The 144,179-nt window shown below is 38.2% G+C and overlaps 1 protein-coding gene across 4 annotated transcripts; it reads right to left on the bottom strand.

The window, feature by feature from the left end:
• Nucleotides 1-39,021: 39,021 nt before the first annotated feature.
• On the bottom strand, nucleotides 39,022-128,273 carry LOC131073516 (receptor-like serine/threonine-protein kinase At1g78530). Of its 4 annotated transcripts, XR_009112893.2 has the most exons (7): nucleotides 127,929-128,273; nucleotides 60,306-60,694; nucleotides 57,965-58,303; nucleotides 57,547-57,801; nucleotides 57,272-57,405; nucleotides 41,151-41,275; nucleotides 39,193-39,389 (listed from the first exon to the last, which is right to left on the bottom strand). XR_009112893.2 is itself a non-coding variant. In XM_058009958.2 (6 exons), exons 2-6 carry the CDS (start codon nucleotides 60,436-60,438, stop codon nucleotides 39,180-39,182), a joined length of 1,068 nt encoding a protein of 355 aa, XP_057865941.2. In that variant the 5' UTR covers nucleotides 60,439-60,694; nucleotides 127,929-128,273; the 3' UTR covers nucleotides 39,022-39,179. The 4 variants fall into 4 exon arrangements, 3 of the variants coding, with proteins under 3 accessions (XP_057865941.2, XP_057865940.2, XP_057865943.2); XM_058009958.2 differs by lacking the exon at nucleotides 41,151-41,275 and having other exon boundaries at nucleotides 39,022-39,389; nucleotides 57,547-57,798; XM_058009957.2 differs by lacking the exon at nucleotides 41,151-41,275 and having other exon boundaries at nucleotides 39,022-39,389; nucleotides 127,929-128,272.
• Nucleotides 128,274-144,179: the final 15,906 nt, after the last annotated feature.

Raw genomic sequence — 144,179 nt, 5'->3', positions numbered from 1 at the left:
AAGGCAAAGGGGATCTTGGTAGAGAGATTGGTATCACAAGATAAAGTCTATAACCCTTTCATTCAGCTTTTGCTTGCAATGAACAAGGTCAGCGATGGTGACTCTGTTGTCAATGTTAGCTCAGAATTGTTTGAGGAAGATATCCATAAGTTTATCAAATGTCTGGATGGAGTGATTAGGTAATTAACTATACCATTCTAACGTGGTCCCCTTAAGAGAGTGTGAGAATAGTTTGAGCAAGACGAAATCCAAATTGTGATAGTCAATGCACATGGTCATGAATGAATCGATGTGCACATTGGGATCTCCATCATCATTAAACCAATAAAACTTTAGCAAATCATCCTCCTAGGGAAGGAAGGTATTAAGGATGGTTATGTCAAGTGAGCTCTTGCAATAATAGGCAGGCATCAAAGACTAGCTAGAGGCGGACGCAAGGTTCGTGAGCTGCAATTGCAATCACCCCATGTTATGGAACATGGTGTTCAGGACATGATTAGAAAGTGGTGGAGGAGGAATAGGAGCACCATGTGCACCACCACCTCCACTAGCACTAACATGAGGATCGCTACTACCACTAGGGATAGCACCATCACCTAGACTAGCACTACCAGAAGTGGTGTGTCCTGTAATGGAAGTGATAGTGGAACTATCAGATGTAACCCAAGGGAATGGTAGAAGCATTGATACTGGGTATGGTGGGTGTGGGATCTGTTGTTCTCAAAAAAGACACCCGAGCTCACCTGCAATCTATCTATTAAATAGCCAATCTCAATCAATGAAACACTTCAGGGCTTGGACAATATAACATAGGATCCTAATGATCCTCCTACACTTTAGGTTCTGCAAGACCTAGGGGGGACACCCTTTGATGCATATAATACAATCAGTTAGAGACATATGGAATCAACAAAAGTAGATAAATCTCACAAGGCTCAACAACAAGGAGGTTACTATAGATGGGTTAGATCTACATTGACATATCAACAAGATTGGAGCATGAGATAGGTGCAGCAAAATAAACCTACAACATAAAAGTAAATGGATATTGATTTGACTTTTGAAAAGAGGAGCACAAAATGCAACAAAAAACCAATAGATAAATTAGTGCCTTATCCGGGAAACAAAGTCATCTACAATAGACTACAACCTGACAAGAGAAACTAGTACACAAATCACAAGTTCCTAATCTATCAACTCTAAAATATGCCTGGCATACACAGAGTCCTAATCTGCATTAGACTTCATCATCCAATCCACACCAAGATTGTTGATATCAATGACTTTGTTCAAAGTATTTATATTTTTCTCCTTAATAAAAAGACTCAAAACAACTTCGTTAGTGTTGGCAAATGCACACTCCAATGAGATACTGTAGGTGAATGAAGGTTTTGCCATTGATGGCAACCTTGCAATCCTATGACACTGGCAAGAAAATTTACCGGCACCAGAAAGGACATACTCTACACTGGCACACAGACCACCGGCATTGAAAGAAAGTATACCGGCACCCAGGGTGACAAGATTTATGTTTATAATATATTCTGTAAATTATTGTAAAATCATTGTAAGCCGACTTGGCATGTTGTAAAATGACTCATATATGTATGAGATCATTATAGAACCTTTGGTAAGGAAGTAGATAGGCAAAATAAGGCAGACCTATTGTGTGAATTATAGGTTAAGGGTTTATGTATGAAGCAGAGCTAAAACTAGTACTGGATCTGGCATAGTAGATGCTATTTTAAAGCAGTACATGACATTGGATTTACATAATCCATTTTGTAAGTCAATGAGACTTCCCATTTTGTAATTGAGCAGTGAGCTCTAGGCACTTGGCCTTCCTGCATGTGCAGGCCCCCATTGTAAGAGTAATATTCACTTATTGGCCAATAAGCAAATATTGTGGGTCACAAATCCCATCAAGGTTTTTCCCACACTGGGTTTCCTCGTTAAACTACTGTGTTATGGTGTGTTTTCTTGTGGTTTTTGCTATTCTTGTTTACTATACTATTTATGTTTACCGATAGACAGTATTGATATGCTTTTCATGTTTTAATTGAAGTAAATTTAAATAACTGGTAAGATATTGATTCAACACCCCCCCCCCCTCTTAGTATCTTTGGGAATCCTAACAGTTAGATGCCTAACAAATCATTCAAATGAGAAATCCTTGATTACTTAAATGAAATAAACACCAGCACAGTGACATAGAGACAATACAAGTCTGAGTTTAAATTCTTTGGACTATATATTTCATTCCTCTATCAGAAGGTTACAAGTACTTCATATTTGACTCAGAAATTGCTAAGACAAAGGCTTGTATTAATTTTGCCAGAGTTTAGCTACAAAATTTGTGTCCCCTTTTCTAGGTAGCCTTGGTATCCTTTTATAGAAATCGAGATGCAACAAGCTTCGGACCACCCAGAAGAAAAAACTTACCCTAACAGTCATTCAATGCAAAAGTTACATATCTGTGCCATTGCAATTGAGGGAGAAACCTAACATTCATCCTAGGATACATGCTTCATCAATTCACTAGTCATTTAGTTGGAAAACGGCCAAAAGGGCAGGCTCCTATCTCCCAAAATTGGTTGCAACAACCGGCAGCCACATAATGCCAATGTATCGTCTTGTGCTAGAGCACTGGTGAGGTCTTATCTAAGAAAACATTCCACCGCTCACCATTATGTTCTTTTTACATTGCCTTGAATCCCTCTCACCAACCTTTCACTTCAAACAATATCTGATCGGATTTGCACATCTCTACCATTGATTCTTCTGAATATTTAAAATTCTTTGGCGCCAACGGATCAAGAGGCCTTCTCTCTGAGCACTTTTTCTTTAGTCACCAAGTCGTGGCCTTTAACATTTATATGTATTTCTATTGAGGTATAGCGATAGCCATCTGATCATGGGAAACTAACGCACTTTTAACTTTCTTGAGTAATCCACTTAGAAACAGGCCCCACTACTTGGTCTTTGATCTATTAAAAACTTAACCGCTATGACTAGTAGTCCACCGTAACCGATCACCTTAACCACTAGCATTAACCGCTACCTAGATCCGCCGCTAGTGGTTTGTCACCAAGTCATAGGGAATAACCATCATGCACCTTCAGACTGTGGTATAGCGACAACCGTAGATCTTCCTTCAACCTGCTCGATCCTTAACGCCTGGGCCGCTCTCTCTTTTCTGCACATGCTTTGTCACCAAGTCGCATGGGATATTTGGTGATCATCTTCCCATCGTGACATGGTGACAACCGTTAGATCATCTCACCCAGTCGTCAGATCCTCTTAACCCACTAGGACTTTACCTTCTCTGAATAGCCTTGCCTATGCCATGATGTCACCATGTGGCACCTCTGGATTCGCTCTGAGATCCTCCTGGATTCCACCTGTCCAGTCAGGCCTACCACATGTTAGACTCTAGTTCACCACCTGATCTACCTGGACCGCCAAGTCATCTCCACCAGACCCACCATCTCCTTTGGCTTGTTTAGCATCAACCTTTCGGCCAAACTTCCTCTTCGGCTATCCATTTTTGTGTCTCATCGAAACCGCAGTTTCATCAATGCCTTCACTTTTTGATGAAACCGGTTGAAATTTCTTCGATGTGCCTTTGTTGATGGATCTGAGCATTCAGTGAACTGCCTACATGTCTTATCAAATTCTTAGTTTCATTGACACCTTCTATGTCGATGAAATTGATGCCTTTGGTGAGTCCCTTCAATGATCCATCGAAGCCATGGTATGCTCAATATACACCTTGATGATATGCCACTTGTTTGCCACATGGCAACCTTTGATTAGCTCCAGAGTTCACAACTAGGTGCCACCTGTCGTGAAGGTATTCATGCTAAGGTCTCCACTTTGACACCTTAGCACGGCCTCCACTAACCATCGGAATGAACTGCCTGCCTTAACCGCCTGCAATAATTGTCGGCCATGGTTCACTACTAGTGGTTTGTCACCAAGTCGTAGGCGATATCCGATGAGAATTTTTACGTTACAACATAGCGACAACCCTTGGATCCATCTTAATCACCGTTGATTTTTGTTGAGCTGCTCAACCCTTAGCCCCTCTAAGTGGCTACATCCATCTACCATCTATTATGTCACGTCACCACTAGACCTTCCACCTCATCAACTGCATGTCACTGCGCGGCACCTCATTACTTGCTCAGTGCTTACCTCAGTGCCACCTATCCTGCCAGCTCATCAGTCGCCAAGTCGCAGCTATTAACCATTGAGCACTTTCATCATGCAGTATAGCGACCATCGTTCGATCTTCTCCAACTTGCCCATTGTTTAATATTCCCTTTTTCTGCAAAATTAGGCCGCTCTAAGATGCCCGCGCACGCGGGGGGGGCACCACCTCCTTGATCGGCTATTTTCCAAAAGCCCGTAAGATTTGACACTTAGGATATATGTGGCCTTGCATATAAATACTGAAATGCTCCTACCTGCGGCCAATGTGGGATAAAAGTTCACCTTAGCCCTTTCCATCGATTCATCGGGATAGTCTAAAAACCTGACTTTTGATCTTCTTGGACACACTATGCTTCGCACCTTTCTCACGGGCCCACCACTTAGTCGTCATGTTGGGGTGAATAACCATCGAGCACCTTTGGGTTGCGGTATAGGGATAGCCACGAGATCAACAGGAACCTGTTTGATCTTTATGAAGCTCAACAAATACATAAGAAAAGACACAAGACTTAGGCAAAAATTAAAAATTATCAAAACCCGCCCAGGCCTAGACTTTAAAAGGGGCCCCCTCTTGACGATGCACAGACCCTTCTGCTTAAGTGGAAAAATGACGAACAAAGACTTTTAATCAAAAGAAAAGGGACATTTTGAACCTTGAACCTTTAACCAATTTGCAGATGGTTCAAAACAGACATAATGCATTCTCACTTTCTTAGTAGAAGAAAAACAATACAAAGCCACGACACAAGCTGGAGAAGCAGTTGAACCTTGAACCTTGAACCAAAAAGGTTCAAGGATTCAAGTTCAAGGTGAATTACAAAAATGTGCTTGTCTTACCATAAAACAAATCCATGAAGAGAAATCCATAAAACAAGGCTTCATTGGGTCACCAAATTTAGCATGATTTTTATGAGTCCAAACAGGATCAACCATATGTATCATTATATTAGGTATTACAACACTAAGTTGAGAACCATAGGTGTTAGACTGACTATCTTGGGGAGAGGTACTAGCCAAAGGTACATGATTGTTGACAACATAGATAATACCCTCAACATCTCCAAGTCTCTTCTATCTAAGACCAACATGTCTCTCAGAGTGCTTACAACATTTCCATCCTAGGGGAGGACATTCTCCCAATTTAGGAAACCCTCGAAGTCTCTCAGATTCTGCTGCAACATGTTAATCTATACAATATCAATGGTGACAGCAAAATCATGATCAACAAAAGGAGGCAAAGATGGAGGAGAATTCCTCGGAGTATTATTATAATAATTTGATTAGGAATTAGTTGGAGAAGGTCCCCCTATCAAAATGTGATGCAGGATCATCCCTGGTCAATTAGCAATCTTGCATCAACCAAAAATATTTCCTTTCAATTTTGTTCTTGTTTAGTTCTTTGTGTAATTTTGTGTGTTCTTACCAGTATGTACTGGTAGTTTCTTGTTCTTCATGGTAGATCTTATTTTTGGTTTCAAGATGATTTCATGTGATGATTCTAGATTTCCAGTTCATTTGGGTTCTTTTCTGGTTAGTTATCACTTTCAGTTGATTGTTTCTAGGTTCCAGGATAGTTCTTGTGCTTACCGGTTGGTTTTCCTTCATTGTCGGCTCAATTCTTGGCATGTGGATCCATCTTGGGTCTTGTCCAATGTTAATTGGCATGTGGCCAACCTTCCTACTGAACCACATCACTTGGTTGTTATTTTTTGAAAATATTTATTTAATTCTTAGGGCTGACCTAATTACACATTTCATTTTTCTGCAATGGTGAATGTAATCTTATGAGGCCGACCCGAATATGTTCCGGCGGGTATAAATATGATATTATGTAATCATTTGTAGGGAAGAGGAAGTAGAACCTAGAATAAGGATTGAGATTCACATGTTTTAATCTGGTTGATTCTTAGAGTCTCGGTTGGATTGCATTTGGCTTCAAGCTTGCATGTGACTGGTTAATTACCAGATGTTCTTTTATGATCATATGATGATTGTCGGAAGTTCTAAGGCTTTAATATGATCTGTTTATGTGAACTTGTTTTGTTTTCTTGATATTTTTAGTCATGTCTCTCTTGTTGCATAAGTCGGTTGACTCTTTTGAGGGTTTTTACTAGTTATGGCTCCATCAAGTGGTATCAGAGCTGGTTATGAACTGGCTAGTGGAAAAATCTTTTGCAAACATTAAGGCATTCCTTGAGGTGGATTGATCGTTGATTGGAGGCAGGTTGCGCATGTGTTCAATAGATTACCAAGGAGAGGCAATTGAAACTAGTAGTCAGATCATTGAGTTGAGGCAATTCATCGGAGTGGAAGAAGAGATGCCGCCAAGGAGGACAAACCCTCAAAGGGTAGAGCAAATGATGGAAGACTTCAAGAATGAAGCAAGGAATGAAATCCGAAATGCTTTGGCCTGTTTGCAGAGAAACCCTGATTTTGAGGATGAATATGAGGAAGCTGAAGGACAGGAAAGATTCCTGAGAGCAGTGGCGCAAGCAAGTAAATTTCATAAAGTTGAGGATTCCAACTTTTCTAGAATGTTGAACCCAAAGGATCTAATCAATTAGATCAGAGAGTTAGAGGACTACTTTGAATTTGAGGATGTCAAGGACCCGCAGAGAGTCTGGTTGGCACAGACCAAGTTGAAAGGGCATGTTGCCTTGTGGTGGAAATAATTGCAGAAAGACAAAGTGGAGAATGGTGAATTGAAGATCACCCCGTGGAGATAGATGGTTGCAAGATTGAAGGCCAAGTTCATACCAGGAGACTATGAACTGGAACTATTCAAGAAGTTGCAGAACCTGAAATAGAGAAACATGATTGTGAAGGAATATACTAAATAATTCTACAAGGTGGTGATTACATCTGGACATAGAGAGATGGATAGAGAAAAGCTGGCAAGGTACATCAATGGACTTGCTTTTAACATTCAATATGAGATGAGTATGTTGAAGGTTTCCATAGTTGAATAAGCTTCCCAGTATGCCTTGAAGGTTGAGGAGAAGGTGAGAAGAAGACAACCAAATAAGGGAAAGGAGAAATTCAAGATGAATGATAGTATGAATAAACCAGTTGAAGAAGAGGAGTCAAAACCTAAGTGGAGTAAAGAACCAGAACAGAAGACACCGAGGAAAGGTAGCAATAGTACCGGTAGAGAATTTCCTGGCAAATGTTTCAAGTGTGGAGAAACCAGACATAGATCATATGAACGTAAGCAAGGAATGGAAAGAAGTTCTGTAGCAAGTGAAGAACTGGATGGTACCGGATCTGGTTGTGCACTAGAGCAAGGAGAATCCCTTATGTTCAGAAGAAAGGATACTGGATCTACTCAAAGGAAGAGTCTTTTCCAGACTATATGCAAATCTAGTGGTAAGTGTTGCAAGGTCATTGTAGATAGTGGAAGTATTGATAATTTAGTATCTAAAGAGATGATTGTGAAGCTCGGGTTGAAGAGGCTTAAGCATCCTTGTCCTTATGAGGTGATTTGGTTACAAGATGATCATAAGATAGAGATAAAGGAGCAGTGTTTGGTGAGTTTCAATATTGGGCCTTTCAGAGATGAAATTTTATGTGATGTTGTGTCTATGAGTGTTTGTCATGTCTTGTTGGGAAAGCCTTGGCAATATGATAGAGGAGCTATTTATGACTGTATAAGAAACCTAGTTACTATTGAAAAGGATGGGCAGAATTTCACATTGATATCTTTGAAGGAGAAAGAGAAGGAGGTAAAGAATCTGAGTTTTGAGAGAAGTTGCACTACTGAGAAATCGGTGGTAGGGGATATACTAAAAGGTTTGAAAGAACCGATTACAAAGGTTATATAGGAGAATTTGAAGAAAGATCTGATAGAACCAGTTATGGAGGTTATACCGAAGGTGACCTGAGTTTGCAGAAGGATCTGATAGTTGAGCCTGATGGATAGATGGAACCAGTTGACAGAGAGCTTATGGTGACAAACCAGATGAAGTCTTGTGGAAGAACCAAATGAAAGTTGCAGAAACAGAGACAATATGAAGAGCTGAAGAAAAGAAAGAGAAACAATGGGAGTCAAAGGTTAGAGGAGCCAGTTGAGGCACGGGAGGAGCTAAAGTAGAGGTTGGAAAATAAGGAAGATGTTTGGGTCAGAAATGAGCATGGGATCTTCATTCCAAATCCTTTTAGATGTTCATGAGTTGCCTCTCATGGAACATCTTTTTTCTACCTGGGTTGTCTGATGCAGGAGCATCCCTGGTCGATGAGAAATCTTGCATCAAACAAAAATATTTCCTTTCATTTTTGTTCTTGTTTAGTTCTTTGTGCATTTTTATGTGTTCTTACCGTATGTACCGATAGTTGCTTATTCTTCGTGACAAATCTTATTTTCAGTTTCCAAATGGTTTCATGTGCTTGATTCTAGATTTCCAATTCATTTGGGTTCTTTTCCGATCAATTATCGCTTTCGGTTGACTGTTTTTGGGTTATGGGATGGTTATTGTTCTTACCAGTTGGTTTTCTTTCATTACAGATATGATTATTGGTGTTTGGATCCATCTTGGGTCTTGTCCGATGTTCTTTGGCGTGTGGTTGACCTTCCTACTGAACCCCATCACTTGGTTATTATTTTTTGGAAAGATTTATTTAATTCTTAGGGCCGACCTAATTACACGTTTCATTTTCCTGCATTGGTGAATGTAATCTTATGAGGTCGACCCGGATATGTTCTGGTGGGTATAAATATTATATTATGTAATTATTTGTAGGGAAAAGGAAGTAGAACTTAGAATAAGGATTGAGATTCGCATGTTGTGATCCGGTTGATTCTTAGAGTCCCGGTCGGATTGTATTTGGCTTGAAGCCTGCATGTAACCGGTTAATTATTGGATGTTCTTTGATTATAATATGATTATTGTCGGATGATTTCTAGAAGTTCTAAGGCTTAATATGATCTATTTATGTGAACTTGTTTTGTTTTTTTGTTGTTTTTGTTGTGTCTCTCTTGTTGCATAATTTGGTTGACTCTTTCAAGGGTTTTTACCGGTTATGGCTGCATCAAAATGGTTCTAACAGGGTGAGAGGCAATAAAGTCATTAGGATCAGGAAGCAAGATGTTAAATTTTGGACCTGACCAAGGAGGACTATAACAATTCATAGGAATATTCTTCCTAGCAGTCCTTAAAACAACTCACATGGTAGTATGGGTCACAAAGCTCATGAACAAGTTGCACAACACTTCGACCACACTACAAGGATGTCGTAAGTCTACAATGCCCAAAGGTGAAGAAGGTAAATTCAAATTGTGTTTAAAGGTAAAATGTATATACATTTGTCTTTTTGTTTTTACTTTCTACTTTGTTTTAAATTTTAAATGAAATTATCAAATAAAGACTAAAGAAAATGATAGTACAACTGGTTCATGTTGAGTTCACCAAAATGTAGAGGATAAGATTTTTCACCCTCGAGGTGATGAACCTCAAGGGACAAACCTACCTTCTCTCTACCTTCCTTAAACTAGTGTTAAAGGTGAGCCAGGGGATGAAAGTGCAAAACTAAACTAACAAGCTATGAATAAGACTCTCGAACGACTATGTTAAGTCTTTGTCGTCGAGACAAGTGTGCATAACTAGGACACCAGCACGACACGCTAATGACTTGTACATATGAGACAAAGAAGTCATATAAAAGTGACAGTATGACTATATTATTAAATAGATGACACAATAACAAACTAAGAGAACAATGCAGAATACGAAACACCAAAATAAGATGAGAAGGACAAGAGAAGCTTACAATCAGTCCATGATTGAAGCCTCCCGCAAGATGAGTATCTTTCCATGATCACAAACTTGCACACAAATAAGAAGGAAAATGTTGGGGGTTGTGTTTAGAGGCCTTCCTCAATCATACCCCTGTTTTGATGTTTTCACCTCCATGAACAACCCAGATAGTAGCAATGGTGGAAATGAAATGATAAAGATAATAGATAGATAATTAAGATAACAAACAAGCCAAATGAAAGATAATAGAAAAAAATAAGCTAAGAGAAGAGAGTGAACTCCCCTCCAACACTTATGAAAATAGCACCATGAGTTCTCCAATAAGTTGCAACAATGGTGGTCTTCAAATGCTAGAAAAACCTATGTGATAAAGAGAAATGGATACCAAGAGCTCAAGAAACTTCCAAATGATTAAAACCCCTCAAAAAATTCTCAAAATACAAGAGATATAGCCTCTAAATCAAATCTTGACGTCAGTGGTTGCGAACATAGGCGTTACAAACTCTTTCAAGTGCAGACGTAATGCTCAAACAGCCACCTGCAGACTGACAGATTTATGGGATGCTAGTGCGACGTGCAGACGCCTTCATGACGTGCTAGAGTCCATCAGTCGACTGGAAAACATGCTTGATAAAAGACAAGCTCTAAGGTAACAAGGCAATCCATGTGGACAAAAGGACAAACAAGCAATGAATGTTCCCAATCAGCTTGTAGTGAAGATGCTTATGTGACATGGAATTGCACAGGATGCAATTTATGACTTTACACTCACAAGTGTGCAATATGTCTCTATTTTCTCTTCTATTTTTCGTTTAGCAACCATGAAGTTTTCCCCCTTTCTCAGATATTTTATGGAATTTGAGGCTCAACACCTTAAAGTTATAGCATGGATTGAACTTATGGCATCCCTCTATACTTTAGGCCTTCATGCAACCACTTGACAAACCCATTTGGTGAGTTATTCATTTTGAACTAAACCATTTACACTTGGTTTGTTCTTGTATATTCATTTGTGCTAAGGTAAATATTTCTAAGTACAAATTTGTTAAGTATGCAATTTGGCAATCATTGTTTTTCAAAGATAATCATAAATATATCTAATTTTCAAATTAGATGTCAAGCCCAAGACCATAAGAATTGAGGTTCTCCTTTAATGAAAAAAACTAAGATGAAGGCTATCTCTAAAGTCGTGGCAAATAAGCCCAATGAAGATAGCTGGATCATTGTTGTCTAATAAATATAATACTAAAAAATCACTAAGGTAAGAGTTCCAAGGTCCCTCTAGGAAACCTATATCCTCATATATTTTTGTCAAAATTAGTAACACGACTAGTATTAGTGACTTTGAAGCATTTATACAACATGCATTGCAAGTGGCAAGTTTTATCTTTCCTTCTTTGTAGGTTTCAAGAACCCTTCCACAATAGACAAAAAATTGTATCCTCTTCACTTTCCCTCTCAATCTTGCTTGGCAATCGCACCAATGGTATTTTTTCCTAATAACTCTATAAGTCCACATTTTTGGGGTGGTAAGTCTAAGGAAGTTATAATTCTCCACATTTGGAGGCTGGTGAATCTAAAGAAGAAAGTGAATATTTAGGTAGACAAAGACCATTAAATTTAGAAAATTTTACAAAAACAAATCATCAATATTTTCATATAGGAACAATTTTAAGTTGTTTAAAGATTTAGAGAAGAGTAATAGAGGGAAATTTGATAATGGGAGTAGTCTTGCGGAATATTCGTGAGGTTGAAAATCTTGGATGAAATATACTATCGTGTTCAGTAATCATAAGCTACATGATTTCAAAGTTGTTTTGCATGACATGAAGATTTCTAAAATTTCTTCACATTTTGGAGTTGTTTTTTATGAGATAAGAAACAAACTAGGGTGTTGAAACCTTTACAAAAAGGCCCCAAGAGATGATAAACACAAGCCATAACAAGACACTATAAACACACATCATGTAGAACTTCAAGCAACCCACATCAAGAGTGGGTTGAACTTACGCCCACAACTCAAGAATGAGTTTGAGAAGAAGAAGAAAGAAAATATTATCCTCCATCGACTAACAATAGTCCAAGCAATATTGTCATCCAGCATCCTAGTACAAGGGGAAAGCTCCACTGAGTTCTTATTAGCACATGTGGAAGGGGTAGCAAGACAATGAGGCAAAAGGAGTTGAACAAAAGCAATAGGGATAATATAAGTTGCAATAATGATAGAATAATAAATGGATGCACTAGAGACTGGAGGCATGCCTATAGTAGTTGACACGCTAATAGAAAAATATGCAGTAGGAAGCACAACACGAGAGGAACAACAAGAAGGTTTTGTTGAGGACAACGTTTTAGAGTTGTTGAGCCTAAGGATGAAAAAGAATATTAGAAAATTAATTTCTCTTGTAGTCTCCACAATTTGGGGGAGGTGAATCTAAATGAAAGTGAAAATTTGAATAAATGATCATTAAATTTGAAAGACTTTATGCAATAATCATTTTTTATGTAGGAACAACTCTAAAGATATAGACTAGAAGGAAATGAAAATTGATACACATTCAATGAATATGTTCTCATGAGTTGTATGTGGAGAGACAAAACCTAGATGAAAATATACAATGAATATGTTTGGTTCATTGGATGTTGTATGTTTATAGCCAGTGAATATTTTTTACTCGATGTTAAAAATGATTTTTCTTTATTTGCCCTACATGCCTGATGTTTTCCATGATGAATGGCATTGGTCACAATGGAGCTATAAAACCACTCTCTTGTTGTTCTTGTTGGCAGTTGTTGTCTTTGATGACTAAGTGTTGTCATTGATTTCAACCCTCAATCATTAATATTACATGAGAAGTTGTCACATGGTGTAGTTGTGTGCAAAGCTATGATGGAGATTATTGTTGATGATGGAAGAATATGTTATTGATGTAGTTGTGTGAAAAGCTATGACGGAGATTCCTTTTGGTGACTAGGTGTTGTTATAGAGGTTAATTGATGAGTTTTGTTGATGAGTTGGAAATTGTTACTAATGATAGACACGTATGTTACTGATATGTAAATGATTGTTGGATGGTATAGATTGATGTCTCAAGTGTTGATAACGTGTTGTGTATTTGAATGAATGTGTAGATGGTTGGTAATTGAAAGTGCTCTTTATTGTGGATATCCACCCTCTTGGTATTGCTGACTACACTCAATATGTTGTGTCAATGTTAAATGTTGACATTGATGTGAAGTGCAACTGATCCGATTAATGTGTGATGTCATTAATGAAGAATGAAAATGTGTGTTGTGCAAATAATTCTTGGTTGATATTCAGTATGCTATGGTGTCATGAGTGATTGTGTTGATGTTGACGATCATATGTAGTTGTGTTACAGAGATGTTGTCGATGATGACCTAGGTTGGATGTCTACCATGAGTTTGGTATTGATGTCTCACCATGTATGTGATGAATAAAAGATGAATAGTTAGTACCAAATTGGTACTGAGAGGGGGGTGAATCAGTACAGGCAAAAATCACTTTCCCTTAAACCGGTTTGACTGAAAACTCTGCACTTAATTGGCAAGCAATAACATCGATCTAAACCAGATTACTATCGATTAAACATAGTAAGAATGTGAAAGACATAAACTGGTAACTCTTAACTTTCCACACAATCTAACATCTTATTTCCACTTCACCCATATGCATACACTAGTGATACATCAACAAAAATGTAAAGACTTACTGGTTCAACATACTTTACTGCTTGACAAAAAAAACCAAAGCATCACATGAAAAAGCATCACACATAACACACATATTTTTTCACGTGGAAACCCAACTGGGAAAAACCACGGTGGGGATGAATACCCACAAGCTGTTCTTTGAACCCTTTTGAAGTCCGCTCTATTAGGAGCCTAGTCCGGTTAGAGACTTTTACAATAGGTTATGTTAGGAATTGATCCAGCTAGGGATCACCCGGTTAAGGGATGGAAAAAATACCCGGTTAAGGGTTAAACCCTATTAAAGGTTACTTTGTTAGAGGATTTCAAGGAATCAAAGATTTTGAGTCATCTTGTTAAAGGATTTACAGCAAGTCGGTTAAAGCTACCCTGTTAAGGGATTTTCCAACTGTTGAAGTGGTTAGAGGTCAACAGGTATTACAATGATCTGGTAATAGCACTTCAATGCTAATGCAGATCCGCTTTAGTTCCTTCCTTCTGCAATCACACTCTGCAAGTATCTATTCTCTTATCTGGTCTGGCAAGAATCACGTATCTCTGTACTTAGATACACACACAACATTTGCCAACAACCTTAACATGAAAAACAACATCGACCTTATAGGAAACAGATAGGTCAGTAGCATAAACCCTAAACCCTAAACATTTAGGTTAAGCAATTCAGTCGGTTCAATCCTAACCGTTGAACATATTGCATTGATTACAACAGTCTTGAATAGATCTCAAGATGTTCTCCAATGTTCGTTCTTCACCACTTCTTGGAGGCTGATAACCCATCACGTGTTCTCCACCATTTACAGAGACTTCGCTCATTCCTGAGGTAGATAGGATCACTCTCCTTCATACAAGATCCTTCACGCGCACAAGGCTGACGTGGCAACACAATATGTTCTTCATTACAATGCTAACTCATCACACGATGTCATCGGTTGAATTAGACAAGCTTGGAACACTTCAATCGGAAACCCTGAAGCTAAGACTACAAACCAGTAGTCATACCATATGAAACCTTGATACCAAACATTTTGTATACCGATTCACATTCCAACATATCGGTTCACTTGGACAGACATACTGCTTCACTTTTTCACATATACCGGTTCACTACATCATACCGGTTCTTTTGCAAGTTTCTTACTTCAATATACTGGTTCACTCTTCAGTATATTGACATCAATGACAACATGCAATATCATCATGTCATCATACTCTGCACATATGCCAACAATCTCCCCCTTTGGCATTGATGGCAATATACAAAGATATCTTTTTGCTTCAGCTTCACATCTTCTCCCCAATACTGCAGATATCTTCTGCCCCTTTGACAACAATGCTAAAGTGGAGGCACAAACAACTATGTCCCACTATGATGCTCCCCCTAAGGAGTAGCATCCTTTAACACACCAATCCTGAAAAAGATATATCAATGTAATTCCTGGCTGGTGTGGAGCACACACCTTTAGTTCACCTCTTGAAGGGGCAGCACCCCTAATTCACCTCTCAAATAGGTAAAGGTAGCCTTCGGTAGAGGCTTGGTGAATATGTCTGCTAATTGCTCCTTACTGGAAATATGTTCTAATACAATCTCTTTGTTCTGAACCTTTTCCCTCAAGAAATGATACTTAAGCTCAAAGTGCTTGGTTCTAGAATGTAGAACTGGATTCTTGGAGATTTTAACTGCACTTGTATTGTCACAAAATATACTTATCGGTTCAGATACAAGAACTTTGAAGCTATTTAATACATGCTTCATCCAGATTGTCTAGGTGCGGTTCATAAATGTTGCAACATCTCCATAGTCTTCTCCTTCTTCTTGAGCATATCCTTTGCACACCAATCTGGCTTTGTTTCTTACCATAGTGCCATCTTCATTCAGTTTATTTCTGAAAACCCATTTGGTGCCTATGACATTTTTATGCTCAGGTCTGGGTACCAAAGACCATGTACCATTCTTTTCTATCTAGTCAAGTTCCTCTTCCATTGCCTTGATCTAGTCATCATCTTTATGTGCCTCTTAGAATTTTTTAAGCTCAAATATAGAGATCATGCAAGAGTTTTCTCTGACCTTTCTTCTTGTAAGAATTCTTGCATCCTTGTCTCCTATGGTCTACTTTGGATCATGATTCAGCTTTACATACCTAGGAATGATCTTAGTTGTTTCCTCTTGCTTTTCTTCTTCATCCTCATCTTCATCAGCATCAGCATCTACCGGTGTAAGAGCACTGTTACTAGTGCTAGGTTGTTTTGCAACTGGTTCTCAGAAGGTTACTACCGGTTCATCCCCTACTTGCTCACTGTTGGTTTCCTCAGATTTCTCAGAGGTTTCATCAACTCTAACATTGATGTTTTCAATAATTGTATGAGTCCTATTGTTGAAACATTTGAGACCTTTTCTCTTTGTGGAATACCTTAGGAATATTCCCTCATCACATTTAGCATCAAACTTGCTCTGATGTTCACTCCTCTTGATATAACATTTGCTACCAAACACTCTAAAGTAGCTTACCATTGGTGTCTTATCAGTCCAATACTCATAATGTGTTTTATCCTTACCCCTTTTGATGAGTACCTGGTTCATTGTGTAGACCGCAGTGCTCACTGCTTCTCTCCAAAAGGTGTGAGCAACCTTCCCTTGGATCAACATAGTTCTAGCTGCTTCAACCATAGTCTGGTTGTTCCTCTCTGCTAGGCCATTCTGTTGTGGAGTCTGGGGGGCAAACAGTTTCCTCTTGATGCCATTCTCTTCACAGTATTTGTTGAATTCATCGAAAGCAAATTCTCCTCCTTGATCAGTTCTTAAGCACTTAATCCTCTTACCGCTTTCTTTTTCAACCAGTGCTCTGAAGGCTTTGAACTTTCCAAAAGCTTCAGATTTGTCCTTCAAGAATGTGACCCACATCATTCTTGATCAATCATCAGTAAGAATCATAAAATACCTCTCCCTACACACTCCTAGTTTTCATGGGACCACACAAATCAGTATGCACAAGATCAAGTAAATTGTTTGCAGTGAAAGATTTACCTTTGAAGGTTGAGGATGACATTTTCCCCAGTTGACACTCTCTGCACAAAGGATTTTCCGGTTTTCTCAGCATAAGCAATCCTCTAACTGCCTTGATCTTACTGGCCTTCACAATATTATCAAAGTTTACATGGCAGAGTCTCTTATGCCATATCTAGCTATCATCAAACTTAGCCATTAGACATGTATTGACATTAGCATTCAGTTGAAATAGGTTACCTTTGGTCTGCATACCGGTGGCCATTAGTTCACCACTCTTACCTTTTATTTTACACACTACATCTCTGAATTCCAAAGTGATTCCATTATCATTCACCATCCTAACAAAGATCTTTGATCGATTGGAGAAATTCCAAGTCAGGCTCAACCCTAAGAAGTGTGTCTTTAGGGTTACATCAGGCAAGTTACTAGGCTACATTGTCTTAGCTAAAGGTATTGAAGTAGATCCAGCAAAGGTACAAGCCATTATGGACATGCCACCACCAAAGAATATCAGTCAACTCAGATCTCTACAAGGACGACTTCAATCAATCAGGCGATTCATCACTCAGCTAGCAGATAAAAGTCTACCATTTAACCATTTACTACACAAAAATGTACCCTTCAAATGGGAGGCCAAGTGTGCAGAATGTTTTTACCAAATCAAACAGTACCTAATGAATCCACCAGTTCTGGTACCACCAGTCGCAGGAAAGCCTCTTATCTTATATATCTCAACAACAGATATATCACTACGGGCACTATCGGCACAACAAGATCAACAAGGGAAGGAACGCGCCATATATTACATCAGTAGGACATTGAATGGCTATGAACTCAACTATACATTCATTGAAAAGGCTTGCCTAACAGTGGTCTTCGCATCTCATAAATTTCGACATTATATGCTAGCACACACCATCAAGCTAGTCGCAAAAATTGATCCTCTCAAATATCTACTCAGCAAGGCAGCTCTTACAGGCCGATTGGCTAAATGGGTCATGATTCTCAGTGAATTTGACATCCAATACATAGAAAGACGAGCCATCAAGGGACAAGCAATTGCAGATTAGTTGGCTGAAGCACCACTACCAGGAAAACACATCATGGAGATTGAATTTCCAGACAGGGACGTTCTTGCTCTTTCTACTAAACAATGGACCCTATACTTTGACAGATCCTATACACAACATGGTTCTGGTGCTGGCATTTTGTTCATCACTCCTGAAGGACACACTATACCAAGATCATATAGGCTTATGTTTCCATGCACAAATAATGTGGCTGAATATGAGGCACTGGTTATAGGCATCAAAATGGTCGTAGAATGGAAAATCATAGAGTTAAAAGTCTATGGAGACTCACAACTAGTCATCCATCAAATCAACAACGACTATCAGACAAAGGATGACAAGCTACTACCCTACAAGCGAATGGTGGATGACTTCAAATAGTATTTTGTGCACATCACCTTCGAACAAATACCAAGGTTAAACAAAAAAGCAGTTGATGCAATGGCTACTATCGCTTCACTACTACAAATTCCAGAGCAACAGAGTCGTTACGAGTTCCTGGTAGAGCCACTGTTCTCCCCCGCCTATGACCACTCTGAATCCCAGGTTATCTATGCCTTGACTGGTTCAGATTCTTCGTTATATGGACCAATATACGACTACCTCAAGCACAATATCTTACCAATTGACCAATCACGTAACCAAAAACGTAACTTTATCCGACAAGCTGCCCGTTACACCCTTACCGCTGATACTTTGTATCGTCGAGGTCTAGATGGTACTCTTCTTCGTTGCCTTGATTGTAATGATTCCGATTCTGCTTTACATGAGCTTCACGAAGGTATTTGTGGCACACATTCAAGTGGTACTACTCTTGCTAAAAATCTTCTAAGGATGGGATACTACTGGCCTACAATGGAGAAAGACTCATATCACTTTGCTAAGAAATGTCCTAAATGCCAGATCCATGGTAATTTGATCCATGCACCAACACAGGAACTGCAGCCATTTACAACATCCTGACCCTTTTGTCAGTGGGGACTCGACTTAGTGCGCAAAATTCATCCTTCATCATCAAATGGACACAAGTTCATTATAACAACAACAAAATACTTTACCAAATGGATAGAAGCAATTCCCATGACCACAGTGACAGGGAAACAAATTGCCTCTTTTATCCTCAATTATCTAATCTGCAGATATGGTATTCCAAGTTCAATCATCACCGATAATGGATGGCCTTTCAAAAATCAAGATGTCCAAGAACTATGTGAAAAATTCAAAATCCAACATAGATTCTCTACACCAGACTACCCACAAGGAAATGGTCAAGCAGAAGCATCTAACAAGACAATACTGAAAATCCTCAAGAAAATAGTGAATGATGCAGGCAAAGATTGGCACGTACAACTCAATCCAGCACTTTGGGCATACAGAACCAGCATCCGCACACCTACAGGAGCAACACCATATTCATTGGTATATGGATCAGAAGCCATTTTACCCCTGGAGGTAGAAATCCCATCTCTCAGAGTCTCTTTGAAAGGTTTAATCCCAGATGAAGAGTATCGAGTTAACCGACTGCAAGAACTTGAACTATTAGATGAAAGACATCAGCATGCTTATACTCATCTCAAAGCATATCAACAACACATGTGCAGGAGCTACAATCACAAATTCATCCCCCGCAACTTCAAGGTTGGTGACCTAGTCCTCAAAGAAAATCCAAGAAATCAGCAAGATTGAGAAAAGAAAGGGAAATTTGAACCTAACTGGTTGGGTCCCTATGTTATCATATCCGTCTATGGATCAAGTACCTATCAGCTAACGACTTCAGAAGGAGATGTCCTCAACGAACCAACTAACAGCATCCATCTAAAGAGGTACTACACTTAAGTAGCCTAGTGCATGGCAAAAGCCAAAAACAAGCAAAAAAATCAAAAAATCAAAAAAAAAAAGCAAAAACAAAGTACAATAAAAACAAATGGTGAAAACCTGGTAAACAGGTGCTCTTGTGAAAGAATGGCTCCTTCATCTATATCAATACCATTTTATCCATACAAACACTATCGGCCATACAAACACTATCGGCCATCACCCGACACTCAGCAAATATCCATTCAGGACATACTTAGCGTAGTCACTATCCTGGTTTGTCTATATATATCCTCTTACCACTAATCCACCATGGCTTGGAAATCACTGTACATATTCACATAAAGAGGCACACTCAGCTAGGGGCATTCCAATCGTCTAAATATGGTAAACATTCAAGACATCAGGGCTATTTGCAAAACTCAAAAGCATGACATCCAACAAACCAAAAACTACGCTTCATCGCAAAAGACAACAAAACAATTCACAAAAATACCAAGGATGGATGACTTTCTGAAGTACTGGATGTTGCATTACAGCATAAATCTTGACTAGTTTTGCATTTTGAACTTTTTTGAATTATTGGATTCTTTTCCTTGTCTCACTAAATGCTTCAAAGCTAGAGATCATGGGGAACTTCCAATATTTTCTTAGTCTTCTGTCTGTGAGGCGATCACTTGTACTGTGTGAATACATGCCTCGAGATGTGATACATCTATCACTGAAGGCCTGATTCCACTTCACGCATACAAATGATCTAATCTTGTCTGTTTACGCAATACGCACTCAGGTCGTCCTGGTTCAATTATACCTTGACGCTTGTGCTATCTTGCAAAATCAAATATCATGTAAATTTTTCTCAGGTCATGGTTCAATTATACCATTATGCTTGTATAAATTTTCAACATATCCTAAACAAATCAATGCTCAATGATGATATCTACAAAGAAAGCAAACAAATGGCTATATCGGATGGCAAATATAGAATGAGGATGCTACCAAAAACATGTTTGCATATCATTTTAAAATTAGTTGCATATCATTTAACATGTTTACATATCATTTTACATGTTTACATATCATTTTACATATTTGCATATCATTTTACATTTAGTTGTATATCAAATCATACATCTCATTTTTAAAATACATTTAGCAGCATATCAAATCATACATCTCATTTTTAAGATACATCTCATTTTCCAAATACATCTCACAACATATAAAAGCGTACATCCTGCATCATACATTATATCATCTATTTAAAGCATTACATCACATAAACAAAATAACCCAAATAAATACATCCATATAAACACCCCACATGATCAACAAAAATGGTGTCATATATGTATATATATATATATATATCAAAAATGATCAAAATGTACAAAATGTGTCAAACACTGTGTCCAGTACAAAGAATCACAAATAATAAAAAATACAACAAAGACCACGTCTCTCAAGTATGACTATCCCTTGATGGAGATGGTCTGACTCCAGATGCACCCGCCCCTGGATCCCCAGGAGGATCCTGTCTCGGTGGCCCTGTCACACCTCGGCTCTCCGACCGCGACCCAGTATCCCGAGATCGACTAGATCTCGATTGTGCAAAGCTTTGTACTCGTCAGTCCCTGGGTACCACAGCCTCATAGTGCCGCCTATAATACTCCACCTCCTGAGCTCTCAATGCTAGCTCTCTCAAGGTGTCTCTCATAGAACCACCCGCCGCTGCTCTCTGCATACTAGACACCACCTCCTCCGCTCACCCCCTCCGCTCTATCTCAGTGTCTCGCTCAGTGGTCAACTGAGAAATTTGTCATTGATAGGTCAAAATCTGTGCCTGCAGCTGCTATACAGTCACCTATAGGGTCCAGATCTATGCATCCTCAACATGTGTAGGGATCTGCACCCGTAGCGGTACCTGTGCAGGGGCAACTCCTCCTACCCTACCTATCCTCGGTGCTGGAGGTGGGAGCACATCTGTCCTCCTCCTTTGTGCTGGTCACCTTGCCTCATCATCACCCCCCACCGCAGCTAGCACCTCCCCCACTCTCCCCTCTCCACCAGCTCCAATAGCCAATACACCTCTCCCCCTATCTATCATCCCCTGTCTCATCGCTCTCTCCACACCCCTATCTCCTCTCCTCGCTCTACCTCACTGCCTCCCTCTAGCTCCTCTCCCTCATCCATCTCCTCCATTCTCTCCATCATCATCATCATTTCCCTCTCCTCCTCCTCATCCGAATCAAAAGCTGGCCTCATCTCATTAGGATCAGATATCCTGGCCACCGCCCGTGCAGCAAACAATCAAGCAAACTCATCCGTCATGCCCGCATCCTGAATCTCAGGGGCATAATCCCATATCTGCCCGACCAACCCAACAAACTCCTCCACCGCCACTGCACTATCAATGGTTGGCCCCCAATCCGCTACATCTTGTCGCCGCCGTGCATATAGGCACACTCCCTGTGGAATACCCTACTGGTGCCCAAACTACCTCAAAACTTGGGTCACCACAAATCTCTCTATCACGAATGGGGTCCTCTCGATCAGGTATCTGGTCATAAAAACAAAGGGCATCTCCAGCCCATCCTCTGCCCACACCTCACATCCTGTGTACGGTCGCCAGGTGACCGTATCTATATCATCCAGCACTCTCCTCCAATGCTCTAGTTTGCCCAGCTTACGCTGGACAACTAGACCCCTGTATCTGTACGCATATGCGCATCCCACGGGCCTGTCCCTGTCTGCTAGTGGCCTCGCTGCTGGAATGTGCTCCCAACACCATACCTGTAATAGTGTCACGCCAGCTGACAAACTACCGTAACCAAGGTATACCACCTCATGTAGACCCCTGTATAGATGGGCTAGCATAGTTGATCTCCATGAAAACCACCGACCCTATGTGACCATCTCCTCCAAAACCAGCCCCCATCCCATCGAGAATCTCTTTGACCTGCGATCAGGACAAAGGAATCCACCAATGAACCCTGCTAGTACAGATGGCAGTGGTACGTAATCTAGGTCCAAAAACTCCTGCCACAGGATCTCATAGCCACAGACTGTCTCGTCGTGGAAGATACAGCGCAGTGCCTCTGTACCACCCTCCTCTGACTGCTCATATGGTAGTAGTGCACCTACTACAGGAATGCGCAGGATCCTGTAACAATCCTCTGGTGTGACTGTCATCTCTCCAGTGGAAAAATGGAAGGTGTTCATGTCACTATGCCACCTCTCTGCAAGTGCTGTCAGTAGCCCCCGGTTCACAGTGAACCGAGGCATATCCAAAAGAGAGGTCAACCCACATCTCTCAATAATGTCAAGATCGGCCTGCAACAACCACGGTATCAATGTCCACGGCCTCGAAAATCTCTCCTGTGACTGGACCACACCCAATCGCTCCTATCAAACAAGCAAAACAAATCCAATATCAGTTTCCACATCAAAACAAAGATATCAAAATCAAACTCACATCAACAACATGAAACAATTTGCTCATCTACATCAAGTTCAAAATCCTATCATTTCATATCAACTTGTAAAACAACTCAAGTTATCAAAAACCATATCAAAACTTGTAACACAACTCAAATCTCCACAATCACATAAACTTGTAAAACAACTCAAGTTTCCCACCCATATCAACTTGTAAAACAACTCAAGTTTCCAACCCATATCAGCGTGTAACACAAATCAAGCTTCACACATTGAACTTGAAACACGGTAAGCAAACAAATCATATTTTGATCAAAACACCACATTGATATCTATACATAACTTGAAAAATCACAAATCAAGACAAGTTATACCGACACTCATATTGGACAAATCCCTAAAATCATGACAAACAGGCACAACAAATTTACAAATCGGCTCATCTCGCAAAAATTTTCCAGATGCGTTAAAACAGACTCCCACTGCGCTAAAACTCCCCCACACGCTAGGCTGTTTTTCCTACGCACTAATCTATTTACCCTATGCGCTAAACTGACTCTACGCGCTAAATCTTCCCCCCATGCGCCACCTAACCTACCCTATACGCTAGACTGACTCTACATGCTAATCTATCCCTCCCAGGTGCTACCCATTTGACCCTATGCGCTAGGTTAGCCCTACATGCTAAACCCCCTTACCCATGCGAACCCCTGTGACCCCTATGCGCTAGGTTAACCCTACGTGCTAACCTGCTGACCTGACGCACTACCCGACTATCGCCATGCACTATTCTATGTCTATGCACTAACCTCTATTTTCTATGTGCTACCCTATTTTATTCCGGATGCACCCCCCTAAAATAAACTTGATGCGCTACTTAAAAGTTTGTATGCGCTAATCTATGCCTTAGACGCGCTAAAATGCTAGACCCGAGTTTTAAAAATCAAAAAATGACTAAAAACAACCAAATCCGAAATCAAAAGAGGGTCAAAAATGTTGACTTACTGGTGGTCCATACGCGGCAGGTCTCCGGTACCTCCGAACGCGCTCGAAATGGTGTCTAGAATACGGAATCGGCATTTTCTCTGCAGACCAAATTCTCTTTCTCCAAAGTCAACAAGGCACAAATGAATCAAATCAAAGCTTTTTTCCCCTTTTTATAGGAGGAAAATGAAATTAGGGTTAGCCAAACGGACCTGTAATATGGTCGCGGTCTCCCCTATACCTTACACGTTGTACATTATCGAGAGATGAATCAATTTACACACAAATTACATCGACGAAATCCTACACATCCAAGCAACTCATCATATCAAATCAAAAAATTTCAAAAAAACAAAATTGATTCATCTCCCGAGGGGGCATCACCATCAAAATATCAAATCTGGGGCATCACACATCAAATCAAATCTGGGGCACGACTTGCAAATCAAAAGAGCGACACAAAAATTGCATTTGATCATAAATCATGATAAGGCATCATTTTCTTTGAAATAACATGTGCACACACGTCACTTCAAAGAGGGGCAAAATGTAGACGTATAAAAATGACCATATTCTTAAATGAATATTTTATGTTCATTTCTCTATTTAATTAAATCCAATTTAATTAAAATACCCGCATTCCTCCATTTAATTAAGTAAATTACTCAACTTATTTAAATTAAATTCACTATACCATTTAATGAATAAATCATTTTATTCAATTAAATTCCCCCTATCCACTTTTAATTAAATACAAATTTAATTAAATAGTTATCCTAAATTGAATAAATCTAATTTATTTAATTTCCCCAAATTGCAACCAAATTGAATTAAATCATTTAATTCAATTAAATCCTATTATCCATCCATCCACTTGCAAAATCCTACATCTCCCACTTGCCTTCCTAAACCCCTTTCTAATCCCTTCTAGACTCTTCTAATCGCTTCTAATTAACCTAACCCATCTTCTAAACTTTGTCACATCCCTAAGCAAGGGGAGGTCACTTCTCAAACCCTCAAAGTCTTTGATAACCATTAAAGGCTTCCAACCTTCAACCACTTAATTCCTCAAAGTCTTTGATAACCATTAAAGGCTTCAAGCCTTCAACCACTTAATTCCCCAAAGTCTTCATAACCATTAATGGTTAACTCAAACCCTCTTACATGGTTAAAGAATTTCTTTTAACTCAACCTTCATCCAACCCAAGGGTCTCATCAAGCCTTTAATGCTTTGACCATGATTATCTCTTAATCATTTGCACAAAGGTTTATCCTTGGATTAAATCTTAATCCAGTGGGTAATCCTAACTTAAGCTTGACCCTTACCTTCTAGATAACCCTAAGGTCTTCTCAGGCATTTAATGACTCCAACCCCTTCTCTCAACCCAACCCTATGTTGACACTTGTCACCATTTCATTGGTACAAATTGCAAACATGGATCCCCAACTTTCAAACTCAACCCTTGATCAACTCTTTCAATCCTGACCATCCATTGCCCTGTTTTTGCTATAAATAGAGCTCTCATTCCTCCATTTTAGATCATCCTCCAAAATTTGTAGTATCACACTTATGCTCAAATACATTCAAGCTTTCATATCATTTTTATACTCATCATTTTAGCCTCTTTGAAATCAGGAATTAGTCTAAATATGCATGTTTAGAATACTTTCTTTATCATTTAGCTCAATCATAGACTAATATATCATGTTAGGATAGTACTCATACTAACCTTGTCATCTTATCATCTAGTTTATTGCATTTCTAGAATCATGCATAGCTTAGGATGCATCTCATACTAAAATCTATCAAAGCATCCCTCGTTCTTGCATTTGCCATCCCTAAACCATTTTGCTCAGTGATCTGAGAGCAAAAACATTGGTTTGAGGGACATTGTAAGATAGAGAACCATGGGACCAACCTTGGGAAGCTGAGTGATACTTCATTACTCCATAACGTGCACCAAGAAGTCTTGTGTGTGTGTGTGGACAAGTATTTTGGAACATTTTTCTCATATTGAGTTTTATCGACCCGTTTTTCCCGCATACAGGGATGACATAAGCATTCTCAACATAACTCCAGTGTTGAGCACCCATGCTTCTGATGTATATCTTCATTCTATCATTCCATATTTTAAAGTTGTCTCTGTTGAACTTTGGACCTTCCCTCTTCATCATTAGAGTAGGATATTTACCTCAAGCAGTTAAGCTTACAACACAGAGGACCTGGAAGATGCTCTGATAACAATTGATGAATAAAAGATGAACAGTTAGTACCAAACAGGTACTAAGAGTGGGGTGTGAATTAGTACAGGCAAAAATCACTTTTCCTTAAACCGATTTGACTGAAAACTCTGCACTTGATTGGCAAGCAATAACACCAGTCTAAACCAGATTATTGTCAGTTAAACACAATAAGAATGTGAAAGACATAAATCGGTAACTCTTAACTTTCGACACAATCTAACATCTTATTTCCACTTCACCCATATGCATACACTAGTGATACATCAACAAAAATGTAAAGACTTACTGGTTCAACATGATTTACCGCTTGACAGAAAATAACAAAGCATCACACATAACACACATATTTTTTCACGTGAAACCCCAACTGGGAAAAACCACGGTGGGGATGAATACCCACAAGCTGTTCTTTGAACCCTTTTGAAGTCCACTCTATTAGGAGCCTAGTCCGGTTAGAGACTTTTACAATAGGTTCTGTTAGGAACCGATCCTGCTAGGGATCACCCGGTTAAGGGATGGCTAAAATACTCTGTTAAGGGCTAAACCCTGTTAAAGGTTACCTTGTTAGAGGATTTCAAAAACTCAAAGATTTTGAGTCACCCTATTAAAGGATTTATAGCAAGCCAGTTAAAGCTACCCTGTTAAGGAATTTTCCAACTGTTGAAGTGGTTAGAGGTCAACAGGTATTACAATGACCTGGTAACAACACTTCAATGCCAATGCAGATCCGCTTTAGTTCCTTCCTTCTGCAATCACACTCTACAGGTATCTATTCTCTTATCTGGTCTAGCAAGAATCATGTATCTCTGCACTTAGATACACACACAACATTTGCCCACAACCTCAACATGAAAAACAACATCGACCTTATAGGAAACAAATAGGTCGGTGCATAAACCCTAAACCCTAAACATTTAGGTTAAGCAATTCAGTCGGTTCAATCCTAACCATTGAACATATTGCATTGATTACAATAGTCTTCAACAGATCTCAAGATGTTCTCCAATGTTCGTTCTTCACCGCTTCTTGGAGGCTGATAACCCATCACACGTTCTCCACCATTTACAGAGACTTTTCTCATTCCCGAGGTAGATAGGATCAATATCCTTCATGCAAGATCCTTCACACGCACAAAGCTGACGTGGCACCACAATTTGTTCTTCATTACAATGCTAACTCATCACACGATGTCATCAGTTGAATCACACAGGCTTGGAAAACTTCAACCGGAAACCCTGAAGCTAAGACTACCAACCGGTAGTCATACCATATGAAACCTTGATACAAAAAATTCCATATACCGGTTCACTTGGACAGACATACCGCTTCACTTTTTCACATATACCGGTTCACTACATCATACAGGTTCTTTTGCAAGTTGCTTACTTCAATATATCGGTTCCCTCTTCAGCATATTGACATCAATGACAACATACAATATCATCGTGTCATCATACTCTGCACATATACCAACAGTATGATGATGATGATGATGTGTTGAAGAACATTGATAATGAAGATGGTTATATGATACCTACTCTTGCATATTGGTGACAACAATGTTGCTCGTGATTGATAGCAAAGAGGGTATCATGATGATATCATATTTAGATGACGATTAGAAGCATAAGATGTAGATTAAAAGTATTAAGATGAGGATTAGAAGCATGATGATAAAGTGATGTTTTTCAGATTGTCTCATTCTTAATACAAGTTGTTGTAGTATCTGTTTTGTTGGTATTGAGTGTGCAAATGTTGTTTCAAGGTGCTTTGGTTTCTAGAAGTTGATGAAGTGTTAAGATGTAGGAAAGATGATTGAAGATAGTTTGGAAGAATGTTCTACATTCCTCCGCTTTTGGTACTATGGTCTTGTTGTTTTGGATATAATGTGTATTCTCTATGAACATTGCACTCTTATTTTTTCAAGTCCCTATTGTTGCAACTAATGTGTCTGGTAATGGCGATATGTTAGTAATTTGATGATTGGTCAGCACTGGTCCAGTGAATGCTCTATATTGCTTCGCATTATTGTTTCTAATGTTGCCTCTTAGAGGACATACTTATAATGTTTTGTGCAGTATATTAATCCAAATTTCAATTGATCAAGTGTTTCAGAAGTATGTATGTGATGTTTTGCTTCATGACTATGTTTCCTGGCCTTCCAGGTTTGAAAAATTATATATCAGTTTTGGTTGCACTAGAAGGTTTTTGGTTTATAGTCATGAAAGAAGTGTTTAGAAGTGTTGTTGGATGTCCTAGGAAAGTCTCTATATGGTCTGCATGATGTTGGTTGATCTCTTTGGTGTCGCATTGTATTTGGAGTTGGTTTTTAGGGTAATTTACAATTAACTAACTGATGGGGCTTGTTCTCTTTCTTGTTCTTTTCTTCTAGGGGTTTGTGATAGCATTGGAGAGTGTTTTGGGTTGCATTTGGGTCCTACTATGGCTTGTGGAGTTTTGCATTGAATTAATTTATTTGGAAGATGGGTTTTGTACCCACTCATTATGTGCTACACAGATTTATCTACAAGCTACCTTGTTGCTGACTTGGGAGGATGTGTGCCAACATGTGAGATGTTTGGGATTTCATTGGAACATGTTATAAGCTTTTTAGGTCCTCTTTATCTCTTGGATTGGACCACTTTCACCGGAATTATGTTTTGTGACTAACTTTGTGGGATCACTCCTTGTACCATGTTTTGGCCGACCTAATTGATGTTTTGAGATGATTCGGATGATATATATAGAAGATCAAATTATTGTGGAGTGGTGTGGATTGAGGAAGATACGAATTTAAGGAAGTGAAAATGTGTGGGTAAAGTACTAAAACTTTATTGTCAAATGTTCGCTTGAGGCAGTGAATCAAGAGTAGTTACATTTTAGGGTGATAGTTGGATGCAGTGATGTTGAAGGCATATTTCATTATAACTCATATTTTCATGTATCTTTCTCAGAGATAGTGTGTCTCCTCAGCAATTCCATTGTATCTTGTCCTAAGGCAATGAACCTCGGCTTGCACGTTCTTCTAAGAGTAGTGAGCTTCCTTGGTTAGTGAACCCTAAAAAAATATTGTACTACTTATTCATATAGTGCGAGTTGACTCTCACTGTAGTTTTTCCCTTCTTGGGTTTTCCACATAAATATGGTGTTCTCTTGTGCATGTGAGTTTATTGTTTTATCCTTCATTCTTGTTGATCAAATTAAGAGTTTTAATTTGGAATTGAATTGTGCTATAAAGTTTAAGTTTTTGTTCAAGATTGATTCAACCCCCCCCCCACCTCTCGACATTGGGATGTGATTAATAGTTCTTCATTTTGTGGTTATGGAGTAGGGAACTTAATCTACTAATAAATTTGTTTCAATTCTTCTTAAAATTGACGTTTATTTAGGTTTGACCAACCTTTATGCTTATAATGATATTGACTGTTTAGTACATTGGTGGTAGTTGGTTGATAAATTGCCTATCTCCAACTAGATTATTAATGGAGATATTAGTATGGTTTGTCATCATAAGATAAATACGATATACTTTTCATGAGATGGTGTGTAGCTAAGTGAGAAGCCTAGCATTGCTTAAGAAACAAGCTTAAGCTATTTAACCCTAATCATAGGGATAGAAAGATTTTCCTCAACCATGATTTACATGCAATGAATTTTTGAAGAGACTTAATTAGGTTCTCAAGCCAATAAAGAGAGTTCTTGCAACACAAATTTTGTTCTCCTTTAATGGGCTTGTCCATGTGGTGTTTAACAGCATTCTCTTTGACCTTTTGCCCATTCAATTTCATTTGATGAGTAAATGTTAGGCCTCAAAATTTGCACGCCCATTTTTTCTCAGCATTAATCATCTTCAACACAAGGGAATTTTTAATATCTACCATCACTTTTGGTACTTGGCCCCTAGGTATTATTGGGATTCTAGATGGATCATATGGTGGAAATACCCATTATATTACCTCTTTTCTCACAATGCATAACCAAAGAACTTTTTACTTTAGTAAACATGCTTTTTTTACCCATAAGCAAAAGTTTTAGAGTCTTTGCTAGGATTGAACTTCATCCTTTCTACACCAATTTGTAAGTTAGTGATGTTTCCTAGCATTATAATCTAAGTGTATGATAACCTCGTGGATTTTACAAATATCTTTGGAGCACTATTGGTCATAGCTTACACCAAATCTCATCTTTGATTTGTGATGTTTCCCAATATCTTAAGCTCAAGTGCATGATGACCATGTGAATTTTATTTAGTGTATGATGACCTTGTGAATTTTGTATAGATCACTAAGAAAATTTATCGATAAAAATGATATCAAACTCATCTCTAACTCCAATGACCCAAAGTTAATGAGTAATTGGATGCTTAGTGCTCTTCTAGTGTCCCCTACAAGATCATTACTGAATCTTTCGATTATTTTATTCCTAATCCACTCCATTTGATTGTTTGCCTTTACCAAATTGCTTTTACAACATCATCTTTGTTCAAACAACAAATGTATTAGAATCCCTCTTTTCTTGTTGTTTTTGTGCTACTTTTCTCTATTATATTGTTAGTCTCCAATTAGCTATTTTGGAGTCTTTTGATGACTATTTTATATCTCATATTTTCTGAGAGGGCAACCATGTGGTGGATTTATTTACCAATGTTGATGTTGTTAGGGACTTGATCCATTGGTGGGGGTTAATGACCCCATCCCCCTTGATGTTAAAGTTAATTTTTAATGATGCTCGAAATTGCTAGGTTGCTTATCCTTTGGGATGGCATGATTTTCTTTGGTGCCCTCGGTTTGGCTCTTGGTCTAAGTTCTAGTTGGGATTTCTATGTCCCCTCACCCCTTTGGTATTCTAAAATTTTGGAATCATCTATTGATAAGGTGGCACTTCCTTATATGATCATTATTACCCCTTGTCACTTCATTATTTGAAGCACGGATTATGGGTAATTTTGGCACTCTTAACCTGTTTATCTTTTGATCTTTGGTTAATTTTGGCATTTCCCTTGTTTTACTCGTCTTTGTTCATATTGATTGTAAAATTTGAAGTAAACTCTCTGCTGGTGGTGTTACCCCTTTGATGTAGAATCTTCATGGCTCTAACCTACTTGCCACTAAAGGTTTCATCAAAGGATGGAAGAATGAGGCATTGTTAGTGTTCAAAATTGATTTGGTTATCTCTAAGGACCTGATTGCACATGCTACTAGTCACTCAGCTAAAGGTAGGGAGATTTTCAAAGATCATAAAGTGCCTGAAGATGTCATTGCCTTGTTCTTCAAATATGATGAAATTGACAAGGTGAAAAGGACCAAGTCCAATGGCTATGATAAAGGTACTATCAAACCCATTTTGGCTGAAATTGTTGAGGTTTGTCACCCTTGATGATCATTTTACCAGTCTATATGGGCACCACTTCATTAAATTGCTTAATCATTTTTGACATAAGAGGTAGGCATCATTTCCCTTCTATGTGTTATCTTCTTTGACTATTGGCATTAATTATCATAAGAACTCCACTTCTCATGTGCTTCATGAGGGTCTCATTTTACTTTTAATGGAATATGCTAAGTCAGTTTGTGTCCCCCTTAAGCCCCCTTAGTCCAATATGACATTGAATTTGCTAAGAATGTTAGGGTCCATTACTTTGGCATGTCCACGGATTCAAAGGATATGGAATCAGATGGGGATGAAGAGTGGGGTTGATTTAGGTGATAAAGGGAACGCCTTTGGGAAAGGCTCAAAGAAACGCCTCAAATCTTACATTTTGTGGTCTAATGGTTTTTTCACTAATGATGATGTTGAGGAGATTAACTCTATTTCAGCTCAAATACCTTATCTCGATAATAAGGCTATGTTTGGGCTTGAGGGAAAAGGGAAGGAGATTAGGGATGTTCAAACTATGGAGGTGGGGGGATCTTCTAGACTCAGGATTGCTAAGGAAGAGAAGGTGGGGAAGAAAGCTAAGAAAGATGATGGGGTTGTGGGGAAGAGTGGTATTGCAACTTTTGACAACTAGACTATGAGGGATGATCCAAGTATTGAGGAGTTTGTCGCTGCCAAAGGTGAGGTGGGCCTAGATTTACATCTTCTAACTAGTAATTTAGTTTTGGGGCATGTTGAGGAGGCATGCCTTGAAGTGAATCTTATGGAGATCATTGTTATTGAAGATGCCATGGTGTTTGTTAAACAGTCTATTGAGGAGCGGGTCAATTTGGCCAATTGGTTCATCTATGAAATTAGCCTTATTAGAGAGAGCATGAATTTCATCTCTAATAGGATTGATTCTATGCAAAGTGGTGGTAATTAGAGTCTGGGTAATGAGGACAAAGTGAAAATGTTGGCCTTAGTTGAGGAGGTGACCAAGGATGTCAAGGCTATGAAAATGGATCATGAGAAGAGGATTATGCTACTGGAAGACACTATGAACAAGGTTCACAAAAATCTTAATATTATGGTGAATGTCATCCAGTCAACTGCTTAGAACTATGTTATGGGATTTTGTATTCTTAATGAGAAAGTCCAAGCCCTAGGGATGGATGATATTTTAAATAAGGGCAATCTTACAAAGGATCGAGAGGATATTGTTGAATCGGTGCTGATTTTGTTGACAATGTTTTTATCAAAGTAAAAAGGTGTTAGTTAAGGTGCATGGACCTTCTACTAGGACTCGAAACCAAAGCAAAGTTATGGGTGATCATTCTCAAGTCATCCAAGGGGTGATGGATCTTCACAATTGCCTTATTCAGAAAGTTCTAGAAGTTGCAAAAATTCTCAAGAAATTACAATAGGTTAGTTAGGGTATATATCCTTGTTTTGGTCGACATTTATTTCATGTGGTTTTGCTGATGTTGATGGTTGGGTGATGAGTCTTGTCTGTTTTTTGCTTTTTGGCAGTAGTTTGATCTTCTAAAAGGTTTCGAGGTCCCTTCAAAACCCATTTTACCTTAATCAAAAACAATAGTATGTTAAGTATTCATGCATACGACAGATAAATAATAATACTGCAACCTACAATAAAAAATGGTTTTAGGACTGATTTGTATCCTAATTCATTAATGTACCCAAAACTACTCTGCTCTTTATTAGACTATTGCTTATTTTAGTTCTTTTGTTTTTTCTTGCTCCTATTCTCTATCTCAATTTGTTTCTTTTTCTTCTACAAGTCATACCCTTTGGAAAAGATACCTCTTTAGAGTTAGAGAGTTGTCTCTTTAATATAATAACTAATGAAATTGCACCTTTTAGGAGTAATTCCCTAAACAAAATATATCTTTAAATCACATCTCTTGCACTTTATGATTATTATTTTTATATATTGAATCAAAGTAGAATTACAAAGAATAACAGCTACAAGAAATAGCTAAGAAAAGAAAAACCTTGAACTAGCTTAAACAATTACAAACTAAGAGCAATTACAATGGGCCAGTAAGTGGCATTTCCTTGAAGAGTCATAACAAAGCACTTGCAACCTAAGAACATATACAACAAGCCAACAAGTGGCATTACATTGAAGAAACGTGACCAAACACTTTGCATAAGTTCACATTGCATCTACTCTAAAGTTGATTCACTTGAACTTGAACCCGTTTAAGTTGAAACATTTCTGAAGCATTCTTCTTGCACAAATCTAGAAGTTGTTACAACAAAAAGGCAACCTAAAAACCTATGTCAAAGTAAAGTATCAGAATACTTGTCTGAAGATAGTTACCTAAACACCACAGAGCACCTTGCCTTCCAAATATGTCTCAAAATAACTTGTGTAATAGAATTATCTAGACATCATCATGCAAACCACGGCCAAAGAGAGCTTCTTTCCAATTCCACTTATGATGGAAGATAGCCAAAATTCTAAAAAATAGCATTCCATTGTTTTCTAATGAAAGGACAATCCCAAAATATATGCTTCATGTTTTCAATACGTCTGCAAAAAGGGCAATTCACTGGCTGAACTGTAATACATTGTAACCTATCTCCCACAAGCAGCTTAAAATGTAAGACTTTCCAAGCAATTGAGTATACGCATCAGCTTTAGATTTCCATATTTGTGCACTCATTTTAGTCCATCTTTTAGCGCTAAATCTACATTTCCATTTCTAGTTAAGGTGAGGAAAGATTTCCCAATGAGGTAAGGAATTCAAATAGATTTCCTTAAGATGAGGATGATTGAAATGAGAAGCAGCAAACCACTTCCAATCTTTGAAGAAATTGCAATTTTCTGGAGTATAAATTTTCTAAATGGGATGGCAATGCTGGTTTTAGGTGGGCTGGGATTATGTCTTGCTGCAAAATGGATTATTAGGAAAATTAGGTTCTTTAGAATGAAGGCCTCCTTCCTTATTTGGAAGGCATGGCATTTTGAACATGGCTTCAGCTTTGCATCTCGTGGATTAAACTTATCAGATATCATAACCAGCCTCTGGCGTTTTGTTTTCCTAAACTTGCTTGGTATTTGTATAAGAAGGGTGTTAGATATTTGAATGGGCTTCGTGGCGGAATATCAAAATTCAGTTTTCTTACATTTGTGCAGTCTTGCACTTCATAATTTGTGTCTTTACAATCCCTTTAATGAGTCGCATCTCTTGCACTTTATAATTTGTCTTTACAATTCCTTAAATGTATCGCATCTCTTGGAAACTGCTTGTTTAATTTCTTATATAGTCGCACCATGTGGAAATCTTACTATAACCGATGTCTAATTTTCTTTTGTGATCACTGCATTCTCTTTATTAGTGTTTGCTTATTTTTAAGCAAATGACTTCTAAAATATTAGCAATTAGTTTCCCATTCTAATTGCTGTTCTTTATAATCCCTGCATTCTATTATTAATCACTGCCCTCTCAAAGACTCTTTGATCGCTGATCAATACAAATGCTGATCATAAATTCTGTATAGTCAGCCATCCCGACTCGTCCAGTATCATGAATGATAAGACTCTTATGGATCGCTGCATATGTAATATTGAAGATCTCTTTAACAGAACGCTGCACTTCTTCATACGCATTAATCGCCACCATTGCTAATCAAACTCACATCTCATTCGGATCTGATTTTGTTTGATAAGTTCATTCAAACCCTCTATTTGGATTTTGTGGGGCATGACATGAAACCCTGGTTTCCAATTTTAATCTATCAAAAACAAATGCATTATGATCCCTCTTCACATCAACTAGCCATCTTCATCAACATAGAATGCCCCTTCATTCCTAAAACATTTCAGGGTCTTGGGTTTTGGGCCCTACTTAAAAACGAGTTTTGAACATTTTTGTTCCTAATGTTTTTCTATCAATTAGGGTAAGTGTACCAGTAGCTGTTATAGCTAACTTCGCGCACCCACAGATCTTAAAGTACATCAGATTTCGACCATTTTTTTGTTGTTGTCTCTGTATGCGACTTAGCTGCTTACAGCTATTCTTTTGGCTTCTAGGTAGTAACGATGCACGTTGTGGGATCCGTTATGCACGTAAGGATCAAAAAGCACACATTGCAAAGTGTTGCTCAATAGCTACTTAAAGATGTCCCAAGAACCGTGCACTTAAAATTGCCAATACTTATGCACAAATGACCCAATAGTAGTGCATAAATGCCCCAATAATCGTGCACAAATGGGCCAATTATGGAGCAAAAAAGCTAAAAAGTGAGTGGCTATTGGTACATGTGAAATTTATCAATGGTGGGATTTGGGTTCCCAAAGAGTGCACGGTTATTGGAATGCACACAGCTGCTGGCTACTAGTGCTCTTTCCAATAATTATGTCCATCAAGGAAGGTGTAATGTCCCTACTAGTTAGGGATCACTGTCCTGCAAAACAGATTGTTAGAAATACAACAAATATACATATATAACTAATTTAACTTGCAATTTAACCTTAAAATACTTAATTAACACTAATCACAATTCTTATCTAATAAAAAGGATACGAATGTCATACGAATATATGTCCTTAGGCGGCTATGAAGCTCGCCTTCTTGGAACCCATCTTGGTTCCAAGCCATCCAAGAAATCGAAGGTGATTTTGATTCCTGTCTTGGATGTAATTTCTTACACCCAAGCCATCCAGGCATTCGAAGGTTAATTCGATTCCTGTCTTGGATGTAACCTCTTACACCCAAACCATCCAGGAAATCGAAGGTTAATTTGATTCATGTCTTGAATGTAACCTCTTACACCCAAGCCATCCAAAGAAGACCATATGTCAATTCCTTGCCTTGGATGATGCATCCCATCATCCAAATCCTCAGAGAGGAACGACCAGATCTGTCTCTTCTTGAATGAACTTAGTCAACCAAACAATATATATGCATTTAGATATTCAGTATATATACTGCCTACGAGGGATTATCATAATCCCTCCATTAGACTAAGAGAGTTTCCTCCATATAGCCTCCATCATGTAATTACATTTATATTACATTTTACAATTTATTACTATTTTCCATTCCATAATCCACATTTACATATTCCTAATTTAACATGTATTCCCTAACATATATTTAGCAAAATATCCATTATCCAAAATTCATATTTATTTATTAATGTATATTCCTAACTATTCATTGAGATGTATTTATTAACATCTAAGAACCATTCATTAACATATGTAATAAAATGTTCATTACTTATATTCATCAACATATATATTAAAATATTCATTATTAATATTCATTAATACACGTATTAAATATTCATTGTTAATATTCATTATTAACATTCATTAATATATATATTAAATTATTCATTCATTAATATATATATTAAAATATTAATTACTTATATTTATTAATATATACATTAAATAAACTTTAATTATATTCATTAATGTATATAATAAAATGTTCATTATTTATATTTATTAACATATATAATGAAGTATTCATTCATTACTTACCTACCTGTCGTAACCTATAGCTTCCAGACCTCTTCCTCTATCCACCCAGCAGACCTCCTTCCCTTTTCCCCTCCTTTTACTAAATGAGTTTCTTCCTTGTATAGTCTTCAATTTGTAGTGGAAGGTTATGCCCCTTCTTAAACTGAATTACTTTTACATTAAATTGACTATGTGCAGATTCAGATCGGGTTGTCTTTATACTCCTTTTTGTATTTGCTTCTTACTTGCTATAATGGTCGTTGGATCTGAAATCTTCAACATTGTGCTTATGCGATTATTACCTTGTAATTGGGAGGATTGATACTCCCGTATTACTTGGTTATGAAAGGATCTACTACTGCCGTCGAAATATATAAATAATATTTTTTCCCCTCCAACTACATTTCTTACTCTTCTTTTATATCTTTATGCCACTCAAGAAAGGCTTGAGATTCAATGGAAGGAGACATTCCTTCCCAATAGACATGTCTTTTGTTAATATCACACTCTATACTTTATTGTCGTCTCTTCATAATGACGCGCTGCTTTATTGTACATATAATTGTTGCTCCTTCCTTACTTTAATCGCTTCCTTCTAACATATATACATATGTCTCTTGGCAAGTCTGGTTGGCCAACACATAATTTTCAACATAGTAATTAATACCGTAGCCTTTTTTTTAATGAGCGCTGGCATGCTAATCTTTTTGCCATATGGTAATTACGTCTTGTTAGGTAAATCGCCACCTTTGCGATTATATCCATAATTGCTGCGTTTTATCTTTCATAGAGAGTCGACCTTATCGTTGCTTTAATGCAAGGTCAGTCACCTTACTGATCACTTCTTCTTTAATATTTTGCATGATGTATGATTCGAATGTTGCTAATATATCCCTGACTCCTACGCACATTTTCTCAATATGTATTCCTTCATGTATTCTTCTGGATAAGCCAAACAGAGTGAGTACAGAATTGATTGTCAATTTACACGTCCGTTGTCCAAGATAAGTGAGAATATTACTAAAGATTATATTATCTTTAGGACATAATTAGGTGTGTGAGTAACCTAAACAGGTCGCACATATTTTATGTAATTGTTGTTCGTATTATATCCATTATTAACGTAGTTCCTACTTCTGATTGAACGATGCTCTTAAATGATCATCCTTGTCTTTGTGCTTCAATAAAAATGTCATCAGTCAAGCCCGTAATGCTTCAATACTCTATCATGTTAGAAGTGCTAAGTTGTTGTCTTCCAGGAGGGGACATGACAGAAGGTCATACATTATTGCTCCCTCCAGGCATCTTAACCATTGGGTTTTTCCATTGTGTTATTCATAATGCCTCTTGTCGGTTTAACAAAGGTAGTACTCTTCCTAAAAGGTCAAAGAATCAACTGCTTAATTCATATTTTGTTGATGACTCTATTCTCTCTTCGTGAGGAGTCGTTAATGAACCAAGCATTATCACTTTTGGGCATTTTATCCAAAGTTTCTTGCTCCAGGCCAAATGTTCATATCAATGTTTATGGATGGTCTTGGATCAAGTCGTGAGTTAATTAAATTTCTAGCAGGGCCATTTTCTTTAATGGCTCTCCTCTAGACTCTGGAACTATGTGAGTCAAAGTATTTAGAACAGAAATCAATCATTTTATATAACTGGTGAGAGACCTTGTATTTTTTTAAATCTGCATAACTGGTGCAGTGTCCACTCCAGATATTTAAGATATATTTTGAGCAATGAGGATCCTATTAACAAAAAGATAAGGACAACATCAATGCTTCATCTTTGATCTCTCATTGTAAGGTGTGAAATTATAGCTTTTTAGCAAATTTTCTCATGCAGTGTACTTAACTAATTTTATTCACTTCTTATGCAATCTTAGCTTTTGCACAGTTAAATAAACGTGACTGAGTAAAACTGCCAAGGCCGTTATTAGCTTGTGCAAAATACATACAAATTAATAATCAAAAATAGAAAATGTTTGTCACTGAGTTGGTTTAGATGGTGCTTGAATAAACCCATATATTAAAGTTATGTTGTCTTTCCAATTTTCTAAAATGATAATCTCAAGAGCGAATCTGCAAAGTAAAACTTCCTGATTTTATTTGTTCAAGCATTTTGACAACTTGTGCCATTGATGGCCTTTCAACTGGGTTTTGATTTAAACATTTATAGGCAATTAGAAATGCATCTTTAATCTCTTTCTGTGTTGATAAATCTGTCAACTCAGCATCAAAGGCATACTCCTCGCAGCCATCTTCAATAAGTGATTTCACCTGCACATTAAGCTCGAGATATCAGATCATATTTCTATGCAAGATTCCCAACTTCATATTTTCAATCTAAGGTAAGATTAAATTTTTAAACTGAAATAAATAGAAGCTTAATTTGTAAACTGGTAGAAAATCTGAAATGCCTGGAAAAAAACATGCCAAATTCTGAAAATAAATCACATAGGATTTATTGTATTCTGATAAATTAACTCTAGATGGTGCATAAATTAAGAAACTTTCCTTAAAAGTCTTCGACACCAGGTCAGACCAAAAGCCACCAAGGCAGGGTAGGCACTAAAATTGGCCAAGAAAATGAGGCTCCATTGAAATTTTTTGTGAAACATAAGCTGGAGTTTCCCAAACCTTGGTAAAAGTTTGCTTTAACAGATTATTAATTAATTATTTACTATCCATCCATAACAAAGCAAGATAGCAATAAATAAGAAAACTTGTAAGAGCAGTTCTAGAGAAACCAAAAACATGAGAAAATATGGTATTTGGAGAAGATACCAATCATGATTTAGAAAACAAAAAACAATGAGCAAAGAATCCTAACTTTAATAAGACTAGAATGCCCTTTCAAAAGAAAATGGGGATTTTAAGAGAAATACTAACCCTAGATCACGTCTTAGCCATTTGAATTTTGAATACTAAATAGGTATCAGCTACTTATTTCGTTATCTATTCATGCAATACAAGGCTAGAAATGGTGCAAAAGCTTCAGATGCCATAACATACATATTAGATTTAGCAACACCCTATTAACTTTCAAGCTAATGTGATACTTAACCATGATAGTTTAATGCAATGTATTCAACATTTTATTGATCTGAAGTATTATAAACAAAAATAAATCACCTAGAGAAGCTCAAATAATCTAATTTCTAATGTAAAACAATTTAGTACTTATTATTTCCTTATATATCATTTTCCAGCACATAGCATGACAATCAGCAACCATGCGATGGTCACATAGACAAAAATGTAAAAAAACCATGTATATGATCCAAGAAGCCACTTGATTAGTATTCAATGCATAATATTGGATCTAAGCTGGGCTTTATTGGATACAAGATAATGGAAGCCAACCTAGAAACTCAGTTAGGGTCATTGAGCCAATTTGATGCATAAGCTCGTATAAAAGGGCATGATATCCTCTGCTAAGCATGCCTTCATTATTTACTATCCATACAACGGATGCTTTGCAGTAAAGATGTAGATCTGTAACAGTCTAGGAATCAGCCCCTTAGATCAATAACTAGCATTCTGAGTCCAGCAACTTGATTGGGAAGAACTAAGTTCCTTTGGCCCTGCCTGATATATATTGTATCGACAATTAGAGACATAATATTTCCACTTATTGACTAGTTTAAAATTGATTCTCTGCTATGTTTTCCTACGGTTGTGCTGCTGCTACATGTTTTTCTCTTAAGCAAGGGTGATAATTGGTATGCATACATAGTTTTTTGCATGAAATACCCTAATGAAAGATGCCGAATGCTGATTGGAATAATCTGATATGTTTTTCTGAGTTTGATTTCTTTGACCAACGGTTGGAATTTTGGTTTTTTAATGCAGTTTGAGGTTTTCAAGATAACTTGCATGTTATTGACTTTTGGAATTTGACAATGCAAAATGAATAACAAATGCAATACATAAAATAATTGACTGAAAATGAATTTCAGACTTCTGATTTTATTTATCAGCAAAGAGCAAATGGAAATAAATGATTATTTTTAACAACCCAAGCCAATAGTGACATACCAGGAGTCTAGTGCTAGGAATTGAAGGTGATTTATTGGCCTGAACAGGTGGAAAGATTGAATTAAGCACCTCCAGCTGCAACTAATGACTCCAATTTGGTGTGCTTTCTACCCACTGATTTGCTCCTGTAGCTCCAATATGAACCAATTTCACCAAATAATTATTGGAATTCTTCTTATTTGCTGCTAACAATAATTTTTGGACCAAAAAACCTAATTAGAACCATTGTATTTATTTTATTGAAAACCAGAGGCAAGCTGAAATGGTACGGCCAGGTTGGGAAATGTACGGTCAGCTTGGGGAATGAAAATCTTGCTGGAAATGGTAACTTTACTACTCTGATCTGAAATTCAAACCCCTGTGTTGCTGTTATACTCAGATTTGCTCTTGAAATTTGGTCCCAATGACCTGAAAAGAGCCTCCAATGAAGATCAATTTGCTGATAGATGTGAGGGTTTTCGTCCTACTTTACTACTCTGATCTGAAATTCAAACCCCTGTGTTGCTGTTATACTCAGATTTGCTCTTGAAATTTGGTCCCAATGACCTGAAAAGAGCCTCCAATGAAGATCAATTTGCTGATAGATGTGAGGGTTTTCGTCCTACACCTGAAATTTGGAGGTTTCCGTCCCCAAATTTGCTCCAGAACTCTGCCAAACTCATTGCAGACTTGTAGAAGATAATATTCTCTCAAAAAATAAACAACTTGTTATGACCATTTCACACATCGCCCCATTAGAATGGGGACCCCCTCTGTTTTTTCGCTTTTGTTTTGCTTGTTCCTTTCTCTGCTTTTAGGGTTTTGAGTGAGTGAGTTGTCTGTCTGGACTAGGGCTAAACTTTAGGGGTTCTTTTTGATGTTATTCAAGCTGAGTCCAGTCAAATTTTGAAAGTTGTTAAGCGTCCTCCCGAAGATTGAGACGATTGAAATAAGGTAGGTCTTTTAGGAGAGTCAAATAGGTCTCAGGTTAGGTCTAATAAAGGTTTTTAGGGTAAAATCCAATTTTGACTAAGTGTTAGCATTTTTGAAGGTGAAATTGTGTGTTCTTGCCTAGGTGAGTTTTGATCAAATTTTTGAAGCAAGATGATGCCTGGAGCAGACAAATCACTCTTGACCCTCAGAGAGGGCCCAGGGCGAAATTTATCCCAAGTGCAATTTCTTGTTTTTGATGAGCTTGCTAACTGGTTCCTGACCTTGAAAATGACCTAACTTTGCCTTGTGAAGCAGTTTGGGACTTAAATTTGAAGCAGTTTGGCCTAAAAGGGTAAAATCGCTCCTGACCCTCAGAGAGGGCCCAGGGCGAAAATGTTGTTTAAGTCATATTTGTCACTGACTTTTCTAAATTACTTTGTGCAGGGCCTCCTAGAAGGATGATTCAACGTGATTTGATGCTTTGGACGGTTTGGAGACGTGAAAGATGGTGAATTTTGGAAACTAAAGAAAAAATCGCTAAGGACCCTCAGAGAGGGCCCACAGCGAGATTTTGATTTCCTTCATTTTGCAATGAAAAGAGACCAAGTTTTGATCATAAATGGAAAATAAATGACTTTCTCCACTCACCTGAGGAAGTTTTGGCTAGAAATGATGAAGGACCTTGTTGAAAACAGAAAAATCGCTACGGACCCTCAAAGAGGGCCCACAACGAGAAATCTTATAAGGATCATTGCAAGCCTTATTTGGTCGATTTGAGAGGTCAAGAGCATGATGAAGGATAGAATGAACATAACGAAGTATCCAAACTTGATCAAAGATGATGAATTGAAGGAGTTTTGCCCAGGAAAGGAAAAGTCGCTACGGACCCTCAAAGAGGGCCCACAGCGATTTTCTTTGTGTGCACATTTTTGGACAATTCTTGGACATGAATTTTTATTCATAGCAAAGAACAAGATGACATCTCCCTTAGCAAAGTGATTTTTAGATGAAAAGTGAAGCATTTTGGTCCAGGTAACAAAAATCGCTACGGACCCTCAGAGAGGGCCCAGCGAGATTTTCAAATATGCATAATTCTTGCAGGATCAAAGTGATTTCATGATTGGAATGGATGGAGGAAGGCAAGGTCTATCCGTTGAATATAATTTGGAGGATCAACACAAGAGGAAATCAACCCAAAATGAAAAATCACTACGGACCCTCAATGAAGGCCCACAGCGAGAAATCCCTACGGACCCTCAGAGAAGGCCCACAGCGAGAAACCTAAAATGGGAAGTTTTCATCCAAGTTTGAGGAAAGCTAAGGTTAGGCATGGGTTAGAAACGATGTTTGAAAGGCCTTGAAGTGAAAAGAAATCGTTGAGAATCAATATTTTGAAGGCAATTACAAAAATCGCTACGGACCCTCAGAGAGGGCCCATAGTGATTTTCCAATTTTCTCTCCTTGGTTTGAAGAATTGAGATAAAATCTTGCTTGGACAGGAGGAGAACGTGATGTGTTATGCCTTGGAGGTGATTTGAAGATTAAAAGATGAAGAGATTTGCCTAGAACCAAAAAATCGCTACGGACCCTCACTGAAGGCCCACAGCGAGATTTTCAAAAAATGTATGTTTTCTTCAAAATGGTGCTAAGGTAAGATTTGGACAAGGAGAAAAGACCTCCAAGAGCAGGATGAATATTATTTTGCATTTAAAACTTGATGATTTTGGTCAGAAAACGAAAAATCGCTACGGACCCTCAGAGAGGGCCCATAGTGATATTGTTGAAAATCCTCATTTTACCTTGCAACAACAAAACGAATTTGGTTGGAGTGGATTAAGGGAAGGCATTGCCAAATGATGAATGAAGTTTGAATGAAAAATGATGAAGAATCAAGCCTAAATTGCAAAAATTGCTACAGACCCTCAGAGAGGGCCCACAGCGAGAAACTTCAAAATCACACCTTTTCTCCAAAATTGGATTGAGCTAAGTTTGCAATTCAATGAAAGGACCTAGTTGAAATGTCTTGAAGAAATTTTGGAGGTGGAAAAGTGCTAAATTTGAGCAAAAAATGAAAAATCACTCCTGACCCTCAGTGAAGGTCCAAGGCGAAATCCTCAGGAAGTTTCATTAAACCTTGTTTTAAAAATTAATATTCTCCAAATTGTATTAGATCACCAAAATTGCTAATTTTGAGGCATTTGAAAAAAATTAAAATTAAATTGGCATTAAATAAAAGACATTTTGGCATTTAATAAAATTAATTTTAAGCCTTAAAAAATCGAACTTTTATTGTGAAGGCATTTAAAATTAATTTTTATTAAATTAAAATTAAATATGAAGCGCTTAAGGCCTTATTTTCATTTATTTTGCCAAGTCGGCCCCCTTTTTGGGAATTTTATTTATTTTTTAACCCCTTTTTGCCAAGTCGGCCTAGAGGGAGCAAAGTGGTGAGCGCTCTATATATTGGAGGTGTTTTTTCACAATTCAAATCATTCAATCATTGCTTCAAGTGCGAATTTGGAAGGCTAATTGAAGGTGCGAAATCTGGTTTGTTTGGAGCGATTTTCTTTCAAATGTTGGAGGCTAGAAGGAAGTGGAGTTGATTCTTGTGAAGGCTAAAGGAGGTGCATTTTATTCAAGGGAGAGCTTTGATCTACATTTTGCCTAGCGAAATTCACCAATTTTTGCATCATTTCTTAGAGTTTAATACTCAAGTGGAGGTATGGCGAAATCATCTTGACACCATTGTTGAAGATTTGAATTTTGAACTTTTGTTTTGAAAATTCTAAGTTTGGCATAGTTAATTAGGAAATGATAACTCAAGATTTATCATGAAGTTTCCTAATTAAAATCTTAAATCTTCCTTTCTACTCTATATTTCTATGCTTCAAGATATATTACTAATTGTGAAATGTTGTGTAGGTGTCAAGATGGCGACTCCAAAGACGGGAGCATCTACTAGTCGCTCGGCTCTCATGAAGGAAGATCAGAAGAACGAAGAATTGGAGACCAGGATCGTGTCCAAATGGAGCAATATCGGAGATACCAACTTGGGAAACTTCAGTGTGAAGAAGTTTCGAGAGGTCCCCTACATTGGCAAGCCATCACCTATTGCAAAGAAGATAATTGAAAGTGGCATCATCAAGGCGACCAGTTTCCCCCCAGCAGTCCAGTGTCATGAGTTGATGATCGAGTGTGCCCACCATTATGACTCACAATCGAGATCGATCGTATCCAAGGAAGGAAACATTTTGGCTTACCTTTCAGAGGAGGCTATAAGTGAGGCTCTCCATCTTCCAGAGCATAAAGATATGATTTACAAAAGCCTAGAAGGAGCCAGGTCAATGTATGAAGATGATCCCGACACTTGCCTGAATCTCATCAACAAGAATTGGTTGCTCAAAAGTCGTCCTTGCTTGAACAAGATTCCTAATACACCGCATAGGATTGATTTCCAAGAGGAGTACAGAGATTTGATAACTTTGCTCAATCGAATTACAGGGGCTCCTCAAGCCTTCTACTTCGAGAAATGGATGTTCTACTTCATTCAAGTGATTGTCCAAGGGAAAGGAACGATTCATTGAGCCAGAATTATTAGCAATAGCCTGGATGTACAGTTGAGAAGACTAAGGCCTACCAAGTCGTTCCACATGAGCTCTCATGTCATATATGCCTTGATCAGGAGTTTTGAGTATGCAAGGCTACCTCACGGAGGAGTGATCGTAAGAGGGCCCGGAGAAGTGAGAGTTTGTGACTCTTATGTTCATTTTCATCATCCACCTGGAAGTAACTACAAGTTAGTCAATGATACCGTCACGATGAACATCACTAGGATATTGCAAGACGGGATTCACAATCGATTATCTCTGGATGCACAAGAGCTTGTGAAGAGGTATGGTGCATGGTTCATCCAGTTTCAAAAGTTTACATACATCAGAGTTCAGGGATGTCCTTCACCTCCCTACATGTTGCCGAGGTATCCGACAGACAGGATAGTGCTACTTGAGGTAACCAGACAATTGGTAGCTTGTTCAAAGGTATCCAGACTCAAGCATGGAAATGGAATTCCCGTACCTATCATATTGGGAAATTCAATTGAGGTATGTCCTAATACTCAAGCTTCGGAGGATGCAGAGAAGGAATTAGCCTTATATTCATTCACCTTCTTTGCCCCGTGGGAGAATTTTGATCCTTATGGTTATATGGAGGAGACAATTGCTAGGAAGTATGGACATGAGTTTCAAGTGGAAGACTTTTGGATGAATCTCTCAAGTGATTTAGAAGTTAAAAGAAAGATGCATTCCAGATTACCTTTAGATTTCATCAGGAAATGCAAAGTTTACAGCGTAGTTGATCAAGCTCAGGACAATGGCAGACATCTCCAGTCATCCTATGACAAAGAAGATAAGAGAGTGAAGATAGATTGGAGCGAGCCTGAGATTTCGGACTTGAGAGCTTTGATGGCTCCAGTTTTGTCATGTACTCGCAGATGGGTGGATGTACAACATCAGAAGTTAAGAGAGCAGAACATACCAATGACTTTTAATTTGGAGGAAAGACCAGAAGAAGTAGGAGTGAGCATAAGTGAAGACAATTCTCATCCTAGAGGCGCAAAGAGGAAAGAAAGACCTGAGAAAAGGGAACCCTCCAAGAAGAAGCAAGAGGCCAATCGAGATCGCCCATCAGGCACATCTTCTCGACATGGAAAGAAGGCAAGTCAAGCTGAAGGTCAAGAGAAGATGGTACCTGAGATCGATGAATCTATGGAGTCCATGATACAGAATGATAAGCCAGAGAGGGGACAAACACCTCAACATTCATCAAGTCAACCGCTACAAATTGATGAGCTACAGGAGGATCAGGAAAATGATGATGAGTCGACATCTCCTCTCCGAGAAGATGAACCATTACCTAAGGAAATACAAGTGAGAGAGACAAGATCCGCCATTCCAGATTGGTTGAAAGAGAGACTGACAAGGGTGATTGTGATTGAAGATGAAGAAGATGTAATTGACTTAGAGAGCCTTATAGGAAATTCTCAAGAGGTAACAGAGAAGAGGAAGGCCACCAGGATGTCCAAAGTGATAAGGGATGAGACAGGATCCAGGAAATTGCAGATAGCTACACCGATAGTGGACAAGTATGAAGGTGAAATTCTTGCAGATGAGTATGATGTAGAAACATGAGCTTGGTCCACTCACTACTGAACAGGAAATGGATGAGGCAACCGATTCATTTGAAGCACTTAAGGGCAAACTTAAAGAAGAAATGGAAAAGAATAGGAAGCTTGAGAGAGAGGTCAGTGCTTGGAGAGGCTACTTTAGTCATCTCAATCAGCCCTTAAGACGTCAGGATCCAGCTGTATCTCCTGTGCAAGCACTTCCCCTTGAATCAGTTGGCGAGGCAAAAAGAGTCAAGAGCTTGGTTCAGCTTATGAGCTCTTGGATTGACAAATCCCACACGGTAGCTGTTGAATTTACAACAAGAATGATGAAGACAATCCACCGAGCTATCCAGGTCCTTGAGATCGTCCACAACCTAATGATAACTGTAGCCGCTTTCGCTCACACTAGGGATGTTATCATTCCTGTTCTGCAAGTAATCAGGCAAACACCAAGGAAGATCCTAGCACAAGAAAAGATAATGGAGGGAGGAGCTCATAACCTACTTCAGTGGTCAACTCTACTCCAGATGAAGACATCAGCACCAAATGCAATCAAGTTGAAGGTGTCATCCATCCAATTCAGGATAAGGTGTTTGAAGTGTTGTGTACCATTCTTGGCAGGAGGATCAAAGTTGAGACGGATGTGGACCTCCAAGAGTTGGAGGAGAAGGTCAAGGTCATCTTTTGCAAAGATGAGAATGTCATCACAGATGAGCAACGGGATCTAATGTTCACTACTATGCTCCTGATTGAGAAGATCAAAGAACTCGAACCTGGATGGGAAATGGCTCTTCTCACTGCCTTTGATCAGGTTATCCACTTGGAGGAACGAATGAAGAATCTTCCCAAGATTCCTATTGCTGAGATTGAAGGAATTGTGTCCAGATTCGTTGCATATGCTAAGAAAGAGCATTAGAAAGGGAATAAGGTTCTAGAAGAAAGGTTGTTATAGAATGATGTGGCATCTTAGATATCATTGGTCTATGTTTCCTCGATTTTTGTGCCAATTAAATATTTGGCTATGCATTTAATAATGTTCATCTAAAAAGGGAACTTTTTGTAACAAACCCTAATTAGGGTTTAGGTGTCAGAATCTCAGCCATTGATCTTCTTTCGATCTGGGCCGTTCATTGTAATTGAGGATGCTATATATACCCTGACTCATTTTCATTTTGTCATTAGAAAATTAGAAGATTGGAAATTAGATTAGCAATTAGAGGTTAGAAGAGCTTTGGAGAGAAGAAAGTTATTTTGTAGCAAGATTGAGTAGTGAAGAAAGAATTTCGAACAATTGTTGTCCATTTTGGCTTTGAGATCAATAAAATATTGAAGTTATGGTGTTTTATTGCAATTCTTGTGGCTATCTTCATGGTTGTTTACTTTCTTGAATCATTCTCAGTCGAAGTAGTATTTAAGTTTGAAGGACTAAGTGTTGTGCTTGATCTTTGGTGAGATTCACGTTCCAAACCACTAGCTTCTTACTGATTGTAAGGACGCCTTGTGTGGTCAACTAGAGATATTTAGATTGCTTGAACCTTCAATCATTATTGAACTATTGATATGTATCTTTATGGTAGTATCTATAATTCTTGATGATTTGAAAATCACTAATCACCTTAGAAGATCGCATCAATTCCAGTAGAGTGGTAATTCCTTGGCAATACTGAAATTGGTAGAATCTTACCAAGTCTAGCCTACATTGAGTCATTCTTAGGATTAGGTTAGAATTCACCTCTCGAAAACCCTATCTTTTGATCTTTTTTGAGAATTTGTTAGTGTTAGGAAATTCCTGTTCCTACAGTCAAGTAAGAGTAACACAAACCAGCTTTCAAAGTGCGTAAGACCCCTTGAAGAAACATCATTCACAACGACCACTGGTGCTTATCCACACGTAGAGATCTGTTGTGACGTTTTCACACATCGCCCCATTGCAAATGGGGACCCATGTTTTTTTTTGCTCGTTTTGCTCATTTTCGCTTTGTTTTTTTTAGGGTTTTGTTAGTTTGTTAGTTGTCTGGATTTAGGGCCAAGCCTTAGGGTTTTAAACTTTGCCTTTTCAAGCCAAAATCCAGTCATTTTTGAGAGCTTTTTGAGCTTCTTTTCTAGAATGCAAATTTTGAATGCAATGAATTCGCCAAAATGGTCTAAATTTCAATTGGAATGTTCATGCAGAGCTTAAACTTGTCTAAATAATGACCGTCAATATGAATTTTTGTCCAATTGAATATTTTTGACCAAATTTTGACTTTTTTGAATTTTGATCCTAGGCATTTCAAATGATTTGTTTTCGCCTTGTGAAGTGATAAAATGTGTAAAATCATGATATTTTGGCCTGTAGGAGCAAAATCGCTCCTGTCCCTCAGTGAAGGACGGGAGCTCGTTTTCAAATATCTTACTATTCTTGCAGGGTCAAGATGAATTACGAATTGGAAGTGATGGAGAAAGGCGAGATCTTTCCATTGAATATAAATTGAAGATTTTCATGAGCACAGAAATGCCTCCAGGGGAAAGATCGCTCCTGTCCCTCAATGAAGGACCGGAGCTACAAATTCAATTTCGCCTTGTCCTTGCAAGATTTTGATGACTTAATGATTTGAGGACGTCCAAAGGAAGATGCTTTGCCAAATGAATATAATTTGAGATGCAAAAACGAAGGAGAATGACCTATATTGACCAAATCGCTCCTGTCCCTCTCCAAGGGACCAGGGCGAGGTACCTTGTAGCTCTCGTCCCTCTCCCAGGGACCAGAGCGATTTCCTTCATTATGCAAAATCCAGACAAAGGTCAAGGCAAGTTTACGTTCAAAAACAAGGAAAAACATGAGATAAATGCGTTGAATATAAATTGAAGATTTTTGGGACGTCCATAACAGTGCTAATTGCCTAAATCGCTCCTGTCCCTCAGTGAAGGACCGGAGCTACAAATCCAATTTTGCTTTGTCCTTGCAAGATTTTAACGTCTTGACGATGTGAAAAGGTCCAGAGAAGTGCATTTTATCAAATGAATATAACTTGAAACGTCGCCCAGGGGATCACATAGGATAGCAAGTCCGGCCTGAGTGAGGTCCTGATCCTGAAATTTGGCTAAGTCTGGAATGCCCTGATCCTGAATTTGACTAAGTCTGGAAACTGAAAAAACCTCCCAAAACTAGATTTTGCAATGTAACTCCTGGAGGTCTGAAACCACTCTCAAACATCCTGAAAGTATATATGGAATATAACTTAAAGTATAAGAAAGAAGAAACATAGAAGGAAATGTCACTTATACTTAAATGTTATATTCCATTAAAATTGTCCTGATCGAGAGTGCGAAAAGTCAAATTTCGCTCGTGTCCTTCTCCAAGGGACCAGAGCGAAAATGCTTAGTTGAGCCATTCCTGACCTTGTTTGGACGAATCGAGACATCAAAGGCATGGTGAAGGACGAAATGAGCATGATAGAACATCCAGACTTGATCAAAAACAACGAAATGATGAAGTTTTTGCCTAGAGGGTCAAATTCGCTCCTGTCCCTCACTGAAGGACCAGAGCGAAATTCTTCATAAGGTACGATTTGGGCAAAGATCAAGCAAATTTTATGTTCGAAGGCAAGAAAGGAGGTCAATCGAACCCGTTGAAGACAAATTGAAGATTATCAAACGTCAACAAAGGACCAAAATGCTTAAGTTCGCTCCTGTCCCTCAGGAAGGGACCAGAGCGATTTTTGTTGTAGATGATTTTCTCGCCAAATTTCAACCGATCTCAAGGCATGAATGAATGAAAGGAGGCATTGCGAATCCGTTGAATATAATTTTCGAAGGTGATGAAGTGAAATGAGGCCCACAAGAGCAAATTCGCTCCTGTCCCTCTCCAAGGGACCAAGGCGATATGATGATTATATTGTCGTCCCTCCAAGATCAGGACACTCCAAGGCGAAGAACAAGGTACCAAGGACGTTTCGAAGCATCTCCATCAAGCACAAAGTTACAAGGATCGCCACATTGAGGGATTTGCTCTAAAATATCCTAATTCGCTCCTGTCCCTCAGGAAGGGACCAGAGCGAAATTTCCATAAAGACCAAGATTTTGAAAGTTTAACAAGTATCAAGCCACCAAGAGGAATCAAGGGACGTCATTTCACGCATTGAAGGTAATGGCAAGTTGAAGAACGCAAGGACAAGCTTAAAAACTTGAAGTTCGCTCCTGTCCCTCAGGAAGGGACCAGAGCGATATTGATTATATTGGCCAAGTCTCTCAAAATTTACGTCAAGCCAAGGTTTTGCAAGATGGTAAAAGGTCTAAGGCGTCTTTTGAAGGTGATATACCAAAGTGTTGAACGTTAAAATGCTACCAATTTGCACAAAGAGCCTATATCGCTCCTGTCCTTTGGACAAGGACCAAAGCGATTTTTACTAAAACACTCATGTTCCGTCAAAACCAAGACAAGGCAAAGATAGGCATGGTCAAGGACGTCCTTTGGAAGACAATGAATGAAGAACAAAGATCAAAAGTTTGCAAATTTGAGCCAGGACACTAGGATCGCTCCTGTCCCTCAGGAAGGGACCAGGGCGATATTACATCCAAAGGCACTCATTCACACATGCAAGTCAATCTAACTCAAAGGACCCAGCTAAAATGGCGATTTGGACGTAAGGATGAAGACCTTGGACGTAAAAATTGCAAGAATCATGACCAAATTGATGGATCGCTCCTGTCCCTCAGTCAGGGACCAGGGCGATGAGGTACGTATCTTCTCACTTTTTCATTTTGGCGCTTAAAACACATTTTTTAAATTTATTTAAATGCTAGAAAAAAATCGATAATTAATTAAAAGCATTTAAATAGCGCATGGTATGTATTTATTAATTATTTTTTGCCTTTGTAAAAAAATCGAAATTTATTAATTAAAAAATAAAGGCATTTAATAATTAATTATTAATTTAATAAAAATCAAAAGGGAGCGCTTGGGTTTATTTTGTCAAGGTCGGCCTTTATTATTTATTTAAAAATCGTTTTAATTGCTATATTTTGCAAAAAGTCGGCCTAAGGTCAATATGAAGGTGAGCGCCTATAAAGGAAGGTGTTTATTTCATTTTCACATCATCATTTATCATCTCTCATATGCAACTTGGAGAAGGCGAAAGAGGAGCGAATTTCATACAAAGGAAGGGCGAAATTATCATTCAAGAAGAGGAGCGAATTCAATCAAAGGTGGTGCGAAACTACTATCCAAAGGAGAGGCGAACTTGAAGTTTCCATTTGAGCGAAGTTGCCTAGGACGTCAAAGACATATCAAAGATGGCGAAATTGCTAACTTGAAGAGGAAATCACGTCCAAGACTTGAAGGGTGGCGAAGTTGATAAGAGGAACGTTCTTTTGAAGATCACATCAAGACTATCGAATTTCAAATTTTGCCTAGGCGAATTCCTTTATTTTGCATTTTAGAGTTAAGCTCTCAAAGAGGTATGACGATATGGATTTATTGTTTTGATTTTGAACGTTGATCGTCATTGCCTTAATTTTGGAATTTTGTTTTGCCTTAGCTCAGTCTTTTTTAGGAAATGATTAATAAAGGACTTATCATTAAGTTTCCTAAAAAATTGCTCTCTAATTTATGTTATGTATTGCAAAATCATGGTACTAGTTTTGAAATGTTGTGTAGGCATCAAATGGAGGTCTCATCAAGGAAAATCAAGCCGGATCAAGGACGGTCTTCGCCAGGACGGTCTTCGCCAGGACGATCAAGCCAAGACAAGGGCGACCTCTTCCAATCCAGCGTTCCAAGGCGAGGTACATCATCCTGCACATCAAGGACAAAAGGAGTTAGAACAAGAGTTAATTAAAGATAGCCTCTCAACGACATCAAATTGAATATCTAGCAAGCTTCAAGTGTCAGATGAGGTGGCATCCCAGTCATCACTCCTCCAGTCAGTGAAGTCCACCTCAGCATGTCCAGATTCAATGTACTTAACTCATGGAAGGTGGCACAAACTTCGATGTACCTACCCGGGCTATCCATTGGTCGATTTTTCTAGAAGGGACATGTGTCCAAGCAATACAATTTTATCATTGGTCAAGCATTAAATGTTATGTAATGGTTGTAACAAACCCTAATTAGGGTTTTCATTGTAAAATCTTGGCCATTGATCTTGAATTGATCTAAGCCATCAAATTGTATTGTGGGCACTATATAAGCCCAAACATTTCATTTGTAAAAAAAAAGATTAGAGAGAGTTGTAAATAGTTGGAAGAGTTAGAATATAGTTGATAGAATAGCAATTAGAGTAGAATAGGAGGACAAGGCAAGAAATTGTTGCCATTGATTGTAAACAAACTCCATTTTCATTGAAGTAATGGTGAAATATGTCGTTTTCTTGCAATTTGCATGGTTTCTTGTTGAAGTCTTCAATCTTAGATGGTAGATAATTAGATGAATGGAGGAAATGTGATTGATTGATGGTGGAATTCGTACATCCATACTACTAGCAGTTTGTTGATTGCAGACTTGCCTTGCGTAGTCAACTGGAATCATTCAGCTTAAGCTCAATTTCAATTTGTCGCCTCTTCATTGATATGCATCAACTTGGATGGTATCTATGCCTGCGGTGATGATTTGAACATCATAAAGCTCCCTTAGAAGATCGCACTAGTCTTGTGTAGATGTTCCATTGATGTCAAAACAAGATCTAGTTAGAGTTTTGTCAAAGATCAATCATTGCTCCTACATTCTTGGTATTAGGATTAGATCCTCTCTTCGCCCTTATCCTTTTTCCATTTTTTCCAAATCTAAGTTAGTAAGAGCCTGTGTCCAGCAAAGCAGATCGGAAGTTCAATGTGAGTCCCCTTGTGATTCCAGCAAATCACATCATACCACTGGAGCTTGTCCACACGTAGAGACCCTACATCAAAGAACCTTGGAGTCTACCTAACTGATCCTTTATGCGAATCTTCAGCAGTTAGAGACTATTTTCTCAAGAGAGGATAAGATGCCTTTAGGTATTTTATTCTGTGTATGATTGTGTACAAAATACACGTCAACAAGATCCTACAGCGAAGAACCTTGAAGTCACCCTGATTGGTCCTTTTTGCGATATCTTCAGCATTCAGAGGCTTTACTCAAGAGAGGATAAGGTACCCTTGGGTATTTTATTCTGTGTTTGATAGTGTACAAAATACACGTCAACACAACTACATGCCAAAATGATTGTCAAATTCACTTTTTATTTCAACTCTAACCCTAATTTCGAATTAGGGTTTCATCTCCCCTTTTATTAATAAAATAACTTTATTTTATTTATACCTCCTTATGAAAAACGAACCACAAGGGGCCTCCATCATTATTTTAATTTGGCCCCCTCATTATTATAATAATATTTGCTAAAACGCCTAGGTAAGAGGGCCAATGAATTTTTATAACTTATTTCCCCATAAAGTGATTATAATATCAATTTTATTATTATTTTATTAAATCCAAACTTAGGAAATATTATATTTTAATATTTATTTTAATATTTCCTTATTTATTAATAAAATGAGATCTAGGGCTCAGATTGGAATTCCGTCTAAAGTGCTATGATCACTACTGACGACTGAACCTCTGCAGGCTGACTAGCAATTCCTCCTAAAAAATAGGTACTCGCCCTAAAAAATAGGAACCTTGCTCAAAGTGCTAGAAACTGTCCGAGAGGCTCCTGCTCAGCTCCGTGGTCCCTCGGGTGGTCATCCAGTCAACTGCCAGTTCTCCCTAAAATGTAGGAGACCTCCCTAAAAAGTAGGAACTGTCGTCTAAAGGTCCAAAACAACTCACAGAGCCCCTGCAAAGCTCCATGACCCTCAAAATGAGTCCCCTAACCATACCGTTGACCTACGGGAACTCGAATGATAGGTCAACCCCTGCTCAACTGGTAGTCACTTAGGAAGGGGACATTACACCTAATAAGGAGGTCAACCTGTAGAGTCTTCCAAAAATTAGACATTCTCACATTAATTTGCATTTTATGTACATTGTAGCTGATACGTTAATTGTTTTATCTCATACTCAGTGATTGTTAAATGATGCCTAAATGAGAAGTGAAAGCTCTGTGGATGACATGATACGGATAACAATAGGCCTAGAGTGAAATGATAATTCGATGTTGTATATTAACAAGGAGACAAAGGCTCCTTAATTAAGAAATTACAAGCAAAGTTTCTATAACAGAAACGAAAGACCGAAAAGTAACATCCTAAATAAGAACAAACTACGAAAAGGAAATATCCTAGACTAACCAAATGACCATTATAGGAACATTACATAGTTACTTTAATAAAGAGGTCATGTCTCAAAGCAGATACAATACAGATCTTTATCAAGGTACAAGGAATTATGAATAACATTGACTGTCTAAATAATACACTACCTCCACCTGTACACAATTAATAGACTAAAATAGCTTTGTGGAATCTGAGGCAAAAAAGAATTCAGAAGCACTTTAACAAAATCCATAAGCTGTGGTTTGTTTAGAGTGGATCTGTCAATATCGTCTAAACAAAAGACTCCCAAGATTTGTAAGACATGAGAGGGGATTTCTAGAGGTGCATGAATGTTGGCTCTGCTTTGAGGTTTGAGCATTTTAAAATGTTTATATAAATTATATGTTCATATAATACATGGATGATGCTATATGTTATGTTTCCATTGCTCTAGCAAAGAAGACATTTCCTCTAGAGTAATCTAATGCTTCTATTTTTCTTCTTGTTGGTTTCTCCATATACATATTTGACCTCGAAGGATTGCATCCTTGCTTGGACTAAATTAGTATATTATTTTGTGCACACATGGTACTTGTTCCAAAAAGGTCACAAGAAACCTAGAGAAAAGTTAAGTCTAGTTCAAGATTAGAGTAAAATTGTTGGTTTAATCTGTACCCTCATTTGGGATTCTGTAAGACATGAAGTAAAATTATCATATGTTCCTGGTGAGAAAATAATGAATGACATGCTACAAGTTCTCGAATGTAGTGACCTTTGATCTTTCTAATTAACTGTTCATATTAATGGGCTATCAAAAAATATCAAAGATGTTTTAGAGAACCTTTATAAGCAGGAGATTATTAATTTAACAATCAACATGTTGGATGCTCTTGAAAAGTAGATGCCAAAAATAAGTATTAATCTACTCACAATAATGCTAATCACCTGCCAAATGTAAAGGCAGCTTGCAATTATTAATATGGCTTAACAGAAATCCAGGTTTAAACTTTCTTACATTGATTTTTTCTATCAAGCGATAAAGTAAATATTTCAGCTTCATTTAGCCTTCATTTATGCTCTCAAGGAGACTGGAACAAGATATTAAAATGTAGTGACATCTGACCTTTCTACTAGAAACTGTTCAAATTGATGATATCTGAAAAAATAAACAGAGAGCAATGTAATGACACGCTACAAATCAAAGAATATCGTATAACCTCAGGCCTTCAAAATAAATTGTTCATAGTAGTGGTATCTTATGAAAATCAAAGAAACATATTATAAATACCTTAAGGAATATTAGTATGCAGTGAAAGATTACTAATATAAAAAGCTTAATATGTTGCTGGATACCACAGAAAAGCAGCTCATCAAAAAAACAAGTTTAAATCTATCCATAGTATTGCTACTCACCTGCCTAAGGTTTAGGGACTAGGCAATTGTTAATATGGCTGTTAATGGATACCCAGGTTTGCACTTTGTAATAGTTGTGATTTTGATCAAACAACCAAAGCAAACAATTCAGCATATGTCACCTCTCATTTATTTTCTTAAAAAAGGCTAGGAAAAAATAAAGGACACAACTGAAGCACATATTTCTTCCAATGCTGACAACAATCTAATGCCAGTTTCAAAAGATGCTAAATTTGCTCAAAATTGTTATTCCAATAATGAAAAGTATGTAAAAGCACAATAGATTATGCTGAGAAATTATCTATTATTATGACAACATCAACATGTACTGCAGAACATACAAAACAAATTTCCCATCTTTTTTCTTTCATTCCTTGCCCTTTGCTGTCCAAAGTTAAGGGTGAAAAAAGAGTAAGAGATATACCGATGCCACCATGTTATTCCCTTTCTCAATAAACGCTTCATCAGTTGGCCTTTTCCCTGTTAAGAGCTCAAGCAAGACAACGCCGTAGCTGTAGACGTCTCCCTTTTCTGTGGCTCTCCCTGTGTCCACATACTCTACAAAGATAATTGACACGATAAGCCATGACAATAATAAATGCACATGTAAATAGTACCTGATTAGAGAACTAAAGAATAGAATAAAACTACTAAAATTTGGATAGAATTAATTAAGAAGAGCTTAGAATTATCATGCACCAGGAGCTAGATAGCCAAAAGTCCCTGCAACAAGAGTAGATACATGTGATTGTTGAGGATTTATCAATGTTGCTAAACCGAAATCAGCAATCCTGGCATCCATGTCCTCGTCCAACAAAATATTGCTAGACTTAATGTCCCTATGAATGATGCGTGGAATGCAATCATGATGAAGATATGCTATCCCACGAGCAGCACCAAGTGCTATTTTGTGCCGTGTGGACCAATCTAAAGATACTTTGTTTGGAGAGCCTTCTGCAACAAAATAGGTATACTGGTGAAAACTCAAAATGCTTTAGAATCTACAGATAAGAAAAAAAACACATGAAACACTATACAAGCCACCATCTCATCTTTATTAATTATGAATCATCATAAACAAATAGTGAGTTTGGTGAGGGCTGAGGTTAGGGCTTACTGTGAAGAATTGTGTCCAAACTCCCATTCTTCATAAGGTCATAAACTAAAATGTTAACATGAGACGTACTGTAATATCCACGGAGTGTCACTACATTCCTGTGCTTTATATCACCCATTGCATCAAGCTCTCTTTCAAAGCCCCGCTCTTGATCAATGCTACCTCTACTAAGCCTTTTTATGGCAAAGGCTGTACGTTCATCAATGACCACTTTGTAGACTGTAGCAAAGCCACCTGTACCGATGATATCCTTACTGGTCAAATTCAGTATCTTCTTCAGCAAGGTTTCAGATGTAAAGGAGTCCTTTCCTGATGTCTTGAACAGAACCATTTTACCACCTGTTTTTCCAACTAGTTAGAATTCTCAAATAACTTTATGCTTTGTCGATTTACTCCAGCTATACTCGTGATTTAGTTTTGATGTTCTTGAATAGTTAACTGCCTGCGCAATTATTTAATATTCTATTTCTGGCCATTTTATATTGTTTAACTTGGTCAGATGTCAATGCATGAAACTAAATATTGAGTGCCTGGAAATTAAATATAGGCAATGACAAAACACACAGGAGAGACAGCATAGCAAAGATGTTAGCATTAATCAACAAGAAACATCCTTGCAGTGAGCATCTTGAATAGACAAGTAACATCCACAGAAAACACAAGGAAAACACTCATTATGGAATAAATGAGAAAATTGAAAAGGTCTTGAAGGTGGACAGAAGCTGTGAGACAAAACCAGAAAAAGCAATAGAAAATGTAAGCTATATGCAAAGATAACTATGGCAATCTGGAAGAGTAAAGGATACAACTCCGATACAATTGGAAGAGTAAACAGACCAGAAAGTTGTAAAATCCTGTAACAAATTTGATACAGTTGGATACAAATTAGAAGAGGAAGGCAAAGTTGTACAAACATAGGGACAATAATATCCAACAGGGTTGAGCAAGGGCAATTCTAAAATAATTTGAAAGTATGGCACAAAACAAAATCCCAAATACAACAACATAAATTCAGAAGTACTTGTAACAGATGGAACAGATCTATAAATTATAAAACCAGCAGGTACTATTTATATTGATGTGCTTACAGTTAGGTATTTCTGGATAAATATACTCATGATGGTAATACATACGTCAGACATAAGAACCATGCCATTGAAGGGTTCCAAAAATATATCATAAAAGAGGAACAAGAAAGTTAAGAAATTAAAGGAAAAAAAATTAAAATATATAGATTCTTGAGACCTTTTAGGTAAGGCTGTATATTTTCCCACTAGAATGGACTAACTAACTTTGCAACTTGGTGTACAGAAGATCAATGGAAATGCAGGAAGATGATAGCAACCCCTTTGTTTGAAATGATCTGGTATGATGCAGGGCCAGCAAACAAAATAAGAGATCAGAGTGTCATGGTAAAATTTATTGCTAATTCTCGCAGACTATGGATATGCTAAAACGCTTTCTATATTGTTGTTCATGATAGTCTAAAGCGCTGGGAGGTATCCGATAGAATATCTCCAAAAAGAGACTATGGCAGATGAAGCTGATGAGAAGTCTGAAGATTCTTTTACGGAAAAGACTTCCATAAAGGATATCTGTTGAATAGTTGAATACCTCCAGTAGCATGAAAGACATCTTAATGAAATTTAAATATAAGAAACCCTATATAGCAATGGATTTGCTACATAAACAAAATATTTTATCCTATCTGAAATTATTGACAGGAAAAGGCACAAATAAACTAGCAGTTTTCCCATTAAATAAGCAAACTGTCAAGTATACATGGTTAACCTATAACACTAGGGATGAGAGACTGACTTGTCAAAAAAATGGATGAACAAACCTAAATGAAGATCCCTCAAAAGTGATTTGTTAAATGTTTTAGATGGGAGGCTTGCTTATAGACCAAGTACATGAATAAAACTTTCAAAATCAGATGTATCAATTATGAAAAGTTAACAGCCATATTTCAGTTGTAGGAAGTTATTCAGGTTACTTCCATCGTTTAACTAATAAGCCCAATCTAGTTTTTCTTTTCTCTTCATTACTACCAAAGTAATAACTTAATCAACTAAAAGTTTTTATATTTTTCACCAATTGAATTGCATCTCCACAAACATGAATGTTATAAAGGAAAAAAGTATATGACACTTTGCAAGGATTTGGTGCCTAAAAGAAATCCAACAATTATTTTAAAGCTGCTTCACAAGATTGCAATAATGCCTATGAACTCCATAAGCATGTACATATGTCACTGCAAAATCATCAATTTCATTAAGAGAAACACCACCAAACATTCTCTAACAAATTAATGTCTATCTTACTTGGAATGGTAACATACCTGCCATACCATCTTCACAAACACGATGGTTTCGATACCATCTCCAATAAAGCAGAAAAGCAATGATAATTTTTGAAGTGACAAAAGCCAGGACACATATGGTGATATATAACCACAAATGACTTTTATTCATGTTTTCTGTGTGAAAATCCAAACCACAAGCTTCCAATATGATCAGGTGATTGAATCATCAAACCATAGTCCGACGGAAAGAAACATTGGAAGATTGCATAATTTTGAACACCTGATATTGAACATGGGCATGCCACTATACTTTAGTGGAATGAAAAGAATACTTGCATTCAGAGAGCTTCAAGGTTTAGCATCCTGGCACAAGTTGAAACCAAGTATATTTCCATAAGAACACTGGCATTATCTTTCAGCAGATCCTACAAAAATTAACAATAATTACAAACACAGGATTAACTCTGCATCTAGGTAAACATATAAATTGTTGTGCAACAAGAAGAAAGCAAGAATTGACTGATATACGTCTCACAAATCTCAGAAATGCACTACATGACTGTGCAAAAGGCTAGCCATTCTGTGCATATAATCAAATTCAGACTACAACTTACTACAGAATACATCATTTAATCTCAGAATAGCATAAATTCCAAAGGAAGTTCATTTATGGGGTGATGTCCCTTCTCAAAGAGGTGGAAATGGATGTCTGTTCAGTCCATCAGGTTGATCAGCTCCTTTTAGTTATATCTCTAATTGCCTTCACAAACACTTATGAAAATACCTTTATACTTATAAACATATTTGCAAAACTTGCTGGGTACTCGTGAGCAAAAATTGCTAAGCGAGTTACCCAATAACTGGCCGACGAGTTTTTGAAAATCTCATGACAAATTTTCCTTGTGAAACTCGCAAGTCAATGCAAAAAAATTGCAATTTTTGTGTTAATAACTCGTCCAAATCCATATAAAAACCTTTTTCTTGCATGCAATTAAAGAAATAATATTTTCACTTCATTCAAACAAGCAATTGGTGACTTAAGGCACATGGCAACACGGCAACTAGTGATGAAGGTTTGTGTGGTTTTAAAGGCCTTAATTTGCGCTTGGGGGTAGGGGCTCCATCCCTCAACCCTGCCCTGTATTGCAACAAGGAGCATGCCAGGGGCATTTCACTCAAAACCTGCAAGGGGCACCACCCCTCCTGCCCCTTGCCCCATTGGGGGAGGGACGCTGCCCCCCTAACCTTGCTAGGGATAGTGCCCCTCATGATGTTGCCCCCAAACCCCCATGAGGGGCACTATCCCTCAACACTATCAAGGCTTTCCCTCCCAAAGCCCCATTAGTTATTGAAATCTCTTGTCAAATAAGAACTTAATTACAATGATGTGGTGACAATAAATTAGGATATAACTCTTGAGTGTACCAACTTAGACATTATTATCGAACAACTAGCCAAAAATCTCTTTAGATGAGGCAACTTCTACATATGACATGGCTAGTGGAAGTGGCATTGTAACTCATTTAGAGGTTGAACTTGTTGCTTGGTCTATGACATGCATTAAATTCTAATTGTGATTTATATATGATGGAGATAAGTAACATGCTCTACAAATTTAGTAATATGATGTTTGATAAAATTTCCGAGTTACTGTTGAGTTTTTCCTCAAATTTTTGCCAAGCATGTTTTTTAAAATTTTGGGCCTGCCAAGTTATTCCCAAGTCCAAGTTTTTCAACTATGCTTATAAGCATACAAATTTGCGAAACTTAAGAAAATATATCTAGATAACAATTTAGCTAAAAGATGACTCTTCTTGAAGAAATGAAAATGGATGTTTGTTTCGTCCATCACATAAAGTCATAAATCAGCTCCTTTACATCTCTACTTGCTATCATGAATGCTTTTGAAACTAAATTTATACTTTAAGTATTAGAATATGTGCAAATCTAGATACCAAATTTACCTAGAAGAAAACCCAACAAGGGTAAAGAATCCACATCAATGAATTTATTTATTAATCAAATGGACAGAAATTCTTTAAAGAGATATTGCTGAAACTTGGAGATCAAACCCTGTGTTCTTCTCTCTTCTGCCTGCACAAACTTGAAAAATTGATAACTGAAAGGGTGCTTTGCCAATCCATCTTGATCATGTCAATGCATTTCATGTGTCCCCCAGCCTTCCAGTCCTTTGCACATCCTTAATAGATGTTGAGTTTAAGTTTTGCCATCTGAGTATGTCATCCAGTTAATCTGTTCAGAAGACAAACAATCATCCATGACAGTTCACCTAGAAAACTTTTGGCATCCATCATCTACATCCACTTGCTCATCATGTATTAGTTGGCTGTTTTGTGTCCAATTTTAAGTGACCCATTTCAAACCAATCATGCCTACCATGTGCTTCCATATATATTTGTTGGGTCTGTAGTTTTTGAGATCACCATACATGTAATTCAATATTGAGCATGTTGGAGATTTACATTACAAATGTGATTAATGAAGACTTTACTTTTCATCTGATTTTGTGCCATGTTCATTTCTATGTGGTTATTCATATCTTCTGCAAAATTATGTGTATGACAGTATGTATGTGTGCACACATGAAGAATTTGATGTTCTGGACTCGTATTCCAATCTACATTATGTAGCTATAACTATAGAATGATTGTCGTTCGGTACCCATATTACCCATGTGATGATAGAAGTCATTTCCAAAAGACTAGTTAATAGATTGCAAGCATGGCTCAAAGCCTATTAAAAAGAGTTAATGGCAATGATGCTTCCATTGACAATGAGAGTACCTGCCAGGCTGTTTCATACTATGTTATAGGAAAATGAGGGCATCGCAAGCCAACAAACAAAAATAAAGGATCTCAATAGCAATGGTTAGCAATGATAGTAACACGACTCTAGCTTCTGAATTGGCATTGGAAGTAATATTTAAATTTAAAATAGGAAAAGAACAGTAATATATAAGAAAGCAAGTTATAAGAGAAAAAGGAATTCACTCGTGGAAATAATATCAATAAATAGTAACACACATATGGAAAAGTGATAATGAGAAAGCAGTAAGATAGAGGAAGAGTTAAACTCGGAAACATAAAGAATGCACTAGGATTCTGTTGGTGAATGCCCAAAAATGCAAAACTTTCCCATGTCTTGTGCCCTCTTCGTTACCTTAGCCTTATTTTGCCCATCATTGACATTTGATCAAAGAATTCTGTAAATGGGTCCCCTTTGTCATTCTATGCTTGATGTTGTTCTTTTCTTCCCTTCATGTCCTTGTCATGTGCCTAAATATCAAAATGTCAAAAAAATATGTTGATAAAATTATAAGCGTCGAAGCCTTTGAGTCGATTTTTTGTTTTGGGTAGGGTTTCAGGATTTCCCTTCCCTTGATACATTTCCCTCAAGTTCCCCATTCCTCAAAACCCCACATTGTCTCGTTCCCTAAAGTTTCAGGTTTCCTCTTATTGGCATGCCTTCCCTTCAATCATCGATTCCCCACACCTACTTGCTTCTTCCTCTGTGTTTCTTGTGGGTTTTTAGGGATCTCCTTGTCTACATTTCCTCCAATTCCCTATGCCTTTGATCCTGACTCCTGCTTGACATCTATATTTTTGGGTTCGGGCCTTTGGGGATTTAGTTAACTTTGTATTGTGTTAGCAGCAGGCCTCAACCCCAACATCCCTTGTATGTCCCACATCCAATTCCCAAGTCCCAATCTGCACCATACCACAAGGTTGTGGACTTTTCCATACCATCTTACTTGAAGATGTAATGTCCCCTAAGGGGACCCTCTTATATTCTGTTCTAGAATCACAATTTTAGTACATAGAGAGAACAATAGAAGGACATTTATGTCAAATAAAGCTTGGTCTGGAACCTACACTGTCATTATGTTATATTACATTATCAATGATATTGTCAGCATTATATTATATTAAGAGCCTTATACTATATCATATATTAACAGCATTATACTATATCATATTACATTTATATTATATTATTGTTATTAATAACAGCATCCTATCACATTTATCTTATTGCATTATTAACAGTACCATATTATATTTATCTTATTATTGTTAGTTGGGTTGTTAATACTTATACTAAATTAGTAATGCACTGCCCTATATACTTATCACTGTCCCAATGACCATACTGTGCTGTTTCTAACAGTCAGTTTGACTCCTGTCTTTTTCCTGCTGTATTCCCTTGCTCTACCTGTGAGTCCCTATCCCATATCCCCCCGTGCCTTCTTATAATGATTTGCTGGGCCTTAAATTGGTGCGTTGCTGGTGAGGGGCTTCAATGGGAAGGACATGACTCCTTCCATTTCAAACGATGCCTTTGTCTACTTTGCTATCGTATACCGATAGCCTTATTAATTAATACCTTGCCTTATCAAATAGTAATAATGATCAATCAATTAACATTAGATAAATATATTACTTAATCAATTAATATTATGGAAGATAAATCAATTAATATTATATTGCTTAATTAATTCAGTTAATATTATATTGCTTAACTGATTCAAATCATATTATATTACTGATAGAAATAAATGGATGGTTAATCAGTACTAAATAAGTGTATTTTAATTGTATTTTAATTTAATTTTTATTTGTATTCTTTTATATTTAAATTTTATAATTATGAAATTATATTTCAAAGTGGGGACATTACAGAAGAAGTCATATCATGGAAGCTCACACCCACATACCTGACAAGCTTTCAATCCTCACTTCTCAACATCATGATATCGAATATCACAAAGTCTTGTTCCCCACTCTCCTTTGGAATGTTATTTGCTAACGCTTGGACCTTTTCATATCTCTTTCTACCTCTCCCATATGGCACAAGGTATTCCAAATCCTTTAATCTTTCCATCTAGTTGAACTTTGCAAGTCTCTTTGCCTCCAAGGCAAACTAGTAATGATTGGTTCCAATCCCTAACTTCCCTCAATGTAAGTTCTAAAGGGAGCCTTCAAATTTTCTTTTAATTGGCTCAACAACATCTAGTATCCCATTCTCCCAAACTTCACTTCCCACTCCCATGTTTCCCTTAGACCTTTGAATTTTTAATGCCATCATACCTATTGAAAATCATTTGAATGGCATCTCGATCCCCACCATCCTATTGTTCCTTTCTCCCAGGTCGGTGGAAATTTGTTGTCCCTTACACCTTGCATCCATAACCCTCGCCATTTCACCACCAAGTTCCACCTACTTCCCTACACTTTCCAAGATTCCATTAATGCCCAAAATTGACTACAATGGAGTTGTACAACTACTCAAATCCCACAAAAATGCCATTGATCTCCTCAAAGGCATGCAGATCTGATTGCAATGCCATCTACAATGAAAATGAACATAGGCCTCCTAGACATGATAAATGAAACCCAGCTACCACAAGTCTACAAACAAGTAGTAAGGCACTTCTTTGAGTGTGAGAAGAATGTTTTGCTGCCTTATGATGCCAAACAACAAATCCAATGAAGATTTTGCTGCAAAGTGGTGTGACTGTACATTTGATGCTTTGACAAGCATGCAATCCCCCAACAATACAAGTAGAATGCATTGTAACCGAATGCTATAAATACAAGCAAGAAAGATGTAACAAGGACGGTTCATTCTACTCCATTCTTGACTGCAAGTGTATCAAATTGTTCTAGGCCTTCAATATTTGCTAGTCTACTCTCTGTATGCAAATCTGGTTCCAAGTGTGAGTTGCAAGTGTGATATTTTCCTCTGTACAAGTTATGACTTGTCTAGTGCCAATAAGTGAATTCCTTAGAATCCCTAAACATAGAAAAAGGGTTTTATTCTATATCACCATTGCAAGTGAATTTGATCAACCTATTGATACTCCTAGTGACATTTTTGTTGAAACAAATGCCCAAGATACCCTTGAGATCTATCTACAAACTCCTTTAGTTGATAATAAGTTGAATGTTGACCCTTTTTGTATGTTCTTGCTAACAACCGAATGACTATTGTACAATTTCATGTTAGACTTTGGAGTCTCAAGTAATGTTATGCCCCTTTAAATCATGAATGAGCTAGGCCTACAAATGTCCCAATCCTATGGTAAATGCTTTGTTACAAACTATAAGGAAGTGAATGTAATTGGAATTGTCAATGGTATGGAGATCATACTTGTTGCATACCCTACTAAATCATTCATTATGGTATCATCGTTATTGACTGCCTTGCAAAATGGGGTATGCTCCAATCTAGAAACTGGTCAACGTATATTGGTGGTAGCATGCAGATGGGCATGTTGCATGTTGTCATCCCTTTGCATGGAGAACTAATCAAGTTGCATAGAAAAAAGAAGATGCTGCATGCTATTGTAGACCATGATAGGGCCGCCAATGAAATTTTCTTCTTGGAAGATAGTCTTAACCACTTCATTGGATATTGTGATGTGCAGGACCACATTGCATTATTGATCTTACTACCTAACCTGACCTTGTTAGTAATAATCTATGTCACAAGGTTCGAGTTTGAATTCGTGTTCGACAACAATAAAATTTGGATGAAGTTCAGCTAGGTCAAAAAATTCAAACAAAAAATTGTCATTAAATTCGCCTTATATAAATTTAAATTTTTTTAATAAATAATAAATCCATTAAAATAATATTATCTTTTGAATACAAATAATAACTATATCAAATTTAACATACCAAATAATACATATATTATAGTTTAATATATTTAATAAAAAAAATAAAATAACAAATCTACATTATTTAAAACATAAAATAAAGAGATTAGATTTTATTTAAAAAACTAATATTTAAAATAAAAACAAGTCTTAAAATTAAAAGAGAAGCCAACCCTTCTCCAAACGTAAATCATAAAAAGTTGTGCTATTTCTATAATCGGCGATCATAAAAAGTTGTGCTATTTCTATAATCGGCGATCATAAAAAGTTGTGCTATTTCTATAATCAGCGATCATAAAACGTTTTGCTATTTCTAATCGGCGACCCTATTTCTGTATTCTAATTTTTTTTCTGAAGCTTTCGGCCAGTTGGAGTATAAGGTTTTGCTCCCGTTTTTTGACATTGAAAAACACTGAATGAAACTTTATCCCGTTCAGCGGTGGATATGCTTATTCACGCTGTTTGATATTGGAAAGCATTAAAAAATCTTTCGCAAGTGAACACAGTCATGTTGCTCAACATGAAAAACCCTAAAAAAACGTTTTTATAAATATATTTTATTAAACAAAAACTATGCCCTTAACTTGAACGAACACATAGCGAATTTTAACGAATTTTTACTCGCATTTTGGAGTTCACCAAATTTCGAACTCCATGGCTGAAATTCGGCGAACCCTGTGACATAGGTAATAATGATGATTTGTTGACCATGTTTGATGGCACACACAACAAATGTGGAGCAAGTGCATGCATTATTCTGGTTTTTCCAAATGGTGAAACATTCAAATTTTCCTTCAAGTTGACTTTACAATGCACACACAACATTGCAAAGTATGAAGCCCTCATGTTAGGACTGAAAATTGCTCACAACTATGGAGTCAATTTTTTGAGGACTTGCACAGATTCAAAATGAGTTGTCTCATAGGTGATAGGCATATATACTGTGAAGGACAAATTATTGAAGATATACTGCAATGTAGTTTGGGACACCATTGAACTATAAAGCAATATTGTGATAGACATTTTATTCATTGAGGCAATATCTCTCATTGCACCTATAGTATAGAAGTCCTCACTAGGTCTAGCATACCTACTAACATCTATAATTGGCAAGTGTTTGACAATCAGCAAATCTATAGATTTTTTAGCTGCCATGATAAATTTGGCAATCAGTTAATAGGCTGGCATCCCGTGATTAAAGTTGAAGATGGTAAAGTAACATTGTTCAAGAATGAAATAATTCAGTTGAAGACCGACACCATCCATTGAACCTTTGTAGCATTAGAAAAAACGATCAATGATGTTAATTGTGACAAGAGAGAGTGTAAATTGGTCAATCAAAATAATATAAAAGGTGTGAACCTTGATTTTGATGTGAAAAAGCAAATGTTGATTGTGTTGTTAAGAAAACTTAGAAAATGCTTTGCTTGGTCCTATGATGAGCTGAAAGCATGCTGAGAAGACTTATTTCAGCACACCATTCCTATGTAGCCTATAAAGACTCAATCCTATCATGTCAAATTTTGCTTGAATCCCTTCTCTTTTGTGTGTCTAACCTTATTTGGTCCACTACTTATAAGCAATCTAAGAAATTTTTATGTAGGTCATCATTTTGTGATTTTTTCCTTGGTGTAGTTCTCTGCCATCCCCTTGTGTTTGAAATTGTCAAAATCTATAAAATTAGTATGAGGACTCTAAGCTTGAATTCCTAAGTGTTTTCAATGTTTGTCAAAGTAGCAGGCTTTTGGAGTTTCCCTTGATGTCATGCCTTTACCCTCAACCTCAAGCTCCTAGTCCATTGCCTTTAATAGTTTCTATGTCTTTTGGATCAGATTGTTAAATTTCCCCTTCCTATAGCACCATTTATTTGTCAAACAACTCAAATCCGATTGCCTACCCTCGAAAACTTTTCTAAGTTTAGTTTTCAAACTTTTAGACTTCCCTCTCCCTTAATTCCTCTTTCTAGAAGTCTAACCTTCCTTTATACTTATCAACTCATCGGACTTCCATACATCCACTTAATTTAAGAGATGAATTACTTAATATCCCCAAACTCTAATACTTGACAATCTACACTATATTTTGTCATTAGAATTACACCTTCAAACTTCCTCATTTTCCCCTACCTCTATATCATGGGTTCCCTGCCACCTCTAACTCTTGACACTAAGCAAATATATAAGGTATGAGTTTCTCCAAACCCCAACAAAGCAAAAGGTTGCTGAAATCTCCAATGTGAAATAAAGCAGAAAAAACTAAGAATTGGTGTCAAACCTCTTGAACCTTCGACACGGTTCCACGGAAACCAAAAGCTTAGACCTAAAGACAATGTGTGAATGGTTGTCACAGGTTCTAGAACTTGCCAAATCACCAATAAAATGAAACAAAGAGGGACAAAGGAGAAAGTGGCTAAGTTTTAAATGTTGCATGGTTCATGAGTTTGTGAACCATGTCAAAGTGCAACATAGTTCAAAAGTTCCTCATTCTACCGACAAGGCCACATGGTTTGCAAAATGCAAAAAGGTTCGACACAATAGGTAAAGGGAAAATGTAATGAGTTCTAAATTGCCAAAAAAGGTCACCAATGAACAATAGCTTGTCAATACCACAATAAACCCTACCTACCCTCCTACAATGCCCTAAATGCTATTAGTGGCCAAAAAGCCCCTACAACCACCAAATTTGATTTTGCGGGTGCCCAAAAAGTATATTTTAATCAAAAAGGCACGGATTAAAACAGTTGACTGAATGAAAAAGGGGCCTGCCCTAATTAATGCCATGGAAACTATTGCAAAGCCCGATACACTCAAGCTATTCCAAGTCTCATCCACAGCAAATTTCTTTGGGCTTTTCCACATCGTTACATGCCAAATCCGGAAGCATAATGAATGGAAGGATATGTTGTAGGCGAATTTCACACATTTTGGGACACAAATGTGAGAGGATCAGCAACTACAATCATAGAATGATAGGTTTTCAAATACCATCACAATGTTGTCATCCCAAGACTTCTTTGAGTGAGAAAAACAACAGATCTATATAAACCAATCAACTATTCATCCAAAAGATTGGTTGTAGTTGTCAATCCTCTCACATTCAACATTACAACTTTAGATGAGATTTATATAAACTAATCAACGATAAAATACAAATTCTTTGATGCCTGATTGAGAGCGTTAGATTGCCTACGTATATCTTACTTGGTGAAGGTTTGCACCCTTAGGATATCGAAGGGACATACCTCTTCCAAACCACTTCTCTTCATAACACAAAAGATCTTAACTTAATCTCATATTTTCCTTGGTTAATGATTATGTTGATTACAATTTGTTCCTTTAACCACACCTTCCCTTGTATGTTGATTGTTGGCAATGAGATAGTCAATTCACATCACTCCTTTTATAATTATTCCTTAGTATTGGTTTTGACTACAAAATCCATTAATAATCAATAGTTTAATCGATTATTTTCTTTAATCATATCGATAGAGGAAGGTTAAGTACGTTGCTTGGTCTTCTCATTTGCCAATACTCCCACTATGGAATTCCCGACTCCACAGGTTCCACGATCACTCTTATGCTTTATTTAATCATCAATTAGATATGTTTATTTATTATTGCTGATATGATAAGGGATGTTAATGATTCAACCATCGTCCATTCCCTTAAATCGATATTATACTAGTCGTTGTCTTAACTCAATATACAAGTCAATATTATTTGCTAAGCATTAGACATAGCTTGACCACAGAAATAATAGATTCATCTTTGCTCAATATTATTGATCTGAGTTTAACCCCTTTGATAGTAATTGCTTATCGACTAATCCTTGTCATTAATTTTCTTTTACCATAATCAACTTTATTCCTTGATTGTTGCTACCCATTATCTTCTCTCCATGTTCTTACCTTAGTCGACCATCATCTATAATAAGTCTTTCTCCCTGTACGACATGATCATTTTGATTCATTATTGCAATTGTGTCTCTACAGAGACTTCACAAAATTGATATGCTTGGTTGCCATGATGAGAAAAGGATGGTCTCCCCTTCTTGGAGATGCTTGCTCACAAGCATATCTAAAATTACCAATTCCCGGATCCAAATAAGTATACAGAATGATCCAACCTTTATTCCTTGCTTCTTGTGTGTGCCAATTGTTTACCCTCTCGGGTGAATAACTTAAAGCACACAGATAAAACACGTAATGCAGAATAATAATGCCATAGATATCAGATGCAATATAAGAGATGTTAGTCCATTCATAATCGTTGTTGTCCACAAGTTACATTCGGAAGTATATAAAGATGCCGAGGGGGTGCGAGCGCCAACCGTCGCACCGCAACTGCCACCCCTCGGTTGCCAACTGACCAACACAATTACAACTTAATTAACTAGTTTTATTTCCGTGTACAGTATTGCCGCCAACATCATCCCCCCAAATGAAAAGAAGTCATCTTCAGACGACTTAACACAAAATAGAGATGACATTAAACAAAACTGCGGATGCCAGTAGAGCCCGGAACTTATACACCTGTTGCGTCCTCGCTTAAAAACCCTTTTCTGCTACCATCCTATGCTCAAGTGCGGATTTCACCATTAGTGCTTCCTTTGACATCACAATCCTCCTGTGCCTAAACCAAACTTGTCTGCAAAACATGCTTTTCAGTCTCAGCCTCCACCGACTGCTACTCAAATGATATTGTCTCCCTAGCCAATTTGTCATCGATAGCCGTTGGCGTTGCCCTCTCGACATCCAACTCCTGGATACACTGAGCTACGTCTCACGCTAGTACTGCCTCCAACCTGGTGGTCAACTCCTCCCGAGCCCTCTCTGCATCCACCAAGGCAACCTCACGTCCAGTCGAGACCTACTCCAAGTTCCTCAAAGCATACCATTCCTACCTGGAGGTGGCCACAACCCGCTGGCACAAAGGCTAGAAGACACCTCAAATCCTCCATCACACTCCCCAAAGGCTAAAAACTGAACTGAATAACTCCCCAATGTCATACAACTGCGCGGACCTGCAATGCCTTCCCTCAAACTCTGTTTGTTCGCAACCTCCAAATCTGTCTCCCTCTACAGCTTATGGCTTCCCCGCCAATGCTTAGTTGCAGGCTTCTTTCTCACAGTACGGATAACCACAACACTTCTCGTGGTATTCTGTAGCTCAAAAATAAACTGGGGTCTGGGGGTAGTGCCCCCAACAGGGTCGAGGGGCAGCGCCCCAGCGGGGTCAAGGGGCAACGCCCCTCGCGGGGTCCAGGGGCAGCGCCCCAGGTGCGCTGCCTCTTGCAGTACAGGGCAGGGTCGAGGGGCAGCACCCCCGCCGCCAACACCAATTTACAACCTTCAAAACCATACAAAAGTCCATGGCGCGCATCATTTCTGTGATATTTTATGATGTCAAAACCCTTCTTCTACACTCCAATATTTTCAGTGTCTAGGCTCCAGATGTCATCAAATAATTTTTCAATCTGGTCGTCGTCGCTTTTTTTTTTTTTTTAGTTTCCTCTATCCCCGATGGCACCCCAGCCATACAACCTCCTCGTACGGTCAACAACAGCACTGACACCTCCAATCATACGGCCACCTTCCCGTGCGGTCAACACCCCTCCACCGTACGACTGTGTCTGCGTTTATGTCTCTGGTGGCGGTGATGTCCACCGCACGGTAGTGTCCACCGTCGGTGTTGCCACCGCACGGTGGTTCCACCGCCGGTGGTCCACCGTTGGTGTTGCCACCGCACGATGGTCCCACCGTGGCTTCCTTTTTTCTTTTTTCTTTTTTTTTCCCGATCGTACGGTCACTGTCGTATGGACCCGTACGACCGTACGTTTTTTTAGTTTTTTCCCAACCATACGGTCAACTGTCGTGCCGACCCGTACGGCCGTACGTTTTTTTGTTTTTTGTTTTGTTTTTTTAATTTCCCAATTTAGTTGTCTAGAGAGTCATCGGCTCGGATCCCCTGTCTCTGGGATCGCCCTTCATCCTTCTCGGTTTTCCTCGCCCAAGAGTCTCCCACGTTGGTCCCGTGCCTCTCAAGTCACCTGCCCGACCTCTCAAGTCCCCTTCCATCCTCTCGGGTCCCCCTCTGGCCTCTCAGGTGTCCTTCCGGCCTCTCGGGTCCCCTGCGCGCTTCGCGTGGTAGGGTTTCAATTTGGACCCGTTGGTGGCAAGTCTATTTTCAGTGGCCATCCCAAGACATGGAACCACAAATTCTACAGGGACCACGGTCTCCTTCCCGTACATAAGAAGAAGAATAATAAAGATTTTGAAGGCTGCGGCCTTCCACACAGGGTTCCAATCGTTGCCAATAATCTTGGGATTATCTACGTCATCAAGGTTTGGGGCGTCTCCCTTCCAATACTCTCTGTATTCCGGCAGGTACACCTCCTCTGTTGCTTCCTCTGGTTCCTCTACTTCAAGCCTGTAGCTCTGGAACATTTCGTAATCCTCCATTTGCCAATGGAAGAGCTTGTTCAATGACCCTGTCTCATCCTCGGAGCACTCTCCTAGTTTGAGAATCCCTTCGTCGTTGGGCTCCCTGTAGCCCCGTCCTTCGTCCCTCGGGTCGCCTTTTCCTTCATCCTCCGATTCCGAAGATGATGCCAGTTCCTAGTCAACAACCTAGGTCCTCAGATCAATGGTGTACTTCCGCCCCCCTTTCTCCATAGAAAGGGTGTTCTTTTTCCAGTCATGGTTCACCTTTGCTGTAACCAGCCACCCTCTGCCTAAGATGGCGTCGTACCCCTTCTTCTTGAGTGGGATTACCACAAAATCTAGTATGAAAGGTTGCGTCCCGATGGTGACCGGCTGGGCCATCAGGGTGTCGAGTGGCTTGATGCCGTGTTGGTCTGCACCTACCAAGTTGAACGTGGGTGGCCATAGTTTTGGCTTCCCCAACTTCTTCCACGTATCCTCTGGCAGTACATTCACCCCCGAACCTCCGTCCACGATGGTGTCTTTGAGGATAGCCCCGAGAATTCCCATCTCTACTATAGCAAGATGCCAACCACTATTTAAGGCCAACAACATTGGATCAGCCGAGGGGCTGACCGAAACTTCCGCCCGTGTGGCACGCAAAGGTGCCTGCGCAGTGGTTTGTATGGAACAAAAAATGGTGGTTCTTAACTGTGGCATTGTTTCTAGAAGGTCCTTTACCCTTATAGGTACTTCCATCTGCAGTACTTGCCCAATGATGTTATTTTCCGCTTCCGTACGAGATGATGTACTCGCCACCTCGTTGTCCCGTCATTCGGTCGTCATCTCACGTTCAATATTGGCCTTTGCCTCCCGTAATCTCTCCTTCTCCGTACAAGGGTCGGGATAAGTGGCTTTTTTCGTCTGGGCGCGAGTTATTGCGAGTACTTCTTTCTCACCAGTCTTCTCAGCCTTCTCAATGTTGAGGAGATTAACCCCTGCCTGTGGGCAATTTGCATCCTCATGGTCGCCTGGCCCACACGATCGGCAGAGGTGCTGAGGGGTGGCTTCCTTCGTGCAATCACGGGCGAAGTGCCCCCACTGATTACAGGCCCTACATTGGATAATTGGCCGGCCCTTGGCGTCATACTGGATACGGCTTCTGTTATTGTTATTGTTGCTATTCCTTCCGCCGCCGCGTCTGTTGTCCCGGTAACCTCCAGATTATGCCGTTGTGTTGGTTTGCGAAGTTCCGACGGCCGACTGCTCTTGCGTGAAGAGAACTTGTTGGCTCCTGGTTTTCATATTGTAGGGACGTTCCTTTGTCAAATGTCCCGCAATCTGACAAATGTCGCAGAAAGCCTTCTTGGGGCAGGACCCCTTGGTGTGTTCGTCACTCCTACAGTCGGTACACCACACGTCGTTTTCTTCAATCTTACTTGTACTCCCCTTCATGGCTTTGAATTCTTTCAGCATTCGTTCCATGTCCTTTTGGAGAGCATGCACCTTTTTACTCGATTCGCCATTGCTGCTGCTTTCCCCGTCAGTCTTCATCATCGTCAGATGAATATTTATTACTTTTCTTCTTCTTTCACGTTTTGTATTCGCTCTCTAGGTCCATCGCCCTATTATAGGCATCGTCATATGACGTCGAGGGTACAATTTTCATCTTTTTTCGTAGGGAGGATTTCAATCCTTCAACGAACCATCGTTTCTTCAATCCCTCTGCTGGTTGGCTTTCCATTTTCCCCAGCAATTCCTTCAGCCTCCTGCTATATGCTCGTACTGTCTCCTTGGTACCTTGTTTGGTACTGTATATCTCCGTTACAATTTCATTGTCATCACGGAGTAACCGAAACTCCTCCGTGAACTCCTTCTGTAGGTTGGCCCACATGGCCACTTTTTGCTTGTCCACATCGGAGTAGCAATCTATGGCAACTCCACGTAACGTGGCTGGGAACTGTGTTACCCATTCGTTTTGGTCAATAACACCGTTCGCTGACCATATGGTTTCGCACGTTCGACAATGGCAGACGGGATCTTCCTTCCCCTCGCCGTTGAACTTCGGCAACTTCTGTTTACTGGCCATCCCACCACTCGGTCTCGCTCCTCTGGTGCCTTGTGTGCTTGTACCTGGTCCGCCTCCGCCTCCTGCACCTGACCCTCCACTCGTGGGTCCTCCGAAGAAGGTTGTTGACCCCAAACCGAACAAATTGCCTCTCGTACGGTACCCCTGTGCTCCCTCGGCACCGTCGGCCATACCGTCACCTTCGATCGTCTCCCTCCGATTGTCCTCCGAAATGGACAAATTCTTTAGTAGGTCTCTAGTAGCGTCGATCAAGTTTAGATTTCGCCTTGTTTGTTCCACCAACTCTTCGCGACTTCTTACCCTATGGTGGTGGTATTCAGGTGAACTGTAGAGGTCGCCTTCGACACCCTCCGTGACTCCTAGGTTCCCTTCGGGAAACCCTACAACAGTGTAGAGAGTGTACTTCTCTCCGTCTATCTCTGCCTCTGCAACCTCCGTGACACCTCCTGGGTTCCCTTCGAGCAACCCCTCAGCCGGTCGTCCCTCGGCAAGCTGCCTTAGCCTACGCCTTCGTTCTACTTGCTGCTCCAAAATCAAGGCCCTCTGCACGACCTCCCACTTGTCCGTTTCTTTTTTTTTTTTTTTTTCTATCTTTATTCAATAGATTGGGCATTAATTGCCGTACATTTCAATAATTCGCAATACATTTCCTCAGATACAACTCGTCTCAATGACACTTTTATTTGAATATAGAAGATTCAAGGTTCAATTCCTTCTTGGTCTGGCGCCATCCCGCACCTCCAACGCTGTCCACACGGCACTTGGTGGGATTTCCACCTCCGTCGCCTCTCGTCGAACGTAGGTCTGGATGGCTACCTGGAGCAAAATTGAAAATTCTCTCATTGTCGTGTCTTCTCCTGTGTAAAGTTCTGTTCACGCGTCGTCGGCCTCTGGGTTTATTTCACCAACGGGTAGGCCCATCGCGTTCGTGCGCCATCCGCGTCTTCCGTTCCCGAGTACGTCTAGGCAACGGCGCCAAATGTTTACCCTCTCGGGTGAATAACTTAAAGCACACAGATAAAACACGTAATGCAAAATAATAATGCCATAGATATCAAATGCAATATAAGAGATTTTATTCCATTCATAATCGTTGTTGTCCACAAGTTAAATTCGGAAGTATATAAAGACGCCAAGGGGGTGCGAGCGCCAACCGTCGCACCGCAACTGCCACCCCTCGGTTGCCAACTAACCAACACAATTACAACTTAATTAACTAGTTTTATTTCCGTGTACAATATTGCCGCCAACACCAATGAACCTTTCAAACTTCATCAAAATCATCCTTATTTGTGTATCATCATGTTGTCTCGGTGCTACTCTGATTTTCATAATTGGAAAGGTACTTGTAGGATTTTTCAATGCTTGTTTCTTCCTTTGGTCATCCGTGGATGTCGACTTTATCAGACAATAGTGGTAGGAAATAAATATCTTGTGTAAGATATCTACTAAAAGTGTTTTCCAAGAAATGAATCTTCTTTGTTAACCTGATCCAAACTACAATCTTTTGAAATCTGATGAGAGATTGATTGGAAATGCTAAAATTTGCCTTACTACTCCAAATTAAAATTAATCTCCGTAACAATTCACCATGTTGATGCAGCTCTACTCTAATTTCAGTAATTGGATTCACTTGCCCAGCTTGGAGTAACCTTTCTGAACATTCTTGTGAGTGTTTATTGTCTATCTTCCACCAAAAATGAATGTCATGTCGGGTCTTCTTCTCGACTAATGTATTTATCTGATTCAACCATAGAATCAACCTCTAAACACCTTCCCTCAAGAATTCAAGAGAAAAATCACCGTTGTTCCTACTTCTTGTATTCATGAATGACTTAGAAATTTGGCTGACGATACTGGCCCTTGTGATGGAGGTAGAGACCATTAGCTTCAATGGACTTAAGGATGTCATGATGTTCAATGTATTTTCCCTTGTTGTCCCCTTGTTTAGGATGGGATAAATGTGGGGAGTGTAGCCTCTCCTTGCTATCAAACTCAGTCCTTCACATCTTGATCTTTTCTCTAAATGAGGAACCCTAATCTAAACTTCATCATTTGTCGAGCTTGCCATATTGTTCCTAATGGGTCTCAATCCTTTCTTGATTAAAGATGCATCAGGATCCCAAAATTTGTTTTCATCTTCGCCTTTGTGTGATCTCAAAATAGCTTCTTCATTTACTTCGAATAGTGGGTTGTCATAAACTTTGTTCACTTCAATTTCAAACAAGGGATTACGGATGAGTTGAAATTTATCCTTGTTCTTAAATCCAAGCTTTACTTCTTCCAACCTTTCAAGTAATCTTCATCTCCTTTGTTATGATTTGTGGTTCCATGAATTGTAGGTGATTTACTTTTATTTATCATTTGTATTTCATCTTTCCATACCTTTAGTGTCAACTTCTCTTGTTTATCAACTTCAAGATGATGAAGTGGGATACATGAAGTGACCTTTGGTTTACTTGTATTAACTATGGATGAAGGAGAGTTGTGGTTGATATCCTTGAACAATTTCACATAACCTGAATTATGATCCCTTGCTTCAACCTTAATTATGTCATTTTTTGTTCATGATCCTTGTAATGATGTGAGGTCACCCTTATCATCCTTATGGGTCTATGTACATAACTCATTTGTGATATATGATGAGTTAATAACCTCTCTTTCCATTCCTTGCACTTGTGGCTTCTTGAAATATCCTTTTGGTGCTTGATGAATTGTATTAATCTTTTCGAAGTCCTTATACTTCACTTCTTCCTCCTTTGATGTGACAACCTTCAAAGTTTCTAATGACATTGGTTGTGAGCTTCATGATGCTGATTTATAATCAGATTTTTCAATTTGTCTCCTTACGTTAATGTGATAACCTTTACTTTCCTTAGGTGTGTATTTTACCCTTAGCTTTGTGTAATCCTCTAGAGACATGTCAAGATGCAATCCACTTTTCACCCAATTTTGTCTAATTTGCTCATGTAGATCTACTAATGTTGGATCACTGCTTTCTTGCCTTTCATCTTTAGATGGGAATGTTGGTCTTGAACTAGGTGTAGCCACTTCCTGAGTTGGAGTTTGAATGAACTGATTTCTATTACCTCCCTTTTTTCCAGTTCTTGTATACCAGTGTTAACTTTATCTAATTTTTCTTGAGTGCTGTTGTATTGTGTCATGGTTTGTATCAATCTTCAAATGAGCTTCATTTTCTGCTCATCTGGAATGTTCTTCTCACAGGCTGGCATGATTCTAAGTTCTGATACCACTAGTAATGTCCCATTTTAAGAACAATGCAATATAACCACAAAATGTAATGTTTTGATACCACTTGTAATGTCCCTTATTGAACAATATATGAATTATAGGGCAATTAATGTCTGACTCTTACAATAAACTTATGTATTTGGAAATAAGAATTCAATGATGTAATAAATGATAATGATCAAGCCACTAGCTGTCTCTGATTTATAAAATTAAGATTATGCTTGAGTGAATTGATATCAATTTGCACTAAGTGCACAATTAATTCTTGTTTCAAATAAGACAATATAAATACGCAATGGACTAGAGGTTGATATTGCCAATGGCAATATGAATGGCTGTATCTGATTTGGAATATTTAGTATGCACAACTGGTTACTGCTATTTCAGATCTGGAAATGATATTATGCAAGGTATATAGTGCTGTGTCTGATGTGAATAATCCTTGGCTTCATGCACACGATATTGGGCCTTTGGCCTGCTCACTTTGAGCTATTCCAAAACTGTAAATAAACGATAAAATACAAATTCTTCAATGCCTGATTGAGAGAGTTAGATTGCCTACTTATATCTTACTTGGTGAAGGTTTGCACCCTTTGGATACCAAAGGGACATACCTCTTCCAAAGCACTTCTTTTCATAACACAAAAAATTTTAATTTAATCACATACTTTCTTTGGTTAACGATTATGTTGATTGCAATCAGTTCCTTTAACTGCACCTTCCCTTGTATGTTGATCATTGGCAATGAGATAGTTGATTCACATCGCTCCTTTCATTATTATTCCTTAGTATTGGTTTTGACTACAAAATCCATTAATAATCAATATTTTAATCGATTATTTTCTTTAATCATATCAATAGAGGAAGGTTAAGTACGTTGCTTGGTCTTCTCCAATATTCCCGCTATGGAATTCCCGACTCCACGAAGGTTCCACGATCACTCTTATGCTTTATTTAATCATCAATTAGATATGTTTATTTATTATTGCTGATATGATAAGGTATGTTAATGATTCAATCATCATCCATTCCCTTAAATCAATATTATACTAGTCGATGTCGATATACAAGTCAATATTATTTGTTGAGCATTAGTCATAGCTTGACCATAGAAATAATCGATTTATCTTTGCTCGATATTATCGATCTTAGTTTAACCCCTTTGATAGTAATTGATATTGACCTTAGTCCATGTCATTAATCTGCTTTTACCATAATCAACATTATTCCTTGATCGCTGCCACCCATTATCTTCTCTCCATGTTCTGACCTTAGTCGACCATCATCGATAATAAGTCTTTCTCTCTGTAAAAAATGATCATTTTGATTCATTATTGAAATTTTGTCTCTCCAAAGACTTCACAAAATTGATATACATGGTTGTCGTGATGAGAAAAGGATGGGGAAATTACATTTTCCACACTGTTTCATGCCAAATCTGAAAGCATAATGAATGAAAGGATATGTCGTAGGCAATTTTCAGACATTTTGGGACACAAATGTGAGAGGATCGGAAACTACAAGCATAGAATGATAGGTTTTCAAATACCATCACAATGTTGTCGTCCCAAGACTTCCTTGAGTGAGAAAAACAACAGATCTATATAAACCAATCAACTATTCATCCAAAAGATTGGTCTAAAATTGGTAAAGTCTGCAAAGAGTTTAAGGGCACCAAATTTTGAATGTCTTAACTGTAAACGAAGGGATATGCTTTGTAATAGTGGAGGAAAGGTTTTGTAATGCGCATTCTTGTAACTATATGTCACCATGTTTGCCAAGATCCAAGGAAATATTGTAATTGCAATTATGCATTTTCTCTCGCCATATTTGCTAGTAGGACAAAAACTAAAGTTTGAGGTGTATGTCTCAATATCTAATACATTGCAAAGTTTTTGTAACAGCCATTCATCTATTCCATGAGGGTCTTTGTAGTTCTAGTTATGGATTATTAAGTATGTATGTTGCATGTAATGTAAATTTGTAATTATACGTAAACGCAATCTAGTTCTTATTGATATTGTTCAATTTTTCTCCTTCCTCTTTGTTGTTCATAACTCAAATCATTTAAATAAAAACCATTATGGTTAACTGTAAGTTTAGATTAAGTTTTATGCATGTTGTTCAATATTCAATGTTACAAACCAAGGAAATATCTTATGTAAAATTTAAGCAATGAAATCATTAGAGAGTCTAAACATGCATGTCTACACCTTGCCACTGTGTAAAATGATAACTAAAACTATCTTTAGGGATTAAAATGAAGCCGATATCTATAGGTACATATGCAAGGTGTGTCATCACGTATGCAAAGTCATATGCAGCTAGTTACACTTGATCTAGTGATATAAAGTGGGGTCAAATGCATAGTTGATTATAGATGTTGTTTATTACAACAAAGTCATATGCTTTTGATTTACAAACCTAATAAGGAGACATTTGGGAATACCCTCGCAAGCTTAAGTTGAGCCCAAAGAATGGGAAAGATTACCCACTCTCATTGTAGGCCTCCAACCATTGTCAATTTGTTGATGAACTCCACTTTGCCTTCTTGAAGACAACCCCTTGACCCTGAAGGTGAGATGAAGATTTAGGATTGTGGATCTACAATTTTGGGACCAAACATAGTCTAATACAAAGCCTTTCAAATAGAAATTACGACAAATTAACCAAGGCTAGAACCTCGAATACAAAAAGGATAATGAAATTGAAAGGGAGCATAATCAACTCAACTAGGCATTTTGCATAGGTGTCTAACCTTGTCTTGATGAGAAAGAAGAATGGGGACACAAGATTTTATGTAGATTTTCGAAATTTGAATATCAGTCTCTCAAAGAATACTCTTTTTTAAGTATGGACCTTTGCTAGAAAGGGTAATCAGTTAAGAATTAGTGTCTATGATGGATGGCTTCTCAAGGTACAATCAAGTGGTAGTCGAGGCGTCTAAGCCACACAAGACAACATTTAAAACTCCTTGGGGTACTGTTGTGACCATTTCACACATCGCCCCATTAAAATGGGGACCCCCTCTTTTTGCTCGTTTTGCCTGTTCTTTTTCTCTGCTTTTTAGGGTTTTGGTAGTTTGTCGGTTGTCTGGATTTAGGGTCAAGCCTTAGGGTTCCCGTTTTGACGTTTTCAGGCCAGAGTCCAGTCAGTCTTGAGAGCTTTTTGAGCTTCCTCTCGTAGGATGCAATTTTGAATAAAGTGAATTCGCCAGAGGCTAAGTGAGTTGGTCTATTTTTAATTGGAATTTTGAATGAATTTGTCTAAGTATTGATGATGAAATTGTGAATTTTGTCCAAATGAGTAATTTTGACCAAATTTTGAGTTTTTTGATATTTGATCCTGGGCATTGGAAATGATTTGTTTTTGCTTTGTGAAGTGATTAAAATCCCGAAATCATGATATTTTGGCCTGTAGGAGCAAAATCGCTCCTGTCCCTCAGTGAAGGACCGGAGCTCGTTTTCAAAAATCTTACTGTCTCTGCAGGATCAAGATGATTTTTCAATTGGAAGTAGTAAAGGGAGGCGTGATCTTTCCGTTGAATATAATTTGAAGAATTTTATGAGCACGGAAATGCCCCAGGAGTAAAAATCGCTCCTGTCCCTCAGTGAAGGACCGGAGCTCAAAATCAAACATCACCTTGTCCTTGCAGGATTTGAACAACTTGACGATTTGAAGAGGTCAAAGGAGATACATTTCATCAATTGAATATAATTTGGAAACGCGAACATGAGGAAAAATGAACCAAAAATGTAAAATCGCTCCTGTCCCTCAGCCAGGGACCAGGGCAAACTCAGTGATAGCTCCCGTCCCTCTCCCAGGGACCAGAGCGAAATTCCTCATGAGGCATGTTTTGGGCAAAAAGCAAGCAAGTTTTAGGTTTGAGGCAAGAAAGGAGGGTGAAATGAACATGTTGAATACAAATTGAAGATTACAAGACATCAATAGGAGACTCAAATTGGCCTAGGCGCTCCTATCCCTCAGTCAGGGACCAGAGCGATTTTTGCCTTAGGTCAATTTCTCGCCAAGTTTGATTGAATTCCAAGCCAAAGATGAATGAAAGGATACATAGCGAGACCATTGAAGATAAATTTGGCAGTTGGCAAAGTGTAGTTGAGCTTGAAAATGCAAATTCGCTCCTGTCCCTCAGCCAGGGACCAGGGCGAAATGATGATTATCTTGCCTTCCATCCAAGTTCAAACCACTCCAAGTCAGGATACAAGGAGGCAAGGACATTTTGAAGCGTCTTGACGAAGGACGAAGTTATGAAGATCGCCAAAATGAAGGATTTGCACTAAAATGCCCTAGTTCACTCCTGTCCCTCAGTCAGGGACCAGAGCGAAAATTTTCAAATGAGGCCAAATTTAAGTTGCCATTCACATTTTAAATGTTTGAAAGGGAGTAAAAGACATCGTTTTGCACTTTGAAGACAATTACAAGTTAATATGATGAAGATTTTGCACTAAAAGCCCAAGTTCGCTCCTGTCCTTCAGTCAAGGACCAGGGCGAAATTCAGTGTAGCTCCCGTCCCTCTCCCAGGGACCAGAGCGAAATCTTCATGAAGGCCTAAGTTTTGAAGGTTTATCAAGTTTCAAGTGGCCAAAAGGGATCAAAGGACCTCATTCTTCATAGTGAAAGTGATTGCAAGTTGGCAAGAACAAGATTGAGCCCAGGATGCCCAAAATCGCTCCTGTCCCTCAGTCAGGGACCAGAGCGATATTCACTATATTTGCCAGTTCATTCAAAAATCACGCCAAGTCAAGGTTGTATAAGGTTGCACAGGGTCTAAGGTGTTTTAAGAAAATGATATGCAAAGAAATCAAATGTCAAAAGGTGATCAATTGAGCTAAGGAGACTATATCGCTCCTGTCCTTCAGTCAAGGACCAAGGCGATTTTCACAAGATCATTCATTTTCCTTCAAAATCGTGACAAGGCAAGGATACATAAGATCAAGGATATCGTTTGGAAGGCAATGAATGAGGAACAAAGGTTACAAAACGACAAATTTAGGCTAAGATACAAGGATCGCTCCTGTCCCTCACCAAGGGACCAGGGCGAAATCCATCTAAACATCTAAAATGCCTTGTTAAAAGCGAATAGAACAAGCATGGAACGAAAGGATAACATCATTACTTGCCATATAATGAAGATTGGTGATTAAAGAAGCAAGATCAAGGAGAAAACACCAAGATCGCTCCTGTCCCTCACCAAGGGACCAGGGCGATATCACCTCAGGAGGCATTCATTTACAAAATCAAGTCACTCAAGTTCGAAGTTCCTTGTAAAAATGCCACTTTCAACATGGAGATGATGGTTTCAAACGTCAAAGGCACAAGAATCAAGATCAAAATGGTAATTCGCTCCTATCCCTCAGTCAGGGACCAGAGCGATAATGGTTTGCATCTTTCCCTCCTCCAATTTTGGCGCTAAACATTTTTTGAATTTTTATTAAATGCTAAAAATCGATAAATAGGAATATTCAATTGATAGCATTTAAAATTTGCGCAAAACATTTAGTTAATTAATTTTTGCCTATTTAAAAATCGAATTAATTAAAAAACGATGGCATTTAATTAATTAATTATTATTTTAAATAATAAAAAATGGCGCTTGGATATTTAATTAATTAATTTTGCCTATTTAAAAATCGAAAAAATTAATTATAAAGGCAATTAATTAATTTGTTATTATAAAAAATTGGAGCGCTTGGATTTATTTTATAAAAGTCGGCCTTTGTTATTTATTTAAAAATCATTTTAATTTCTTTATTTTGGCAAAGTCGGCCTAAAGGTAAATTAGAGGTGAGCGCTTATAAAAGGAGGGTGAAAATTTTCATTTTCACATTATCATTTTATCATCTTTCACATGCGATTTTGGAGAAGATAAGGAGGAGCGAATTTCATAAAAAAGAAGTGCGAGTTTCTATCCAAAAGGAAGGTGCGAAGCATTATCAAAGGAGTTCGAGTTTGAATTAAGGCGAACTTGCCAAAGACATCCAAGGCTACGTCAAAGAACCCCAATGGTGGCGAAGTGCTAAGAGGACGTTCATTTGAAGGAGATCACGTTGAAGCCATCTAATTTCGATTTTTGCCTAGGCGATTCTCTTTATTTTGCATTTTAGAGTTAGCTCTCAAGTGAGGTATGGCGATGTGATCCCTTGTTTTAAATTTTGAATTTTGATCGTCATTGCTTCAAATTTTGAATTTCAGTAGCTCAATCGTTTTTAGGAAATGATAACTCAAAGACTTATCATGAAGTTTCCTAAAATTAATCTAATCTATGTTATGCATTGCAATATCTAGTTACTTATTATGAAATGTTGTGTAGGTATGGCGACCCCGAAGGCGGGAGCATCCACCAGTCGTCCAGCTCTCATGAAGGAAGATCAAAAGAACGAAGAACTCGAGACCAAGATCGTGTCTAAGTGGAGCAACATTGGAGATACCAACTTGGGCAACTTCAGCACGAAGAAATTTCGAGAGGTCCCTTACATCGGCAAGCCATCACCTGTCGCCGGGAGGATAATCGAAAGTGGCATCATTAAGGCGGCCGGCTTCTCTCCAGCAATACAATGCCATGAGTTGATGATTGAGTGTGCTCGTCATTATGATCCTCAATCCAGAACAATCGTGTCCAAGGAAGGAAACACTTTAGCTTATCTTTCAGAAGAGGCTATAAGTGAGGCTTTCCATCTTCCAGAGCACAGAGATATGGTCTACAAGAGCATAGAAGGAGCCAGGTCAATGTACAAAGATGATCCAGATGCTTGCCTAAGCATCATTAACAAGAACTGGTTACTCAAGAGTCGTCCTCGCCTGAGCAAGATACCGAACACACCACATAGGATCGATTTCCAGGAGGAGTATAGAGATTTGATTACAATGCTCAACCGAGTCACAGGAGCCCCTCAGGCCTTCTATTTTGAGAAGTGGATGTTCTACTTCATCTAGGTGATAGTTTAGGGAAAAGGAACAATTCATTGGGCCAGAATGATTAGCCATTGCTTGGACGTACAGTTGAGGAGACTCAAGGCTACTAAGTCCTTCCACATGAGTTCATACGTCATATATGCTTTGATTAGGAGCTTTGAGTACGCAGGACTACCTCACAGAGGAGTGATTGGAAGAGGACCCGGCGAGGTCAGAGTTTGTCATTCCTATGTTCACTTGCATCATCCGCCAGGAAACAACTACAAGTTAGTTAATGATACCTTCACGATGAACATCACAAGGACGTTGCAAGGCGGGATCTACAATAGATTATCTCAGGATGCACAGGAACTAGTAAAGAGGTACGGTGCTTGGTTTATCCAATTTCCGAAGTTTACTTATATCAGAGTTCATGGATGTCCTTCACCTCCATACATGTTGCCGAGATATCCGACAGACAGAATAGTGTTACTTGAGGTAACAAGACAGTTGGCAGCTTATGCGAAGGCTTTCAGACACAGACATGGAAATGGAGTTCCCGTACCTATCATATTGGGCAATTCAGTTGAGGTATGTCCTAATGCTTTAGCCATGGATGACGCAGAGGAGTTAGCTTTGTATTCTTTTTCATTCTTTGCCTTGAGAGAAAGCTTTGATCCGCATGGATATATAGAGGAGACAGTCGATAGGAAATTTAAGCATGAGTTTCAGATAGAAGATTTTATGATGAATCTCTTAGATGATCTTGAAGTGAAAAGGAAGATGCATTCTAGATTGCCTTTGGATTTCATCAGGAAATGCAGGATTTACAGAGTGGCCGACCAAGCTCAGGACAGTGGCAGACATCTCCAATCATCCTATGATCGAGAAAGCAAATCAGTGAGGTTAGATTGGAATGAGCCCGAGGTTGTGGATCTAGATGCTTTGATGGCTCCAGTCTTGTCTTGTACTCGCAGATGGGTTGATGTGCAACATCAGAAGTTGAGAGAGCAGGGCATAGCTATGACTTTCACCTTGGAGGAGAGACCAGCCGAAGGTGGAGCAAGTGTAAGCGAAGGCAATCCTAATCCTAGAAATTCAAGTGAAGGCAACCTTCGAAGTGCAAGTGAAGGCAATCTCCATCCAAGAGGCTCGAAGAGGAAAGAGAGACCTGGAAAGAGAGAATCTTCCAAGAAGAAACAAGAGGCCAGCCTAGATCGTTCATCCGGTACATCTTCTCGACAAGAGAAAAGGACACTTGAAGTGGAAGAGTCTATGGAGTCGATGGTACAAAATGATAAAGAAGGACAGGTACCTCAAAAGTCACCAAGTGGATCTCTCCAAGATTATGAGCTACATGAAGACAAGAATAATGACGAAGTAACATCTCCTCCCAGAGAAGAAGAAATATTGCATAAGGAAATACAGGTCAAAGAGACAAGATCGGCCATCCCAGATTGGTTGAAGGAAAGATTAACAAAAGTGATCGTGATTGAGGACGAAGACAATGTAATTGACTTAGAGAGCCTTGTTGGACATTCTCAGGAAGTAACAGAGAAGAGGAAGGCTACCAAGATGTCCAAGATGATTAGAGATGAGACTGGATCTAGAAAATTACAGATAGCTACACCGGCAGTGGACAAATATGAAGGGGAGATCCTAGCAGAGGAATATGATATAGAGACATTTGAGCTAGGTCCATCCACAACCGAGCAGACACTAGATGATGCCACAGATTCCTTTGAGGCATTGAAGGACAAGCTTAGAGAAGAAATGGAGAAGAGTAGAAAGCTTGAGAGGGAGGTCGGTGCATGGAGAACATATTTCAGCCATCTCAACTAGCCTTTAGGACGTCAGGATCCAGCAAGATCACCCATACAGGCACTTCCCCTTCAATCAATTGGTGAGGCAGAGAGATTCAGGAGTATGGTCCAGCGTATGAGTACTTGGATGGACAAATCTCATACAGTTGCCATAGAATTTGCAACAAGGATGATGAAGACTATTCATAGGGCTATTCAGGTTCTTGAGATTATCCACAATTTGATGATAACGGTAGCCGCTTTTGCTCATACCAAAGATGTTATCATTCCTGTCTTGAAAGTAATCAGACAAACATCGAGGAAGGTCTTAGCGCAGGAAAAGATTATGGATGGAGGACCTCACAGTTTACTTCAGTGGTCAACCTTACTCCAGATGAAGGAAGTTCTCTTCGAGGACATCAGTACTAGATGCAGTCATGTTGAGGAGGTGATCAACCCGATCCAGGACAGAGTATTTGAGGTACTACGTACCATTCTTGGCAGGAGGATCGAAGTTGAGACAGATGTGGATTTGCAGGAATTGGAAGATAGAATCAAGGTCATCTTTTGCAAGGACGCTAATATCACAGATGAGCAACAGGACCAGATGTTTGCTACCATGCTCCTGATTGAAAAGACTAAGGAACTTGAACTTACATGGGACGCAACTCTTCTAGATGCATTTGATCAGGTCACCCACTTGGAAGAAAGAATGAAGAATCTTCCCGAGATTCCAATTGCTGAAATCGAAGGAATCGTATCAAGATTCATTGCATATGCTAAAAAGGAGCATTGGAAAGGGAATAAGATTCTAGATGAGAGGTTGTTATAGATGACATGGCACCTTAATTGTCATTGGTCTATGTCTCCTAGATTTTTGTGCCAAATTTAATATTTGGCTATGCATTTAATATTATTCAGTAAAAAGGGGGCTATTTGTAATAAACCCTAATTAGGGTTTAGGTGTCATGATCTTGACCATTGATCTACTTTTGATCTGGACCATTCATTGTAATTGAGGATGCTATTTATACCCTCATTTCATTTCATTTTGTAATTAGAGATAGCTAGAAAATCAGCATTAGAGAGAGATTAGAGTTTAGAAGCAATTTACTTTTTGTAGCAAGATTGAGCTTTGAAGAAAGAATTCAAACAATTGTTGTACATGATGGCTTTGAGATCAATGAAATATTGAAGTTATGGTGTTTTGTTGCAATTCTCTTAGTTATCTTCATGGTTGTTCAATTTTCTTGAATCATTTCTCGATCAAAGTAGTGTGTTAATTCGAAGGACAAAGTGTTGGACTTGATCTTTGGTAGGATTCGCTTTCCAAACCACTAGCTTCTTGCTGATTGTAGGAACGCCTTGCGTGGTCGACTGGAGAATACTCGAATCACTTAACCTTCAATCGTTATTGTATCTTGGATATGTACCTTCGTGGTAGTGTCTTTGATCTTTGATGTGTTGAAGAACCATTTGTTACCTTAGAAGATTGCATCAATTTCAATTGAGTTGTTACTTTATGGCAATGTTGAAGTTGGTTGAATCTTGCCAAGTCTTGTCCACATGAAGTCATTCTTAGGGTTAGACTAGATTAGACCTCTCGCAAAACCCTATCCTTTTGTTATTTTTTTGAAAAGTTTGTTTAGTTCATCAAAATCTTTGGCAACGTAAGGCCCCTTGAGGACAGAGCAAATCACAACGACCACTGGTGCTTATCCACACGTAGAGACCCTACCAAAAAGAACATTGGAGTCATCCTAACTGATCCTTCTTGCGAAATCTTCAGCAGTTAGCGACTTTATTCAAGAGAGGATAAGATGCCTTTGGGTATTTTATTCTGTGTATGATCGTGTGTAAAATACACGTCAACAGGTACCTATGTTTATGTGAGAATTTTGGGCTAACAAATGCAAGTGCCACCTTTCAAAAAGGTAGTAGATGCTACCTTTGTAGGTGTTTACCACATACGGGTAAACGATTAAATGCAGAAAGTAAATGCACAGAACATAATGGAAATATATTAAATAACCAGTCTCTGTATTAATTCAACAGTCCATGTACATCTAGTGCTTATAACATTAAACCCAGATACGACTATCATGATGATACTAAGAAGGAATGGTATGCAATATATAATACCCGAAGGGGTGCGACTAACCGTCGCGTCCAATTGCCCTCGAGACGACTAACTAACTGACTGTCGTAACTCATTATTACCGACGACAACATAAACATAATATAACAACATAACATAATGATTATTCCCAGCAACATCATCCCCCCCAAGAAAAGAAGTCGTCTCCGGACGACTTAATACAAAATAGAGATGACATTAAACAAAACCAAGGTAGAGAACTGCAGGAACTGCGAACGCTAGTCGAGCATGGAACTCATACACCTACTGCGTCCTTGCCTGAAAACCCTTTTCTGCTACCATCTGATGCTCAAGTGCGGATTTCACCATTAGTGCTTCCTTTGACATCACAATCCTCTTGTGCCTAAACCAAATTTGTCTACAAAACATGTTTTTCAATCTCAGGCTCCACCAACTACTACTCAAATGATACTGTTTCCCTAGCCAATTTGTCCTCGATGGCCACCCGCACTGCCCTCTTGACATCCAACTCCTAGGTATGCTGAGCTAAGTCTCACGCTACTCCTGCCTCCAACCTGGTGGTCAGCTCCTCCCGAGCCCTCTGTGCATCCACCAAGCCAACCTCTCGTCAAGCCGAGACATACTCCGAGTTCCTCAAAGCATACCATTCATGTCGGGAAGTGGCCACAACCCTCTAGCACAAAGGCTAGGAGACACCTCAAATTCTCCATCACACTCCCCAAAGGCTAATAATCCATCTCCCTCTACGGCTTATGGCTTCCCCGCCAATGCTTAGCTTCAGGCTTCTTTCTCACAGTACAGAACAACCCCAACACTTTTTGTGACTTCTCGAATGCTCTTCACCCAACTCCAAAAAGTGTTTTGATGCTCAAAAATAAACTGGGGGTCTGGGGGCAGTGCCCCCAGCGGATCGAGGGGCAACGCCCCTCGCAGGATCCTGGGGCAGCGCCCCTGCCGCCAACACCAATTTAACAACTTCAAAACCACACGAAAGTCCATGGCGCACATCATTTTTTGTGATATTTTAAGATGCCAAAAACCCGCTTCTCCACTCTAATTTTTCAGTGTTCTGGCTCCAGACTCTATCGAATGATTTTAAATCTAGTCGTCATTTTTTTTTTACCACCCATCACCACCGTTTATCCCTATCGTGCCATGGTATTTTTCCCTTCACCCTCTTTTAAACCATCGTTGTTGTCGTCGTGCTCCTTCAGGCCTACGGACTGTAATGTCCCGAGCCCGTACAAAGGTTATCTGTCGTACGATGGCTGAGCCGTACCACAACTGGGGTCACCCAAAGCTTGGTGTCGTGCGGTGTCTGGGAAGGTCGTACAGTGGATATTGTTTGGCCGTGCGGGTGTACGGTAGTGGTCGTACGGTAGGTGAACACCCTCTGAGGCCGGTGACCTCCGTACGGTGTCCCACCACACAGCGGTGCTCCGTACGGTGTCCCACCGCACGGTGGTCTGTCGTACAGTGCCCCACCGCACGGTGTTTTGTCGTACGGTGTCCCACCGTGCAGTGGTTCCACCGCACGCTGCCCCACCACACATTGTCTTGCCGCACGGTGGTTCCACCACCACTTTTTTTCTCAATTTTTTTTTTCTTTTTTTTTTCTTTTTTTTTTTCCCTAATCTAATTGTCGAGAGTCTTCGGCTCGGGTCCCATGCCTCTAGGATCGCCCTTCATCCTTCTCAGTTTGCCTCACTCGAGAGTCTCCCGCTTTGGTCTCGTGCTTCTCGAGTCGCCTGCCCGGCCTCTCAAGTCGCCTTCCATACTCTCAGGTCCCCCTCCGGACTCTCGAGTGTCCTTCCGACCTCTCGGGTCCCCTGCACGCTTCTCGTGGTAGGGTTTCAATTTGGACCCGTTGATGGCAAGTCTATTTTCAATGGCCATCCAAAGACCTGGAACCATAAATTCTACAGGAACCACGGTCTCCCGTACATAAGAAGAAGAAAAAGAATAAAGATTTTGAAGGCTGCGGCCTTCCACACAGGGTTCCAATCGTTGCCGACACGAATGATCTTGGGATTATCTACGTCACCGAGGTTTGGGGTGTCTCCCTTCCAATAATCTTTGTATTCCATCAGGTACACCTCCTTTGTTACTTGCTTTGGTTCCTCTACTTCGAGCCTGTAGCTCTGGAACATTTCGTAATCCTCCATCTACCAGTGGAAGAGCCTGTTCAATGACCCTGTCTCATCCTCGGAGCACTCTACTAGTTTGAGAATCCCTTCGTCGTTGGGCTCCCTACAGCCCCGTCCTTTGTCCCTCAAGTCACCTTCTCCTTCACCCTCCGATTCCGAAGATGATGTCAGTTCCTTACTAACCAACTGCATCCCAAGGTCTATGATAAACTTCCTTCCTCCATTCTCCATAGACAGAGTGTTCTTCTTCCAGTTGTGGGTGGCCTTGGCTGCCACCAACCACCCTCTCCCTAAGATCGCATCATACCCTTTTTTCTTTAGTGGGATTACCACGAAGTCCAGTATGAAGGGTTGCGTTTCGATGGTAACTTGTTGGCCCATCAGTGTCCCGATGCGTTTGATTCCATGCTGATCTGCTCCCAGCAGATTAAATGTAGATGGCCACAACGTCGGCTTCCCCAGCTTCCGCCAAGTTTCTTCTAGAAGAACATTCACTCCTGATCCACCATCGACGATGGTATCGATTAGAATGGTGCCAAGGATACCCATCTCCACAATGGTCGGGTTCCTTCCAGTGTTAACTGCCAACAACATGGGGTCCATTGTAGACCCCCCAGGACCATCTGCGGTGGTTGGTATTGGTGGGTGGTTGGGAGAGATTATTCAGCAACACCGTTCGTACTTGAGGCATCGTCTGGAGGAGGCCGTGTACCTTCACAGGCACCTCCAATTTTAAAATTTGATTTAGTATAGCCTCCTCTACCTCCGATCGGCTTGAAGTACCCATCGTACCCTTCGCCTTCGCCCTTTCTCGTATCTCTTTCTCAATTTCTTTCCGTGCTTCCCGTACCTTTCGCTTCTCCGTCTCTGGGTCGGGGCACATTGCTTGTCTGGCTTGGGCACAGGTTACGGCCAACACTTCTTCTTTGGTTTCCTCAATATTGAGCAAGTTGACGTCAAACTTCGAGCAGGTGGCGTCTTCGTGGTCTCCCGGTCCACACCATTTGCACAAATATTGTGTGGCCTCTCCCTTCGGGCAGTCTCGGGCGAAGTGCCCCCATTGGTTGCACGCTCTGCATTGTACCATCGATCGGCCTTTGCAGTCGTATTGGATCCACCTCCTTATATTGTTATTGTTGTTTCGTCCTCCCCATCGGTTATCTCAGTAGCCTCCCGATGTTGCATTGTTGTTCGCTTAGGAGCTGCCAATACCGCCCGACGTAGTTGGTTGTTCTTGCATAAGCAATACTTGTTGGTTTCGTGTTTTCATGTTGTACGGGCATTCCCTGGTGGGATGCCCCATCAATTGGCATATATCACAATAGGCTTTCTTTGGGCAAGAGCCTTTCGAGTGGTCGTCCGTCTTGCAATCCGTGCACCAAAGCTCCCCTTCGTCGGTCTTGCTCGGACTTACCTTCAGCTCTTTCGTCATCCTCAGCATGTCCTTTTGCAGGGCTTGCACCTTTTTGCCGGACTCGCCATTGCTGTTGCTTCCCTTAGAAGAGTCATCATCCTCGGATGAGCTATCCTTCTTCTTTTTCTTCTTGGATGTCTTGGTATCACTCTCAAGATCCATCGCTCTATTATATGCATCTTCGTACGAGGTTGGTGGAACAATTTTCATCTTCTTCCGGATGGAGTGTTTCAGTCCCTCCACGAACCATCTCTTTTTCAACCCATCCACTGGTTGACTCTCCATTTTCCCCAACAGTTCCTTGAGCCACCGACTATAGGCTCGGACAATCTTGTTCTTGTTCTGCTTTGTGCCATAGATTTTGGCTACTATTTCATTGTCGTCTTTGAGAAGGCGAAACTCTATCCCGAACTCCTCCTTCAGGTTGGGCCATGTGCCAACTTTGGTCTTATCCATATCGGAGTACCAGTCGATGGCCACTGCCCTTAATGTTGCTGGAAATTGTGTTACCCATTTGTCCTAGTCGGTAACACCATTCGCTGACCATATGGTTTCGCAAGTGCGGCAATGGCGGACAGGATCTTCCTTCCCGTCGCCATTGAACTTCGGCAGCTTCTGCTTACTTGCCATCCCACCGCTGGGTCTCGCTCCTCTGGTGCCTTGTGTGCTTGTACGTGGTGATCCTCCACCTCCACCTCCTACATCTGACCCTCCACTCGTGGGTCCTCCGGAGAAGGTTGTTGACCCCAAACCGAACAAATTGCCTCCCATACGATACCCTTGTGCTCTCTCGGCACCGTTGGCCGTACCATCACCTTCGGTCGTCTCCCTCCGGTTGTCCTCCGAAATGGACAAGTTCTTTAGTAGGTCTCTGGTAGCGTCAATCAGGTTTAGACTTCGCCTTGTTTGTTCCACCAACTCTTCGCGACTTCTTACCCTACGTTGGTATTCTGGCGAACTATAGAGTTCTCCTTCGGCACCCTCCGTGACTCCTAGGTTCCCTTCGGGCAACCCTACAACAGTGTAGAGAGTGTAATTCTCTCCGTCTATCTCTGCCTCTTCAACCTCCGTGACACCTCCTCGGCTCGCTTCGAGCAACCCCTAGGACGATCGCCTTTCGGCAAGCTGCCTTAGCCTACGCCTTCGTTCTATTTGCTATCTAAGATTCAACGCTCTTTGTGCCACTTCCCATTCGTCACTTTGTATCTTTTTATTTTTGTCCTTATTTAGTATATTTGGCATAAATCACTTCCGTACATAACAAGCACACACCATGTACACAGAAAAAAGATCCTTTTTTTTTTTTCCCTTTCGGCCACAATTTATATCAACATTGTGTCGGGATTATTACAGGGTTCAATTTCCCCTTCGCCTCTTGCTATCACGCTCTACGTCCCAACGACGATTGTTTTGTTTGTGCATCGTCAGCCTCTGGGTTAATCTCACCGGCAGGTAGGCCCATCGTGTCCGTACACCATCCGCTCCTTCCTTTCCCGAGTATGTCTAGGCAACAGTGCCAAATGTTTACCACATACGGGTAAACGATTAAATGCAGAAAGTAAATGCACAGAATATAATGGAAATATATTAAATAACCAATCTCTGTATTAATTCAACAGTCCATGTACATCAAGTGCTTATAACATTAAACCCAGATACAACTATCATGATGATACTAAGAAGGAATGGTATGCAATATATAATACCCGAAGGGGTGTGACCAACCGTTGCGTCCAACTGCCCTTCAAGACGACTAACTGACTGACTGTTGTAACTCATTATTACCGACGACAACATAAACATAACATGACAACATAACATAATGATTATTCCCGGCAACAATAGGTTTAATTAATGAGATCATGGTGGTATACCAAGACAACTTTAGTGCATACTCCAAGGAAAGAAAAGATCATTACAAACACTTGGAATTGATCTTAAAAAAATGCTTAGAGTATGGGATTCCTTTAAATCCTAGAAAATGTATATTTGGTGTAGAAAAAGATAAGTTGTTGGGGCACATTGTATCCAAGGAAGGGGTGAGGATAGATCTAAAGAAAATGAAAGCAAATGATCTCATCCCTCAACCCAAGATAGTCAAATGTGTGCAGTCTTTCTTCAAGAAAACCAACTTTGTTAGGAGATTCATCCCCAACTTTTTGAAAAAGATAAAGGTTATTTCTAAGATGCTAGAGAAAGGGCAATTGGTCATGTGGAGTAAGGTGCCAGTTGATTCATTCTTGGAGGTTAAGGAAGCACTCTAGCAAGTGCTGATCTTGGCAAGTCCAAACATTTTTAAGTCTTCTCAACTCTTCTCTTTTGCAACATTTTATACTATAGTTGTTGTTTTGTTAAAAGTGAATATTGAAGAATATGAACAGCCTGCAATGTGCAAAACTAGATTATTCAATCATGGAAAAGCATGCTTATGCCCTAGTCAGAGCTATCAAGAACTTCATACCATATCTTGTGTGTGCAAAGATAATTGCATATTCATTGCACACAATTGTAAAAGACACCTTCACTTAGCAAAGAAGCTTCAGTAAAAGCTAACAATGGATCAATAAAATCTAAAATTACAACATGGAGGTGCGAGCAATGAAGTTGGTTATTGGCTAGCGGTCAAGGCCCAGCCAAGCTCATGACAGATTTAAAAATTGATGTGGCAGAAATCAATGATGTAAGTTCTGATTTTGCAATTGTTTCCTGTCTCTTAAAAGATAAACCTTTGTGCAAAGATGTAATTTACCATTTGGAGAACATGAATTGTCCTCCAGACCAAATGAGAACTAGAAAAGGACCCTAAAGTTGAAGTCCCAAAGATATGTGTTGGCTCAAGTTGAATTGTGGTGGAGAAATCATGATGGATTGCGACTCAAATGTTTGAATCTAGAGCAACCCATTAAGTGGATGGATGAATGTCATTGAGGACTTGTGGTGGACACTTCATGGTAAAAACTAATACACAAGATTCTCAAAGCAAAATGTTGGTGGCTGACATTACTCAAGAATGTAAACAAGGTAGTGAAGGGATGTGATGCCTGCCAAAGGTTCTCTCCCCCTTAAATCCATCTCAATTAGGGTCCTTTTTAGCTGTGGGACATTGATTTTATTAAAGAGATTGTTGAAAGCTCGAGCAATGAATATAAATGGATCCTTGTACCCACAAATCACTTTACCAAATGGATGGAAGCAACTCCCACCAGAAATGCAACATCTAAAGTGATGTTTAACTTCATAATAACCAATATAATCACAAGATTCAATGTGCCTGAAAGGATAAAAATTAATAACGCAATGTGTTTTCGATCTCATGACCTTCTTTGCATGCATTCCAAGTATGGGATTGTTTTAAATTTTAACACATTCCTCTCCTTATCATTCATAAGTCAAGTTGAATTTAGGAATAAATGTCTCATGAAAATCATCAGAAGGACACCAGATTCAAACAAGAAACGATGGGGCGATAAGCTCAAGTTTTCTATCTGTGATGATAAAATAACATATAAAAAGTCAATTGGAATAACTTGTTTGCCCTCTCGGGTAAACGGTTAAATGCAGAAAGTAAATGCACAGAACATAATGGAAATATATTAAATAACCAGCCTCTGTATTAATTCCACAGTCCATGTACAATAAGTGCTTATAACATTACATCTGACACGACTAACATGATCCTACTTCGAAGAAAAGGTACACAATATATAATACCCGAAGGGGTACGACACAACCGTCGCAACTCCAACTACCTACCCGTCGGCTAACTAACTGACCGCCGTAACTCATTATTACCGACGACAACATAAACATAATATAACAACATAACATAATGATTATTCTCGTCAACATCATCCCCCCCAAGAAAAGAAGTCGACTCCGACAACTTAATACAAAATAGAGATGAACGACAAGAACTACTGACGCCAGTCGGGCCCGGATCTTATACACTTGTTGCGTCCTTGCCTGAAAACCCTTTTCTGCTACCATCCGATGCTCAAGTGCGGATTTCACCAATATTACTTCCTTTGCCATCACAGTCCTCCTGTGCCTAACCCAAACTTGTCTGCAAAACACGTTTTTCAGTCTCAGCTTCCACCAACTACTACTCAATTGATACTGTCTCCCTAGCCAATTTGTCCTCGATAGCCACCCGTGCTGCTCTCCCGGCATCCAACTCCTGGGTACGCTGAACTAAGTCTCACGCGACTATTGCCCCCAACCTGGTGGTCAGCTCCTCCCGAGCCCTCTGTGCATCCACCACGGCAACCTCACGTCCAGCCGAGACATACTCTGAGTTCCTCAAAGCGTACCTATCATGCTTGGAGGTGGCCACAATCCACTGGCACAAATGCTAGGAGACACCTCAAATCCTCCATCACACTCCCCAAAGGCTAAAAACTGAACTGAATAACTCCTTGGTGTCATACAACTGCGCGGACCTGCAATGCCTTCCCTCAAACTCTGTTTGTTCGCAACCTCCAAATCCGTCTCCCTCTACGGCTTATGGCTTTCCGCCAATAGTTAGCTGCAGGCTTCTTTCTCACAATACGGACAACCACAACACTTCCCGTGGTCTTCTGTAGCTCAAAATAAACTGGGGGTCTGGGGGCAACGCCCCCAGCGAGGTCGAGGGGCAGCGCCCCTCGCGGGGTCTGGGGCAACGCCCCAGCGGGGTTGAGGGGCAACGCCCCTCGCCGGGTCCTGGGGCAGCACTGCATTTCTGTGATATTTTAAGATGCCAAAAACCCTTCTTTTCCACTCTGAATTTCCAGTGTCGTGGCTTCAAACTCCAGCGAATCATTTTAAATCTGGTCGTCGTCATTTTTTTTTGGCACTGTAATGTCCTCGATGGCACCCCGGCCATACAACCTCCCTGTACGGTCAACAACAGCACTGGCACTTCTAATTGTGCGGCCACCTTCCCAATCGTGCGGTCGACACCCTTCTTATCGTACAGACACACCTTCGGTCAACAACAGCACTGGCACCTCCAATCGTGCGGCTGCTTGGTCTACCTGTGGCGATCGTTTTGCCCTTACGTGGCTGTGTGGATTGTGCGGGCTTGGTCTCTTTTTTTCTTTTTCCTTTTGCGGCTGCTGCGCGTTGGTGTGCGTAACCCTTGCTGTGCATGTTGATCGGGCTGTGCGGTGCGTGGTCGGGCTGTGCGGTGCGTCTTCCTCCTCCTTTATCCCTTGCTGTGCGGCGGTGTTTGGTGTTGTGCGGCGTGGTGTCTTCCTCTTGCGCGGGGTGTTTTGTTTTTCATCGGCTGTGTTTTATCTTCCGCGGCTGCTTGGTGACCGCCTTCGGTGGCCCCACCGTCGGTGGTTTCACCACACGGTTCCACCGCACGATGGTTCCACCGCACGGTGGTCCCATCGCACGATGGTTCCACCGTCGATGGTCCCACCGCACGGTGGTTCCACCGCACGATGGTTCCACCGTCGGTGGTTCCATCGTATGGTGATGCCACCTTCGGTGGTCCCACCGTACAGTGGCCACTTTTTTTCCCCACCGTACGGTGGCCATTGTCTCTCTCTTTTTTTCTTCTTCTTTTTTTTTTCCTCCAACCGTACGGTCATCTACCGTACAGCCCCGTACGGTGGTTTTTTTTTCACAATTTTTTTTTTATTTATTTATTTATTTTAATTTTTTTTTTGTCGTGCAGTTAACTGTCTCGTACGACCGTACAGTGTTTTTTTTTTTTAAGTTGTCTAGAGAGTCTTCGGGTCAGGTCCCCTGTCTCTGGGATCGCCCTTCATCCTTCTCGATTTTCCTCGCCCAAAAGTCTCCTACTTTTGTCCTGTGCCTCTCGAGTCGCTTGCCCGGCCTCTTAGGTCCCCTTCCATCCTCTCGGGTCCCCCTCCGGACTCCCGGGTGTCCTTACAGCCTCTCGGGTCCCCTACGCGCTTCTCGTGGTAGGGTTTCAATTTGAACCTATTGGTGGCAAGTTTATTTTCCATGGCCATCTGAAGACCTGGAACCACAAATTCTACAGGGACCACGGTCTCCTTCCCGTACATAAGAAGAAGAATAATAAAGATTTTGAAGGCTGCGGCCTTCCACACAGGGTTCCAATCGTTGCCGACACTCTTCGGATTATTTACGTTGCCAGGGTTTGGGGCGTCTCCCTTCCAATATTCTTTGTATTCTGGCAGGTACACCTCTGTTGGTTGCTCTGGTTCCTCTACTTCGAGCTTGTAGCTTTGGAACATTTTGTAATCCTCCATTTGCCAGTGGAAGAGCCCGTTAAGTGAGCATACCTCATCTTCAGAACATCCCTCCAATTCGAGCACCCCTTCACTGTTCGGCTCCATCCCGTTCTTGCCCTTGCTTTCATCGGGACCCCCTTCCCCTTTATTATAGTCCTCTGAGTCCGAATCTGAAGGCGAGCTCTTCGCCGACATCTTGGGTGTGTAGGTCAATGGTATATTTCCGCCCTCCCTTCTCCATGGAAAGTGTATTTTTCTTCCAGTTGTGGTTTACCCTCGCGTTGATCAACCACGCTCTCCCCAGGATGGCATCATAGCCTTTCTTCTTCGAGGGAATAACCACGAAATCTAACAAGAATGGTTGCGTACCAATCGTCACTTGCTGGGCCATCAACAGGCCGAGTGGCTTAATGCCGTTGGTCTGCTCCCACCAGGTTGAATGTGGGTGGCCATAGGGTGGGCTTCCCCAGCCGCTTCCATGTTTCTTCTGGTAGTACATTCACCCCAGATCCACCGTCCACAATGGTGTCCTTCAGAATGGTCCCACGGATACCCATTTCTACCACAGCTGGGTGTCTACCACTGCTCAAGGCTAGTAACATCGGGTTAGTCGAAGGGCTGACAGAAACCTCCACCTGTGGTGTACTCTTCGAAGCGATGGCGGGAACCCCCACCTGTGGTGCACTCGACGATGCGGTGGCGGGAACCCGTACCTGTGGTGCACTCGACACTGCGGTGCTTTGCACATTGGTGAGGATGGCAGTCCTCAATTGTGGCATAGAGTCGAGAAGGTCTTTTACCTTTATCGGCACCTCCATCTGCAATATTTGCCCAATGATGTTATTTTCCGCTTCCGTACGGAATGATGTACTCGCCACCTCGTTGTCCCGTCGTTCGGTCGTCATCTCACATTCAATATTGGCCTTTGCCTCCCGTAATCTCTCCTTCTCCGTACGGGGGTCGGGATAAGTGGCTTTTTTCGTCTGGGCACGGGTGATCGCCAGTACTTCTTTCTCACCAGTCTTCTCAGCCTTCTCAATGTTGAGGAGATTAACCCCTGCCTGCGAGCAATTTGCGTCCTCATGGTCGCCTGGCCCACACCAACGGCAGAGGTGCTGAGGGGTGGCTTCCTTCGTGCAATCACGGGCGAAGTGCCCCCACTGATTACAGGCCCTACATTGGATAATTGGCCAGCCCTTGGCGTCATACTGGAGACGGCTTCCGTTATTGTTATTGTTGCTATTCCTTCCGCCGCCGCGTCTATTGTCCCGGTATCCTCCAGATGATGCCGTTGTGTTAGTATGTTGGCCGGTACCTGCTGGTGCAGATGTTGTGGCCTACTCCGTGAACAACACCTGGCTCATTTGCGTACCTCGGGTTTTCATGTTGTACGGGCACTCCTTGGTGGAGTGTCCCATCACTTGGCAAATCTCACAGAATGCCTTCTTTTGGCAAGTACCCTTTGTGTGCCCTTCCTCTTTGCACTCAGTGCACCATATGTCCCCTTCGTTCCGACCAGTGCTTCTCATTATTTTGAATTCCTTTCTCATTCGCTCCATGTCTTTCTGGAGCGCTTGCACCCGTTTGCCAGCCTCGTCGTCGCTGTTGCTTTCCTGTGAAGAGTCATTATCCTCGGATGAGGATTTATTACTTTTCTTCTTCTTTGATGTTTTGTGTTCGCTCTCCAGGTCCATCGCCCTATTATAAGCGTCGTCATATGACGTCGGGGGTACAATTTTCATCTTCCTCCGTAGGGAGGATTTCAACCCTTCAACAAACCATCGTTTCTTCAATCCATCTGCGGGTTGGCTTTCCATTTTACCCAAGAGTTCTTTCAACCTCCGACTGTATGCTCGTACTGTCTCCCTGGTACCTTGTTTGGTACTGTATATCTCCATTACAATTTCATTGTCATCACGGAGCAACCGAAACTCCCCCGTGAATTCCTTTTGTAGATTGGCCCACGTGGCCACTTTTTGCTTGTCCACATCGGAGTACCAATCTATGGCAACTCCTCGTAACGTGGCTAGGAACTGCTGTACCCAGTCATCCTGGTCTGTTACTCCGTTGGCGGACCAAATGGTTTCACATGTACGGCAGTGCCGTAAGGGGTCTTCCTTGCCCTCCCCTGTGAACTTTGGCAATTTTTGTTTACTCGCCATCCCACCGCTGGGTCTCGCTCCTCTAATTCCTTGTGTGCTTGTACCTGGCGATCCTCCGCCTCCTGCAACTAAACCTCCACTTGTGGGTCCTCCGAAAAAAGTTGCTGACACCGAACCAAACAAATTGCTTCCCGTACGGTACCCTTGTGCTCCCTCGGCACCTTCGGTCGTACTGTCACCTTCCGGTGTCTCCCTCCGGTTGGTTGTCTCCCTCCGGTTGTCCTCTGAAATGGACAAATTCTTTAGCAAGTCTCTAGTAGCATCGATCAGGTTTAGACTTCACCTTGTTTGTTCCACCAACTCTTCGCGGTTTCTTACCCTACGGTGGTATTCTGGCGAACTGTAGAGTTCTCCTTCGGCACCCTCTGTGACTCCTTCTAGCAGCCCTACAACAATGTAGATAGTGTAGTTCTCTCCGTCTATCTCTGCCTCCGCAACCTCCGTGACACCTCCTGGGTTCCCTTCGAGCAACCCCTCGGCCGGTCGTCCCTCGGCAAGTTGCCTTAGCCTACGCCTTCGTTCTATCTGCTGTCTGAGATTCAACGCAGTTTCTGCCACTTCCCATTCGTCACTCTGTATCTTTTTATTTTTGTCCTTATTTAGTCTATTGGGCATAAGTGACTTCCATACACAACAAACACACGCCATGTACACAAACAAAACTTTTATTATTTTTATTTTTATTTTGCCTTTCGGCCACAATTTATATCAAGGTTCAATTTCCTCCTGGCCTGGCGCCATCTCGTTCCGTTACCTGTCGGCTGTTCTCTTCGTAGCGTTGCAAGCAACCGGGGGAGATGGTTCATCAACCGGTTTACTGCCGAGTTAACCTCCAGCGCTGTCCACACGGCACTTGGTGGGATTTCCGCCTCCGCCGCTTCTCGTCGAACGTATGTCTGAATGGATACCTGGAGCAAAATTGAAAATTCTCGCGTTGCCGTGTCTTCTCCTGTGTAAAGTTTTGTCTGCGCGTCGTCGGCCTCCGGGTTTACTTCACCAACGGGTAGGCCCATTGTGTCTGTGCGCCATCCGTGTCTTCCGTTCCCGAGTTCGTCTAGGCAACGGCGCCAAATGTTTGCCCTCTCAGGTAAACGGTTAAATGCAGAAAGTAAATGCACAGAACATAATGGAAATATATTAAATAACCAACCTCTGTATTAATTCCACAGTCCATGTACAATAAGTGCTTATAACATTACATTTGACACGACTAACATGATCCTACTTCGAAGAAAAGGTACACAATATATAATACCCGAAGGGGTACGACACAACCGTCGCGACTCCAACTACCTACCCATCGGCTAACTAACTGACCGCCGTAACTCATTATTACCGACGACAACATAAACATAATATAACAACATAACATAATGATTATTCCCGTCAACATAACTCTTTAGGATCAGGAAAAATAGCAGCGAAGTGTTGAATATCAGCTGCCATATAGAATTCCCAACAGTCATTGTATCAGATTCAAGATCAGGCACAACAAATTTAAGAATGTTATAAATCACTTCAAGGTCAAATATCTAACCCTTATGTGCAAATTCTCGAATACAATTGTATAAGTCACTTTTGAGAATAGCAAAACAACAAACAACTAAGTGAACCAGCAAATCATGACTTGACAACCAAAACCTTGGAGCAGTCATCTTCTATTTAGCGGTTTGATTTCCTCTCAAGAGAGATGTGAGTTGGTTTGAATTTACATCTGCGTTGCAGTGCGACAAAACTCTTGTCAACAGGCTTGATCATCTTTTGCTACTTAAAAATTTTTTAGGTCTTATGTAATGATTAAAAAGTGCTTTTTACACTTTACTCAAAATGTAATTTAAGGACTTTTGGATGAAATTAAAAGTATTTTTAAATACTCGAAGAGAAAATAGAGAGCACGAAGAGGACAACTATAAAAGAGAGGTCAAGCCACAAAGCAAATCATCCGATTTTTGTCATTCTATTATTCCTTTCATTTTGGATATTGAAGCATTCAAGAACAAAAACCCTTGGTGTTAAAGATCTGAGGACAAAAACGCTCTTCACTTTCTATAGTTGGATATAAGGACATAAACCCTCATCTCCATTTGAGGTGATTATATTCAAGGATTGCACATGGGTTTAATAGATTGAAGTCATTTGCAACTTGCCATACTGTTGCTACAGTGATTTGAAGTCATTTTCAATTTGCGATAGTGCGGCTACAATGATTTATTGAAGATTTCAGCTTGAGGAGGTTTGAATTGATTAATATTTGCAAGAAAATTAAATATATATATTTTATTGGCTGATTGAAAGACATATTAAGATTATTTGTAGACCTGATGTGGGTAATTTATAAGGGTTTGTTGCTGCTGTGCATACATTATTGCTGATTACATTGGCTGTCAGAAACAAAAATTCAATCCGAGGTTTCTATGTTGATGTTGTTAATTTTGTGGATCAGAATTAAAATTTATCTTGTTCTATGTATTATCTATCACTAAATTGTTGTATAAATCTGATTGTCTTCTTTTATGTTGCAGGAGAGGAGGAGCATTTTTATTTCAATGTCCATTCTCACACATTTCATTTGGTATATGTAGTGGGCTGGGTACGGTCAAGCGATGCCTTGACCGGCCATGTCTTTTGGACATGGCCGATCAAGACATCACTTGATCGTGCCCCCTCACGATAATAAATGTTTGAATGAGAGACTTCATTTATCTCTCATTCAATCATTTATCTTACCAAGGCTATCATGCATTAACACTCCCTCTTAGCTAGGTAAGATAAATGTAAAAGGTATTGGGAGCAATATTCATAAATCGTATGATGCTTATCTTGGGACCATAGTTTCAAGATGTGAATTGCCTCTGTCAGCGGTTCTATTCACAAACTCTTGAGTGGATTACCTCTGTCGGCGATTCTATCCATAAGCTCTTACGTGGATTGCCTTAGTCGACGATTCTATCCACAAGCTCTTACGTGGATTGCCTCAGTCGGCGATTCTATCCATGAGCTCTTACGTGGATTGCCTCAGTCAGCGATTCTATCCACAATCTTGAGTTATTGTAAGATCGTCACATTCCAATAACCTCAAAAATACCAGTGGAAATCATTTGGAAGTCGTCACTTCCTTATGATTTACACAGGGCCCACAAAATAATTATTAGTATTAATAATAATAATCAATATTTACAATTTTTACCTCAGAAGTGCTCAATCTTGATTAGTAAGCTCCCTCTCAATCACAAGGTATCTTGAGTTTCTTCTAGAGAACATATTTTTCTGAACATACGTCTAAATTTATGACTTTAGCAAGGGACGCTTGTAGTTTAAGTTTGAGAGGACAAGTTCTTGCAATGTGGCTATATTCGAGACTTTCAAGGAGATATCAATCTGATCTTAATCGGATCTTCCTTCAGGCAGTTAGGCTTTATAGAAGGAAACCTGGCTCTGATACCATGTTAATTTTGTGGATCAGAATTAAAATTTATCTTGTTCTATGTATTATCTATCACTAAAATTGTTGTATAAATCTGAATGTCTTCTTTTATGTTGCAGGAGAGGAGGAGCATTTTTAAATCAATGTCCATTCTCACACATTTCATTTGGTATATGTAGTGGGCTGGGTACAGTCAAGCGATGCCTTGACCGGCCATGTCTTTTGGACATGGCCGATCAAGACATCACTTGATCGTGCCCCCTCACGATAATAAATGTTTGAATGAGAGACTTCATTTATCTCTCATTCAATCATTTATCTTACCGAGGCTATCATGCATTAACAGGTGTCTCCATATTTATTGCTGCTATTATAATTTATCCAGCAACTCATTATCCAACTCTACTTTTATATTTCGTTTTTCAATGTATGTAGGTTTTATATAAATATTGGTGAATGATAGTATCATTTTCTGAAACACTTTTGTTTTCATGCTATAGAGTGATTGAACAAGTTCTCATCTCATCTAAAGTTGTACCTTACATATGGAACATATGCTACTTTTGAACTGTAGTCAATGCAATGTTGAATTCCTTTGAGGGTGAAATAGATGTAAATGGTAATTTCAATACCTCTAGGGATCCTCAATCCCCCAAGTTGATCACCTCCTTCCTCCAACCCATCCAAGAGACTACCAGCTCTAAATGGCCTTGAGATGACATTTCTTACAGCTTATGCCCCAACAAGTTCCCTCTTTAGTAATGTGGCTAGTCTTTTTCTTAGCAACATAAATCTAAGAGAGATCAAGAGCATGTTTTGCACACAACAAAGAGATTCTATTTCCTCTCCAATTTGTTCATTCATGCATATTAATAGGATTTTTCAGATCCTATATTATAGGAAACAACTCCTCTAATGTGTGAGTTGCATATTTATATGAGTTGCCCTACTCATGATAAATGTGTGAGTTGTTACTTTAACTCACTTTACCTCACACATTCTAACCCATGCGAACCCTAACATGAATTCCTAAAATCTACTCCTCTCCGGCCGCCCCAACTACAAGGACAAACACAAGTTCAAAACTTCTTCACTAGTATGAGAGTTAATTCAGCCTTGGATGACATTTTGGAGGGAGTGGTTTGCTACCTCTTAGAATCCCCAAACTCAACCCTCCCGAGTTTAGGCACTCCCCAATGAGCACCATAAAACTTTGTATTGATCCTTTCACAATGATTAACAATGACATTCCTCCATTTCAAGCCTAGACTATGCTCCTCAATGAGACTTTCTTATCTCTCCAATACTTCTTAGCTTATGCTCTTTGGGGTTCTTGTTCCCTCTACTTGGTTATCTGTATTGGTTTCTTGACCACATGTTGGCAGTCCCCAACATTATTGTATTTTTGTCTTTGACTCTTTCTTTGTGAGCCTCTCTTAATTCTCTTCCTACAACTTTCTATTGTAAGTTGATATACTCTTGAGTCCCACTAAGCTACTTGTGATCATCCATCGACATTAATATTATTTCTTTATTTCTCTTTCTCAATAATTATAAGACAAAGGAATGACTAAATAAGATGTGACGTATCCATGATCTTGTCCTAGTTTTTGAATTATTGACCATTATCATAAGGTTGCAAGCAGCACATTGCAATTAGCCATTGAACCTATAGTATCTACTTTAAAATTTCACACTTTAGTTCTCCATCCTCATAAGCCAATCCTTAGCATGTTGAAGGCCTACAGTACCTATGCAATCAATGAAGAAAGTCCTAAATTCATCTAAAATTCATCTAATTATATCCTATGTTTCAAACTTATCCTTTATAGTAGAATTAAGTTGCTATTATGCAAGGGAGAGAAGGCCATTAGAATTGACCTATGCATGTAGATGGTTTTAAAGTTTGACCTTCAAAATTATGCTTGAGATCTTAACCTGTGATGAGATCAATCCTAGACATATTAATTTCATTGGCTTTTAACTTTGGTATTTAGCTTTTGACTTTGCTTTTTTCTAGTGCTTGGTCTTATCCAAACAGCACAAATTCTCTTCATTGTAAATCTATTTATTCCACTCTAATGAAGAGTGTAAAGTGTCATTTTTGGCAGCTACCTCCTTTGTTTTACTCTTTATCGTTCAAACATTGATCTGAAAATGGATACATTTTTGTACTCTGGCATTTTTTTTGGCAATTGGCAACTTCATTGATGCGAGAAGGTTTGAGATGGTATGGAACATTCTCTGGAAGAGGAGATATCTTTTCAAGTTTGATTTTGTAATGTCCCTTATTGGGATATTCCTGGTTTTACGCCTACAAATAATATCAATCACTAATAACTGATTTTAATAATATTAAGTACCAAGAATTTATGATAATATTCAAATCAATGCGTCATAGCATATTTCTCATAGAAAATCAGACCGTGAATTTATTGGAAATGCTTGCAAACCGGCAGTTCTCAAGGCTGGTCATCCTTGACTTGCCGAGAGGATGGAAGATGAGTCACCCTTCCACCCCTCAGTCCTCCTTAGAGACTGGTCGTCCTCCTTGATCAAGCCCAAGAGCATAGAAGACTGACCATCCTTCCACCTCCAGTTTAACTTGGATGGCCATCGTGGCCATCCTTTCATCTCTCGTGAACTCAAAAGGCTGGCAGTCCTTCCTATTTGCAAGACACTTCAAAAATTCAAAACTGATTTCTCAAGTAAATTTACTAAATTATTTCTAACTAAACACCTCTTAATGAATTAATAGGTTTATTCTCAAATGGCTGCAATAACTTAATTTCTAAAATATATTACTTGTTGCTCTAACTTTATATTTTAAATTATTCCTCAATTGGTTCTCAACTGATTTCTGAATCCATGATCAATTGATGCCTTTCTTGGATGAATTGTTCTCCCTTTTATGCCTTCAAATGGAAGATGATAGGCCAAAACTAGTATAAAGAGTGAAATAGAGTTAACGCTTAATAACTAAGTTTCAGTTTGGTCTAAGTGTCAATCCAGGGGCGTAAACTTGCAAAAGATGTCATAGCTATATGCACAATGGTTGTAGGTAGTGAGGTGTGTGGGGATGAAATGCAACTAAAACTCACAGGAACTGCCTACATAAAAATCTGATTTAATTTCCCTATTCTGTTTCTGTGACAGGAACAGAAGCAGACTACAACAGTAACAGCAACAACAGTTTATGATAATTCCAGAATGTAAACTTACGGCTCTAAAACATTTCGATCTAAGAGTCACAACATGAAAAAGTACCGATAGATGATTTAGCAAACAATACCATAGTTTATGATCAAATAACAAATGGTAAGCATCAAACCATACTCATGATTATTGCACAAACAACTCAATGCAGACAATAACAAAAACGATAGAAACACACATTACTGAAACAATAAAAATTGCAGAAATCACTGGCATTCCAAGAAGTGGGCCCTGCCTCCTCAGTCTGCCAAGTGATGAAACAAAGAGAGCTTTTCTACACCAGTTGGATCATACGATAAGTCTGATTCATTTAGCAAAAAAATACATGATACAAAGTCTGTGTTATTCCCACCATATCTCTCACACTTTACTGTTGCATTGCCATTATATAAGAAATAAGGCACATAAAACTTATTTAACAAATCTGCATTTTGTTTCCTACATTCACAAATCTCCTCCCTTTTCGGATTTGAAATCTCACATTTTATAGGGAGTTATTTTATTAATAACCAATCAACCTAAAATAGAGGAGCTATTTTAATTTGTGGTTACAATAAGACATTCTCCTCCACAGAATTATAAACTGAATATTAATCAGTTAAAACAAAATAACTAAAATATTTCATGAACAAATAATTTTATAGCTGGAATTAATTTGCTAGAAAAAGCAGCCATAGGTAATAGGAAGTCTGCATTCTTCTGCTTAAATCAGCATGTTGCAGGATATATTTTATTGACATAGTGTAAGAAAATATTAGTAAATACGATCTAATATTTATTATTCACAAATTTTATCTAAAAACTAAATTAAATATTATTTATATATATTAAATCATATGTAGCATAAAATGGTAAAATAGTATGATAAGATATGGAAATGGAATATGGGAATGGGTATGAAGGCATATGAAAAAGGCTAAAATATGGCATAAAATGAAACGTGAATGGCTCTCATGAAGAGGGAGGAACACCCTTTCAGGTTGCAAGGGATGCATCCCTTCACATTCAAGCATTGCTTTGTTTATTGTTAAAAGAAATCGCAAATATCTTTAATCTCAGTTGGCCTCCTTAATTTTATTGTTGATAATCATATGTTTTTTAATCCTAGGTCAGCCCTTTGCATGGAAACACATTACAATGCTTGGGGGTTTATTGTTGCGATCTATCTATATATAGTGGGGGCATGACATTTTACCCTTCCCAATATTGCTTGCCCACAAGCAACATAAAATTAGGATGATCAAAAACTTCTACTCCTTCCCAAGTGGCATCCTCCATAGGTGAATTTTTCTATTTAACCAAATATTCCAAAATAACCTTATTCCTTAATTTCGTTTCTCTAATATCAATGATGGTCTCAAGTTCCAAAATTGATTTTCCGTCATCATCAAGCGAGGGTAACTCTGAACATGGTGTACAGGTTGAAGTAGCACCTTCTTGAGGCAAGACACATGGAACACATTGTGAATTCAACTGTTTGCTTATAACTCCAATTCATAAGCACCTTTGCCAATCCTCCTTACAATCTTACAAGGCCCATAGTATCATGGCTTGAACTTTTCGGCACCACTTCCCTCGATAGAGGATTATTTATAAGGTTGCAATCTTAGGAAGACTAGGTCTCCCACTTCAAACGTTCTCTCAGATCTTCAACAATCAACATACATCTTTTGTTGGTTTTGGGCATGGTGCAAGTTGTTTTTGAGTGTGTTTAGAATATCTATATTTTTTTGCACCCTTAACTCTTAGGACTCTGCTTTTCGTAAAAATAAAATCTCCAAACAATACCACCTCATATCCATGAAGCTCCTTAAAAGGACTCATCCCTATTGACACTTGATGAGTAGTATTGTAACAGTATTCTCTGATATGTAGCCATTTGACCCATGATGTTTGCTGCCCTACGACATAACTGTGTAAACATCCTTCAAGCCACTTGTTTACAGTTTGGTTTACCCATATGTTTATGGGTGGTAACTAGTGCTTGGGGTAAGCTCTATTATGGAAAACTTGAAGAGTTATTGCCAAAATAAATTTAGGAATCTACTATCTTTGTCGCTAACAATGTTCTTAGGTAGCACATGGAATTTGAAGATTTCCCTAAAGAAGAGATCAGCTACCTGTGGTGCTCTATATTAAAAAGATATTGCATGAAAATGAGCATACATGGTCAATCCACCACCACAAGTATACAATCCTTCCCTTGCACCTTTGGAAGTCCTATAATGAAATCCGTTAAAATGCTTTCCCATTTTTTATTCGATATTGGCAAAGGTTGTAACAACCCCACTAGAAATGTTTTCTCTACCTTGTTCCTTTGGCAAACCATACATTCACTGATATGCTTTAAAACATGCCCTTTGAGGCCCTTCCACAAAAATCTTTCTCTTGCTTGTATGTGTTGTAGTAACCTTGATGGCCTACTAATGGAGAATCGTGGTATACCCTCGTAATCTTTTCTTTCATTCTCAAACCTAGGATAAGATATATTCTATCTTTATAGAGAATGAGCTCCTCCAACACCTTGTATTTCTCATCTTGTAGTTTTCCTTCCAATATGTCATTTGTGGCATATTCTGCAAGTATTGAATTCCGCCAATCTGCAAAGATGTTCATCATAGAACATAAATGAGGTCTTCGAGATAAAGCATCGGCCACAACATTATTCTTCCCCTTCATGAACTCAATAGTAAAGTCATAGGCTTGCAACTTGCTAACCCACTTATGTTGCCTATCATTTAGATCCTTTTGGTTCAAAAAGAATCTTAGACTGCTATGATCGATCTTGACAATAAATCTTCCACAAACTAGGTATTGCCTAAACTTGGCTAGAGCATGCATAATAGCTAACATTTCTTTGTCATAAATTGAATAATTCCTTTCCATCTATTTAATCTAATGATTCTCAAAAGTTCTTGGGTGCTTATTTTGCATTAGTATCCCTGAAAGCATCATATTCAACTCAAATAGAAGAGAGAAGTCTAGAAGGGCTAACACAAAACAAGAACTCATTATTTCTTTGAGTTTTTCAAAAGCTTGTCAAGCCTCCTCACTTAATGTAAAAGCACCTTTCTTAGTCAAATATATCGACGGGGCAATTAGCCTTGAAAATTCTTTGAAAAATCTATAATAGCTGCAAACTCCTAGAAATCCCCTTAAACGAGTTAAAGTCCTTATTCATGGCCAATCTCTTATTGTCTCGATATTTTCTTCATCCACACTAACTCCTTGGGAATTCATTGATTTTGTGCCCTGTATACAAAATTTCATCCATCCCAAATTCACATTTGGATGCTTTAGCAAATAAAGATTGTTGCTCAAGTATCCCCAAGACTTCATCAATATGTCTCAAGTGATCCCTCCAAGTTTTACTATAAATTAATATATCGTCAAAGAACACCAAAAGGAATTTCCTTAATTGCTTGTTGAATATGTGATTCATGCAAGATTGAATTGAGGGTGGGTGATTAGTTAGTCCAAATGGCAAGACTAGAAAATCAAAATGCCCAAATGACACCTAAAGGCTGTTTTAGGAACAAATTATTTCCTCATTTTTATTTGATGATACCTGGAAGATAAGTCTATCTTGTAGAAGTTTACCGCCCCATGACATTCATCTATTAATTCATCCATCCTAGGTGTTGTGTTTTTATGCACTTCATACACAAAATAAAATACCAAGGTATCTTATCCTCTCTTGAATAAAATCCTCTTGAATGCTAAGCCATGTGATCATACAAGGTGACTATAAGGTTCCAGATGTTAGGTCTTGATGTGTGGATAAACTCAATGGTTTGATGTGATATTGCTGGAATCACACGGGGGACTTACGTTGATACTTGAACCCTTGCTTGAATGCGGCTGGAACTTGAGATCTAATTGATTTGAAAAAAAGATAAAAACAGATGAGGGTTTAGAGAGACTACACTACTCCTAAGATCAATGATAGCACTGGATCATGCTAGGATGGTGTTGACGTGTATTTTGTACACAATCAAACACAGAATAAAATACCTAAAGGTACCTTATCCTCTCTTGAGTAAAGCCTCCGAATGCTGAAGATGTCGCGAAAAAGATCAATCAGGATGACTTCAAGGTTCTTGTATGTAGGGTCTCTACGTGTGGATAAGCTCTTTGTGGTATGATGTGATTTGCTGGAATCACAAGGGGACTTACATTTGATGATTGAACGTCTGATCTGCTTTGAATATTGCTGGAACACAGGCTCTTACTAGCTTTAATTTGAAAAAAGGAAAAAAGAGGAGGGTGAGGAAAGAATCTAATCCTAATACTAAGAATGTAAGAGCAATGAATGATCTTTGATGAAATTCTAACTAAGTCTTGTTTTGACATCCCAGGACCATCTCCACAAGGTTAGTGCGATCTTCGAAGGAAAGCTTTATGATGTTCAAATCATCACTGCAGGCATAGACACCATCAGGTTGATGCATATCGATGAAGAAGCGACAATTGAAGTTAAGCTTAAGCTGAATGATTCCAATTGACTACACAAGGCAAGTCTGCAATCAACAAACTGCTAGTAGTATGGATATACGAATTCCACCATCAATCAAGCACATTTCTTCCACTCATCTAAGAACATGAAATCAAACATGAGAAGTATAAAAACCATGCAAATTGTCGAATCGACCCATAAATTTCACCATTTCTTCAATGAAGTTACAAGTCTTTTACAACAACCTCTTGGCAACAATCTTTGCCTTCTCTCTCTACTCTACTCTAATTGCTATTCTAATCACCTTCTAACTACTCTCTATTCACTAACTCTATTCTATTACCTCCTATATCTCTTATCTCTAATGCTTTACAAAATGAAGAGTCGGGTTTATATAGTGCCCATAATACAATTCGATGGCTGAGATCAATTCGAGATCAATGGCCAAGATTTTACAATGAAAACCCTAATTAGGGTTTGTTACAACCATTACATAACATTTAATGCTCGACCAATGAAATAATTGTATTGCTTGGACACATGTCCTCTCTAGAAAATTCCACCAATGGATAGTTGGGGTAGGTACATCGGAGTTTGTGCCACCTTCCATGAGTTAGGTACATTGAATCTGGACATGCTGAGGTGGACCACACTGACTGGAGAAGTGATGACTAGGATGCCACCTCGTCTGACACTTGTAACTTGGTAGATATTCAACTTGATGTTGTTGAGAAGCTAGCTTTAATTAATTCATCTGGAACTATCTGCTTCTTCAACGAACCCTTGTTCTAACTTCTTGTGTCCTTGATGTGCAGGATGATTGATGTACCTCGCCTTGGAATACTGGATTGGAGAAGTCGCCCTTGATGACGTTAGTCCAAAGAAGGCCGTCCTTGTCGATGCTAGGCTGGAGGAGGTCTAGCTTGATTTTCCTTGAGGAGAGTCTTCCGACTTGTGGATCTTTCGAGCTTGGAGTCGCCATCTTGATACCTACACAACATTTCAAAATTAGTAATATATCTTGAAATCTAAAAATTAAACTTTAAAAGGAAGATTCAAGATTTTAATTAGGAAACTTCATGATAAATCTTGAGTTATCATTTCCTAATTTAGGATTTTCAAAGCAAAATTTAAATCTTCAAAAATGGTGCCAAGGTGATTACGCCATACGTCCACTTGGGAATTAATTCTAAAAAATGATGCAAAAATAGGAGAATTCGCTAGGCAAAATGTAGATCAAGACTGCCTTTAGCAAAATGCGCCCCCTTTAGTCTTCACAAGCATCTAACTCCACCACCTTTAGCTTCTTCAAGATTTGGAAATTCACCTTCAAATGTCTTCAAAAATCTGGAAATTATCCTCCAATCTAGCAAGAAATTCTCCTCTCCAATAGCCTTCAAGATGAATTTCGCCCTCTTCAAATTGCTCTTCAAGTTCGCATGAGAGATAATGCAAGAATGATTTGAATTGTGAAAAAACACCTCCAATATATAGAGCGCTCACCTTCCACTTACCCATGAGGCCGACCTTGCAAGTAAAGGCAAAAATAAATAAAATTAAAAAAAGAAGAGGCCGACTTGATAAAATGAATAAAAATAATACCTCAAGCGCTTCATCTTTTAATTTTAATTTAATAATAATTAATTTCAAATGCCTCAATTAATTAAAAAAACGATTTTCCAAGGCTTAAAATTAATTATTAAATGCTATGTGTTTTTCATTAAATGCCAATTTAATTAAAAAAATTTAAATATTTCGAAGCTTTTTAGCGAACTTGGCATCTAGTGCGATTTGCTAAAATAAGGCAAAAAAATAATGAATGTTGATAACTTCGCTCTGGTCCCTTGGAGAGGGACAGGAGCGAATTTGACCTTCTAGGCAAAAACTTCATCATTTCATTGTCTTTGATCAAGTCTGGATGCTCTATCATGCTCATTTCGTCCTTCACCATGCCTTTGACGTTCCAATTTGACCAAACAAGGTCAGGAATGACTCAAATAAGTCTTTTTGCCCTGGTCCCTTGGTGAGGGACAGGAGCGCTTTGCCTTGGTCCCTTGGAGAGGGACTGGAGCGAATTTCGCTTTGGATCCTCAATGAAGGACAGGAGCGAAATTTGACTTTGTGAACTCTCTATCAGGATAATTTTTATGGAATATAATGTTTCTTCTTTCTTATACTTTAAGTTATATTCCATATATACTTTCAGGATGTTTGAGAGTGGTTTCAGACCTCCAGGAGTTATATTGCAAAATCTAGTTTTTGGAGGATTTTCAGTTTCCAGACTTAGTCAAATTCAGGATCAGGACATTCCAGACTTAGCCAAATTTCAAGATCAGGACATCACTCAAGCCGGACTTGCTATCCTATTGATCTCCCCGACAGCACTCAAAATGCAAAGGCTAACTAACAAAACCCTAAAAGACCTAGAAAACAAACCCTAAAAAGCAAAAAGCAAGGGTCCCCATTTGCAATGGGGCGATGTGTGAAAACGTCACAACAGATGGACACATTCCTTAACCAAGATTTGCTTCACCATGTCGCCAACAACTCTAGAAAACTGATGCAATCTTCCAAGGGAATTGAAGGGTTTTCATATCATGAATCATTCACCCAAATACCCAATACACTAGTGCAACTTGAATAAACATATCCATGATTGAACTTAGCACATTTTAATGTTCGGGCTAACTATGCACTGTAATTGAAAATCATCCAACCACAAATAGTATGAACTAAGGAATTATCAACATCCACACGCTACTCCATCACAATTAATGAACTTCATCTAACACGAGGATACAACAAGAAATCATGCAATATGTAGAAGAAACAACACATTCCACCATGGCTTCAATGAAAAGGATGTTTATTTACAAGCTTGGCAACAATTTCAGCCTTCTCCTCCTATTCTACTTCTAACTGCTAATTGCTTGCTATCTAACATCTATTAACTATTGATCCACTATTAACTATTAACCTTTACAAGTGAGAGAATGGAGCCTTTTATAGTGCTCTCAATACAATTGAATGCCTAGGATCAAATCCACATCAAAGGACAAGATTGAAAGATAGAAAGCCTAATTAGGGTTTGTTGTCTTCTTTGATGTTGCAAGTGTGATCTCTCCATGTGATTGAATCTCCTCAACCCCTTCATTGTTGTAGCATCCTCACTTGCTCCCTTTCATGTGTTGTACTTCTGGCTTCAACCTGAAAAGAGCATGAATATAAATCAAGAACTATGTAAATAGAGTGCTCCACATTGTCCTAAATCTTGCCTTCAAACCTTCACTTTGATCTGGAAATGACTGATTTTCACTTGGGAAATGATATTTTGACTTCTGATCTCATGTCTGAATTTACTGATTTCAGGTCTGATTTTACTCACTTCAAGTCTGTCTTCCACCCTCCAGCCGTGGATTTTAGCAGGTAAAGGAAGTTTTCTTCCTTGGCTGTGGATTTGGTCATGCAAAGGAAAATGATCATGATGGCCAGGGATTTTGGAGGGAAGTGGAAGTCTGCCAAGATGGTTGAGCTTTTGAGGGGTAAATGGAAGTGTGCTCATGACGGTCCGTCTTTTGGAGGTGAAGTGGAAGTTTACAAGGAAGTTTGGGCTTTTGAGGGTGAATTGGAAGTGGAAGTGGAAGTGGAATTTTTCACTGACTTCTCCAAGTTATTGATTGTCATTGCATTCACCAAGTATAGAATAACTTGCTCATAAGATCGACTTGGTGTTTCTTCCTCCTCCATCACCTCTTAAACCTTGGTTGATCTTCATCAAACACTTCATCTAAATTGATTGCTCATCTCTCCTTGATTGATCCTCACTTCTAAGTTCTAAACTAAGGAAATCCACTTGCCTGCTTGACTACTCATCACACTTAAGACTCAAACCTTGACCTGATCAGGAAGTTGCATTGTGAAGCATCACTCAAAGACTACCTTGACCTCCATCTATCACTTGGATGGCACCTATCACTTCAGCACTTAGAGCTAAGAAGACCCCAAACTAGTCTAGAAGGGAACCTACCCACTGCTAGACTACCTTACTTGATTACTTCCTAACAATCAAAGGCACTGCATCTATCACTAGCAAGAGGTCAATTACTAAAGAAACTACTGCCACACTAGACAACCAACTAAAACAACTATGCCAGAAAGCAAAAAGTGGGGGTCCCCATTTGCAATGGGGCGATGAGTGAAAACGTCACAATACTAGGGATGGGATATCAATTCTTGATAGATTTTTTATTAAGAGCCCTATAATCTACACACATCCTCATAGTGCCATCTTTTTCTAACTCACTATGGAAGAAGCAAAGGGGCTAGAACTAGGTTGTATATGCCCCATCTCAAGTAACTCCCTAATTGTTTTTTCAGTTTCTTCCTTATATTTCTTTGGGTGACGATAAGGTGTGATAATGACAAGTTTTGCCCCTTCTAGTTTAATTGTATGTTCAAAACCCCTCTTGGGAGGTAGTCCTGATGGAACATCACTAAAAGATTTCTTATACTTGTCTAGAATACATTGAATATCAATGTATTGTCTTCCCTCCTTTGGATGAAGATCTATCAAGGATCATACATTGTGTCGCCCACTCTACTTGCCCATGCCTAAGAGCCCATTCCATCCTTTGTGATGACAAAAGCCTTGGAGACCCATCCAATAGGCCTTGGAGAATTACTTCTTGGCCATTGTGTTCGAAACATAGTTCCATCTTTTGAAAGTCTTGATAATATCTTCCTAAGGAATTTAGCCATTGGATGTCCAAAACCACATCCATATCTCTCATTTTCACTGCATAGAAATCTTCACTTATTTGATGTCTCCCCAAGGTGATGCTTAGTTGTTGAATTTTGCGTGCAAAAAGTAGTGAATCCATCTGCCATGACTACCTTAAATTATTCAAAATTTTCAGCTTTTAACTTCATCCTCACTACTAAACCTTATGTGTAGCACCACTATCCACTAAGACAATCAGCTTTTGTACTTGTAAAACACTACGAATTTCAAAGGGGTGATACTTGGGTGCCCCTGAAACTATGGCCAATGTACCACTTGAAAATTCTTCATCTTGTTTAATCTTCTTTCTTTTGGTTTCAAAATTTTCTTTGTCCATTTCCTCATCCATCATTGCTTCTAAGTTGTGTACTTGTCCCCGTTTTGAACATTGATGACTTGATTTCCATTTTTCCTTACAAGCATAACACAACCCTTTCTTCTTAAGCTCTCTCTTGGCTTCCTCCATTATGTTGGATTGAGGAGGCAATGTCTTTGGTTGCCAATTTCTCTTGTAAGAGGGTTGCTTACGTGGCCCTAATTGTATATTCTTGGAATAGGTCTTGTCCTTAGTTGTTGTAACTTCTAGCCTTAATGCCTTTTGAATTGCATCTTGTAGGGATGTAGGATCAAGAGCGCCCACCAAGCCACTGAGTCACTCCGTTAATCCCTCAATAAATTGGTATGTGAGCCTTCCCTCGATAACATTAAGCACCATGACTAAAATTCTTTGGAATTCTGCCACATAATCCTCCGCCGAACCTTGTTACTTTAATCGTGTCAACTCTTTGAAATGTCTTTCAAGATGCCTCTAATCAAATTAATCTATAAGTTTGTGTAAATTTGTCACATGCTACCACATTTTGATGCCCTTGTGAAGCAATTCCATGGTGTCACTAATCATGTGCAATTCCCTCTAAGTGTAGAATGGCAAATTTAATAGCATCTTCTTCCATCATGGGGCTAAGAGAAAAAAATGTGTCAAGTTTTTGGATCCATGCTCACGCAATGACCTTCCCTAATCGATCAAAATTGGGAAGAGTCATCTTACTCACTCTTTGTTGGGCTGCCTTTTGTCTCTCCTTGAGGTATTTCTTGTCCCTACATCATAACATTCTCTAAATGGAATGTCTTCTAAGGTCAGGGTCTATTCTTCAAATACTTCTACGCATTCATCAACACCATTTGCTACAATATCAGGTTATTCTTCTTCTCTTGGCTACTCTTCTCTAGGTAAGAATGTAGGCCTACTTAATCTAGGTAATGATCTTAGTGGGGTTCTATTATTCTCAGAATGGTTGGAATTAATAGCTCTTCCCTTGATTTGGTTAGGCCTAAGAGTATTGTTCATGTTTTGAAGTGTTTGGAGAGGCAATTGTGTTGTATATTCATGTTTCTCCATAAAAGCCCTTAATTCTTTTCCTAGAGAAAACTTATGATCGCCCATTTTATTACCTTTAATCAGGTTGCTACTTGCCTCTAGTTTCCTCTTTTCTCTTTCCAAGGCCCATTGAATTGCATGTACTTCCCTTTGATCTGCAAGTTGGCAGGATCAAAGCTCTGAGACCAATTGTAATGATCCCTATTGGGATATTCTTGGTTTTACAGCTACAAACAGTATTAATCACTAAAAACTGATATTAGTGATATTAAGTATCAATAGGGGTTCATCCCACAGTGTATTGGTTAGCATTGTTAATGGTGCCACCAAGGTTCAAATCCCACTGGGCTACTATGAGCGCAGGCTTGCCTTCACTGTCCTAGTGGGCTCACAATTTTGAATTGTTGTTGTGTTAATGCCACTGCCAGGGTGATCTCCGTTTCACCAATCAAAAAAAAATATTGTATCAATAATTTATGATATATTCAAATCAATACATCAAAGCATCATTTAATATTTAGAATTTTAGATCAATAAATCATAAAATCACTAATATTTGGGTCATAGCATAATCCTCATAGAAAAATAGATCATGAATTTATTGGAAATGCTTGCAAACCGACAATTTCCAAGGCTAGTCATCCTTGACTTGCCAAGAGCATGGAAGTTGGGTCGCCCTTCCACCCTTCATTCCACCTTGGAGGTTAGTTGTCCTTGATTAAGGCCAAGAGCATGTAAGGCTGGCCGTCCTTCCACCTCTGATTCAACTTGATAAGAGCATGAAAGGGGGGCCATCCCTCGTGAACTCGGAAGGCTGACCATCCTTCCTATTTGCAAGACACTTAACAAATTCAAAACTGATTTCTCAAGGAGATTTAATAGACTATTTCTAACTAAATACCTCTTGATGAATTAACAGATTTATTCTCAAATGGCTGCAATAACTCAATTCTGAAATATATTAATTGCTGCTCTAACTTTTTATTCTAATAATTCCTCAATTGGTTCTCAACTGATTTCTGAATCGATGATCAACTGATACCTTTTTGGATGAATTGTTCTCCCTTTTATTCATTCAAATAGGAGGGAGGTACACCCTTTCACATCGCAAGGGATGCATCCCTTCACATTCAAATGCTGCTTTGTTTATTGTTAGTTAAAAGAAACCGCAGATATCTTTAATCCTGGTCGGCATCCTTAATCCTGGGCCGGACCTTTACATGGAAACACATTACAACGCCTGGGTTGTATATTTGGAATCCTCTTGAAAAGTTAGGCAATTTAGAAAAAAAACACCATGTTTCGAGTCCATATGCACATGTTATGACTTTCAAAAGACTTAAGGTTAAAGAAGGCCGATGAAGTGGCAAATTCATCATGGGAAGAGGTGAATGATTATAAGAAGTGACAAATTCAAGTTCACCATGGCATTTTTGGACTAGAAAATTCCTTCTACATGAGCATAGTTTCGCATTCCAAAATGCATTTTTTCAAATTCCTCTTCCTTCATGATAGTCCCTTCAACTTCCAAAAAGGCTTGGGATTCTATGAATATCCCATGTACCCCATGGAAACATCCCCTACATTTTTGGACCCATACTCTAAAAGGGGCATTCAAAGATGCGAAAGTGAGTTAGATATGACCCCACTCCATATCCGATTTCTAGCAAAAATCAGAAATGTTTCCAAAAAGGCTAAATTTGAGGAGACAACAAGGGATAGTTAGTCATCTCCAAGATGATCGAGGGATATCCTTCCCCTACAACCCAACCAGCATAAAAAGCAATTTTTTTAAAAAAACATAAAATTGTGAAAAAAAAAGGATGGGGTTTTGTTCCGGCCTTATAAAACAGCTAAAAGGAAGAATCAAACTTATTTGCACAATGTATTTTTTATTTCAAAATTTCAAATGTTTAGGGAACATTTTTTGTTCGTTTTTGTTTTATGTTTGCACTTGCAGCTATGTTTTAAATTTTCAACCAAAAATACTAGTAGTGAGGGTGACGAGGTTCAAATTCAACAAAGAGGTTGTAGAAGAACTATTGTAGGTTCTTCTAAGTGGGAGTATTGCGGGGACTATGAGTTCAAATAAGCTATTTAAATTCCCTTTTGACTTCCTCAAAACTCATGCAAAAGGCCCATTTAATTTTAAAACGTCTTTTACAATTTGCAACAGCCATAAACAAAGACAAGAAAAAGAAAATTGGGGTATGTTAGTTGCGCAACATTTACTATAAGGGCAGTAACATAAGGGTTTACTCACAACTTTTGTGCATAATTGGACAAGGGCTAAAAGATTGGGAAAAAATAACCCTAGCTGAGAAGGCCAAGGTGACTAAGTTGTACATGAAGGGTGAGGCAAGAAATAACAGAATGCCAATAAAAGCATGTAAACTATTATGTCACTGCCTACCCAAAGCATAGATGTGAAAGTCAAAAGGGGTAGGGTTCTACCAAGGGAAAGAAAGGGCTACTAGTGCTGCAAGGATGTTTGATATTAAATCACCAGAAGTTAAGTCTTCTATTGCTAAATTTTCTTTCACCATGCCATATCATTTCATGTGGCATGTTCTCCTTATTTTAAAACAAATGCTCAAAGATGCAATTGTTGTTGGTTCCTCATTTGTGCCCCCTAAAGAGCATAAGCTACCCACCACACCCTTTGATAGAGAGTATTCTAAGATGAGTGCAATGATAAGGAAATGAAGCAAACTTGGATAAAGAATGGCTACTCCATCATCATCAACGGTTAGATAGATATTAAATATTGGCTACTTATTAATATCATCGTCACATATTCAACTAGCTCTTCTTTTCTTAAATTTATTTACCATTTAGGGAAGACAAAGGATGCAAACTCCCAGTTTTAGATTTTGAAGGATGCCACAAAAGAGGTTAGGCCCTCTAGTATTGTACAAGTGGTGACCATTCAACCCATGTATGCAAGTTAGTTGGCTTAATGGTAGAAGGTGCTTACAAGATCCTTTTTTAACTGCCATGTTGTATTCATGCATTGAAAGACATTAAAATTAATTTCGAAACATAGATTGGTTGAAGGTATTAGTGGCGGAAGTTAGAGACATACAAATGAAAATTTGCAACTATCAAACTTCACTTGCTTTGTTCAAGACTTTTTTGAAAAAGGAATTCCTCAAGCCTATGGATACTTGTTGGTTAACGGATTTATCACCTAACTCTATATTCTCACGCCCACAAAGGTGACAAATGTAACCACAGTTGAACCAGTCTAAATAAACTAATTACTCACTGATTCTCTGCTTATTTTACAAGGTGGCAGCTACCTTCGGATGATATTCAGTGAATAGAAATTAACTGAAATGCTTTTAACCAGAAAGCGAATAAGGAAAGAGCTTTTAACTAGAAAGCTTTGAAAAGGCATGCATGAATTACAAATACTTTTTTTAGAATTTCCAAGATTTTGAAACAACTAGGTCGCTACAAAATACCATTCAAAGACAATATTTTTGCAGCAATAGAAAACTAAAACCATTCACCATCTCAAATATAGATGCATCCACTAATAACCATTCAAAAGAACAGAAAGCATTCACACACCATAATTCAAAGATTACGAATATCTGAAGCCACCAGCAAATTTTCTATATTCAAAACAGTAAAACAGAAATATACTTAAAGAAGTTTGTTCTTAAGAGTAAAACAAAGTTTGCCCAAAAAGATCCTTCAAGATCAACTAATCTACTTATTTATAACTACTAACCCCTGTCTTTTCCGTTTTCAAGAAACGGTTACCAAAGTAACGATCTTGAAAGCGACCGTTTCAAAACAGAAATTCTATAGAGCAACATCAAAATATAGACCGTTTCACAAAAAATAGGACTATAAAGTCATTGGACTCAGGATCCAGCATCAAGCATCGAATTTTGCTCTACAATCCGTCTAACGATTTCATCTGCCTTCTCTTCTTCTTCAATTAACGTCAACGGGATATCTTCAAATTCTTCCTCATCAAAAACAATAGCTCGGAAAAAGTCAGACAGGTCCAAAAGAATATGTCCCTGCAATGTCTCAACATCTGGTTGTACCACAGGACCTTTCTTAGCTTGGAGCACCATTTTATCAAAGTTAATTATTCAGGTTCCTTCCTGCTGCGAGCTCGCCCTGTAAGTGTTGTTCGTAATTTTCAGCTTGTTCTGCAATCTTATCAAATATGGTGGCGGTCTTCCTATATTCGCTGAAATCAGTTTGTGCTTTCCATGCAAAAGACCGTAACTGTCGGACTATATCCTCCTGCTCTTTCTCCGGCCAATTCAAATTTGGGTTGTGAAACGGCAGCTCACCGTCATGAGGCAAAACCATTCTGATACATGCAAAATCATGACAATTTCCTCCTTCAGCTATCTTTAATGTTCTCTGCAAAAATATGGCATCATCAAAACATAGTAACGCCTTTTTCGTATCCTTGGTTGTTTAATGGCCATTAATGATGGTACTTCGGAAATCTTCCCTTGATTTATTCCTTGGAAGCAGTACATGACGTGGCAATGGACGAGGCAGAGAGGAGAAAGGCAAGAAGCCGTTACTCTTACCAGTCTGACAGACTCATTTAATTCTAGCGGCACCCAAGCATGACCTACATTTACCATAACTCATGTTGTCACCCCGACAAGATACTGAAATAGCTTGAAATTACATCACTGGAATGTCCTTACTTGGAATCAAAGATGTCCCTTAAAATCTCAGGGAAGCTCAACATTAATCACAACACGAGGGATGCCGGAAAGTCGGGAGCTCGGGCAAGCTTACAGCCATCAAACTCTTTCGAAAGCAACCGCAAGTCCAACTTCCTAAGGGAGTCGACTTTATGCAGACTTCCCTAAGTTGGTCAAGTGATCGGGCGGTTCTAAAGGCTAAGAATCCCACGACAGAGGTTAAGAAACTCGAACAAGCCACGACAAGGGAGGGAAAGGAGAAGAGTCAATAAGGATTTACTCCCTACCGAAGTTTAAAAATTTATGGGTAGCAATAATAGATATGATTGCTACTTTATTTTGTTAGAGAGGGTGCTTAAGGTGCAGTAGCCTCTACAATTAATGATGGTTAATCTAGAGGGGCAAATGATTAGAGGTGAGCACGACTGAAGGAAAAAGTAGGAAACAAATTATCCTTGACAATTATTAGTTGTCCACAGCGAGGTGAGAAAGTGCTGATTTTATTATTAAATTATTAAATTGTTGATTTATTGATGTTTTGAACTTGTACATTATTTTCATTCTTTGTAATAGCATTCACTCTGTCATTTGAGTCTTAATCTTTTTTTGAGATTTTAATGTTTGTAACTTGTTTGCCGATATGTTTACTCCATCTCACTTGTTATGTGGGTCATAAGATAGGCTGATACAAACTCTCCTAGCCTTGGAAATATTTATGAGACAATTGAGAGCATGCTTGGGCAAATGAAGCAATCCATTCATAGTAGGGGTCCTAATTTGAGATTTTATGAGGAGCATATTAAGCCCATTGTAATGCAATGGTGGAACACTATGAATACCCTGCTTCATATGGTAATCTATGCTCTATATCTCAAATGGTATAATGCAAGGCCTAGAAGAGTGCTCCCATCTCATGGTGAAGAGGTGAAAGAAGGGCTCATTAAGGCCCTTCAAAAGATGCATCCTAATGAGGAGTCTACTTTACTTTGAATATAGTGGTTGGCCTTTGTCAATCTTCGCAGTCCAACATTCAACAAACCAAAGACAAGGACAAATGGAGCTACATTAGCTCAAATTGAACCTATTGAATAATGGATGTGGCATAGCAAGGATGACCCAAAGTTGAGGATACTTGTCACTTGCCTCATTTCAAAGGTTACCAATTACTCTATTGTAAAGAGGAACTAGTCCACAAATTGATTCATCTAGTTAATCAAGAGAAATTGGCTTACCTCTTAACGAATGGAGAAGTTGGGTTGTGTGTAGTACCTTGCAACTTCAGGATCAATAGACTCTTAGATATAGTTAAAGTCCAACTAGATGTTAGTATGTTGATCCCAAACATGGCACAAAAGTTGATGAGGAAACACAAGAAGTGTAGGCTGGGGTTCCATTGGATGAATCACACCCTCGTAGTATTAGTGACTCAAATCTAGACTCCAATTTTGGTGTAGTGTTAGTGAATGCTGATAAAATGAAGTGGCAGATTTTTTATATTTTCATCATTTTGTAGTTCGAATTTGCAGCCTTTGGACATTTTGTTGTAATTTTTATATAATATACATGCACATTGACAATGAAAGCAATTAAATTTTATTAATTTGTTTGTCTACTCTCATGTGAAATCTCAATCCAATTCTAATGTTATGTAGTACGGTTCTATAAAGTAAATAAATGCTTTATCATGTTCTCATATGAATATTTGAAATTCCTATAATTTTTTATTTTCCTTACATTATTAATAGCCATCCCTCATCGTCTTCATCCCAGAAACTTGGTGTAACATAGGAATATATCCTTTTCCTTCCAATTGTTTTTTTTTATTATACTCTTTCATTGCCAAGAAAAAACTCACTTTTCCCCCCCATTTGACCTTTTTTCTCTAGTAGAACAACCATCAAACAAGCTAATTTCTAAAGTTTCTTACTCATTTGCATCATTTTGATATTGCCAAATCGCCAATTATTCTAACAAGCTCCTAGCTAAAGAATTCAAATCTCATTAAAAGATATTCAGTTTTTAGAAGCCAAAAAGACTTCTTCCTTTGAGGTCCATTCAACAATTTAATGAGTTTGGACCAAGTTCTCAATTGTCCAATCGCCCGCCTTATTGCACTGCATTAACAGAGTCTCAAATAAAGCACCAAATCAAGTAGTTGCTCAAAGAGGGGAAGGTACAACTCAATAAATACTTCTTGAGTTTTTCCCTCTTTAGTGGTGCCAAAGAAAGAACATAATGAGTGCAATTAGTCACAAAACATAATCCCCTAGACAAGCTTCGAGACCATAAAACACCTTTAATTGTGTGTTTGTTGACCTTCATAGCAGGAGCAAGTTGAGTTTGACATTCATCAGTTTTCACTTTGCAGTCAATCTAAACTTTCAAATCAGAAGCTTAGATTGAAGGTTTCTCATTTTATCTTTTAGCCATTTCGTAGCAATTTTAGGCTACCACGCACTATTATTTCAGATCATGACTTGTACTTCCTGAAGGAGTCTTGATGATCATTGTGGAAACTTTTTGGTTGTCTCTCACATTTCTCCTGTCCTTTTCATTTTTAGAGTGTTGCCCCTACAGAGGTTTTATATTGCACATTAGTCCATGCTCTCTGCATTTACCATCAGCAATATAAGAATTGGAACTATCTTCATGTTATTCAGCATAGCTATTAACTGAGCTACCCATGTTGCTACAAGGCATTCTCCTTTTGAAGTCTCATATCAGATTCTAGTTGCTCTTCCAACTTTAGAATACCCCACTAGCAAAAAACTATTGGAAAAAATTCTTCCTTCAAGTGAATGTTTTCAACCTTCATACCAGATTTTAGAGCACTCTCCAATCAAATTCAAGACACTTCACAATCCTCATTGAATACTTCATCTTTTTCCAAGTTGATGATCATGCTTAGATTGAGTTGGATAAATAAAACTACTTCACCAGATGATATACATCACACATGGGCCTTGAACTATTCTCCAAGAAACCAAGCTCAATGAGTTCTGCTAGATCTTTGAGCTTAACTCTGGCACCTTTGAAGTTTTCAATGTGTTTCATCTCAAGTTGTACAAGGCATTTCACTTGTAGGAGGATGCTTCCATCACTCATCCTAAGGCTATCATTTCAAATTTTGAACAAATGTTGGCTAAGGATACTTTTCTTGATGTTCAGACTCGGACCAATTGGAAGAAGCAAACCATTATTCACCTTGGTCGAGTCTAGTAACATGAACTAAGAGGTTCTTTCAGAACACTTTAATGAAACACTTTCATTATCTAACGTAGAAGTTGGGGAGAAGTTTCTCTTGGTAGGGAGTAATTGATGAGATTCAATCTTGTACATAGGACTGAGTTTAGTATTCAGCTTTTTAGCTCGTCTGTGTTTGTCTTTGCTGTATGTAAATTTTCTCTCTTACCTTTCTGTTGAGGGCTTTGAGTTTTTCATTGTGCATAAGCACTAAAATCTAAGCAATTGCTTGAATTGATCTGTCGTGCTCCAATAAATGAATTGGATATTCTGACAACCACCAATCATCTCTTTGAAACTTCTACCTCTAATCATGTTTAAGACAAGAATTCTTATCATTTCTCTGGATTTCAACCTTGAGGATGCCTCTCTATCGTTTGTCAGTATTGTTGTCAAAGCAAGGTGATTATTCTTGGATTTCTCCATTGGCTAAAAGGCTTGTTTAGCTCATTATGAGAAAATGGACTTGGCTCCTGCAATTATTTGTCGAGTTCAAATTGTAGAAGACATGCTAAACACTTTTAAGGGACAATGACAAATGACTTGTTGAAAAATATGTGGCGGCATTTCTACAAACATTCGAAGAAAGTAAAACCCAAAATCAAATCATTTTACTCTCAAATATAAATCCACAGGGAAGGGATCTTCAATAGGGTAGTACGTGTTTTCTGATTTATTATGGTCTCTCCCAAGTTCCCAACAAAGGAATCACCACTGCAGAACATGAAACTAGTACCCAAGCAGACTGTTTATTAGAAAAAAATTAAAAATTGGGCACAAAGCATACATCCACACCATCAGCACCTAGTGAGATACTCTGTCTCATGACACAAGGTTTAAACATGTTTTTACTTGATACCAACAAGATTTCTTGTAAAACTGGACTTCCATATTTCCTACGTTTGATTTTTAATGACTAGATCTTTCCAATTTCAATCTGATGATAGGCAGAGAAAGTAAACACTTTTCTCCTTCACAGAAGATGTCTAGTTATTAGAAATGAATCACAAATAGTCCCAAAATCACTTATCATAACCGACTGACGACGGATTGAGAAGCAATAGATGTGTTATTAAAAATGAACCACAGGTAATCCGTAAATCCATTCTCACTAGCATTTTAAGGCCTGGAAAAAAACTGAAACAACATTTATTCGTGGATTCAACGCGATGGAATGAACAGTCTGGAAAACTGGATATACTGAATGTGCAATGTGGACCAGCAGAAAATGCATAGAGAAGAGAATCGGAGTTGTAAACTACCTGGTGCAAAGTAAAATTGCTCACAACTCAAGGAGGGATCAAAAGAAATCTTCATCCAACAACTGCATGCAGCTAACATCCAAATAAACATGCATTCACAAGGAACTCCCAAATCAAAATCGTTCTTCGATAGATTAGAAAAAACGAGCCCAATTTATGAATTTGAACAGAAAGCCCGTGTATCAATGATTTGATTAGACACAGACGTGGTCGGCGAGAAAGCAAATATCATAAATGCTTTAAGTGGTAAAGCGGGTTGCATGCTGCATTCATTATTTGTCCGACTTCATAACGCTACAACCACCAACCCATAAAGGACTGGCGGGGTTGGTTATTGTCAGCGAAGTATCTGTTTTCGATTATGACTGTATTTGTGGGTTCGCTTCAATAGAAAAGTTGTCACAGTGCCAGGATTATGCCTTTTTCTATAAGGAAACGGTCACATGCAAGTTTTAGAATGGATTATTATTATAAGATAATTTGGAGTTTAATTTAGAAAAAAATATATAAATTAGAAGATTTTAATAATGTTTATAAGATTAAGCAGTTTATGAGATTAATAGATAATTTTAAGATAGTTTTAAAAGAAAAAAAAAATTTAATTTTGAATCAAGGTTAAAAAATCAAGATTGTAGTTTATTAAGTTTAATTTTTTTTAAATAATGTTTTCTTTATATTTAATATATATGTCATTATAGATGGAGCATTCCATAATGAGGTGTCTTTAGTCAACATCTTCTTAAAATAGGCATATTTCATTTATCATTCTTTCTTACTAATTGTCTATCTATAAGTCTTATATCTTAAATAATATAATATAGTCTTCTTAACACTTTTGCTTTCCCCTTAATTTATGTTCTTATGTGTACATTTTCTTCATGTTTCCATATGAGATTGGACTTTTGACATATACGTTTTCTTTTGACCAATCTTTAATTTACTTTGTTCACATGAGAACCCTTATTATTTTGCTTTTATATTTTTAATAGTTTTTTAAAATTCGATTAGAAATTTTTCCAATCAATTTCATAATATTTTTGTTACATAAAATTATAAAAATATAAGATAAAAAATTAATATTATATTTTGTTTTAAATTTCATGAAACCTCCTAATTATCAAAACTCTTAAAAATTTCAACACCCCTTACTAAAAAATTTTAAATAAACTCTTCATAAAGCCACAATCTAAACTTAATTTTTCACCACTAACAAATTTTCACTAATAAATCATTAAATAAAATCACCACCACAGCTCTATTTCTATAATTAAAAAAAAATCAAACACAATATTAAATTTTTAAATTAATATTTTTTTTTCTAATAAAACCTAATTTCCATCTCTAAAACTTCAAACATATCATCAGTTCAAACACTCATATTTCCAAAACTGGTATTAGACCACGTGCACATACACTTCCTAACTATTGTTATTAATTACGTTGACGGGCTCGTGTGGTATTCTTGAAGCGTTTGATGTCTATTTCCGAAGCCTAAATTGTTTTTCTGTTGTTGACAAATAAAATTCGTCGTCACACGGCATAGGTTGTGTTTCATTGTTTATATTGATTAACTTTGAAGAAAATAGGTTAGAATTACTAAATAACCTTTTGCATCCTTTCATGGTAGGGCCGAATGATGAAAGAAAAGGGATCAAAAGTCCTCCCGTTCCTCAAGTTTCCCACTTTGAAAACTTTACAAGTGAAATGAAATGAAAGGAAAGATGCTAATAACGTCAATAAGATCAAGCAGCCTAAAGGGACCAAGAACCACAATTATAAGTTATCTTCAAATTTCTTTTGACGTCAAATCTCCTACCATGAATCTTGACCAAGAAGCTAGATATTTTGGTGATCTTTGCTTCCTCATATAGCTAACATAGGCTACCAACTTTTAGGTTGTTTTCATACTAAGTAAGAATATCCTTTTAAGCTATGCACTCTATGATAAAGTGTCATCTCATCTCAACCATCACCTTACTATAGAAAGCAAGTTGTCTCTTCCCAAACTTCCTTAGCTACAGTCCATTTGTCAATCTTGCACCTAAGATGATCTGATCTAGTACTCGACTACAAAATTAAAAACCTTGTTTTTCCCTTAATAGCCACTCCTAAATATGTTTTTTCATTGTGTTCTCCAGTTGGGTAAGCCTTCTTCCACCCGATTTGCTTTTTTCACAAGGCAAATACTGAATCTTTTTGCCTCATATTTTTTTGTTTCCACATTGGCATTAGGACACTCATGCAAATCAATGTCTCACATATTCAACCATTTGTTGTTCTGCTTCATTCATGTTTTCCTCCTACAACATAATTCCTCCTCCCCAAACATTTTGAGCCAGTGATGGTTATCCATGTTTTCAACCTTCTTTAGATAGTTTAATAATTGGGAGTTACCATTAATGCCTCCAACTATAAAGTTCTTACTTCAACCAAAAGAATCTCATAAGGGATCATGCTTTTGACTTTGACACTTCTTGCAATTAGATACTTTTGGATTCTTTCTAGAACTATATCTATTTGTGATTTGACATGTTGCTTCCCCATACTTCACACATATAAAGGGAAGTTACCATGGCCAACAAATCAAAAAGGATTTTCTTGGTTTTCCGATCCCAAAGTTTAGCTTTCCTATACTTGTTTTAGAGTAAAAAAGAAGCTTTTTCATCCTACTTGTGTCATTTTTGCTCTACAAGTCTCCCAATGTGGTGAAAATCAATCCCAAGGTATTTCAAAAAGAATTTTTTCTTATTTATCTTTCCTTTATAGTGAAAAAGCCATGACTTTGGTCTTGTGGTGTTCACTTACATCCCAACCTCATATATGATCCATCATGCTCCCAAAAACATTTCCAAGAAGATAATTTGCCATAATAGTGTGATAGATGAATTATTTATTGACATCTCTGATTTTATAGAGAGGGATGATGACACTAGTCGTCCACTCAACTAGAAAGCCATCATGAGTGATGTCATTGAACATTCTTTCGATGTGGGGCGTAAGGGTCTCAACTCCCCATTTTAAAAACTTAACCTACAAACCATTTGTGTCTTACACTTTACCACTTGCTAAATTCTCTATTCCTTGTTTAAGATTTTCTACCGAGAAGATCTTCATTGATGTGCTAACTGTGGGAGGAGATTCTTTCTCTTAGACCTGTTCATAAAGGATCCTCGCATACTCTAACCATTAGGCATATGTGATATTATTTTCAAACCATTTTCTTCTTCGTTGTAATTCCCTCCAAAAAAACCTGGATTTCGTCTTCTAAGAGAAATTAGCTCTTTTCTTCTTGCATTTACATACCTTTCTTTTTTGTTTTATTAGTTTGTCATTTTCTTTGTTCACCCCTTTCTCTTTCAATTATCTCTTGACATCTTTACACTCTTCATCATACCACGGGTTTGTTAAAAAAGTGTTTACAGCTGCTTTCTTGGGATGAGATCTTTTACAAGCATTTAAGGCCTTATGAATCATAGGAATCAACAAATTATTATAAACATTACCACTTGGCCCATCAACTACTGTGTACCCCATCTTGTTAATTATTTCATGAAAATATTGCTCAAGAGCACCACTAATAATCTTCAATTTTCTTGATTCATGATAATTTTACATTTGGGAAGTGTTTTATTTTGCATGTGATAGGATTACATGTCATGTTGGTTGTTTAACACTATTCCAAGCTTAACAAATGGAGGTGCATGATCAAATTTCATCTTGAAAGGGCAATCCTTGATATCAAAGTTCAACAATCTAGAAATAAAACTTTGGGAGCAAATTATGTAGTCCACCACACTTTGACCATTATAAGTTTTGTAGGTGATACTACTTGAATTTGGCCAACCTTGCATGTCATTAAAATAAATTGCGTCATACAAGCTACAAAGTCCTAATATTTGTGCCCCGAGGTGTGTGACACTCCTATCTCCAATTTGTGATGCTCTTTCCCAAGCTAACCTTCTCCTTCCTCCAACCATAAAGGATTGTTGTCCCCCCTTTCCTCATTGTTCAACTAGAGAGATTGATTGTTAGTCGTCATTTCATTAAAGTCACCTATTAATTTTATTTCCCTTAGGGTGTTGAACATAGAAATATCTTTTTTGATAAAGCATATGGGTCTTTGCTATCTAAATTTCTCCTCTTATAGGTCTTTGAATTTTTTGGTGTAAAGTAACAAGAAACCAATCTAAAAGTTACCTCATTATTTGTTATTTACAACATATATGTTGCTTATTTGGATCCCCTTTCTGGACTTTTATGATCCCACTCCAACTCTCTATGATGAGAACCATGACACCCCCATTTCCTTTACCTATTTCACTCCCCTCATTCTAAACTGAGATTTTCTTATATCTTTCAAAATTTTGGACTTTGAAATCATGATGTTTATGTGTTTCCATAAGAATGATAATGTCTTCCCTTCTACTATGGGCCCTCACCCAAGTCATATTCTCCATGAATAACCTCTATAATTCCAACTCACTACATGTAAATGCTCTTGTGGGGATCCTAATACCTAATTCTTATTTGATAAGCAGCAATTGATTTTGACTTTCCCATTCTTCAGCCACACTCACTTTCCCTCATTATTTTTTTATTCCACTTTCTATCATTCCTTCCTTTGCTCTTCCTGATAGGAAAAGATCAAGATCTTCATCTAGGTATATGTGTGTGCCTCTAAGTAACCCTTAGTTCTTCATAATTGCATTTTTGTCTTCTAAATTTCTTGTGATAACTCTTACTGTCTATCCCTTACTCCATCTATGTTCTTTCCAGTCATGTTTTCTTGAGATAAACCCTATCCATTTCAGCATGTCTTTGAGGAAACCTCTTGATAAAATGTTGGTTCTCTTCTTTTTAACAAAGTCCTTTAGACCTTTGATAATGATATTTGCAACCTTTCTTTTTTGTCTTTTTCTTCTCTTATTTGCATCTTGATTTCTTTTTTCTATGATGTTTTTTGCTTGTTTGATGATCCAATTTACAACTTGAGACCATCATATGGTCTTCTATCAATCTCTTAACTAGTTTTCTTTTATTTCCATGTCTACTAATGTTGATTGAATCTCCTTTATCTACATTATCTCATCTCCCTTCATCATTATAACTTTCTTATTTCTAACTATTTATAGTTGATCTAATTCTTGTTTTAAAGTAACTAATCCTTGTTGTCCTCTTTCAATGTTATTTTTGTAGGTTTAAAAATTTGTTCTTGGACTATTTTATTTTCCCTTTCTGCCTTGCACTTGAATTCTATAGCTTCTTTTATCCCGTTGTCTTCACACAACCCCTTTTTTTTCTAAAATTTTAAGCCTATTTTCCATGCTCATGAGCTCCTACACATATAGCCCATATGACCACATTAATGGTGTAGACGTGATGTTGTATATGTCTTTATTATCTTGAGGCACTTCTTCACTAGCACCTTTGTTTGTGGTGAACACTAGTGATTTTTTTAGTGGCTAATATTCGCCAATTGGCTATTTTTTAAAATTTGGAAATCAAAATTTGGCCAATAGTTCAAGTTTTAAGGTGACCTAAATCGCCACATTTTTACAAAAATTTATTTCAGCCTTATTTAAATCGGTAGAGAATTTATTTTATTAAATTTTTGAACTCAAAGATTCGCCAAAATATTTGATACATGGCTGGATCAGATTCCCCAAAATTTTATAATTTATTATAAAAAAATTAAATTAATTCACCATTAATACATCATAATTCTTAGTTACTTTAGGGTTCTACCAGCAATCTTTAGTTGCCACCATTGATTCAAAATATAATATAATGACCATCATTACATTCCATGAGGTAAATTGTACCTACAAGTTGTAATGCTCACAAGGGTTGAGTTGCTTTTCAATTGTTGGCCTCAATGGAAATCAATGGTATAAAAACAATTTTGGGCCCCATGAATATTACAAATTTTAAGTACATTTTATTTGACGAAATACAAAGAGGGATATTAGATTAATTTAAATTAATGCTAGTAACTAAAGTAGTGTTTACCCTTTAAACTCATTAATGATTTCCACTTTAGGCCTCTACTTTTTTATAAGAATTTATTTTTTTAAATGAAATTATTTGCAATAGTAATTAATGCATACTTGTATTATTTTTCTAAGATTCACCAGGATTTTCTACCAAAAAAATTTTGATGTAAAAAAAATTGCCAATAAAATTAATATTTTTCTTCTAAAAAATGAAAGATTTGCCAATAAAAAATATTATTTTCATCTAAAATACATAAAAAATAGCTAATATTCATGGCAAGTATGACAACATAATGGAAGTGTTTCATAATCAGGTTGTTGAATCCAAGAATTGGATCCCAAACAAATTTCCATGGAATCTGGCAAAGCCTTAATTAAATCAATTTCAATATAGACATGTGCATAAGTAATTGCCTTTTGTCTGTAGTTTGTCTTGAAGGGCCCATAGCCTTGCCAAGCAACAACGCAACTTGATGGAAGATATCATTTCTCCAAAATTTAAAAGGAAATCATTGTTGTCTCGCCCACACCAGGACCCTCGATGGAAGCTCCTCCAAAGAATTAAACCCAACATGTCAAGGCTTAATGAAGAGTCCAACTTGATTATAGAAATAAGCCCCCCCCTCAAAATACTTACTTTGTCTAATGGGCATAAAAAAATCACCAAGAAATAACTATTAGTAGCCAACAATACCTTTGTTTCCCCTTCTGTATTCCATGTGTATCGCACTCAAGATTCCAAAAAGGGTACTGAAACTTGAATTCCCATGAATTTGCAAATCAATGCATATTTGGACAAATAAGTTACATCCTCAATAGAATCAGGATGAAACATGATAACACACCTATTCTTGCTCCTTGTCAGGCACCCATTAACCTTTAGATGTCAAAAGCCCCCATTATGGGAAGAAATTTCACTTATATCAGAGCTATTCATACCAAATACATGATTATGATTCATGTTCAAGGGTGAAGAGCCTCCAATCACAGCATCTCTAAATGGGGACTTTTTCATTACAGAGGGCCCTCTAGGCAATGTCATACCAAGCCCTCAAACAGAGGAAACAAAAAGAAAACCCTACACCAAATTATCATAGAAAAGACTACTTGTGATTGCATGCACAAGAAATGACACGAGAAAGGAAGAAAAAGACCCCCCACGAGGTCCCCACACAAATGCCTTGCAACTTCCAACCAAACTGAAAGTTTTAACCCAAATCGCAAACACTACACCAAACCACACAAGAAGCTATAGAAAACACCACAGCCCCTACACATAAAAGAAACCCCACCCCATACCAAACAAGAGGAAGAACGCAACAAAAATAGGAAGCCAAGGCCTCACGGCCCTAGCCAGGTTTGCCACAGCTCGCAACATCTCTCTTCATCCATCCAACCCCTCATATACTCTATTGTTGCTATTTACTTTCAACAAGATCATAGTTATTTTTCCCTTTTTTCTTACCTCAATTTTTGAGTTTGCCTGTGTCTTAATATCTCTTTATATTGTTTTATGTTCACGCATACTAGATTTCCCTCCAAGTTCATTGTATTTTCTTGAGGGAATCATGTCATGAAAGAGCTTCGAGCTCCTTCTAAATCTTCTATGGGTAGACTAGGGTAAGAAGCTATAGGTCGGAGGGTGTCATTACAAGGAGATCTCAAGCTCTCTTAAACAAGAAACTTAACATATGACTGCTTAGTTGTATTTAAGACCCATTTATGATTTTAGTGTTGTTCATTGCACACTCCACTTATCCTAAAGGTTTTGGGTGTGTTCTTTTAATATGTGTTTCTCCTACATTGTGGACCTTTGAAACACTAGGGATAAGTTTTCCTTCAAACTCTCTTGTTTAACAATCATATTTCATTCTATTATAATTTGGCTAGTTTGCAAAATGGGACAATAAAAATTTATAAAAATGTTGACAAGAGAGAATATTGACAACACAAAGAAAACCTATTATCGTTGGATTGCAACCTAGGGCCCACATGTTAGCTAGGTTGTTGTCATGTTTCTTCTTGTGTCATTTTCTATTTAGCACATGTAGGATCCTCTACATCCATGTTTCCTCTTTCCTAATACATTCCCTTCCATTAGACCCTCTACATTCACATTCCCTCTTTTTTGTTGACATGCCCCTTTTTCTTGCTAAGGAATCAAGATGATCAAAAGGCAATAAATTATCGATGCATTTCCGCATCATGCATGAAACCTTGTTTCGATCTCAATAATCTAGTATCTATAAAACTTTAGTATTTTCATATCCAAATTTTATTTATTGTGAATAGATTGAAGCAACAACTATAAGGAGATTGATTTTGGTTTGTACACAAAAAAAGTATGGTATCCATGCAGTAGAGGCTCAAAGCTTGATCATCCTTTGAGGTATATAAGGGAGAACTATAGAACCAAGAAACATAATGGATCCTTAATCAACATGGGAAAAAGAACTATAAGGAAGAGAGAATATTTTTGTTAGGTAATAGAGACAAGCATAAGAAATAAGAGCACTTAAGGGTAGAAACCTAATAGAGGTTGCCAAATAAACACCATTGAACACAAATGCAACTGCCTCTATTATATCAAGGCCCACATAAAACAATCATTATACCAGACACATTGAATGAAGTATAATACACAATGATGAGACAACTTACAGCCTTCTAATAAAGACTTAAAAAATCGTGGAAACATATTACTAATCACTAGGACAATTGAGAATCATACATGTTCTTTTCCTTTTTAGTGGGATAAGAATTCCAATATTGGTATGAACTCCCTTCTTTTTTGGTTAAAAATGATGATATTCATGTTAGAGAATAATTTTGATTCTATACATATGTTTTAAACGTGATAGTAATAAGAACATATAATGATATTTCAATACAAAGAACTATTCTTTGTTCTTAGGAAATGGATTGAATTTTCTTGTTTGTGATAACCCATTTCATTCCCATGTCAAGAATAGGGGCTTGCATTTCATTCTAAAGAAATCAAGAAACTTCTTTGAAGAGAATGAGAGGGGAGAAACAAATATTGAGTATGGGATATACACTATTAAACATTTCATTTTTGCTTTCAACAATAAATAGAAGAAAGGTAAAGGGTGGAATTTCCACAACATCCTAACCCATTTACTCCATGGTTGAATAGAAAATGTAAGGAAGTTCATTTCAATAAATTTGTATTTTGCAATGCATTTCAAAGAGGCAATATAGCTGCCCAAAAAAGTAGATCTAAAAATATCATTCAATATTTTGCAGGCCTTTTAAAAAAATATTGACTATAAGTTAAAAGTTGTTTTCAAGCATTGGGGAAGGAATTTTTCAACTACCAGAAAGTTGATTTTAGCAATGTTAGACAACTTTCCCCTAAAACTACTAATTTAATCTATTCATAATGAATAAAATCTAGAAGACTTGCAACTCCAAACATGGAAGACATGAATTGCATTTAGGGACGTGGCTTTATTTGATAGGTTTAATCAACAACCTATTATGAAGTTTTTCAAAGTTTTCTTTACCTCTAATTTATCTTTGAATGGTGAAATAGTTTATCCTCTAAGAAATTGTAATAAACCTATCCCTTCCACATGACCACTTGCTAAAAGTTATCTTATTTGAAGCGTAACACACCTTTGTCCTCATCAAGGTTGACTTTTATTGTTAACAAATCTTTTACCATTCATTTCACTTTTAAAATGTATTTTGGATATACTATCATTTTGAAATTGGATGGATATTTGATTGTTTGGTGCTCATTGAAGTATAAGAGAACTTTTAACATATAAGTAGTAATCTATTTTTAGGTGGGTAGATAAGGTATTGGACAAATATATGGCCAAGATCATGAGCACGGTAAACGAGGTTCTTGGAGTGCATGGTAAGTGATAGAAAAGTGTTAGAAAAGACAATATTACATTTCCTCCATATATTTTTTTTCAAATGAATTAAACACCACAATTCATTGTGGAAACTATTTCTATTACACACCTTGAATGACTCATCTTAAGAAACTTATTATTGCACTTGAAAAAATAAATCTAAGATGGATGAATATGATCTTATTGTTGGCAATATGTGTTGGCATTGATCCAAACCTGATTCTGACAATATATAATTGTTGTTGTCATTAATGATATGGTGTTTGGTTGGATAGAGAACTTTTATAATTGTTGAGGAAGTGATAATGGACTTGTATGCTCATGTTTGCCAATATACAAGGAGATTGTTGGCAGTTGCTTGTTAGTTGTTATCATCATGTCTTGCATGATTTATATCAAGAGAGTATTGTATATAATATATAGCTATTGGTTGTAGATGATCTATGGATGTCCACCATCTTGGTGTTTGATTTCTACACTGAGTATGCTAATACAATTGATGATGTTGACAATGTGGCTAATGGAAATGATAGCATGATGAGATATTAATACGAGGATTAGATGCATGAAAAAATAATGAAGATATTATACTAAATGAAAAGGTGACGTTTTCAATACACTTTGGTCCGGGCAAGTTTGGTAAAGCAAGTTGGAGTAGAAGTATGTATTGATATGTGTTGAGAAGAATGCTTGGCATTCCTCCGCATTTAATGATATGGTCTTGCGGACTTGGATATAATGTTTATGCCCTGTGTATATTGTACTCCCATCTTTTTAGGTCATTTGTGTTGGAGTTAATATGGTTGGTGATTGTAGTTGGTTGACAGTCTAGTTGTTTGTCAAAATTGGTCTAAAAAATGCTCTATATTTTTTCACATTGATATTTTTGGTGTTGCAGCTTGGAGGACATGTTATAATGTATGTGTTGTGTCTCGATCCATTTTTCAGGAGTTGGTGTTGTCTGCAAGTAGTGATAATGGTGTTCTATGTTTGAATGGCTCTCCAAAATGAAGTGTTTAGTGTCAGTTATGTTTTGCCAATATGATATTGATATGAAAAGATGAAGTATTTGAGAATGTGTTTTGGATGTTCAAGGAATGCCCTGGTATGCTCTGCATGATGCTAGATGGCTTGGTTTATTATGCATTGTGATTGGAATGTGTGTTTCAAGGTAATTGCTTTGGTTTGACCAACATGAGTTGCTCTTCAACCCAAGATGATTCCTCGGGTGTCTCTGTTTGCCTTCAAGAATGCATTGCATTAGTTTTGGGTCCTACCTTGGTGTGCGAGGATCTGCATTGGGGTTGTTCATCTAGAAGATATGTTTTGGACCAACTAGTGATGTGTTGCTTGGTGTATCTACAAGTTACCTTTTTGCTAACATTGGAGGATGTGTGATAGAGTGTGAATTGTTCTAAACTACTTAGAAAGAAGTGATATGATATTTTTAGGTCCTCTCTATCCCCTAGATTGGGTCACTTTCACCATAATTATATTTTAGTGGCTACTTTGATAGTACATATGTTTGTCCTCTATTATGCCTGACCTAATCAAAGTTTGTAATAAGATAGATGGTATTATAGAAGATAAAATTGATGTTGATTGTGTGGATGAGTGTGTGAATCAATATGTGTGTTGTACTTACATGATTATATCATTTGCAAAAGTCAATGGGGTGAAGTTGTGACAAAGAAAGTATGTGGTGATTGTTGTGAAGTTAGTCGCTTGAGACAGAGATTCAAGGACAACTTCATACTTGAAGATTGTTGGAGGTAGTGTTATTGATGTAAGTTCATTCATGATTCATATATTCATGTACCTTGCTCGGGGATAGTGAGTCTTCTTTGCAAGTTTTGTATCTTCCACCAAGGCATTGTGTATCTTGCCTTGGGATAGTGCATTTCAGCTTGCAAGTCCTTCAGGGAGAAGTGTGCTTCCTTGACAGGGAGGTTAAAACGATATTTTTATCATTCCATATATTGTGAGTTGACTCTCACCATGGTTTTTCTCTATTTCAACTTTCCATATAAATCCAGTGTTCTCTTGTGCATGGTAATTCATTGTTTTATCTTTCATTGTTGCTGATAAGAATAAGGTTAAAATTGACTTTGGATTGTGAAATAAAGTTTAAGTATTTGATCCAGATTGATTCACCCCCCCCACCACCTCTCAATCATAAAGTAAGTTCAACATTGATTGCAAAGGTGGAAAGAGGCACCTATGGTCATGTATGGTAAGCATAAAACCTAGAAACTAAGAAAATTTTGTCCATTAAGATTGTATATTTAAAGTAAATATTCATTATTTGGAAACGATTTTATCATCTCATTGTCAATTCCCTCCTTTCTCTCTGCTACAACACAATAAAAAAGTCTAACAAATATCCTACCGACTTACCAATAACAACCATCCATGTGTCTTATTGGTCAAGCAACTAGGACACGAATCACACGAATCATGTGAGTGGTTGATAAAAAAATATGTCAATTGGAAATTAAAATCCACGGTGATAATTATTTATATCGTCTTGCACCATGTTAATTTGAGTTTTGACTGTTCATCCACAAACATAGTCTTTTCGATTCAAATAAGAAATGTATTTGACTTAATCAAAATATATTTTTAATTCTTTTAATAAAATTAAACAACAATATAAAATTATAAACAATAAAACAATCTTTTACACATGCATGACACATTTTAAATAGTTAGTCAATAAACAAAGGCACATGCAAAATTCTATCAAGGTTATGTTTTGAATTGAAATCTATATACAAGAATAAGAAAGAATGTTCCTTGATATGATCATTTAATTCAAATCTTTCTTTTCACTTTGACAATTTCTAACAAAAATATTCTTTGATTTAAAATTCATAGAAAAAACAAAAGAAAGATCCTTATTATGACCACTAAAATTCAAAACTTTCTTTTCACTTACTTTCACACAAGGAACTAAAAGGAATGGAGTTCAAACCTTCCCTTTCACTTTCCAAACATCAATAAAATTAGATAAGATTCAATAAAATTAGATAAGATCCAATCTACCAACTTTTAGACAAACACGAAAGCACTTAACTACAAGTGGATGTTGTTTCCAAAAGGTGCATGGCCTACCGAACCTTTGAGTTCACATGTATTCAAATAAAAATTTATATAGAAATATTTTCCAATAAAGTTCAAACATGTATGTGATGTGAGAGGGGCTCAATAAGTCCAACTAAAAATCTAACTTTATTTGCTCCCACCCACAAAAAAAAAGGTCCTTTCTAATTTGTTTGTAAAAATATCAAATATTGATTTACATTTGCCTTTAATTAGTATTTTTGGTTATTTGTAAGTTTTTAGCTGTTTATTTTGCAATTATGGTTTATTATGTCAATATTTTTATTTAAAGGAAAGATAATTGTGAAGTAAAGAATTAGATAACTGTAGATTAATTGATCGAGTATTATATAGGATGAATAAAGTCGATTAAATTTAGTGATAAATATTTTTCAATTTCTGGCATTAAATTGCAAAAGTTATTGAGGTATTTTTGCTCTCCAATTTAAATCAAAATAAAAAATAAAAAATAAAGAACATTATGAATCTTTTCAAAATACAAATATAATTAAAATTTGTCTTAATTTTTAGGTAGCATAATATTATAAACGTAAAATTCGCATATCCATGTAAATTTCCATTTAGTTTTGTGTTCATTTTGAGAGAATCTTTTAATGCAATTATACATTGTTATGACATAATTTTGTACAAAGCTTGGCTTAGTCTCTTAGCCTTCACCTATCCTATTTACATTTATTTCGTCATTCCAACAGTACATTATTCCTTTTCTACATATTATCCTAAATTTTCCATATTTATTGCATCCTTATATCTAGATGGTAAAAGACAAACTTAGTTTTAAATGTATCCATGCCCCTCTCTCTCTCTCTCTCTCTCTCTCTCTCTCTCTCTCTCTCTCTCTCTCTCTCTCTCTCTCTCTCTCTCTCTCTCTCTCTCTCTCTCTCACACACACACACACACACACACACACACACACACACACACACACACACAAACACACGTGTGTGTGTGTGATCATGCATACATCCATACCATGCACGAAAGCTCAAGTTATCATTTACTTTCAAATAAATGCGAGTCAATATAGTGAGAGGCATCATAACCCATGCAACATAGTTGTTTGACACATGTGCCAATACAATGCAAGTCAATGGTTTGAATTATGACTTATTTGCATAACCACATTTTTTTATGGACATAAATATATTTCATATGGAGAAAAGTATTTGCCTATCCGAGCACTCATTTAGAGAACATATTTCGTTATTCTATAATTTTAGGTCATTCCTACACATGCATAATTAATCTTGCAACTATGGATCTAACCCCAAATTTCTAAAATTCAAGTTCAAGTTTAGCAGACTCCTACTTAATTCCTAGCTCTTGAGAGCTTATTAAACACATATTTCTATAAATTGTTGCTACACATTATTATTTAAGATGTTCATTTGATTATTCAATAATCATTTGAAAATCTAAAGCATTTGAGGAGCATTGAAGGAACATTTCATTTTGGTGCATTAAAAATAACAACACTTTAGCATTATCATTTATGAAAATTATTTTGTTGTATACCAATCCTTTGTATAATCATAAAGTCAGTTTTTTTGGGGGGTTGGCCTAAAGGTATATTGTTTTGCACCCACTAAAGGTATTTATAAATATCACTAATCTTCAAAGTGAAGTAGAATTTAATAAATTAGGCGAGCCAAAGAGAAAAGGGGCACAATTAAAAAGAACAGATCCATGCAATAAAAGATAAATCCACAAATGTGAAAATGATCAATAAGCATATACTTAATCGATACAAAGACATGTAACTTACACAATATTTGAGATGAAACTTTAACAAAGAAATTCAATTGCCAATCTAGAAATTATCTATATTCTAAAACGATAATAAATTTATTGTGTGTCAAGCCTAAACCTAAGTACATCCATCCTCCACATTTGCTTTCCTCAAATAATATTACTTTTGAATTATCTGTATTCTTATAATTCTCAATTATTATTATAAATTAATTTATGCTTATATATCCATCTTATTAAATTAACTTGAATTAAACTTTTAAAAATAAAAAAATTCCTTTACAAAATAAATTATTCAAAATTATTTTACTAATACTTAAAGATATTAGTTTTCCACAATCCATAACAGTTCTAGTTTTACTGCTTTCATATTAGATTGTGTGTGTTTATTTGCATCAACGTTTTAGATCACACTTTGTAATCCATCATCAAGATGATAGAAAGCTCATGGATTAATAATACTTTTTATTGTTTGGAACAACTTCCTTCTAAGTTCTTGAATAAGGAAATGCATTTTTTCATTCATGTTCTTAATATTATTGTACATAATTAATCATTTAAATTTATATTTAGGAAAATGTTGTAAGAATTATATTTATATTTTTGATTAATCAATATTAATATATTAACTACATCTATTTAAAATGTGATCTCAAATTTAAGATATTTATATTCAATTTGACATATAGATTAGATCAATGCTTACAAAATGATATCTCTTTGCACCTTGAAAATATTCTAAAAGACATCAAGAATATCTTAAAGAGGCTAAGAGATACCAATCTTGAGATGCCTATATAATCTATTTAACAAATTCAATGTAGACACCTCTAATCCAATATCTCTCAACATATTTTGAATAAGTGCATTTAATATAACTATGCTAGTTAATTGAAACTTTTAAACCTGATTAACTTCAATATTTTTTTTTAAATATGAATATAGATGATTCAATATGTGCAAGTGTATTACAATTTGATCTTATGCAACCACTTTTGACTTAGTCTTAGGATGTAAATTGTCCCATTTAATTTTTAATTAGCATAATCAATAGCAGAAAACCTTAAATATAGAATTTGAAAGTTCAATTATATATCAACAAAAAAATTGAATTAACACTACTATTATTTAAATAATTGCATATTCTAGAATATTTAAATAATCCCTTCTAAAATTTGAGTAAAATGGATTTGAGGTCTTTATTGGACTTCCTTTTAAGGAAAAAATCAATCCAATATTTTAGAAAACCTCATTAATAAGACATAGGATTGTTATTGCTATTTATGGGTGACATATTTACAATATCACCTATTATTATGATATGATTTGTCTTGCATGGGTTTTTTGTTCCTTTGTCAAGCTATATATATGACAAATGGTGCATGTTGTTCTTTTATTTGTTTCCTTGTCTCTTTCTCTTCCTAGTCTTTGCATTGTCTTTTTCTAACAATGATTTTTTGGGATTTCCTCTTTGTTTTTTAATTGCAAGTTTTTCTAAT

Source organism: Cryptomeria japonica, chromosome 1 (genome assembly GCF_030272615.1).
Source record: "Cryptomeria japonica chromosome 1, Sugi_1.0, whole genome shotgun sequence".
In the NCBI taxonomy this organism is placed as follows: domain Eukaryota; kingdom Viridiplantae; phylum Streptophyta; class Pinopsida; order Cupressales; family Cupressaceae; genus Cryptomeria; species Cryptomeria japonica.
The sequence above is the reverse complement of the archived record's forward strand: the minus strand, read 5'-3'. Positions and strand labels throughout refer to the sequence as shown.

Coding starts and splice junctions, on each gene's coding strand:
- LOC131073516 (XM_058009957.2), bottom strand. CDS start 60,438: ATGAATAAAAGTCATTTGTGGTTATATATCACCATATGTGTCCTGGCT. Junction 58,304..60,305: donor TTGTGAAGATGGTATGGCAG/GTATGTTACCAT, acceptor TTGGAAAAACAG/GTGGTAAAATGGTTCTGTTC. Junction 57,802..57,964: donor TTTGGACACAATTCTTCACA/GTAAGCCCTAAC, acceptor ATTTTGTTGCAG/AAGGCTCTCCAAACAAAGTA.